General features: G+C 40.0%; 7 protein-coding genes across 12 annotated transcripts in view; 4 read left to right on the top strand and 3 right to left on the bottom strand.

Moving 5' to 3' along the window:
* rp1l1b (rp1 like 1b) overlaps positions 1-15,560 on the top strand; it is an 18,846-nt gene extending 3,286 nt beyond the window's left edge. The window contains exons 2-5 of the mRNA XM_063902642.1: positions 1-139; positions 319-644; positions 1,813-1,925; positions 6,428-15,560. The exon at positions 1-139 is cut by the window's left edge and continues 12 nt beyond it. Of these exons, the coding sequence (XP_063758712.1) occupies positions 1-139; positions 319-644; positions 1,813-1,925; positions 6,428-14,567 (8,718 nt within the window). The 3' untranslated portion in view covers positions 14,568-15,560. The remainder of the gene's footprint in view (positions 140-318; positions 645-1,812; positions 1,926-6,427) is intronic.
* Positions 15,561-20,804: 5,244 nt separating this feature from the next.
* blk (BLK proto-oncogene, Src family tyrosine kinase) lies at positions 20,805-27,040 on the top strand. Of its 4 annotated transcripts, none has more exons than XM_063902282.1 (14): positions 20,840-20,939; positions 21,905-21,991; positions 22,300-22,387; positions 22,477-22,507; positions 22,768-22,852; positions 22,938-23,036; positions 23,151-23,254; positions 23,384-23,533; positions 23,826-23,978; positions 24,075-24,254; positions 24,630-24,706; positions 25,403-25,553; positions 25,974-26,105; positions 26,274-27,040. In XM_063902282.1, exons 3-14 carry the CDS (start codon positions 22,301-22,303, stop codon positions 26,474-26,476), a joined length of 1,452 nt encoding a protein of 483 aa, XP_063758352.1. In that variant the 5' UTR covers positions 20,840-20,939; positions 21,905-21,991; position 22,300; the 3' UTR covers positions 26,477-27,040. The 4 variants fall into 4 exon arrangements, with proteins under 4 accessions (XP_063758354.1, XP_063758352.1, XP_063758355.1 ...); XM_063902285.1 differs by having other exon boundaries at positions 20,867-20,939; positions 22,263-22,387; XM_063902283.1 differs by having other exon boundaries at positions 20,914-20,952.
* An 8,284-nt stretch (positions 27,041-35,324) lies between these two features.
* fndc4a (fibronectin type III domain containing 4a) lies at positions 35,325-55,672 on the top strand. Its single transcript, XM_063902318.1, has 6 exons — positions 35,325-35,885; positions 44,274-44,389; positions 45,588-45,792; positions 50,801-50,890; positions 53,051-53,184; positions 54,793-55,672. The coding sequence occupies exons 1-6, from the start codon at positions 35,810-35,812 to the stop codon at positions 54,832-54,834; spliced, it is 663 nt and encodes a 220-aa protein (XP_063758388.1). The 5' UTR covers positions 35,325-35,809; the 3' UTR covers positions 54,835-55,672.
* A 4,017-nt stretch (positions 55,673-59,689) lies between these two features.
* si:dkey-71h2.2 (low density lipoprotein receptor adapter protein 1) lies at positions 59,690-100,354 on the bottom strand. 2 transcript variants are annotated; one of them, XM_063902864.1, is made up of 10 exons: positions 100,058-100,351; positions 81,516-81,658; positions 79,315-79,427; positions 70,819-70,933; positions 70,081-70,153; positions 69,700-69,786; positions 67,449-67,576; positions 66,288-66,322; positions 63,494-63,522; positions 59,690-62,885 (listed from the first exon to the last, which is right to left on the bottom strand). In XM_063902864.1, the coding sequence occupies exons 1-10, from the start codon at positions 100,140-100,142 to the stop codon at positions 62,839-62,841; spliced, it is 855 nt and encodes a 284-aa protein (XP_063758934.1). In that variant the 5' UTR covers positions 100,143-100,351; the 3' UTR covers positions 59,690-62,838. The 2 variants fall into 2 exon arrangements, with proteins under 2 accessions (XP_063758934.1, XP_063758933.1); XM_063902863.1 differs by lacking the exon at positions 63,494-63,522 and having other exon boundaries at positions 100,058-100,354.
* A 524-nt stretch (positions 100,355-100,878) lies between these two features.
* On the bottom strand, positions 100,879-121,034 carry si:ch211-278j3.3 (E3 ubiquitin-protein ligase RNF19B). 2 transcript variants are annotated; one of them, XM_063901554.1, is made up of 10 exons: positions 120,823-121,034; positions 114,085-114,702; positions 112,937-113,403; positions 109,101-109,306; positions 108,778-108,925; positions 106,412-106,574; positions 106,164-106,278; positions 104,524-104,655; positions 103,858-104,128; positions 100,879-103,288 (listed from the first exon to the last, which is right to left on the bottom strand). In XM_063901554.1, the coding sequence occupies exons 2-10, from the start codon at positions 114,235-114,237 to the stop codon at positions 103,003-103,005; spliced, it is 1,941 nt and encodes a 646-aa protein (XP_063757624.1). In that variant the 5' UTR covers positions 114,238-114,702; positions 120,823-121,034; the 3' UTR covers positions 100,879-103,002. The 2 variants fall into 2 exon arrangements, with proteins under 2 accessions (XP_063757624.1, XP_063757625.1); XM_063901555.1 differs by having other exon boundaries at positions 108,778-108,919.
* Positions 121,035-122,437: 1,403 nt separating this feature from the next.
* Positions 122,438-131,352, top strand: znf513a (zinc finger protein 513a). The gene is made up of 5 exons (XM_063902711.1): positions 122,438-122,645; positions 123,773-123,909; positions 125,295-125,429; positions 127,931-128,701; positions 128,864-131,352. Exons 2-5 carry the CDS (start codon positions 123,870-123,872, stop codon positions 129,823-129,825), a joined length of 1,908 nt encoding a protein of 635 aa, XP_063758781.1. The 5' UTR covers positions 122,438-122,645; positions 123,773-123,869; the 3' UTR covers positions 129,826-131,352.
* A 3,075-nt stretch (positions 131,353-134,427) lies between these two features.
* zc3h14 (zinc finger CCCH-type containing 14) lies at positions 134,428-140,219 on the bottom strand. Its single transcript, XM_063901400.1, has 17 exons — positions 140,082-140,219; positions 139,412-139,454; positions 139,209-139,323; positions 139,060-139,100; positions 138,540-138,714; positions 138,105-138,426; positions 137,836-137,996; positions 136,865-136,965; positions 136,611-136,769; positions 136,367-136,444; positions 136,108-136,260; positions 135,758-135,967; positions 135,503-135,641; positions 135,267-135,406; positions 135,050-135,132; positions 134,782-134,888; positions 134,428-134,636 (listed from the first exon to the last, which is right to left on the bottom strand). The coding sequence occupies exons 1-17, from the start codon at positions 140,115-140,117 to the stop codon at positions 134,633-134,635; spliced, it is 2,067 nt and encodes a 688-aa protein (XP_063757470.1). The 5' UTR covers positions 140,118-140,219; the 3' UTR covers positions 134,428-134,632.
* Positions 140,220-144,179: the final 3,960 nt, after the last annotated feature.

Genomic DNA, 144,179 nt, shown 5'->3' with positions numbered 1-144,179 from the left:
CAGAGTCTTATGCAGTGCCCCAGTGTGCTTGTCTGTGTGGGACGTGAGCCTTCTCACCCGTCCGTCATGGAGAATTTTCAGAAAACATCTTACGACAAACTTCCGAACCTGCATCCTCACTCAGGTGGCTGCAATGGAGGTAGGAAAAACAGACCATTGTCTCAGAGTTTATCTCTCAATTAGGTTTTAAAAATCAATTACTGTACATTCTAACAGGGGTTTCACTGGTGTCAGACTGAAACATTCAGTATAGTTGTACTGTACACAATGTCATTTGTTTTTTATGAGTCTTTTTTTGTGTCTTGATGTCAATCCCAGGACTTTCAACAAAGCAAAGTGCCAACTCACAAATGGAATCTGATAACAGATCTACCAGGCACTCCGTGTCCTCTGACAAGTCATTGCCAGATGGAACCGACTCTCCAGATAAAGTGGATTCCTGCCCACACACTGGTGTTGGAAAGAGAGAGGATGATATAGAGAAACGGGTTCGTGTGAATAAAGATGGAAGTGTGTCTATGGAGATGAAAGTTCGCTTCAGGCTACAAAATGACGAAACATTACATTGGTCCACAGAAGTAAGGAAGACAACAGGGACGACCTGTGAGTTCCGACAAGGACACAATGGCCCCTATTTTGCACAGGTCAGCGACAGAAGCTTTTCAGAATCTGAAAACATCTCTGCAAGTGAGCAAGATGAGTCTTACATCGCAAGACCCTGTCAAAGACATGCAGAGGAGACTCACTGTCCTCACTGCTGCAGACACTGCCAGGAATACAATATCTGGAAAAACCTCCCAGGGACACATGGAGCAACTCGTCGCATTCAAACCTCCAGCTCAAGTGCATCCTCACATACAAGGGTCTCTAGAAAGACCGTGGTTGAAACTAGTGAAGATCATACAACAGAGCAGATAGAACAAGTATTGGAGACAGAAACTTGTGTGGAGCAGACGGGGGAAATCGTAGATTACTGCACCATCAGGAGTGATTCTTGCTCACCAAAGTGCAAGGTGAAATCCTCCACACCGGACAACCGGGAGGTTTCAGTTGACTGTTCCCCAAAGGATAGAGTCGAAGACAAAACTGCTGAAACAATGGAGCAAGAAGAGCAAACAGGATCTGTTTCTTCTGAGGAATTAATAGACCATGAAGAGGATCAGAATGACGATGGTGATGTCCCTCTGAGTGCTTCAAGAGCATCTTCTCAAAATAGTAAACCTGAAAAAGAAGAGACACCTGGAAGTGCAGTGTTGGATAAAACATCCCCAAAACAAAATATATCCACGAGCCCTACAAATAAAACATCCGTTGCTTCAGGACACTCAAGCAGGTCAAACAAATCAAAACAATCATACACTTGTATTTGCGGAGTGTCTAAAGATCCTGAAGATGACACAAATGGAGAAGGTGGGATACAAAGAAATCAATCAAGTGCCATGTCTGTTACATCAAATGCTTCTGGCAGATCACATACATCTGGAGAAAAACAGAATGCAGAGTCTGTGGATGTAGAGGAGGAAAGATCCAAAAGTGCCATGTCAGTTAATTCAAATGCCTCTTCAAAATCCAAGCCAGACGTTCTGGATGTTACAGATGAAGAAATGCAAGGACATGAAGAAAAAGAAACAGGAGAAAGATCCTTAAGCAGCATGTCTGTTAAATCAGAAAAATCAATGAAGTCAGAAGTGGCAGCTGACCAACAAAAATCAGAGGAAGATGTTGATGAAGAACAACTATCAACTTGCATGTCATCAGAATCAAAAGATTCTATTAACTCAAAGGACTCAAGGGTCTCTTCTCTCGCTGAAGAAGTACAAGCTGAAGAGGAAGCTGAACAGAGGACGTCACAAAATAATGATGAACATTTTCGAGAAGAGGAGAATGCTGAAGAGGATGGAGAAGATGAAGAGAGAGTGCCAAGTGTAATGTCATCCAAATCAAATTCGCCAAAAAGTGCTGACATTTTAGTTGGTGTAAATGCTGTAGATGAGGAAAATGAAGGAAGACCCCAAAGCAAAATGTCAGTCAAATCAGCAATGTCAGTAATGTCAAATATTTCGGAAAAATCGAACAAATCTAAATCATCTCAAGTTCCCAATGAAGAAATTGATAACAATCATGAGGATGGAAATGATGAACAGCCAACTGCAGATGATGAAGCTGAGGCAAGGGCATCTAGTGCCATGTCAGAAAAATCAACCAAATCAAAATCCTCTGCGGTATCCAGTATGTCGAAAGCCTCTAAAGACAGGTGTGAGAAAAACAAGGACGATAACAACACTGGAGAAAGAACACCAAGTGTCATGTCTTCAAAGTCAAGTGCCTCTGCTATATCTACAAAATCCAAATCTTCTCAAGCTCTTCCTGAACACAATGATGATATTTGTGATGAAGGAGATGCGGAAAAGGAGACCATTGAGAGGTCACCGAGCTGCATGTCGGAAAAGTCTATTAAGTCTAACATTTCAGCAAGATCAAGTAAATCAAAATGCTGTGACGGCTCAGATAGAGAAACCATTACTCAGTATGAGGAAGAGAGGGCACCTAGTGCACTGTCAATACAATCAGGACGGTCAAATGCTACAGCTAAATCCTCAAAATCAGTGAAGTCAAATGCTTCAACAAAGTCTAAGAAATCCAGAGGTTCTGCAATTCTTTCCAAAAAGTGTGGGGATTCCTCTGAAGAGGAGACTGAAGGGAGATCAGTCAGCTCAATGTCAGTGCAGTCAGTTAAGTCTAGTATTTCTGCAAGAGCAAACAAGTCCAAATGTTCTGCTCATGTTCCAGGTGAAGAGAAGTCTATCTCTCTTGATAGGCAACAAGACGAAGAGCAAACTGAAGAAAGAGCAGCAAGCAGCATGTCAGCAAAATCTGTAAAGTCACAGGTATCTATAAAGTCTGCGGACAGAGCACCAAGTGCTTTGTCAGCTAAATCAGCTAAGTCAAATGCTTTAAAAAAATCTAGCAAATCTAAAGCTTCTGAAGTTCAGTCTGTCAAAACGACTGGCACTCCTGATGAAGGAGATGATGAAGAGGAAACTCAAGAGAGAGCACAGAGTGCCATGTCAGCCAAGACTGCAAAGTCAACCATTTCTGTAAAATCTGCTAAATCACAAGGACCTGAAAGTTCAGCTGAAGAAAATACATCTGACCATGAGGATCATCCAGAGAGAGCTCCAAGCACTTTGTCAGTCAGATCAGCAAAGTCAACAAAGTCAAATGTTTCTGCAAAATCTACAAGATCGAAAGTCTCAGAAGTTCCCTCTGAGAATGATGTTGACAATTCTGAGGAAAGAGTTGTTGAAGTTGAACGTGAAGAGAGAGCCTTAAGCTCAATGTCAGCTCAGTCTGCTAAGACAAATATTTCTGCAAGATCAAACAAGTCCAAATGTTCTGTTACTGTTGCAGCAGAAGAGAACTTGGAGTGCTTTGATGGTGATAACGACGAAGAGCAAACTGGAGAAAGAGCAGCGAGCAGCATGTCAGCAAGATCAGTCCAGTCACACGTTTCTGAAGTATCTATAAAGTCTGTGGAGAGAGCACCAAGTGCTTTGTCAGCAAAATCAGCCAAGTCAAATGCTTCAAGAAAATCTATCAAATCTAAAGCTTCTGAAGTTCAGTCTGTGGGAAATACTGGTAGTCCTGATGAAGGAGAGGAAACTCAAGAGAGAGCACAGAGTGCCATGTCAGCCAAGACTGCAAAGTCAACCATTTCTGTAAAATCTACTAAGTCACAAGGACTTGCTGGTCCAGCTGAAGAAAATACATCTCATCATGAGGATCATCCAGAGAGAGCTCCAAGCACTTTGTCAGTCAGATCAGCAAAATCAGCAAAGTCAACAAAGTCAAATGTTTCCGCAAAATCTGGAAGATTGAAAGTCTCTGAAGTTCCCTCGGAAAATTATGTTGGCAATTCTGAGGAAAGAGTTGTTGAAAGTGAAAGTGAAGGGAGAGCCTTGAGCTCAATGTCAGCTCAGTCTGCTAAGACAAATATTTCTGCAAGATCAAACAAGTCCAAATGTTCTGTTACTGTTGCAGCAGAAAAAGATTCTGAGAGCCCTGATGAAGAAAACGACGAAGAGCAAGCTGAAGAAAGAGCAGCAAGCAGCATGTCAGCAAGATCAGTCCAGTCACACGTTTCTGAAGTATCTATAAAGTCTGCGGAGAGAGCACCAAGTGCTTTGTCAGCAAAATCAGCAAAGTCAAATGCTTCAAAAAAATCGATCAAATCTAAAACTTCTGAAGTTCAGTCTGTGGGAAATACTGGCAGTCCTGATGAAGGAGATGATGAAGAGGAAACTCAAGAGAGAGCACAGAGTGCCATTTCAGCCAAAACTGCAAAGTCAACCATTTCTGTCAAATCTACTAAATCACAAGGACCTGAAAGTTCAGCAGAGGAAAATACATCTGATCATGAGGAACATCCAGAGAGAGCTCCAAGCAATTTGTCAGTCAGATCAACAAAGTCAACTAAATCAAATGTTTCCGCAAAATCTACAAGATCGAAAGTCTCAGAAGTTCCCTCTGAGAATGATGTTGACAATTCTGAGGAAACAGTTGCGAAAGGTGAAAGTGAAGAGAGAGCCTTGAGCTCAATGTCAGCTCAGTCTGCTAAGACAAATATTTCTGCAAGATCAAACAAGTCCAAATGTTCTGTTACTGTTGCAGCAGAAGAGAACTTGGAGTGCTTTGATGGTGAAAATGACAAGGAGCAAACTGGAGAAAGAGCAGCAAGCAGCATGTCAGCAAGATCAGTCCAGTCACACGTTTCTGAAGTATCTATAAAGTCTGCGGAGAGAGCACCAAGTGCTTTGTCAGCAAAATCAGCTAAGTCAAATGCTTCAAGAAAATCTATCAAATCTAAAGCTTCTGAAGTTCAGTCTGTGGGAAATACTGGCAGTCCTGATGAAGGAGAGGAAACTCAAGAGAGAGCACAGAGTGCCATGTCAGCCAAGACTGCAAAGTCAACCATTTCTGTAAAATCTAATAAGTCACAAAGACTTGAAAGTTCAGCTGAAGAAAATGCATCTGACCATGAGGATCATCCAGAGAGAGCTCCAAGCAATTTGTCAGTCATATCAGCAAAATCAACCAGGTCACATATTTCTGCAAAATCTACAAGATCGAACATTTCTGAAGTTCCCTTGGAGAATGATGTTGACAATTCTGAGGAAAGAGTTGTTGAAGGTGAAAGTGAAGAGAGAGCCTTAAGCTCAATGTCAGCTCAGTCTGCTAAGACAAATATTTCTGCAAGATCAAACAAGTCCAAATGTTCTGTTACTGTTGCAGCAGAAAAAGATTCTGAGAGCCCTGATGAAGAAAATGACGAAGAGCAAGCTGAAGAAAGAGCAGCAAGCAGCATGTCCGCAAGATCAGTCCAGTCACACGTTTCTGAAGTATCTATAAAGTCTGCGGAGAGAGCACCAAGTGCTTTGTCAGCAAAATCAGCAAAGTCAAATGCTTCAAAAAAATCGATCAAACCTAAAGCTTCTGAAGTTCAGTCTGTGGGAAATACTGGCAGTCCTGATGAAGGAGAGGTAACTCAAGAGAGAGCACAGAGTGCCATGTCAGCTAAAACCACAAAGTCAACCATTTCTGTAAAATCTACTAAGTCACAAGGACTTGATGGTCCAGCAGAGGAAAATACATCGGATCATGAACAAAATCCAGAGAGAGCTCCAAGCACTTTGTCAGTCAGATCAGCAAAGTCAACAAAGTCAAATGTTTCCGCAAAATCTACAAGATTGAACGTCTCTGAAGTTCCCTTGGAGAATGATGTTGACAATTCTGAGGAAAGAGTTGTTGAAGGTGAAAGTGAAGAGAGAGCCTTGAGCTCAATGTCAGCTCAGTCTGCTAAGACAAATATGTCTGCAAGATCAAACAAGTCCAAATGTTCTGTTACTGTTGCAGCAGAAAAAGATTTTGAGAGCCCTGATGAAGAAAATGACGAAGAGCAAGCTGAAGAAAGAGCAGCAAGCAGCATGTCAGCAAGATCAGTCCAGTCACACGTTTCTGAAGTATCTATAAAGTATGCGGAGAGAGCACCAAGTGCTTTGTCAGCAAAATCGGCTAAGTCAAATGCTTCAAAAAGATCGATCAATTCTAAAGCTTCTGAAGTTCAGTCTTTCAAAACTACTGGCAGTCCTGATGAAGGAGATGATGGAGAGGAAACTCAAGAGAGAGCACACAGCGCCATATCAGCCAAAACGGCAATGTCAACCATTTCTGTAAAGTCTACTAAATCCAAAGGACTTGATGGTCCAGCAGAGGAAAATACATCTGATCATGAGGAACATGCAGAGAGAGCTCGAAGCACTTTGTCAGTCAGATCAGCAAAGTCAGCAAGGTCAGCAAAGTCTTCCAAATCCAATGTTTCTGAAACATCTAACAAATCCAAAGTTTCTCTTGTCCCTTCTGTACAAAGGGATGCAATTAATAATGCAGAGATTGAAGGAAGAGAGAGCTCAATGTCAGCTCAGACAATCAAGACAAATATTTCTTCCAGATCAAAAAAGTCTAAATGTTCAGATATACAAGCTGAAGAAAGCTCGAAAAGCCCTAGGGAAGAAAAGGACCAAGAGCAAGCTGAAGAAAGAGCACCAAGTGCTTTGTCAGCTAAATCAGCAAAGTCACATGTTTCAGCAACATCTACTATAACAAATGCTTCTGCTCAAACTATTGGTGTTTCTGATGAATGTAACGGTGAAGAAGAGGCTCAAGTAAGAGCACTGAGTGCAATGTCAGCCAAATCCTTACAGTCAGCCACGTCTGTAAAATCAAGTCAGTCAAAAGTCTGTGAAGTTCCTGCTGAAGGAACCATGTCAAATGATGAGGACACTGTACAAAGACCAGCAAGCATTGTATCAGCTAAATCAGCAAGATCTGCCAAATCAACCCGGTCAAATGTCTCAGCAAAGACTAATATTTCAGAAGTCTCTAATTATCAAGGGGAAGATAACAACAAAGAGATTACTGAGCGAGCGCCAAGTAGCATCTCCATCAAATCAGCAAAATCAAGAAAGTCAAATGCTTCAGCAGTATCAAAAAAATCTAAAGCGGATCCAGATGGCCCTAACATTGCAGATGAAAACACTGACGAACACACTGAGGAGAGACCAATGAGCTCAATGTCTACCAAATCAGGGAGGTCAGTCAGTTTTGCAATTCCTATAGAAAGTTCTGAGACTCCTTATGAAGAAAGTACTCAAGAGCAATCCGAAAGAGCTCCAAGTGCCATATCAGTTAAATCAAATTTGTCAAAGAGATCAAAGAAATCAAGAGTATCTGTTGTTCCTGCTGATGAAAAGGAAGAAAGTACACAAGCAAATTCAAATCGATCGGAAATGTTAGGCACAACTGAAATCCCTGCTGTGACTGTTGATGAAATTGAAGACAGAGCACCTTCAACCATGTCATCACAGGTTTCAGGACGTTCAAAAAAGTCAACTGCATCAGAGCTTAAAGAAAAGAAAAGTGAAGTGCGACCAAAAAGTTCTTTATCCGTCAAGTCAACTGTAAGATCTCGAAAATCCAAAGTAAGTGATACTTTAACACACATTTCTACAATAACTCCAGAAGTCATTAATCCTGATGACGAGAGTTTGCATAAGGAAGACAAACAACAAACACTTGAAGAGAGGAGTTGCAACTCTAAGAAAAGCAATCCAAGCAGGCAAGACCCAAAACACGCAACTGCAAAGGTCACTTCGAGGCCGAAGTCTGCTGCAAAATCTGATGTTTCAGATGAAAGTGATTTGTCCCAAACTCTCTCCAGTTCAGATTTTGTCAAAGACAGATGTGAGACTCCAGGAACGGCTGAATCAAAATCTGATGTGCCCAAGAAGATAACAAATGCTGGTCCACTAGAAAGTACGGGCATTTGTCGTAGTGTCAAGGATAGCAAAAGTGACAAAAGCAGCAAACGCAGACATAACACAAAGATTGATGACTTTGAGCTAGTACCATCTAACCTTCCAAATGCATCTCCTAATGAGGTTGTGAATGAATGGCTGAAATCAATACCAGCAGAAGGGGATATGTACGACATTGAGGAAGTTAATGGAAACTGTGATGGACAAAATGATGGCCACACAAAAGAGGAAATTAATGGAATGGAGATTATTGGAAACTGTGACTCTGCAGCTGAGAATACAGTAGACTTAAATGAAGGAGTTGTTAAAAACAGTATCCCTAATAATGACTGCCAAATAAGCACGGTATCACCAAATGCCGACAATACCTCTACTCAGAGAGATGAAGCCCCAAAAATATTTAACTCCTCCGTACAGGTGATGAAAGTTCTTTTGAATCCAAAGCTCGACAGATGTAATAGTTTACCAGAAATTTCTTCAGCGTATGGACGCAAACTAAGCACTTCAGCAAGAGGTCTTCTGGATTGTCTTGTGAAGTTGCAGTTAATAGTCCATAATCCTGAAAATGCAAACGAACAGGATGAAAGATACCAAGAGCTAATGAATATTCTACAGTCTCTTTGGCTTTGTGACCCTCCAGAAAATGAACAAGTGTTAAAGAAGAGGGATCGGCGTTATGTGGAGGATGATTTCAATCATACATCATCCTCTGGTGTGGATGTCAACAGCGGCTCCACAGGCTCAGGAAACAGTAGTGATGGTGTGAATGGTATCACCTCTCAACTGCATACAAGTCCAGATCGGTTAAAGAAAGTACAAGAAGTTTGTGAAGATGAAGCAGAAGCAGAAGCTCAATGGACATCTGAGAAAGAAGTAGAAGAAACCTCTAAGGAAAAAGAAATGGAAGATGACCCAGCAACAGATGAGACAATTAGAAGCAATGATAGTCCAAAAGAACTACCTGAAACTCCAGCATCCTCAGGAAGTGACAGCAAAACGATATCTCCTGATCCTGTTTGGGTGTTAACTTTGCTAACCAAAATTGAAAAGCAGTTCATGACACATTATGTCAATGCAATGACAGAGTTCAAAGTCCGGTGGAACTTGGACAATAATGAGCAGCTTGACACAATGATAAATGAACTTAAAACTGAGGTCCAAAAAAGAATCAAAGCAAGTATAAACAGGGAAATGAACAAAATTCAAGAAAAAGCAGGCCTACCAAGACCTCCTCAAGAAGCAATGTCCCATACATCAACCACACAAACAGAGAGAAGACGGAGGCTAAAGGTTATGCTCAAACAATCAACTGATCCCCAAGAAGAAAAAAGCGATGAATCAGCAACAGGCACATCTTACAGCGACCAGCGCAGTGAAAATGATGACGAATATTGTCCATGCGAAACATGCGTGAATAAAAATATGACATCTAGACCGCCACTTCCTGCAGGAGTTATGAATGCTGCACCTCTTTCTATGGACTTTGACCTGAAGAGGCTTCTGTTGATGAAGAATGGTCACCCCGGCAACACACAGGCAACCTCCTGCACATCTCGCCCTGAAAAAGAGAGAAACAGAGTAGCAGCAGAAATGCTTATTGGAAAAGTAATTTTCGAAGCATTAAAAGAAGTAGAAGATGAAGGAGAAGACGGGTCTGTAGGCAATGAAGCAGAAGAAGAAACTGTAAGAGTCTCTTCTATAGATGATAATGAGGAATTAAACATAACAGAAGATAGTGCCGTCGCCACAGATGAGGAATTGTCCAAAGAACCAGATGAAGAAGCAGAAAACGAAGATGTAGAAAGAGACATAGCTGAGGATGAGTCAAAGGAAGAGGCTGATAAAGCAACCAACGATAAAGATGAGAGTGCAGGAGAGGAGGATGACGTGGAAGCAGGGATGCTTGATTATGATGAAGAGATTCCTGTCATGAGTACAGATGATTCTGCGGAAGAGAACAATGGCACAGCTGACGAATCATCAAAAGAACCAGTTGAAGATGAGATTGCTTTAGACGAAGAGATCGCTGGCACAAGTGAGGATGAACTTAAGGAAGAAGCAGCTGAATATGAAAATGATAATATGGCAGCCACCGGTGAACAGGAATCTGAAAAGGTTGAAGTAGAGGGAGTAGATGATGAAGAAGAGGTTGAACTGCAGGAAGAGGCTGCTGAAACTAACACAGCTGAGGAAGAAAATCTAGAAGAGAGCGCCATGGCAGTCACAAGTGAACATGAGTCTGACAAGGAGTTGCTAGTGGAAGAAGTGACAGTAGATGAGGAAGAAATTTCTGCCACGAGTGTGGATGAGAACGATGAATCAGCAAAAGAGCCAGCTGAAGTAGCAGTAACTGAGGATGAGATGGCTGTAGAAAAAGAAATCATGAAACATGAGGAGGCCTTGGAAGAAGGTACAGTCGATGATGAGGAGGAGGTTGCTGCCACAAGTGTGGCTGAATCCGCAGATGAGAATGAAGAAACTGCTGAAGATGAAGATGCAGCAGAAGAAGATGAAATGAGAAAAGAGGCTGAAGAAGCGGAAGATGAAAATGCAGAAGAGACCGCTATGGCAACAATAAGTGAACATGAATCTCAACATGAAGACGCTGTGGAAGACGGGAATGTAGGTGAAGAGGAGGAGGTTGCTGCCACAAGTGCGGCTGAATCTGCAGATGAGAATGAAGAGTCTGCAGAAGATGAAGTTGCAGCAGAAGAAGCTGAGGTGGCAGTCACAAGTGAACATGAATCAGACAAAGATGAGGCAGTGGAAGAAGGGACAGCTGATGAAGAAGAACATATTGCTGCCACCAGTGAAGATGAGGCTGCTGAAGCCACCACAGCAGAAGATGAAAATGAAGAAGGGAGTACTGTGGCAGGACATGAGGAGATCTTGGAAGAAGGTACAGTCGATGATGAGGAAGAGGTTGCTGCCACAAGTGCGGCTGAGTCTGGAGATGAGAACAATGACACAGCCACAGCAGATGAAGCAGAAAAAGAGCCAGCTGATGAAGCAACAACTGAAGACAAGTTGGCTGTAGAAAAAGAAATCATAGGTGAAGATGACTCAAAGGAAGAGACTGGTGAACATGAAGTTGAAGCAGCAGAAGAAGATGATGTGGCGACCACAAGTGAACAGGAATCAGACAAAGATGAGGCTGCAGAAGAAGGTACAGCTGATGATGATGAAGAGATTACTGCTTGCAGTGAAGCGGAAATAAATGAAGATGCTGCTGAAGCCGACACAGCCGCAGATGAAAATGGAGAAGAAGGAACTGTTGATGAAGAAGAGATTGCTGCCATGAGTGTGGATGAAAACGATGAATCAGTACATGAACCAGCTGAAGAAGCAACAACTGAAGATGAAATGGCTGTAGAAAAAAAAATCATTGGTGAAGATGAATCAGACAAAGATGAGGCTATGGAAGAAGAAACAGCTGATGATGAAGAACATATTGCTGCCACCATTGAAGATGAAGCTGCTGAAGCCACCACAGCAGAAGATGAAAATGAAGAAGAGAGTACTGTGGCAGCCCAAAGTGAACATGAATCTGAGGATGAGGAAGAGTCTGCTGATGAGAACGACGACCCAGCCACAGCAGATGAATCAGCAAAAGCAGAAACTGAAGATGAGATTGCTGTCACAGAAGGAGATGAGTCAAACGAAGAGACTGCTGAAGACAACACAGCTGAAGATGAAGATGTGGCAGCCACTAGTGAACATGAATCCGAACACGAAGAGGCTGTGGAAGAAGGGGCGGTCGATGAAGAGGAGGAGGTTGCCACCACAAGTGCGGCTGATTCTGGAGATGAGAACAATGACACAGCAGATGAATCAGCAAAAAAGACAGCTGAAGAAGCAACGACTGAAGACGAGTTTGCTGTAGAAAATGAGGTCACAGGTGAAGACGACTTAAAGAAGGAGACTGCTGAAGATGAAGATGTGGCAGAAGAAGCTGATGAAGCGGCCACAAGTGAACTTGAATCTGTTAAAGATGAGGGTGTGGAAGACGGAACAGCTGGTGATGATGAAGAGATTGCTGCCACCAGCGAAGATGAAATAAATGAAAAGGCTGCTGAAGCCACCACAGCAGAAGATGAAAATGAAGAGAGTACTGTAGCAGCCCAAAGTGAACATGAATCTGAACATGAGGAGGCCTTGGAAGAAGGGACAGTCGATGATGAGGCGGAGGTTGCTGCCACAAGTGCGGCTGAATCCGCAGATGAGAATGAAGAAACTGCTGAAGATGAAGATGCAGCAGAAGAAGATGAAATGAGAGAAGAGACTGCAGAAGCGGAAGATGGAAATGCAGAAGAGAGTGCTATGGCAACCACAAGTGAACAAGAGTCTGAACACGAAGAGGCTGTGGAAGACGGGACAGGTGATGATGAGGAGGAGGTTGCTGAATCTGAACATGACAAGGATGAAGCGGCAGAGGAATCAGCGAAAAAGCCAGCTGAAGAAGCAACAACTGAAGATGAGATGGCTGTAGAAAAAGAGGTTATAAGTGAAGATGACTTAAAGGAACAGACTGCTGAAGATGAAGATGCAGCAGAAGAAGCTGATGTGGCGGCCACAAGTGAACATGAATCAGATAAAGATGAGGCTGTGGAAGAAGGAACAGCTGATGAAGAAGAAGAGATTGCTGCTACCAGTGAAGATGAAATGAAGGACGAGGCTGCAGGAGCCGAAGATGAAAATGCAGAAGAGAGCGCTACGGCAGCTCCAAGTGAAAATGAGTCTGAAAACGAAGACGCCCTGGAAGATGGGACAGGTGGTGATGATGATGATGATGATGATGATGATGAGGAGGAGGAGGTTGCTGCCACAAGTGCAGCTGAAACTGCAGATGACAAGGATGACACAGCAACAGCTGATGAATCAGCAGAAGAACCAGCTGAAGAAGCAGGAGGAGAAGATGGTGCTGCTGCTGAAGATGAAATTGAAGCAGAACACACAGCTGACAATGAATCCGACAAAGAAGAAGCTGTGGACGGAGCAATGGTTGATGATGGAGAAGACATTGCTGCTACCAGTGATGACGATTCAGCAGCAGTTACCGACACAAATGAAGAAGGGGCCGCGGAAGAGAAAGGCGCAACAGATGATGAACTGTCGGAGGAACCAGATGAAGAAAGTGATCTTGAAGCAGACGAGACTGCTGTGGCTGCAACAAGTGAAAATGAATCCATCAATGAGGAAGCTGTTGAAGAAGAGTCAAAGGAAGACCTTGCAGGAGACACCAAAGTTGAAGAAAATATGGCAGAAGATGTAGCCCCCCAAGATGAATCCCATGAAGATGGGGCTCTCACAAACGATGAAAATGAAACCTCAGATAATGAAAAAGCAACAGCAGATGAAGATGAATCCCAGGAAGACGAGACTGCTACTAACGATGAAAATGAAACCTCAGATAATGACAAAGCAACAACGGCGGAGGATGAAAGCGCTGTGGAAAAAGAGATAAATGTCACAAGTGAAGGTGAAGGTAACAGTGGCGCAGAACAGGCAGACATTGAAGCTACAAGCGAACATGACTCTGACAAAGATGCAGCTGTGGATGAGCTCGAGAATGAAGATGAGATTGCCGAAGAGGTTGCGGTCACAAGTGGAGATGAAGTGAAGGAAGAAGCTGGTGAAGCGGCTGAAGAGGACAATGCAGCAGAACAGGCAGATGTTGAAGCCAGTGAATATGAATCTGAGAAAGAAGAAGCCGAGGAAGAAGGGACAGCTGATGATGGCGAAGAATCAGCTGAAGAGTCATGTGAAAATAATGCAGAAAGCAGTGCTGTTGAAGATTTTGTTCAAGAAGAAGATGAAGGTGATGATACATCTCACAATGAGGAACCAGAAGAAGGTGAAAAAGATGGGGGGGAATCAGAGGGGGCTGAAAATGATGGGGAGGAATCTGCTGAAAATGAGAGTGATACGGAGTGTGGAGCAACAGGTGAAGAGGATGACATTGAAGAAACAGCAGAAGAAGAATCAGCAGAGTCTGAAATGACCGGGAGTGAGATTACTGAGAGTGATGGTCGAGAAGAATGTGGAGGGGAAGAGGAAGATGAAGAAGCCCTAACAGGAAGGGAAGAATCAATCGATAACACAGGAGATGAATGTGCAGAACAGCAACACACAGAAGGAGCAGAACAAAATGACCTGACTGAAGAGCATCAGGAAGATGCCATCCCAGAGGCAAATGAGGACACACAAGGGCCTGATGATGTGGTTGAGCTGAAGCCAGATGAGGATGTGGAGGAAAATAATGAAGAAAATAAACCAGTGGAAGATGACGATAATGAGGAACAAGAAACAATTCCAAAAGGAAGCCATGATGATGTTGAAGATGCCGAAGTTCCCGATGAAGAGGACGAAGGTAAGATAGTGAATCAAGACTGGGATGGAAACCAGGGAGATTCAGCTGACGGAGAAGATGAAGCAGACGAGGAATCAGACGAAGCAGAAGATGACACTGATTGCGGAGAGCAAGATTTAGTCCCAAGCAAGACAGAAAATGGAGAGGCAGCTACAAAAGCATCTCAGAAAAAGACATTAATGACACTTGATGCTTTGATCAAAGTGAAAGCAGAATCTGATGATGGCGCTTATGCTGATGTTGAAGACTCTGAGAATGAGATGAACAGCCAAGAAGAAGTTACATGCCTTGAGTCAAAGACTTTGAAAAATAATTCATCATAAGTTGACGGTGACTCTGCAAAAGCTGGAGGGGAAAGAGGGTGAGACGTTTCTACAGGGGAAAATCACAACAACAAGCAATTTTAAGACATAAAGTAAGGTCGTGCAATAAAGAAAATAAAGTGATTGACCTAGATTATTCAAATTTCTAACATGATTTAAAGGTATTGTTAAATAAGCACTAAAGAAACAAGCACTTTGTTCCAGCATCATCAATGCTGAGACAGAACACATGCACAACTACTCATCATGCAGTTGAAGAAGAAATGTACCATGAAAACTTGAATGTAGCCAGTTTGCATAGTTTTTAATGCAAAGTTTAAAGAGACTTTTAATATATTTGTATTATTTTAATGCATTATAAAGGTTTGTTACATGTTACCTACTGAAACTGGGCCCCAGACAGACACATGGCAATAATAGTAAACCATGCTTTATTTATGGTACTTTGTAGAATCTACAACTGTTACACTAATGTCTTAAATATGTCTTATATGCACATATACTGTAGTTTTCTTCAAATTACTGCAGTATAACGGTATTTGCTGCTCAACATTTTTTGCTAGATTTAGCAAGAATGTTTTTCCGAATGTATTTCAAGTAATAAATCATTTTGGTTCCTAAGGTAAAGTTCAAGATATATCTATATTTTTCTAGTCATTATTTCTGGAAAGCCAGAACAAGTGATATTTATTTTGAATGTATAACTTACTATTGTGCTGTACTGTTCATGGCAATATGTTAGTGTTCGATATAAAGGGCAAAGTTGGATGATGACTAACTTTAGTGTTAGCTTCTTCATCAGGAAGCTGCAAGAAAGCTTTAATAATGTCTTTAGCAGGTTAACAGGAATATCTCAGGAAAGAAGAAAATGTTGTGGCAGGGATTTATGTATCATGTCATGCTGTACTACTGTTCTGTATTTTAGACAATTCAACAGTGTGTGTGAGTGAGAAAAGAAGCTATCCTCTGTGGTGCAACGGCTACTACTGTTATTGAATGTACTGTACTTATTGTTTCTGTAATAAAAACTACTTTTAAAGTCCTTTTTGTTATTATTTTTTCCAGACAATTCAATTCAAAAAAGGCATTACTTCTGAAATGCATGTAACCACATATTGATGAGTTGCATTCACACACACAGACTCACTATAACATTGAACACTATTTAAAAAACTGACTCATTATCATGAAAACTCTACGCTCACTTCAACGCAAATGTAATGTTATTTGATTAAGTATTGTCCAAACATTCACAACAATCCGAAACATTTTCATACAAAATAAATAGTGCAACAATCCATAAAATGCAACTCGTCAATTTTCCACAGAAGTGACACTGAACAGACACTGATCTGCTGATCAACTGTGTTTTTAAGTAAAGTTATACAAAAGTATGACAGACATTCATGTGAAAGTAAATCTGCAGTAAGCACAATTTAACTTTGTTTCCAAGGAGGAAATGTGATTAATAGTACTCTTTAATCAATAGTAATAGTAGTGAAAACCTTTACAGTTTCTGAATGAATCACAATGATACTATTCCACTTAGGGTATAAACACTTTCAAATATTAATGCTACACTCATGTTTTAGTTGGCGTGATGTATTTATTCCTCAAATCTCAAAAAGCAGAGAGTTTTTTGGAGGAAGCACCTGCTTGCTGGCACAGGGTTATTTCCACCGTAAACACTGGAAGAGTGAGGAACGTCATCCGGCGCACGATAATAAGGGGCTTTCCCGCAGCCATGTTTACCTCGGAGCAACTTGCCCCAGGAACAGCTGTACAGACTGCCAACTTCATACTGCAAACCCAACAGCACATACGAGAGAAAGGTACAGGGGGGTATTGAGTTTTTGATCCCAAAAAGGTCAGATTAATGGATTGTTATACATATGAAGTTCAAGATACACGAGTAATTATCCATGAAATAATGAATAAACGTAAGAAATTGAAGGAGTAGGTGTTCAAAGATTATTCTTAACACGCACTTAATGTTTAAATGCTGGAAGCACTGCTTTATAGTATCCTCCAGACATAAAGCTTCAATCGTTTCCCCAGTGTGCTGGATGTCTACCGAAAAGGAACAGGAAAAGTGAAGCTCTCCCAAAACCTTGGAAGATCCCAGAGGAATAGCAACGTGCCTGTTGAATGCATGAGGGGGAGTTCAATTGTTCCTTGTTTATTGACAATCACTTTGTCTTTTTAAGGCAAATGCAGGAGCGAGACCTTCTCTCACTTCATGTGTGACAGAGGAGAGGAATGGTTCCCACACAGCCAGGAAGTCAAAAAGGGGCCTGTTGTGATGTAAAGGGGGATCAAAATTGAGGAAAGTGTGTTCCTGTGTGTGTGTGTGTGTGTGTGTGTGTGTGTGTGTGTGTGTGTGTGTGTGTGTGTGTGTGTGTGTGTGTGTGTGTGTGTGTGTGTGTGTGTGTGTGTGTGTGTGTGTGCTTAAATCAAAGCTTTAATAAGTGCTGACTGAACACTCACTGTGCAGCTTCTACATAATATTCAATAGTAACTCAGTAAATTCAGGCCAGAACTGTACTTTACCAAGGCTTTAAGGTACTTTAATATTCATATTTCCTACTTCTTTATTCTTCTACACAACTTCACTACATGTCAGAGGCATGTATTATACCTTTTACTCCATTGCATTTATGTGACATTACCTCCTTGGAAGAATCAGATGAACACTTCAAATACAATTATCAAAAAATGTATCATAAAGTATGATTGGTTTAGGTAAAACATGACTGTTTCCTTGTTAAAATGCATGAGCTACCAAGTTTTATGTCAAGCACCTTAATTTAAAATTTTTTTTTAGAAATGAATTGTTGTGCAGATTGAGAACTGTTACTTCTGGCTTGTTTTGTACGTTTGTAATTCTAAAAGTTTTGTACTTTTACTTACATTTTAAATTTGGGACTTGTAGCATAGTCATTTTACACTGTGGTGTTAGTACTGAGTACTGTGTCCACCACTGATAAGCACATATTTTGGGTCTCATGCAGTGCACACTCACATTGATGACAGGATTTGAAACACTCTTTGGCAGCATGTGCGCTTTTGGCCAGGGCTGTGTCAGTAAAGGAGACCCACGCTCCCTTTCTTTCCCACCGTTGTTCAGGTTATCCTGTGGGGCCACTTATGACCCAACTGCAGGCAGGATGCAATGTCTGGGGACCCCAACAGGGTTGTACATAAGCATCCGCCAAGCCCTGGGAAGAAAACAAGGGCTGATGGAAAACCAGAAGAAGGGAGCATAAAGAGAAACTGCAGTTAGTAACCAGGACGCACTCAATAACACTCGCCATGCACCTGCAGCGCCTGTGTGTGTGCGTGTGTGTGTGTGTGTGTGTGTGTGTGTGTGTGTGTGTGTGTGTGTGTGTGTGTGTGTGTGTGTGTGTGTGTGTGTGTGTGTGTGTGTGTGTGTGTGTGTGTATTTATTTGTGTGTATGTGTGAGCAGGTTGTTCCTTCAGAGATCTATAGCACAGTCCCCACACACAGCACAGGTGGTCCAAACAAAAACCTGTGAAGTGTTGCCCAGAGAGTAATATCCCCACGTTGCGTGTTGTATAAAAGCCCCCCATAGGAAACAAACACTTCCGGTGCTGTAAGATTTATTGTTCCCCGCACTTATAGCTCACAACGTAAGCTGAATTATATCTTCCTCACAAGGTTCCTTGATATATCCTTAATAACGTTTAATAGTCATTGAACATGCAAAGCTGAAACAAAAGGGTTCATAATAACTGCTAGATAACTCAAGGACACATTGTTTTGTGTTTATCGAAGGAGGTGAATTCCCTCTTCGCTGCATTGTGTGGTGAGAAAAGGAAAGAGCTGGTTAACGGCTCTGTATGGTGTGAAAACCAAAAGCATTGTTATACTTTGATAGATTGACCGCACATCAGCTTGCATTTGCACCCCCCACCCTCAATGTCACAGAATTCACATCTGTATTCACATCCGCACCCTGTCATCTGCACGAGATACGGATACCCAAGCGCTACGCAACAGAAAAATACCAGACGTTGAAGACTATTGAAAGATTATTTTTTTTATATATGAGGGCAATGACAGGGTCATATATTTATAGAACTGGCATGAATTTAGGGAAAAGCTGGTATTGTGTGTTGCAATGGACCTACTTTAGAATAGTCAGTGTTTAAAACGTGACTATCTACGCCCTCTAGTGTCAACAGTGAGGAACACCGACAAACAGAAAGCACTGTAAACCTCAGACATGCTGCTGCACTATGTATAAATACAGAATCATTGCATGGACTTTGAAAATGTTTATGTAAATATGTTGGTTGTCAGTCTGCGACGGAGGATGTGTAGACTTTCCTGACACAAATAAGGAGCTCGTTCCAACTTTTTAGGGCCAGCACAGCAAACAGGCATGTTTTTGTGGCAGGGTTCCTGGGTCCTACTCGCAGTGAGGGAGTAGCTAGCTGATTGGCCGATGTAGAGCGAAGTGCACATGCTGGAGTGTAGGGTTTACAGTTCAAATTAGAGGTTAGTTATTACTGATTCTCACTTTAATTTGACTGAATAACTAACCGACAATAGTTAAAAGTAATACTTAATGAAAAGGGAAATTCATAAAGGTATCAGTGTTTGTCACAATTGTAGTGTTTTTATAAAGGTGAAAATAAAGGAACTAAAAAGTTGAAGCTTAATATATAGTAGGAAAAGTAACATTTGACAAATTAGCATTGCAATATAATATTACTTCTTGAAATAAAAAGTTGCATTATTAGAAAACAGTGCAAAACATGTACCACTTTGAAGTCTATATTTCTCTTTTTCTATTCGACCTTTGACCTTACACAGGTTTAGAAGAAAGACATCTTAATTCTTCACAATATCCATGTGTGCAGATACTCCAATACTGTATTTCAATTGGAGCATAGTTCACTAACAGGCGGACCGCGGTCCGGGTCCAGACCCTGACGCCGACCTATACGGATCCGGAAATATAATCAGTACATTAATAAGGGATTTTTATTTTGGCGGGGCAATTCCTTTTTAACCGGTGCCAACAGGGGCGAGTGAGCGATACATGGGGGATAAACACAAGAAGAAGAGACAAGTTAGCGAGAGACAGAGAGAGACGGCGGTGACAGGCTAGAGCTCCTCTCACTGAACAAAAGAAAGTCAGTGAAGGAGTGGAATATAAGAGGGAAAGAAAGAAAAACCTTAAAACTGTTCAATTGTTATGATGTGTTCGGACTGATATGTTATATAATTGGCTGAAACTGTTAAGATGTGAAACACAAAGACAAAGGGAAACTCAAGCTGCTGCTGCTCTTTATTTAATCTTTCTAAAATTAAGCACTTTTAAGATGCACACATTTTCAAACGCAGCCCGAGTGGAACATTCAAAATATCTACAGTATTATACTGTAAATCTGTATAGTTCAAGTGAGAATAAATATTGTTGTTTTTGAGTTGTATTTTGTTCGTTTCATGAGACAGTACGTTGTTGATTACATGCAGACGTTGATACAGCTACTAGCTCACAGCTAATGTATATATGATCACACTCATTCACAATGCCAGTTAGACATTTTGAAGTTCTGGACCTTTGCTTGAGCAAAGTCTCTCTAACTGGACCTCGTTGAATTTTAGTTGAATACACCTGCATTAGAGGGTTTCGCAACCTGTGTCATCTTGTGCAGAGAAAGTGTGAAGCTTCACAGAAGTTTACAGATAAACAAAAGCCGACCACAGCTACAACCACTTGAGGAACTAACACATGTCATGGAAACTATGCCTACTGTTTTAAATATAGCACAGAGCACAAAACCACACCTATAGTCAACCCAAGTAAACCATACAAACACAGCTCTACAGATTTCAATTGATATGCACAGATATCTACACAACACAAATTGGAAATAAACCGTTCTGCCGAAACGAGTAAACTCCCTTTTCTGTTTAACTGGATCTTGGTTGAGTTGCATTTGTTGTTTTGTAGAGTTTCATATAAGTTAAATAACTGACATTGAATACGCAGATGAGGATATGTGTAATGTTGTTTTAGATAATCTGCTTCAGATGCAAGGGTTAAGGGAACTATGGGACAAAAATAAATAGACAGTGCTATCTATTTACAGTAAACCCGTTGTAGTCCCTCAGGGGAGGCCGTGTTTAGAGGGAGAGAGAAGAAAAAAGAAACTAAAAACAGAGAGAGAGAGAGGAGAGAGAGAGAGAGAGAGAGAGAGAGAGAGAGAGAGAGAGAGAGAGAGAGAGAGAGAGAGACAGACAGTGAAGGACTGACAGCGTTAACTCTCAATCAGGAAATTGAAGACATTTTGCATCTGGAGTACTTTTGAAGACACAAGCTGGGGGACAAGTTTAAGGTATTTATCTTCTGTGAGTTAATCTCATATTACAATCTACCAGTACTAACAGAAGCCCACATAATGAACAATCATATTAAACAGTGTTGGACTAATATATAAAAGTACATTTAAAAAGCAGGTTTTAATGGTAGAAAATAAAATGACTTGAATGGTTCAATGCTAATAGAGTTTTACTGGTTGTCACATATTAATGATAATTAAAGGAAAATATTTGCAGTAGCGGTTAGAAACTATCATTACTTTATGGATTCAAATAAACGTAGACTGAGAAAAAAACAATTACTAGTGTGTGCAAATATGAAGCTCATATTCCCTTTGAACTGTTTTAATTACTCGTTATGAGAAATGTGTAGGGTTTAAAGCTCTAAGATTGCCATCATCAGTTGTTGTCTGAGGGAAGTTCTACATTTATATGGTTTTATCGCATAATTGAAGTTTTTGTTCGATATTGCCGTGAAATTGCAGACACATACTTTACATGCTGACATCAAATAATGCAAATAATGCCACACTGCTTAGTCCATGCCTCTTACACTCAAGTGTTGCTATAGCAGATTTGAACTGTACAAGAGTTGGCTTTTTAACTCTACATTTGCATAACCTACTACTATCTATGATCTACTATGAGGCCTAAACTGTCTCCTTTCTATATTCATTTTTACTTTTAAACAGCAGTAATATGTGCACCATCCTCATGAAAACATGAAACTTTCGCACTGCCCTAAACAGTATGTCCATGCAACCTCCTCTTTTGGTTATATTTAGCACTTTTGTTTCTCTATTTGGAACTCTGACATGACATGATGGCGTTAGAAACAGTAAATGCAAATGCTCTGATATAAAGATAAGGGAAAAGACGTTTTCACTTCCTCGTATTGAAAGCAATTTGTTTTTAAGCTCACCATGAGTCTGTCCTCTCATAAACACGCTGATTTTGAGCACATTTAATTTATTATTTACAGCACTGGGCATGAGTTCAGAGACGGAGCCCTGCAGTGGGAGGAGGGGAGAGTGAAAACAGCTTCAGTAAAGATCCTGTGCTTTATCAGGTACAAATAAGCACAAAAAGAAACATGCTGTAAATATGTGAGGTAGAACAAAGTGGTGTTTGATATTTCAAAAGGAGTCATTATGCAGCATTATATTATACTATTACAGTGAAAAAAGTCACAAAAAAGCTTGGTAGTTTAATTATTGTAATATATTTAATGAGATCGGCATGAGTGTTAGTATCTGGCTGTAAGTGCACAATAAATAACACCTTTAATATCTTGAGCTTATAATAAAGGTGAGATATAAACTAAAACATATTGTTGACAGTATGCTGTATCACTGAAGATTGCCATTATACATGCAGGATGGGCTGCGCTTGCAGTGACCAGAAACAGGTGAAAGTTGACAAAAGAAAAAACAGCTCTCAGGCCACAAACCCATCTAATCACATAGTAAGTATAGTACTTCATTTGCCATTGTTTTTCATTCACGTTTTGCACATTCTGAGTGTTAAAAAAAGAAATCTTTTCATTTTCTCTAGGCACGAAGTGAACAGCCCATTACGGATACTGGTAATCACTAACCTCACGCATTCTGACAATCTTTCTTCTGCGTCTTTGCAATTGACTGTTGCTGTGCAGGGACACAACTATTAGTGATTAAAATCTAAGTTGTGTTTCCTATGTTCTCTTCTGGGGGAAGGATAGTGTTCATGTTACTGACAGACAGTGAAACTCTGTATGCTTTTGCTATATACTTTCACTATAATAACTTTTATGTCCAGAGTAGCTATCAGAGCTCTTCCCTTAAAATCACTTCGCTTTGTTTGCAGTTTTTGTTGCACAATATGACTTTCAATCGACCAACGACAGGGATCTACCTTTCAAAAAGGGAGACAAATTTAACGTTTTACAAGCGTAAGTATTCTCTTAGTATATACATCAGTGAAACAAAATTGTCCTTCTATCGCAGAGGAATAGAAATGATCTGCCATGTTTGTAGTAACGGAGAATGGTGGACAGCCAAATTATTGGAGACCGGACAGGAAGGCTTCATCCCGTGTAATTATGTTGCCAGAGCAGATACACTGGATGTGGAAAGGTAAGAAATTATCACAGTGCATGGCAGATAAGACTTCTTTGTACTGTTAAATACATTTGGATGTGTTTTCAGATGATCTACATGCAGTGTATTGTGTGGTTCTCTTCTCTGCAGATGGTTTTACAGGGACATAAGTAGGAGAGACACCGAACGTATGCTTTTAGCCCCTGGAAACAAACCAGGGGCCTTCATAGTTCGAGAGAGCGAGACCAGCAAAGGTGACTGACACAGCCTCTTATTATAATCACGCCCCAAAGTAGACTTTTAGAATAACATTTCAAAACATGCGAATATGTCCTATTTTAAGAACTAAATGTAACTGTATGGTCTACTTGTTTTCCCTTTAGGGTCTTTCTCTCTGTCCGTCAGAGATCATGTACCAGAACAAGGAGATGTGGTAAAACACTACAAGATTCGCTGTCTGGACAAAGGTGGTTACTACATCTCCCCCTCCAACCCCTTCCCAACCCTACAGGAAATGGTTCAATACTACACCCGTAAGTAATAAACAGATCAGAGTTGAATTCTTTCCTAATAAGTCATTTAAAAAACTGTGTTTGTTTATTTCTGTGAATCTAAAGTTTATTGAAAGAGGAAGTTGTGTTTTGCATTTCCTGTTTGCTTTTCCACTCTTGTGACTAAACCACAAGATGAGAAGGCCTTCTCTAGAGTGGCTTTTAATGCAGTAGCTCATGGGTATGTTTCAGGTAGTTAGAAAATAAAGTAGAGAAAATAAAGAGGCAACAAAATATTGTTGATTACGTCCTCATGTGTCACGTGTGGGTGCAGGTACAGCAGACGGCTTGTGCCAGCGGCTGCATGCTCCTTGTAAGGGTAAGGCACCCGAGCTGCCATGGGCCCCTGATGAATGGGAGATTCCCAGAGAGACCCTGAAGATGGTGAAGAAACTGGGGGCCGGGCAGTTTGGAGAAGTGTGGATGGGTGAGAAGAAGCTATCAAATCATCCTGAAAATATTTTTTTAAGCCTAGATGGAAGAGTGCAGTGAGATAAGCGCCCCGTTTTGATTCCCACTGCAGGTTACTATAAGACTACCCAGAAAGTTGCTGTAAAGACTTTAAAGGAGGGAACGATGGAGCCGGAGGCCTTCCTCCAGGAGGCCAACCTGATGAAGCAGCTGCAGCATGAGCGGCTGGTGCGCCTCCATGCTGTGGTCAGCAAGGAGCCGATTCTGATCGTCACTGAGTACATGCTCAATGGTGAGACACAAAAAAGGGGATATTTTTGATGATTTTTGAAGAATTCTCTATAATAAGTGTTGGGAAAAAGGGCTACAAATAATTATCCAACATATTTTCCCCATTTGAGAAGCTGAGACCAGAGAAAATGTGTCATCTTTCCTGAAAATGTAAAACTATAATTGATCATCATGGTTGCAGACTCATTTTCTGTGGATCGGACAATAAAGTGAAATAAAACATATTAAGTATGATGTAAGGCGTAAAGTGCAGGAACATCTAACCTTATCTAAACCGTGTATTTTTTATTAAGCAGCAATGTTTCTTTGAAATTGTCACTTTATATGTTTTATATGATGATAGAGTTATCACCCTTCTCCTTTTTCTCATCTGCAGGATGTCTTCTGGACTTTCTAAAATCCGACGAAGGGAGGAAGCTAAAGCTGAATAAGCTGATAGACATGTCAGCGCAGGTGTGAAACCGATTGCTTAATTTTAACAACATGATCTCTGTAAGTGCAAAGAATCGTATTTTTGTATGCAGCCATTGTGGTGCGGACCTCTCAATATAGCTGTGAAAGCTTTTTCTAAGAAAACTTAGTAAATAGGAAGGAACTCTTTCACTTTGCCTGTTAGTGCGTCTGTCTTTTATTACAAGAAAATCACCAAAGCACATCATTACAATATGTATTTTCTGACAAAAACAAAAATGTTTGACCTCAAAGCCTCATATACAGTACACACAGGCTGCATCATACCATTTTGAACGTCAGTTTTTATATGTGCTTTTAACAACTGCTAGGATATGAGTACACATGGTTACTGTCAGCAGTAGTTGTGTGGTTTCTGTGGTACGGCTTTTGCTATGCTGGCTTGAACGACTCCCCTTACGTCAATTATTAACATCCGGACAGGAAATCGTGTTGTTTTCCATTTACAGTGCACTCCCTCAGAACTTCTTCCCCCTTTCAAAAAAAGCCTTTTGCCTTTGCTGATAGTCGGCCCATCCTGTTAAACCCACTGCTGCCATTATCATAAACACAAACAGTATTCACGCATACATACAGTATACACACATGCTGGAGCTCTGCACACTGACCAGAGGACATGATGATAATTCTTTTTAAAAAGCCTCTTCTTTCACTCCTCACTTTCTCTCAATATGACAGATTGCTGAAGGCATGGCGTACATTGAGATGAAAAACTACATTCATCGAGATGTGCGTGCAGCCAACATTTTGGTCAGCGATACCCATCACTGCAAGATAGCAGACTTTGGCTTGGCCAGGATCATTGAGACAGAATACACAGCTCAAGAAGGTACAGTATGTGCATCCAAGGCAGCAGACAGAATTTTAGAGAATGCTGAGAGAATGACTTGAAGGGAGCCAAAGCACCGGCAAACCCTACTAAAATGTAAATAGGCGCGGAAAGCATCAAATAAATGTGTTTTTTAATATTGTATCTGATGACTGTTGAATAAAACTAATATGAAGTGTTTTCTGCAAATATAAAGGTTGACATTAGTTACAATTATACACTATTTCCATTATTTTTTGAACATGTGATGTGTTTTCATGCATACATCTATATAGTCTCAGCAGTGAGTGATATGGATAAAATATTCTGTCTCATTACATGCGAAAGCAAATACACAAACATACATACCTACATACTTAAGAATTTCCCTACTGAGTAACACGATTTCCTTTGCCTTTTTCATCCTCTTTCCACAACTAGGCGCCAAATTTCCCATCAAATGGACATCTCCAGAGGCCATCAACTTTGGCACATTCAGCATCAAATCAGATGTGTGGTCCTTTGGGATCCTCCTCACAGAGATAGTCACATATGGAAGAATACCCTACCCAGGTAAGAGAAGTGAGAAATAGGTAAAAATGAGAGAATAAATGTAATTAACTTCAATTTAATTTGTCTAGAAACAGTGGAAATGTACTTTGAAGCTTATGAAAACTGCACAACACGATGACGAAATATATTTTAATGTCTCACACGGCCTGCTTTCTTTATGTTGATCAGGGATGACAAACCCAGAGGTGATCAGGAGTCTAGATAGGTCGTACAGGATGCCGTGTCCGGACAACTGCCCTCAGGAACTCTATGACATTATGAATATGTGCTGGAGGGAGAGGCCTGAAAACCGGCCCACTTTTGAGTTTCTGCAGAACACTCTTAACGACTTCTTCATCGCCACGGAGGGACAATATGAGATGCAGCCGTGATTAAAGGGAAGTTTTCCTGATGATACCATTGAAGACCGCAATGTGCCCTCAAAAGAGATGTGACATTTACATAGGTAAAGGATGAGGACTAACCAAAGTTATTGTTTTTAAAGACTGAAACATATTTTTACTTATAAATAAACCGATTTTTAAAAACTCCTATCTGTGTGAATTAGAAAGCAGCTGATTACGCGGCGACAGTAAGACCATCTCAAACAAGTTGTATTCAGAAAGGAAACGTTTAATGCCACGTACTCCTGGTATTGATGGCTCACATTCTTGCCATGTAGTATGAGAAGACATAATTAGGATTTGGTAAAAGAAGAACAATGTAAAACATACAGTCCATACGTGCTGTTAAAAGGCCTATAGACCCGGCAAAGTTGGACCAGGTAAAGATGAATCATTTGCATGGTACAGAAACGAGCAGCCTGAGAATACAAGCACAATCCTTTGCACTCCCCCCCTCCCCTTTATTATCCCTTTAGTCCTTCAATGGATACAAGAAAGTGTTTGTACTTGCATATGTTCTATGAAAATAAAAATATTTACGTGTTATTTTTCCTTCCAGTTTCGGCAAACTATTTTTATTTAAAAAACGACCCCCCTTTCACATGGAAACCAAAATCATTGCTTTTGATAAAATGTAGAAATAATTTGTTGACTAATCAGAATTGAGTATAATAAGCATTTTGAAAAAGTGGATTCATTTCTTTTTTTATATGAATTAATCCAGAACGCATACAGTTACAGAGAGGAGTGACCCATTTAAAAAAAAGGCGGTAGTCATAACGAGGCTTTGCATGCACAGGATATCCCTTACAAACATAATAATCATGTGTAACCACTTTTGCAGACCAAATAAAAGTTTGGTATTTTAACTTTCACACCGAATAGTGGTGAAAGGAGAAAAATGTAAAAGTGATGAGTGATTACAAAGAGTTGCATACAGGAAGCTTTTAAAAGCATTTGACTTTTCTAAATTACAGTGGGTTTGATCCTCTAGATTAAGCATCCCCTGAGGGCCCCGGCAGTATCTTGGAGATAACAGAGTGGAAGGGCCGCGGTAGCCAGGGGTTAAACCCAGCCACTTCCTTAATGAACAGGAAACAGGAAGTGTGAGTCAGCATTCCTGAAATGCCACAAAGCTAGAATGACAACCCCCGCCCCCCCCCCCCGCCCCCCCCCCCCCCCCACATCTCTATAAGTCTGGAGATACCTTATGGATGAGTCGGTGACTTAATTTTAAATGTAGCACTATCAATTATGGGAATTAACATTTCCCCTTCATCACACGGACACTAATGTTTTAAACTAATGGTTTAATACGTATGAAACAAATCAAATTACACACGTTAGTAAAGAAAAGTCTGACATTTCAAATGCAAAAAGTGACAGTCATGTCTACACTCCTGCCATCCTGCAGAGGTCAGTGTCGCACAGTTTCAAATTAAATACTCAGCTGTAAACTGTAAAGAGACTGATAAATGACAACAGTGAAGTACTGATCAATTCAACTCAGACTATTTCTGACAGTGTACAGCGAAAAAGTGAAGTTTTAGAACTACAAGCAATTTGTAAAATTATACTTCAAATGTTACCATAACGCCAACATTGTGTCTCATAAAATCCTGTTTTGGGCATTTTATGATATGATAGAAGTTCCTAGGACAGATGTAAGCCATTTAGGTCACCACTTCGTCACAAATCATTTTCGGTCTATCATCAAACCTTCTGCTTCAGTGTCTAATTTTGATCACCATCACATATCTGATCCGGCATCGTGTGGTCTCTAACCACTGGGCCAGACTGTCATGCACTGATATAATCTGCAGTCATTTGATCTTACTTGTCTGTCTTACTTTGCATTTATTAGCTCATCTTTGTATGTTGTTTTCTACTGGATCACGTTACCATACTTTAATGTTAAAAAGACACTTTATTTGACTCGTACCGTCTGAATGTATTCCCCCTCTGTCTAAATGCTCTGTTAAAGTGCCTGTCTCTTTAAGCATCCCTCCTGAGAAAGCATTTTGCTTTGATTGGCTTGCGAAGAAAGTTGCAAAGGTAGCCATGGTCGAATATATTTAGATGGGGGCAGTTTATTCTAATGAGCCTGCATGTGATGAGAGGAAGGGGAGCATGCTCTTAATAGCTTGTTGAATCCAATGTTTTCTGACTTCCTGAAACCTTCAAAAATCTAACTCAGTGTCTTATTTTCTTATTATATGTGCATTGGTAGGCAGAGGTGGGAGAAGTACTCAGATCTTGTACTTGAGTAAAAGTAGAAGTATCAGTGTAAGAATACTCTGTTACAAGTGAAAGTCCTGCATTCAAAATGTGACTCAAGTAAAAGTACAAAAGTATTAGCATCAAAATGTACTTAAAGTACCAAAAGTAAAAGTACTCATTATGCAGATTGAAAGTAAAAGTATCTTTAAATGGTAGTTAAGTACAGTACTTGAATAAATGTACTTAGTTACTTCCCACCTCTGTTGGTAGGCACCCAATAGTGGTGGATTACACATTAAATATGCTAAGAATCCACTTGTCGAGCATAACCTCAAATATTTACATCCAGTGCAAGGTAATGTGAATGTTACGAAGCTAATATTTGTTCACTATAGCTTCCAAAGCTTCCCCACAGGGGCCGATCATAATAACATCCGTCTGTCAGCTGGTGAACTGAGGGAAGAAGCATTAATCACGTCTCACACTGCCATGTGATTGATAGGCAGCATCACCTTGAAATGAGCCGTGATGTTAACACAAGATGACAAGACATGTGGGGTAAAGGTGGGGAGGCTTAATCACCTTCTCTCCCCTCCTATTGTTCATCACAGCTGCCTTAGAGAAATAATGACAGGAAACGACGGCTCACACACAGATTGATGAGTGATCCCTGCAGAAGGCAACACATCATTAGTAGCTTCTGAGGGTAACCCCGCGCTGCTCTCTGAGAGAAAGACGAGCACGACGAGCACGGATGAAAAGAGACGTGCTTTCATCTTCCAGTAATGTTGCTGTTCTCAATGTTGACCAATTGAGATTATGCTCCTCATAAACATGTTTCCTATCCTGGGCTTTGATGTCGTTATATTAATGGAGTCCATCAATCACGAGTGTTTGGTCCAGTAGATGTGAGGGCTCTTGAAACGATGAGAGAAGATGGCTGCGAAACATGTCGCAAAATTAGCATTTTACCACAAAACAAAGAGATAGAGGAGAGTTTGGTCATTATCAGTTATTTGCAAAAACCTCTCTCACACATTTTATTTGATCTATTTTACCCACCTAAGACATATTTACTTCAAGTATTTTTGTACATATCCTCTAATCTGTTCTCAGACTTGGACTTTTTAAAGAAAAACTATTTACGGCTGTATCTTACTCTGCAAAAGCCGAACATTATGGGCTCTTTTGCTCCGATAGTAATATCAAGTATTATTTCCGGAACTTTTATATGTCTTGGAAAGCTTTAAAAATCTAGATGCTCTATTAACTGTTCCAATAAAGTGCTGCAAACTATTTTTTGTTGGAAAATACTTGTGTCTCTATGAAACCATTTAGTGTAAACCTACAGCAAAGCATAACATACATTGGATAACATCCAATATTCCTATATGAACAATGTCTCAAATGGCTCCAGTATTTACATAGAAGTGAAGACCAATGCTTTACAAAGCTATTTAGACTCTTTCAGTTCCTTATTTTGGTTTCAAGATCCTTCAAGAACTTCATGTTCTTTTCTACCTCCAACAGCGATTTAACGTATAGCATTCATCCATCCACACATTCATACAGAGGCAGAGGTTGCAATGCAAGGGGACACCTGTTCAGGGAAACTAACATTGGCACACACTCACACACCAATGGCCGTCGGAAGCAATTTGGAGGGAAGTATCCTGCACAAGGACACTCCAAAATGTCGACTGCAGTGGCTGGGAATGAAACCATCGGATTGGTGTATGCACACTAAACCTCCTGAGCCACGGTTGTCATTAATGCAAAAACTGAAAAAAAGAGAGCACTCTTTTGGCTCATGTTGCATGGATATAGACTGATTATAGTCTCTTGTTTCTAACCAAAATGAAGGCTTTTGACAAGACATCCATCTGTTAACTGATGAGCTAAGGGAGCTTTCTTTGGTGAAGCCAAAACAAAAAGAGATATGCACACAGGGGCACAATTTATGGATACCTGCTCCCTCTTAGTTAGGCTGAAGGATTTGGAAAACCATCGGCTAGATTGAAACTTTCTGTTGATATATGAGGCTATGTCAATTCAGTTACTGTAAGAAGCGTTAAAGTCATGACGTAGCAGGATCCCCACCACCCCTCTCAAATGTATCTGGCAATTGACCACCGTGGTTGTGCTCAATGATGAGTCAAGGGCACCGGTAGCTACAGGGAAATTTAATTATATGTGCGCTGGTGCAGTAAAACGTACTAAAGGATCCTGCTGGCCTACGCAATGTGGGCTGAAATGTGACGTTCAGTGTTCTATTTAGACCTTTTGCCTCCACTGTTAAGCATTAAAGGACAAAATGATGATATTTACTGTAGAAAATGAAAAGAATCAGCCCAATGTACTCTGGTATAAGTGTGAGCATCCTTCTCTCAGCTAGTTCAACTCCATACAATCCAATAAACCTTTTTACCGACACAGCAAAACACTCAGCTACATTTCACACAGCTGCGGACTTAGGTAACAGCTGGTACCTTGCGTCATGGACATATGAACCTTTTGTTAGCTCACCAACAACACAGCTCATCATCCCTGATCAGCATGCAGCACTTTGCTCCTGCCCACTTTAAGATCCCTGCTGTCACCAACTCCCTTCTCCCGGTGGTGTGTGTACCAAATATCAACGTAAATATTCATGTGTGTGGCTTTGACCTTGGATGGCCTTCACTTCGATCCCCAGTATGCTTTCTCTATAGCTGCTTTTACACTCAATGTCAGAAAGAGGGAAGTCAAGATGGATACATTGTAAAAAAAAAAGTAGGGAAGATAAATGATGAGATGATTTCTTTCTTTCGTCCATTTATATTATCTTTAACATAAAATATAGTGTACAGTTAGAGTGCTTTCATTTTACCTAATTGGGAGTTAAGTGCTTTAACTCCGAGCCATAAAACTTTTTGGACTTTGGAAGGTATCATTAAACATTATGTTTCCAATCTAAGTACCCGAGTGTCATCAGGAGGATGGAAAAAATTGAACTATAAGCAGTCGAGGTCTGCAGTCACTTATTAAAACTCGGCCATTTTTCTGATTCCTCATTACTCATGAAGGTCTTTCACTGGGCACTGAACACCAAGCAATTAACTTTTTGAGTCTTTCTTCTTGCCAGGTGAAGTTATTTTGGGTATTGTTAACCCTGTCCTTTAGACATTTCTTTTCTAAAAAGTTTTTTAAATGATGACTAAGGAGGAAAAGCATGACATAAAGCAGTGGGAGAGACTGGGGATAAATGCGATTCAAACCCCTGGGAGAGGTTTGAAGGTGACCTTCTGCCTTTTAAAAGGTCTATACTTGCTTAATTTATTCATTAAAAGCCAGCTCTTCAAGACACCAGCTGCATAAAGCAATTCCCATGCTATGTTTTGGATTAATCCAACAGTCCAGTAATGTGACACATTACTTAATGTATAGTTTAGTGGCCTAAACATGTTTTCACACAGGAGCACTACATCTTTTGTGTAAAGATAATGGTAACTGTATCTCCTTTATATGATTTCATGTCCCTAATGAACAGAGTTGGGACATAAAATGTAGAGCCTGCTATAAAAACATGGACACCACTTCCTTAAAATAGTTTAAAAATGCATGTTGGTTGTTTAATAAATACAGTATGAGAAAAAATAATAAAGTGTGTTGTTGCTGAAGTGATGGCAAACAGACTACATGAGAAAACTCCACCATGAACTTTTCTAAGTACTTGACAGAAAGAAGACAGGCATTGACACGCTACCGGCGTTTCTGAATGCAATCTGTAAAATGTACTGCACACATAGGAAATCGACATCTGACTCTGAATGGAAAGATGTCCCATCAATTCTGAGGAAAAACAGACCAGGGATAACCTTTGCAGCAAATAAGACGTCAGCTCTTCCATCCCTTTGCCTGTAGAAACAGTACTTATATTGTGTTGTTTTTTTACCAGCATACAATTCAATTACTGTGTCATGAAATAAATTATGGGTGTATATGTTTCCAGGAGTGTCACTCTCAAACAGCATCACACAAACCATCAGTCACAAATGCTGCTCCCACACTGAGATGTAAATGTGGGTAAGCTGTATATTTTTTTTGCACAGAGCTGGAATTCATTTAGCAGTGCTCCATGTATTACAGAGGGTGCACACAAAATGAAGGGTTACTCTCCCTTGTGCAGTAAACAGATGAGCAACAGGGGCTACTGGTGCAGTCAGGCAATTATTTTGAAAACAAACAACTCGATCCAAATTTAGAATGAAGCAGAATTGAAGTGCGGGACGAGTTGAGGGCTGCTGTGCTGAATCGGAAAGCCACGAGGCTGAGTGCTGCCTGTATAGATCATTCTGGCTCTTCCATTGTAAGCCGTTCATTGAATTCTGAATAGAACAATTTCCTGTGTGATTGAAGCTTTTGTTTTCTTTCCAATATTCAGTTGTTAATGCTACTATAATTCATTCCAAGTATATCCACCACTTTGATCAATTGTTAAACATTTTTTACTTTCCACTTATAGGAATTACTTCTTTTAAAAGCTTTTTTGATGTTATGAGCTTAAACCCTGCATAATATAAACTCTTGGATTCCTAAAGCAGCTTTTACCTCTGAACGCTGCATTAAAACCAAAATGTTAAAGAAAGTTTAGCAGACAGATGTTCTTCTTCTCTATGTTCCTCAATGTGTTGATTAAAGTGAGAAGTTTGAGTCTGTTGCATATTTTCCCAATGATACATTAGCAGTTTGAGTTGAGCTGCAGGTTTGAAAAAACACTTCCAACAAGGCAGCAACTTACTATTATTACAGATGTATGTCCTATAACACTTTTCTATACAATATTTGCAGCGAGACAAAATAGGGAAGTAAGTAATCCTGCCTGGACATTGAATTCTGGCTCTCATGTTACTGCTGAAGATTGTAAAGTGTGTGCTACATCACTGTGAGGTAAATATGCTTAATGTGGGATCCAAGTATGGCTAATATGTTAAAAGATTTAAAAGAGACTGCAAGAGGATTTGTTTTAGATGTGAAGAATATAAATCCCTAGCATACTACAGTCGGCCAAGAACTGTCTCTCGTCTAAAAATCATCATCATTTATTTGAAATAATAGAATTTGTTAATTAAGCTGAAATAATGCAACATTACTTCATCCTGATTTTTGGTCACATGCTGAGGCAATAGCATAGACTGTATGGGCAATATCATTATTTGTTATTTAGTTTATTTGGCAATTATTGTGTAACTTTAAATGAAAACCTCTGGATTTTGAATTACAGACGAACCCAGTTAAATAACTGCAAGGAGGACAGGATCAACACAAATGTGAAAATAAACATGATGTTCATTGGAGCCACATTCTTTCAATTGAAGCTCTTTAATTTAGACTTTACATCTTTGAAAAAAAACTCAACTCAAAAGGACACAGCGGTCACCACAATCCCCCACATTTCAGTGTGTCCTATTGGGCTAAATACCAAAGAAATATCAGATATAGACAGCTGCCATGGTAACTCCAGTATCTAATATCTGTCTTAAACACTTTTACAAAAGCTTTTATCTGCTCTGGCTCACACACTGAGCACATTGAAACCATGACAACACCTCTGAGGAGGGAACGGGGGGGATCTTTTTATCTTGTCCTGACCACCTAAACGTTTTCCTTAATTTCACAGACAGACATGTGGAATTCAACTTTTAAAAGGATCAACATGCTTCTGAGTGTCTTGGGAGTTATTTATCTGCTCTTCTTGCCGTTATAAACTCATATTTGCATCATTTGATTTCTATATCCACTCCATCTTCTGATTCATAATTCGTCCATAAGTCTCCCATGTTTGATGACTTCTATGTCATGTCATGAATAAAGATCACAGTAGCCTGTCAGATTGCCCTTAGACAAGCAATCGAATGTGAAATGCTTGTCCCATGACGCACTGCCCTCAGCTTATCAAAATGATTCATCTTCCTGATAACATGGGGAGTCTAGGACGGGGCTGTGCACTGTATGATGGGTGAACCATGCTATACAGAACAGTGAATAGGGGGATTGGCTAAAATCCATGTTTTACCATAAGTTTAGTGTATAAAGCAAAGCAATAATAAAGCATCTGTTTTGTGTTTGACTGTCTTTTCTGCAAGTCATGGATGGAGATTTGGATTTAGGGGAAAGAAACGATCCCTAATGTCAACATTCTTCACTTTGTTGGTGTAAACATTAGCTTATTGTGTTGCTGATAAAATATTAAAGCATCTGTCTGAGCTTTCTATACATAACATATGACAGGGGGAAATGGCTGAATATAACACATTCTCACAACAAGTTATTTATTCATAGCTAAAACAAGCAGTATTTTATCTTAGCTCATCTTATTATATTTGACATCTATATAGTTTATTTCTTATGCATTTACATGCACATTGACCACTTTTACTTTATTTCTGTTATTGCACGACTCTTTACTGTTGTGTTAATTAAAACATTACTTGTTAAGGTAAATATCAGCTTGTTATATGAAATATTCAAGCAGCTAGCAGTGTGAACTGTAGCCCAGGTAGGCGTAGAGCCGCTGCTGGCACGTGGAGCATTACTGTATGCTGCGCGTGCACTTGAGCTGAAACGCTAAGTGCTTAACAGTGAGGATCTCATGGCTTCTACATTGAGAAAGCACTGCAGGAATGACCAACCCCGTAACCAGCTGCGAAACACTGGTCTGCGGAGTGCAAAGGGAGTGTGAAAACTTAAGGCGCTGTCCATGCTTCTGAATGGCCCCGCGGTGAGGGGACCGACGAGCCCGCGAGCGTCATCCTTTCCTGTTTCATACCTGAGCTCTCGAGGATGATGGACGTCTACAGTTTGGACCACACATTTTAAGGACTTGTGGATTTAAAACGTAAATGAAGAATCCGCCTGGGCTTCGACAACATGTTCCTGAACACATCATTTGTCACGTTCTTTCACTGGCTATCTATTTACTGATCACCTCGACCCCGAAACAGCCAGTGATCGTTCATTCATTCATCAACAAAAAAAAAATGAACTGTTGTGAATGAGTTGCCCTTCAAGCGTAGGAGATCTGCGATTTATTCTAAGAAGAGCAGCTATACCCTTCGAGAAATGGCTCACCTGCTTGTTTTGGTCAACTCCGTGGTCCTGTTGCTTTTTGGCAGCGACATGTTCTTGGTAGGAGCAAGTAAGTATACGCCTCTACAGCAGAGGAGACAAATCAATGATTGTAGCCTTGTAAAATGTGCCATTAGCCATGCTCTAAGTGTTATAATGCGGCCACTTCGATTGTAAATGTCTTATGTTGGCATTCAATCTGCACCGGATGATTCACTTTATTCATGAATTCATTTTAAACAAGATATGGAATATGGTTTTGCGCAAAGGTCTACCACAGCTCATCCAGCAACACCATTTAACCACATGTAGAATAAATTACAAGATAAGCTGTTGCTTTCTTTGAATCACTCACAAATAGACACCATGTCCACAAATATGAACATTGTGTCTATTTGTAAAAACAAACTGCATTTATTTTTGCATTCAGAACTGTAAAATAACCTTAAGAATAACCTTGGCAGTTTGACCTGTTATGCATTTAATAAAAAAAACAATGTAAGCATGTTTGCAGCATTAAACCTGCCAATAAATTGCTATACAGTAGAGTACATCTGCACTACAGCCACATTCAGCCTTTTGTCGTTGCCTGATCACTTGGAAGATGTTTCTTTTGTGACTAATTCTTAAATCAAGTGAAAATGTGTAAAGGTTCTCAAAAATGACCAAAATATTCAGGGGCATTCACTTTTTTATTATAATTTGCCAGAAATATCAGTCAAACATGAAATAGAGAGATCGCTTGTCTTGCTTCAACTGTAGGTGGTCTCATTTTTCGGAGAGTGCGCTAATTATTATTTCCATTACAAGATCAGTTTCAGACTTGCTTTAATGAACAGTTTTTATTTCTGGATGTGAAATCTTCTCTATCTGCCTCTGCATGCGTGCATCTCCAGCATCTTTTTTATCTATCTGTCTACCTCTATCACTGTCTCCCTTGCCTCTCAAGGGAACTGAATCTTACATGTGATAGCGCCTTGAGAAAATCAGATTGGCACTTCACCGTTTTCTCTGTGGGTGTGTGCCTGATACAGATATTCAGAGCTTTTGTCATATTCTGCGTTGATATGTGAGATGCAAAAACATCTCTGATCTCAGTGTAAGTTCTGAATGGGGCTGTCAAGAGCAGGAAAAGCCACTGTTAAAATAATAAACATGGCACTCGTGAATATAAATTTGGCTGTTGCAATGAGCTTCAAAGCAAACTAAAATAAATGTTGAATTTGTTACTGCCAGCTACAGTCATGCTATGAGATTCACATTCAATTGTAAGCTGCTTTGGCTCATAATGATGTCTATACAACATTTAGAAAAGGGAACATTTTCAGTGAAGACCTTCTTAGCTACAGTGGGGCAAAAAAGTATTTAGTCAGCCACCAATTGTGCAAGTTCTCCCATTTAAAAAGATGAGAGAGGCCTGTAATTTTTATCATAGGTATACCTCAACTATGAGAGACAAAATGAGAAAAAAAAATCCAGAAAATCACATTGTAGGATTTTTAATGAATTTATTTCAAATGATTGTGGAAAATAAGTATTTGGTCAATAACAAAAGTTCATCTCAATACTTTGTTATATACCCTTTGTTGGCAATGACAGAGGTCAAACGTTTTCTGTAAGTCTTCACAAGGTTTTCACACACTGTTGCTGGTATTTTGGCCCATTCCTCCATGCAGATCTCCTCTAAAGCAGTGATGTTTTGGGGCTGTCGCTGGGCAACACGGACTTTCAACTCCCTCCAAAGATTTTCTATGGGGTTGGGATCTGGAGACTGGCTAGGCCACTCCAGGACCTTGAAATGCTTCTTACGAAGCCACTCCTTCGTTGCCCTGGCGGTGTGTTTGGGATCATTGTCATGCTGAAAGACCCAGCCACGCTTCATCTTCAGTGCCCTTGCTGATGGAAGGAGGTTTTCACTCAAAATCTCACGATACATGGCCCCATTCATTCTTTCCTTTACACACATCAGTCGTCCTGGTCCCTTTGCAGAAAAACAGCCCCAAAGCATGATGTTTCCACCCCCATGCTTCACAGTAGGTATGGTGTTCTTTGGAAGCAACTCTGCATTCTTTCTCCTCCAAACACGACGAGTTGAGTTTTGACCAAAAAGTTCTATTTTGGTTTCATCTGACCATATGACATTCTCCCAATCCTCTTCTGGATCATCCAAATGCCCTCTAGCAAACTTCAGACGGGCCTGGACATGTTCTGGCTTAAGCAGGGGGACACATGTGGAACTGCAGGATTTAAGTCCCTGGCGGCGTAGTGTGTTACTGATGGTAGCCTCTGTTACTTTGGTCCCAGCTCTCTGCAGGTCATTCACTAGGTCCCCCCGTGTGGTTCTGGGATTTTTGCTCACCGTTCTTGTGATCATTTTGACCCCACGGGGTGAGATCTTGCGTGGAGCCCCAGATCGAGGGAGATTAGCAGTGGTCTTGTATGTCTTCCATTTTCTAATAATTGCTCCCACAGTTGATTTCTTCACACCAAGCTGCTTACCTATTGCAGATTCAGTTTTCCCAGCCTGGTGCAGGTCTACAATTTTGTCTCTGGTCTCCTTTGACAGCTCTTTGGTCTTGGCCATAGTGGAGTTTGGAATATGACTGTTTGAGGTTGTGGACAGGTGTCTTTTATACTGATAACGAGTTCAAAAAGGTGCCATTAATACAGGTAACGAGTGGAGGACAGAGGAGCCTCTTAAAGAAGAAGTTACAGGTCTGTGAGAGCCAGAAATCTTGCTTGTTTGTAGGTGACCAAATACTTATTTTACCGAGGAATTTACCAATTAATTCATTAAAAATCCTTCAATGTGATTTCCTGGATTTTTTCCCCCATTTTGTCTCTCATAGTTGAGGTATACCTATGATGAAAATTACAGGCCTCTCTCATCTTTTTAAATGGGAGAACTTGCACAATTGGTGGCTGACTAAATACTTTTTTGCCCCACTGTATTTCAATCATTAAATTTGCTTAAATATTTTTCTATTAGTTAATTAAAGGAAAAGTAAACACATCATATTCGTTTCATTCATTCATTAAGCATGCATCTTAATGTGACATTTGGTACAGATATTCATGACTTAAAGAGGATATTTTGCTTCCGATATAATGAATCAATGAGAAGAAAACGCCATTACATTGCACACAAGGTCTTTGATTTTTTTCCCCCAACCTCTCAAGATGTACTTGAATGTGGGTAACAATATTTACAGTCTGAAAACAAGCATGCTAGAAAATGAATCCCACTTACCAGCGGCGCTCGGCAAACTTGAATTAGATTTTATTGGATTTATGTGGATGGCAAGGCTCATATCGTTCTTGAAATTGGCAATCTGCTGTTCATAAACCTAGTGACACATTTTTGACAAATAGGCGTATGGTATTAGAGCAAAATCCATCAGGGTGGGGGACAATGTTTGCTCATGTTGTAATAATTGTATCTGCTGTCACATGTCAGATGTCGGACTATTTTCAATCATAGATCCTTGTATCTGTTTTGGTTAGCTCACACTTGTTGGTGTCTTGTTTTCGCCATCCGTCCAACCAGTAAACACAGAGCTGGAGCCAATAAAATCAATGCTACAAACTCTGTAAACATAATTCTGCTCCTAAACGCTAGCCTTAACAGTTTTAGCATCATAAATGTTAGCTTGTGGCTTGAAATGATCTGGGTTTGGACATTGATGCCATTAACCTTAGACTAGCACCTGGTCCCATCTGGTCCAAACTGTCAAATCTCAGCCTCTGAGTCATTGAGAAAGAAGGCAGAGTGTACCTAGAGGGAGGGACAGTAAGTGCATCTACAGTGGAGAGGCTCTAAAATGTAGGGAAAAAGCAATGGACTTAGCCATGCCTGGCTGGACAAGTCCTTATATCTGTATCCATCTACTTCAAACTGTTGTTTCTGCACTAGATAGACACTACTGGAGATTTAATCAAACACCACATTAAGTCACCGTTGCCTCCCACATAGCATCAAATGAGAAAGAGAGGCAGGATCGCAGAGGGGAATGAAGTTTGGCAATGAAACAAGAAAAAAATGGTCTTCAAAGGTAATATGGGGGCAGACAGTGTTGCGGCTGAGATAAAACCAGCAAGACATTGCTTTAGATTTTCACTACCAGGCGATTTGCAACACTTAGGCCCGCGAGCAGCTGTGCGACAACCTCCTGCTGTGCAGAGGAGATTTAGACATCGTACTGCTGGATTGTGAAACACATCCAGAGGAAGCAGTTTGAACATTCACGGCCCCTGTTATGAGTTATTGCCTTCATGTCAGAGGATATATGATATCTGCAGGCATTATATGTATTAGAAATGGATTACATTGCATGCAGCCCTTTAAACTGTCACTGGCTTGAGGGTAATTGAGACTGAAATATGAGGTATAATATGGTGCACAACCTTGGTGAAGTAGTGCAGTGTTTTCCATTTTAAATAAGAATGATACGTTTTATTGTGTTTTTTGAGTCACAGAACAAATTGTGACACTTGCAACTTTTAATGATGAGGATCTGAATTAGCTGTTTAAGAAATCATACATAGAAATAATTGGGTTAAAAAGAAGGTAAAAGGAATCAATCTGATACTAAAATAACAGTTGAAATAGCTACCACTCTATAGAAATGCGTAGAATTAGGATTTCTACTGTGCATCTAGATACAGCATAGGTTATGAGATTTAAGGAAAACAGAAACATAAATTACAGCTACCTGGTTGTTATATTATTTTATAACCCACACCAGATGTAAAAAACAAACACAAAAAGTCATATATATTGCTTTTCGCATCGGAAACCATTTCAACCATATGACTTTTCTTCAGTCAACATCAAACTATATGCACATTTGAAAATTACATATCATCTATCAGATTTGGTTCCCGGTGAATCTGACAGGTGATTTTCCAATTTTCTAGTCACATCTATTTTTTTCTGCTCAATAAATGTGCCATCCAGGATGCTTAGCAATCAAAAGCTGAACAGGCATCGGGATGAATCAAAAACTTGAATGTTGGATCACAAAAGAAAATATATCGCTCCTGTTGTGCTGTGAATATTCAGTATAGGCAACCAATAAACTAACTATGCGTAAATCAAAATAAATTGCCCAATTGTGCTTTGCAAGCACAGAGAGGACAAAATGTGAGATACCAGCTCTAACAAATCAAACTGGGCTCCTTTCCACGTGGCTCGTCAGCCATTCAGAGATCCAGCAGCACTTTTGCTATCTCTCTGGGCACTCGATAGATGAGGAGTAGCTAATGTGCTGGGCTTTGGCTATACGCTATGATTCACCCTGGCAGCGCACCCACATCCCAAGAGGGGCTTGCCATTTGTTTGCACTGACACACGCCTCGGCCGCTTTGACCCATCGCTGTTTGATCGCAGATCTTACATAACACATTGCGTGGAGTGGGTCTTACTCAGGAAAAGTGTCAGATAATAAATATGAACGTATCTACAATACTTATTACTGCAGATGGAAACATCAAACAAACCTGACGAGAACATGGGGAAGAGAATTGGACCTTACATCAATGAAGTATTTGCATTCGAAAATCTGCGCCTGAGCCAAATGTGATTACATCATTGGAAGTATATTTTATGAGCTTGTAGAATATGAAATGAATTAAATTAACAATTTCATTTCACGATGGCTAAAGCTGCTAAGAGTCTTCGATCTACGGTGCGGAAAAGTCACCTTACTCAGGTGCCCCTCAGGTTGAAAATATACTTGACCTGCTCACCAACCCTGCAATGGCAACTGCATCACATAGGGAGTCGTCACTCATACATTACTGATGATTCATGACCTGCTTTCACTGCCCTGTCACCTGCTCCATCACCAGCAAATGATCCACAGACAATGCATCACGCATACTGGCTGCTATATTTGCACATGTGGCTGTATGCAGCACCCATAACCTAAAGGACAAGGAGAAATGAATGTGCCCTGTCTTGTAAATGTTAACCTTATTTTGAAGTCTGGTCTTTATGACTATTTAGCAAATGGCAATGTAAGCTTCATCTGGTCAGATTTGATCCAAAACAAATTATTGTCAATTTTGGCAAAGTGTGTATTGGTCACGATGCATTTTCAGACAAAAAGAACCTCGTCTGTTTTGCTTTAAGAAATACAAGGTGGTTCTTTGTTGGCATTTTAAAACAAAATACAAAGAGTATTATAATCCTTTTATATGATAGTTATGCAACATGTGATGAGGGATTTGTTGATTGACTTTGTTAGCCAATTAGAGTCCTGGCATGCTCTGATGTAAGTTCGCTGATAACAGATTGAATTATTACATCATTAGCATGATCATCCAATGTACGTGACACAAACATTAGCAGTCATTTAGAAACAAGGACACAGGAGCCATTACTGGAATATACAGTATATGTATGACTCACAGCCCTGTAGCTCTCCAAAGATCAAGGACAATATATTCTTTATGCAAGTTGAACTCCCTCTTAACCTTCTGTACATTGATCTTCACACATAAGTACCTGCTTCCATAAATAATATTCTCATTAAATGGGCAAAATGAGACAGATGTAACCTTAACCTCTTGATACTTAAAGCCAGGCCCTCCCCTCTACCCGCTCTCTCTACAGTGGGAACATTAATTTCCTCTTGTGCTCTCTAGCACAGGCTAAGCATTACTCTGGCCTCTTGTTCAGCTCATTCGCTCCCCTTCAACTACCAATCTCTGACCTCGTCATGAGCCCAAGGAACCGAGCGTTGTGCTTGCGTTTGACCTTGACCCCTCCCTATGCAGTTCATAATGCCACAAGGGCTGACGCAGGGAGACTGATAGCCTCGTCTGACCAGAGGGTCTTCAGATCCGCCTCAATGTCACCTTTTGCACCGAACACATTGGCCGTCATTGATTGTCTCTGAGATAAAAATGGACCGAAGTGCAAGAACAGAAGGAGAGAGGGAGGGAGAGATAAAAGGGCAGACTTTGTGAGATAAGATGAGAGGGGCCAAGCTAGAAAACAGAAAATCAGTTGAAATATCTCCCAATTTAATCTGTTTGTGTTTCATCTTTCTCCCTTACTCTCGAGTGCACTGTTGCGATGAAATATTGTCCTTGTACAGCAAATGCCTTTGGCTGTCATCTCAAGATAACTGTGTTATGGGTTATTAAGCCCAGGCTCTACCAGTTAATAAGGGAGTTTGAAATACAAATGTACTGTACTGTCAATTAACATTCAGTTGAATAGCTACAGAAAGTTGCTTATAAGAATGTAACTACAGAGCAGATCTAATACTGTATTTACAACTCATTAGGAAATGTATTTAGCTATAAGGCTTTTTCTTATCCGATGCGATCCCCATAAGAACTATTCTTTTTCTCATAATTTTTCACAAATCTGACATCTCAAGACTCACTCACGGGACCCGTTCAACATTGCTTCAGTCACTTTCTACAACAACACACAAAGTCCATTAGACCCTGAGGACAGCCTCCAGGTCCCCATCTGCACGGCCAATCTCATTTCATCTATCCCTCCTGACCTGAGCAATTGTTAGGAGACTGTGGAAACGTATAGGGCGCTCTATTAGATCTGTCACCCTCAGTCGCTCCTGCCTTTGCTTTCCAGGCTTTTGTCCCACTTTGCAATCAACGTTTCCCCTGGCAACCACATCATGATAGATGGTTGCAATGTACCAGGATGTTGAAACGTAACCATGCCTGAGTGAGTTGGACATGAAATGGACACCATTGTTACTTTGGTCAGGTCGACCGACACTGCTGTTTAAGATAAAGGACAAAAAGCATGAGAATTTAAAATGCAAGCAAGCAGTTAATTAAAACAGCTAGCAACAAGGTCACTTAACTGGTGTTAATTTACTTATTGGTAATCGTATTGTTTGGTCAGAGTAGCAGATACAGTATCGTTGTTTTCAGTGGCCTCACTGCCTTTGAGAACCTTCAATGTCAACCTAACAGTTTATTGGTCTAAGAGGATCAGTAAACACTAAAGCTGGTATCTGGAGATTAAAGGAATAACAGGAATGTGCTCGAGTGAAACAAAACTACCATATTTCCACTCAAGTGCTTGAGCGGCTATGATTCACTAGGTAAAACTAATCAGAAGATCGTCGGTCTACCCCGGCTCCTCCAATCTGCATGTTGTAATTTGTTATTGTGAACCCAAAATTGCTCCCGAAGGCACAGCTCATGTGTGAGTGTGTACATTAGATGAGATCATGAAGAGCAGTTTGGCACCTTGTGTGGCAATTGGTCAGTGTTGATATGTATTGTTAATGCGCTTTGAGTAGTCGGAATAGTTGAAAGGTGCTTTATAACTGTGGGTCTATTGAATATTTAGCTTTTTACAACATGAGACCCAGCAGTTAGCATATGGTGACACATACAGCCTGAGTTCAGTGCCAAGCCGATGTCCATTGGATTAACAGAAACTCTATTTCTGTTTCCTTTCCGTCAGACCGGCCACCACCTCCTGTTAATGTGTCCGTCATACACCTGCGAGCCGACTCAGCAACTGTATCCTGGGAAGTTCCAGAGGGAGATATAATAATCGGCTTCTCAATCTCACAACAGGTAAGTCCTTAACTTGTATTATGAATATGGGAAACATGGTTGGGTTGACAGAAAACCCTCCCAAAAGAGAAAATTGCATTAGTTTATGTCTGTGACCCGGCACTGAGCCTTTGTCAAGTGCTGTTGAAATGCTGTTGGCACACCATGCAGCGAGTATGATGAAGTGCACCTGGAATTTATTACCCACCCTGTAAACTCTTGTGCCAGCCTGTGAAACACGTAGGACTAAGATGGGTTTGAATGACTGAAAACATATTCTTCAGACAATTAAGTGATCATTTAGTCGCTAACTGAAGTCCATAGAGGAGAGTTTGTCCAGCATAATGAGTTAGTAGCAGCACATATGCACAGGCTCCCAGATGAAGGAAGATGTGTCTTCATCTCGGTGCGTATTCTTGGGAACACCTAAAAGCTTTGCTTAGCATGCAGAAAGGGTGACTAAATCTTGCCTTCAAGCTCAGAGTCAGAATTAAACTTGGCATGGTTGATTTGTCAAGAGAGAAAACGAGGGCCAGTTTGTGAGGCCGCCAAACTGCATTTCTGAGGCTGAAACGATTTCAAAGGCTTAAAATAGGGAAAACCGATAAATGCTAACCCTGAATAGCTGAACGCCATATGCATATGTAATTGTGTTCATGCTTTATACAACTTAAATATACAACACCCAAATGTTTGTTATGTATCGTAATTCGATGTAGTTAATAATTACACTACTCATAGTTTAGCCGAGGTCTTTTACTCGAGCAGGGCCATTTAACAGACTTTGACCAAGCCACACAAAGTTCTACAAGCTATAGGAGAATTATTTGGGTTTTTGTTACTCCAGTAACCTTCTGAAAGGCCATAGACAAAGTCTGACACTCTGATTAGTTCAGACTGCAAGTGCCTTGAGTCACAAGCTTTCAGAATATTGACTCTGCAAATGTGTAATTCCCAGTCAAGACTCCATATGGCGAAACTAAAGCGCCAACTGTTAATATAATAAGCACTCAGCATGTAGTTCTCCAGCAACCCTTGGTTAGTCACCTTTGTCTCCCGTTATCATATCCCCATAAAGAGGTACATGGTTATTTTTACAAAAGATAGTTTCTTCCTTAGGGACACATTTGCAGGACCTCATTGAACACTGTATTGATTATTGCATCTTTTCGATAGATCAATCTACTTGTTGTTACTCTCTCCCTCTTCAAATCCCTAGAGGCAGGAGGGACACATGCAACGATTCATTCGGGAAGTCAACACCACCAGCCGCGCCTGTGTCCTTTGGGACTTGGAGGAGGAGACAGACTACATCATCCAGGTCCAGTCAATCGGCCTTTATGGGGAGAGCCAAGCCAGCAAGAAGGTCCACTTTCGCACCCTCAAGAAGACAGATCGCTTCCCCTCTAACAGCTCCAATCAAGGTAAGGTGCTCTGGGATAAATTGTTTGCCTCTTGCAAAGATAACTTCAATACATGTGTTTCTGTCTGGGTTTAAGGACAATAATACAACTTGGTTTAAAGAGTAGGGGCTCATGTTTCAGCACAAATGCTAAAAAACCTTCTTTATAATTAAACGCTTCAAAAACTTAGACTTCATGTTGATGACTGTGACTAATTTGAAGACATTTGTGGATTTATAAAAAGACATACATACTTCACCCCGTGTTGGGAATGGCGGTATTATTATTTTAATACTGTTACGCTTTTGTGCAATAATATTGTAGTTCTGTGGCGTGATGAAGAATCTTTATCAGTCTTTGGATACACAGGCAATACTTGTTAGTCGGATAAATTCCTTGTTTCCTCATGGGATTTGGTCATGTCAAAAAAATCTCATTCAACTGCCAGGTTTTGTGTTGGTTCAGTCTCTGAAATGCTATAGGTTTGTAAAAATGCAGTATTATTGATAAGGTCACGAAAGGTCACTGCATCGATCTTTTCAGAGTGTTTCATCTCACTCTGTTACGCAACGTAAAGCTCCCCCCCGAGGCGAACACAGGAGCAACCCATTACAGATGCTTTTCCTGCTCCTGCGCTAAAGCCTCTTCTGGCTGTTGAATGCTTTTAAGCGCCCCGACATTGAAAATGAGGTAGAGTAAAGTGCAAGTAACCTAAAGCCTCCTCTCACGGCGGCTCTCTGAGGGCAGCTCTATGCAGGTCTATTTTCTCCTGGAGACCATTTCATTATGGACAGACTGTTCAAGCATGACTGCAGGCAACTCCTCTGAATTTAAGCAACTCTATATAACTCGGTGTGAACTAATCAGGATTCAAATACACACTCAGAATACTTTGGATTCAGTGTCTGGGCTCATAGGCTGGAGGGAAATATGAAGGCCATGACCAATGGAGAATAGGTTTAGTAACCCTTAATTTTTCATGGCACAGATGAGGAAAGTGTCACTTTATTATAGGCAGTTGAGGAGGCTACATTTCAGAGGAAAGCCCTTCTCTACATCTACATTCATTTAGCCATGATTATGGGATGAGCCAAATATATTAACTGGTACAACAATGACAGCTTGAGTTCAGCACCAGTCTAGAAACAGGCCTTCTAATAAACAATGTTGGCTTGTGTTATCTTACAGGGGGGGGTAGGTTATGCATATAGGAAGTGCTGATGCAGGTGAATCACACACGTCATCCTTTTCAGCTGACTCGGGGTTGGTACCATAAATTGATCCGGTTGGATCGGTGAAATAAAAAGCAACATATTCAGGCTTAAGTTCAACTTCCTGTACAAAGTGCATTTAAGTAATACATACATTTTAAAACTACTTCCGTCTTGCTTTACATTATATACACACAAATTATAATCTGTTTTATATAAGTTCAAAGCAATGGATTTCAGAGCGTTAACTACCCATGAATATCTGAATGAAGTGCTTAGAATGAAAATATTTCTAGCCTTACTACTTTTGGAAAAGGTTTCACTGTGCACCATTAATCAGAGTTTGTAGCCCCCACGAGTCAAGCAAGTGGGTCAGGAAAACAGCACACTCAGTGGATGAGCTTCATTTGTGGGAGTTTGTTTTGGTAAATGTAAAAGCCAACAGTGTCAGCTTTCCATACATCTAATGCCTGAACTGCTGACTTCCTGTGTCCCAGTTTCGAAGTCCAATCATTTCAAATTTCTTGATGTAACTCGTGTCGGGTTAATGACTCGGCTGCAGTTTTCATGTTTCATTTTCCCTCTGTATGATAATGTATTGTGGACTTAAGGCTTTAACCAATTCCACAACAAGCAGAACATACTTTTCTAACTTAACTATTTTCTGTCAAATACACAAATTAAATTATCTCTTTTGAGACAACTCCAATACTTTTATAACCTCCAACCTTTCTCCTTACAAGCTTTGCAATGTTTCCTTCCAAAGCATCTTAATTTAAAACGACATGTTTTATATTCAGGATCCCTGCCGCTCCTATTGAAACTAAATGGATTTGAAGCATATTCCGAAAAGCAATAGCTATAATACCCATAAATCGATAATGCTTTTTTTTTCTTCTCTAAAAGCAATTCCCTTTCAAAATGTAATAATAAATTAGTGCATATGCAACTGAATGTACAGCTTGCCTGAGCCACATTCAGAATCAATATATTTCGTATAAAGCATTTCCTGGCAACATATATGCCAATTTGAATTTAAATAGGCTACTGAGGATCAATATGTCATTCCAAAGTCTATTTCAATTTCATTATTTCCATGAAAAGCTTTTAATCAGAGTATACACTATATTTGTGTGCTTTGCCATGCCCTTCAAGAGTGAGGTATGTTTTACTGTGGTCAGAGGAGGAGACTTTTAAGATCAATTGTTGTCATTTGTCGGCAGTTTATTAGGGTTTTGTTAAAGTGAGCAATTGCCCTGTATGAACCTCTGCATCTAAACTCTAAAATAAAATGTATCTTACCGAGGAATCATTGAGGTACAACAGATTTACAATATTAGATATGTTTATATGGGCTGTATTTGTGAAAAAGTGTCCACATGAGCATGCTGTATTCTATTGCATGAACAATAGCGCAACAGTCAACACAGAAAACCTCCAATAAAATGATATAAATCATTCCAAAACAAGCCGCTGCGATTGTCACCTGCTATCAAACTGTTTCACAAAGGGGATCCAAAAAGAAAGGAAGAATCATTTCAAAGGATGGATGCCTTGAGCAGTCAAATCTAACTCGGTAAGCATTCCCCTTAGACACAATTACTGTGAGATATTTCAAAAAGATGAGAGGAGTCAGAAGCTACACCTAGGCTCCCCCATTATCAGCACTGAGACAAAGTAAGCTTCCTGATAAATATACATATTTAACATTAACCCATACCGATACTGATTTCTATCATAGATTAATTAAAAGTATACTGCACTGTACTCAGCTGTAGTTTAACCCACATGTTTAATACACTGTATAGCGAGGAAACCTATGTTTTATTTTAAAAACACACTTGCTCAGTTTCAAGGAGACGTAATGCAATAATAAATCACAGGAATCATCTCTGTGACACCAGTACAGCCCCCCAACCCCACAGTGTGTTGTTACATGGATTCCCATCACAGTTCACAGCCACAGACATCAGCACGGGATTTGGGGTGAGCAGAAGGAAGGTCAATTAGTTATCCCAACACAAACTCTTGGGGCGCACCGAAGGCATCACAATCCATGCGTTCCCGACTACAGCAGAGAATCACAGCGTATATCTGAGGGAGGTAGCACCGCCACATGAAATATGTAGTATACAGCAGCACGACATGTTATTCAGGTCATCGTTTTGTTCCAGCACTCGCTGGTATGAAACGTATTACATCAAATATGCACATGGTGGATATCAGCATGCTTCACAGTCTGCAGCACTTTTTTCAAATTAAGGATCGACTAGAACACGGTTAACAAGATCACGAACTTCACATGGAAATTTACGCAGAATACAGAAGCCTCAAAGATCAAATTAATTACTGAACAGCCTTCTACAAGTAGTTTCTCTATGAATAACTCTACTTTTTGTGTGTGCAGGGCCAGTTTATAATTCAGCGCGTTCAGACTGAAAGAGATGTGGGATTAATAAAGTGGAGAGCAACTCGTAGGTCGTACTTAATGCTGAGCTGAGTCCTGACCCGGCATAATGTGTGCCTACATGCTGCTGGAAGCACATCCCACACTGTTAGCTGGTAGATAACACAGGGGGCTAATTTCTGAGTTGTTTAAAACATTTCAGTCAGGCTTTAGGGAGCCATTTGTAATACCTGCAACACTTTAAAGGGGGAGCATTTCACCTCTACTTTTGGGTCCATTAAATGTAAATTTACAAATAAAAAATAGGCAACTACTAACTAACAGCAGGGCATGAATAAGCAATATTCAACCAAACTGCTGGACTCAGACTCTAAAGTTTAGCATTAGCTATGCCACTAAGCAGAGGCATCAAGGTACGTGTACGCTTTGATGGTTTGATTATTGGATTTAATCCAAATTGTTACCGCTTCACATTCTGTTAAGTGTGAGTTCCTTTTTTAAAAAAATGTTTTGGATTAAAATTCTCACTGAAAATTCCCTTTAAGACAAACTAGAACATAGTTAACAAACGCAAGAATACCCAAGCCTCAAGGTTGATTACTGACACAGCCTTCTACCAGTACTGCCTCTATGAAACGGCCTTCTCCTTTTATCCATGCATTTCAGCAGTTGTGTAACAACTAAGCCACAATTATCACAAAAAAACAAGACCATATTTTTCCGTAAATATATTATAGCACTTTTCTGTGATTTGACGTTATATTAAAGTTACAACCCCACAGCTTCACTTTTTTCTTTTACATTTCCCATGCACACAACCAAGACTTAAAAAACACATGGCAGGAATTGACCCCACTATGTAGCGGCTATCATGCGAAGAGAGCTGACGATCTGGCTCTCCAGTAACAACCCTAGTGTCTTGACGACTCGATTCACTAAAAGAAGCAATTGGGAAGAGTGGTGCTCTGGAAGAGTTCCATGTTTGCGGGTTAAAACATAGCTTGCAGAGTGGAAAAAGGCCCATAGTCAATACACTTAAAGGAGGATTAATGCTTCAGGATTGATTTGTGTTAATGTCCAGCACATTTTCTGACTACGTTTTCTGTAAGATGGCATAAAAGTCATGAGAAATGAAGGGCGTGTCTGATTTTAACCCGGCCGAAGTGACAGGATGTGAGCTTAAGCTCTTCAGCTGCTCTTGTGATGGACATTCAGTTTTCCCTGACACTAAGTTAAGGTGTTATGTATTATTGTTTACGATGTTGTTTAATGGATTGCGTTTTAATGTCCAATGTATGTTGTTTGTTTTGTATCAATTAAGGAAAGGTCAAAATGTTCAGTCCTCAGTATTCAGTAGTTAGACCTCTGAGTGTGCGTTGACTACAAACGTCCTTTCTGTGGTCTCTCCTAGATGACCCCACTGTGCAGGGCTTGGATAAGTCCCGACATCTACAAACAGGAGAGATGATCATCATCGTGGTGGTCTTGGTCATGTGGGCAGGTAAGTATGCAGATTGTGTGTCAAATAATAACTATTTAGTCTTAAAGAAAGCGCTTAAAAGTGCCATAGAATGGAAAACTGTATTTACCTTGGCAAACTTGAATAAGGACAGTTCAGTACATTGAACTGACATACCGTGAACCTCAAACACCATTGTTTCCTCCTTCTCGTGCACATCATGAATATGCACATCACAGCGGTAAAACGGGCGAATTACAACAATCCCTGTGTGTTACGTCACACACGGTAGTCCAGCCCCAACATTTGCATACACCAGCTGCTGGAAACACTAACGCTAACACTCCGTAACGTTGCTCTCCAATCTCCGACCAACTGGCTGTTCTTCAAATTCATCGGTTTCCTCCTCCGATAAAGGCTCAAACATGTAAGGTTGTATGCCAATAGCCTCCATGGTTCATCTTTCACAGTTTCGCAAACTTCACTTACTTCTGTGGGCTCTGAGGACGCAATGGTTTGCTCCTTGTAAACCAACCAATCAGAGCAGAGCTCATCATAATTATTTAAATGAGCCCCAAATAAAGCAATTCAGCTTGTTTCATTCCAGGACCAAATCTTAGGGTATTCATGGGTCTGTAAAATCACATCTGGACATTTTTTGTCACATTATTAATAGCCTAATTGCAGATTCAATATGATATGATACCTATAAATTCTATGTAGCATGTGATTGATTAGTCATTGTCAATGGTGAAATTAAATGAAAATTCTGCCAAATCAGCTAAAAGATAAATGATTTTTCCCCACTGGAACTGCAACGCCTTAGCATTTATTGTCAGCCTCAATGATACGAACTAATGGCGAACACCTGAAAGAGGTTATACACTGCAGATTATCTTGTAGTTACATCAATATATCGACACAACAATCAATACACAGTCATCCAGAACAAGAGCTATAAGATTTCTAATATGTAAGAGTTAAAGTCTATAAAGCTGAGCCAAGCTTTTCCCTTTTAGACCGCTTTGCTACAGCAATGTCAAACCAACATCACGCTCTCCGGAATATTCTCAGCCTCTAAGCTCTCGATCCATGCATGAGCTTCTACTCCTCTGAGGAAGTGTGCAGTTTAATGAAGTGTCGAGGCACAATGAGAAGTGGCATATCTGACAGGCAGCCGGACGCGAGGTTTCCCACCCCACAGCATCAGAGTGAGATGTTAATAATACTAATGAGAGAAACCGAAGTGACATTGAGACTGTGACGACTGGAAGTGAGAGTATAAAAACATATCATGTGGCGCCATCATAATGAGCTGCTCATTTCCAGCCGGTCCAGTTTTTAAGTCCATATTCCCTGCTTTTATTCTACTCAATCGGCAAAACATAGATGTTTTTTATACATTTTATTACTTTGTTTCTTGGCGTTTTCACAAATAGTAGGTCCAAAGAAAAAAATAGTTAGCTAATTGCTTAAAAAAGCTGTACGTGGTTTCGGTGTAGAAAGGACTGTTGGTTAAATAATGCTTGTTGAGGTTGATGTTTTTTTGCTAAGCTCTTGAGGGAAATTGTGACTGATAACAACATTACATTAAACTGTAATTTGAACCATTTTAATGGAGACTAATCACTTTTCAAATTACACAAATGCTGCTGAAATTTAATCAAGAATCAAACCCGTAAAAACGCCTATGAATATTTATTTGCTGTTGAAAGACAATGACATGTAGTTGCAGTATTGCAAAACACTTACATGAATAATAATGTGTTAAATGAATTCCCCTTGCCTTCATTTCTGCAGCTACAGTAATGGTCTTTTCCAGAATTTGATACCAGGTTCTGAATATTTAATGATGGCACTCTCATAGATATTCATAAAGTCAGTGAAGCAAGGACGTTATTTGTGCGCATTCCAGTGTTTAGTAAACTGAAGGCAGAACTGCACCTGGCAGATTTCACACTGTGGCAAAGCAAACTCCATGGAGAATAACTGTCTTCCAAGCTTTCCGATAAAGGCAGAGCTTCACACTCCCAGAGGAACAGAATTCCATTATCCGCATGGCCTTTCAACATGCTCCGTTAGAGGAAGTGGTGACGTGTCTGAGAGTGACAGTCCTCCGCATCACGACTGAATTCCTATCCTCATTTGTGTTTGTGTGTGTGTGTGTGTGTGTGTGCGTGCCCATCCCTCTCCTGCCGGCAGCTGTGATTGCCCTGTTCTGCCGGCAGTATGACATCATCAAGGACAACGACTCCAGCAACAGTAAGGAGAAGGCCAAGCCGTTATCGGAGAGGAGCACGCCGGAGCACCACAGCGGAGGACTGCTTAGGAGCAAGGTGAGCGTGATTTCTCTGAACCCATAAAAGCGATTTCTGACACAGCTCTATGTGTCAACAAACAGTGTCTCTCTGTGTGACAGTGAGCCAGCGCACACCAAACCACCACCCTGACACTAAATGGAATTCAGCCTAGATTTCAATTTCAGATTTCAAAAAAATCTTATTTAGTGGTGTCAAAGTGTCTGTTTTTATTCCGTGTTTCACAGTTAAGTGCTGGAAAACTGGACACTCTGTTGTACTGGATATTAAAATGATGAATGAATTTATTTTGGATGCACGTACATCTGTACAGGCTGGGTAACAAAGAGCTCCACTATGTCATCATTAGTGATGGATTTATTAGGAGATGATGATTGATCAATTCCAAAATTCTGCCCAGGTATGGTGCACATATCAGCTCCGACTACAGGTTAGCTGACCTACCAGAGCTCTCTCTCTCTTGTGCTTTACTCGCCACACATTCTCATAATAAATGGATTAGCAGCGAGCAGCTGGAATATAAATTCTAGGCAGAAATTGACATTTTCCTTGATTGGATAATGGAATTTGCATGTGGAGAAATGTGGAGAATGCTAATGTATGGCTAATTAGGTTTTCTTAAAGAAAAAACAAATCTTAAATCAAACCAAAGAGAGGGTTATAGTAATCACTGGTAAATAGATAGATGTACATTGTTAAAACATAACCTTTTATCAGTTAGATGCCATTATTTGCCATTAACAGCACATACAGCACATACTGTTGCCGGAACACATTTAGACAAAACAGCTTATTTGTTAAACCTGACCTTATACATTGTATACCAATTGATTTTATCCTATCAGAGGAGAAATGTTGTAGATCTGATGTATAGAAGGTGACATCCTCCATCAAATTTCACTGGGAAAAAAAAAAATCTAGTATCAAAAAAGCACCTAATGGTGTTTTTGCTGCACATCCTGGAGATCTCCAAGGATTATTTTCTCAAGCCGCAGTTTTCTACAAATAACATAAAGCAGCGTGTCTGTTATGGAAGATATATGGTGCTTTATCTAATGTTGATGCTCTAGGATTCTCTGTGGTCAATTAACATAGAAAATAGAATCACAAGTAAAGCTTTAAGTGTGTCTTTCAAAAGTAAACGGCAGACCGATGTATGCAGTCCCAGCTCAGTAATGAGGCGGTGGCCGATCAATAAAGGAGGTCATTAACATTGTGTGTGTTGACCTCTTGCTGAGATTTAAACTAGCACCATATTGAATTTAAATTTAAATAAGCCCAGGGGAAATCGTTTCAGGATTCCTCATTGTCTTCAGCTTATCTCTCCTTCCAGTCCTCATTAGGAGGTCAGATGCTATGTAAGGTCTACGATCAGTCAATTGCGTACATGGCTAAACAAAGGTCTTAGAGGGGTTTCATCTCTCCAAAGAGTAGAAGATACCACTTTCTAATTTTACCTTTCTGATTGGCTTGCAAGGAAAATGACAGAGGTAGTTCTTGGGCTGTGGGTGGGATATTCGGATAGGTGGTATTTTATTCTCATGACTTCATAAGCTGACTTGGTATTCATATATTTAACAGGCTGTGAAAAGCTAACCACGATGTCTTTCATCTTTTCTGTTGCAGTTTCATCCTTCTGTGCCGTCCATCAACATCATTGAGGTGTGAGAAGAAGCAACACAACGTTTCATCTCTTCTAACATCAATGCATTCCCCACCCTTCTCACTGATGAGAACACATGTGTAGTGGATCGTCATCAGCGAATGAGGTTGGCTGAGGCTGTGTTTGCAAAATGACACACATGCATGCACCCAGTATTTGTAGGAAAGCACCTACATGTACACACATAATACTGTATCTACATGACCCTACACACGCACACACATTAGAGTACAGTAGCTACTCCTGCAGGTCGATAGGACACAAACTAATGTTAACCCTTGGTGCCGTTAACACTGACGACTGCCAGCCACATGGTATGTTATTGCAGTATAAAGGACACGATCATCTCTTGGATGCCGGTCTTCATGACTTTAAAGTGGCAGTGTATTTTGAATGGAGTTAGACACCATGTTCACCTGGTATAGGCAACTCAGCTCTTAGTAAATCAACATTTTCCCATTGCAAATACACTCTCTCATCACACCAGTATATTATTGTTCTGCTTTGGGCAGGGAGAGAAAGCAAACACATGTATTCATTTGTAAGAACCGCTACAATTGACATGTCTTAAGGTTTCTATTGATATTAAAATGCCATTTTCTGGATAACATTGTATTTTTGCACCTTTCATAACGTATGTACATATTTCATTCATTTGCTAAAGTTGCATGCAGGTCGTTTGCCTGTAGAATAGCATTTGATGTGTGCTCTAAGTTAGACAATGCAGAAATAAACATGATTGCAGTCCATTGAAGCTTATTTTCTTCTGCCTGCTTTTAGAAAAGGACATTTGTTTTTTATCATTAAGCGTTTCATTCGAGATCTTGTACATTTCCTGACAATTGTATTTCCTGGAGTGTAAAATAAACCTTCTTTTGAAAGTCCCATCACGGATTTGCAGCTAATGTAATGGAGTTCATCTCACATGAAATGCATTCGTAAATCACTTCCACTATGCACAAACTGCACTTACACACACACACACTGCTCATCAATTTAAACAAAGACGCATTGTGTGCATTAAATGTTGGCTGAGACGTACAGTACAGTAGAAAACAGCACTTTATGCACAAATTAAGTCTTGTTACAAAAAGTGTTTGAACGCAAGTCCGACAAATGAATTAGGTAATGATAAGGCCGTTAAAATCATCATCCCTCACTTCTGTTTCAGGAAAATAAAAACAGTGCAAAGATCCTGACGTGAACAGTATTTGATGCACAACGCCAATACGCTCGACAAAATGTCAGTTTGTGCCCCCTGGAGGACTACAGTATATGGTAAAAAAAAAAATAAGCATGAATACAAACCCTTATCAATAAGAACATGACATATTTCCTATGTCTGCTTCTTTTATCTGTGTTTCTAAACTTCCCAGACCTCCTACACTTTTCATATTTGATGAGTTTTAATCGGTTTATAACGGACTGCAATCACCTGAACGCGATATCCTTTGAGCTTCCTTAGTTCAGAGCTTCAATGAAAGAGGCAGTTTTCCAAATGATAGGTTTAAGACTGTACACAAAATGGTTGATATGGATGGTAATTGTATGTGATGTACGGGTTAGCAGGCAGGGATTTTGAAAAGACTTACCCCTGCCTTGTTAAAGCCAATCAATTTGAGAGCTGGCACTACTTGAGTCGAGTCAAAAGGCTGCCTTGATGCTCTTAGATTTTCAGTTCTTTGAACGTGATTTGACTGGGAAAAAGCTCAGAGTGAGTCTATAATTGTCAAAAGATTAAAGTATATTCAAGAGTCTTCTTTATAACAAACACACATGGAGCTACTGTATCAATTTAATCAATAATAAAACCCCCATTAATAGATAGCAGAAGTTACGAGACAAGATTGTCTGCAGAACAATTTCAATAAGCCGGCCATCTGGCTTTTAAACTCCTTAATCAGAAAATGCAATTAGGGAGAAGTACCTAAGAATAAAGCTCACACTAAAATAGAAAGTGATTGCAGCCTTGCGGGGGATTAATAGCTAATATTCTACACCCTCCCATCTTCCTCCCTCAACTTTGTCTCTGCCGTTTTCTTTCCATTAGTTTGCTCAGGTGATTTATAGGCTGTTGTATCTGGCTGAGATGTTCGATGTTATTCAGAGAAGAAAGTTTATACCGGATCTATAAATAAATTGACTTATAAATATAGGTCTGTCACAGGAGTCTACTTTCATTATTGTACTGCACTGGCAATGTGCAGCAATATAAGCAGCCTCTCTGCCCTCCATATGAACCTTATTCCTACCTTATTAATAGGGGAACAAGAAAGACGGACATCCAAAAACAAGAAAAATGTAAATTTACTTTAAAAACCAGCTATTAATGATAATGATTCATAGGTTATTCAGAGGTTAAAGGTTTGTTGAAGGTGTAAACTGCCACTACAAGTCCTAAAATGTGGTCAATGAAAACTACTTTATATCACTTTTACACGACAAATACATCGTACACATAGCTGAAACTAGACATCAAATGTCACTCAAAAACCTCTAACTGCAAGTGAGAAATACTCACAGTACTTGCAGGTTGTTTCCCTGAACATCCCATTTTCTCAGATGCAGTATTTAAAACTTCAGCATATCTGACCTCCACATGCTAGTCAGAACAGGTTCTCATTATCAAACGGTACAACCATTACCAACATAAACGAAGCCGTTAGAGCAGTTTGAAACACCTTATCGGTAGCAAATTAGCCATTGCAAAATTGTATTTAATAGCCAATTAGCAATTAATTACACCGTTATGAATAGTAAATGAGCTGTTCACTCGCCGGTCCCAGGACACCACAGACAAATTAGACATTGTTAATGAACGTAATCGCCCAAAAGTTAAATTCCTGAAATAGAATCTGTTGAATTATGAACTGTTTCAGAGAACAGGATAGAGAATAGTTGGAAATACTCTTGTAATGTGTTTCACTGCAGAGTGCCGTGCAGACACGTTAAAAAAAAAAGGTCTTTAAATGAGGATCAAATGAGGATTTGAGAGTCTGCTGCACATAGTCATGCAGGGAGCTCCCATCTGTCAAAGATCAGAAAAGAGAGCAGAAAACAGGAGAAGCGGAGAGAAGCAGACAACCTCGTGTCATTGCCAAATCACCTCCCATTATTCTAGTATACTGATCAAAACAAGGCCAACATTGAAATGATTTTAAACCGAAAATGTGTAATAGTTGCTGCACACAATTGCAGAACATGTTGTCAGAGCACGAAATGCCACCTAGATGCTGTCTCCAGTGATTTCTCTGAAAATAACAGTGCAGCTTTTCTTTGGTGCTCATCGGAGTTTGATCTCACTCTGAAGACAGGCCTCTCCTTCACACAGACAGGCTGATCACATGGAGTTTTCTGGATAGTCTTAATAAGGCTCCACAGACGTCCTCCCCACAGGCTAATAAAAGTGGACGGCTTAATGTAACACTACACCTAATACGAATAGCTATTTGATTTGTCATTACCACAATGCTTCCTAAAGATAGAGATACCAGACTCGTTCTGAAACCCTTCCATGTTTCCCCCTCTGGTGCTGCACAGTCTGATAATGAGATCAGAGGCACCCAGCAGTAATACAGCCTCCACGTCTTTGGAAATTAAAATGATATTTGCATTCCTCTATAAACAATCATCAGACCAAACAAGCACTCACAGAGTACCCTGCTGTCTCACAGAACACACACACAAATTCCCTGTTTAAGGGATAAAAGCCCTCATCTGAACTCTTTACTGCTGCCCTGTGAAGGTAAATAGAGCATTTTTTTATGTGATGTGTGATTTTTCTTCCGTTACTTTTTAATTTAAACTCTTATAATTACTGACGGCATAAATGTAGATACTATTTATACATACAAGCACTGAATGTCTTTCTGTCCCTTTGGTTTTGCAATTACATTTTACTGTTCTATTTATCTTATCTCCTCTGTCTTCTTGTCTTTTTTTCCTTTCTTCTTAATTAAGATGTTGACCATTTAGTCTTTTTGTTACAGTTAATCAATGAGACTGTCACCAAAACCACAAACTCATGAACTAAATGAAACTATAATACGGTTATCATTTGGAAATTCAGAAAAGTTCTGCTATACTACCAGTAAACAGAAACCTTCAGTGTGTCAGGCTCTTTGTCTTGTTGTTAAGGTTGAATCAGATTGGCAGTGTGATTATCTTTCCAAAAGCATTCTGGATATACTTTTTCTTTTGGTATATCCAGAGCTGATTCACTTTATGCCAGCTTGGTTAGACACTACCCTCAACCATGGAACAATTTAACATGATAACACAGCACAACAAACGTCCTACTCTCCTCTTCTTTTGTTGGGAGTCCTTTTTGTTTTGTAATTGCGTTCGGCATTCAACGTTAAAATGATAATTGAAAAAAGTTACAGGTGCAGCTTAACAAATATTGATGCAGCTTAAATTGAATAGCCCAGATTATGAAGTTCTTTTGGGCATTTTTTTATTTACGAGAAAACAGACAAGAAGCTATTGTTGCATGCACCTGCTGACATGCATTATTAAGTGTTCAATCATAGGCAGTGTGCTGAATGAATCGATGGGATTTTGTCTGTCAGACAGCCAAACAAGAGCCTGTCCTCGCTTTGGATCGACCACAGTGAGCTGAGAAATGTTTGAGAAATGATCAGCGGAAGGGCCGGGATAAATAGAGTGCTTGTCTGCACAGCGGTCTGCGATGGCTTGATTGGTGGTTCTTGAAGATTATTTGTCGAGTTGTATTACTTCTAATTATATTGCGCTGAAAGACAGTGTATTATACTGGGAATGACAGAGAAAGCATTTAACAAAACACCCGGTTCTGCAAGTGACCCCCAGTATTCCAAAAGAAAAATGAGTGCAATTAAATATTTGTACAAATGATTTTATTATGCATAAATATGTAACAAACCATAACAGTTTCCAAATGCTGTACACTTTTTTTTTTTTACACAGTTAAGAGCAACTGCTTGTGGTTTATACACTAGACATTGCTTTTATGATAATATCACAACACTGTTGGAAACCCACTAATTGCATAGATAGAAAATAAGCACCATATATGAAAAGTAAACCCATCTTGTAAACATTATGGTTATTTTGGGCAACAATAGCTTATCTGAAAAACTCTGAATGCTTCAAATGTTTTTTGACCTCAAGCCCCCGCAGACTGATTTGTATTCAGCATACTCCCGACTTAAATTGGCATGTGATACCTCCCCTCCTTCCCTCACGCATGGAAGATTCTCGGCTGTGCCAAAGCAACGCATCCATTGAAGATTCACAGGGGATAAGTGAACTACTGAATCCTAGATACAGGAAATAAAACTCCAGCAGATCAATTTTGGCCGAAATACAATTTATAGGGATTAAACAACAACCCAAAAAAAACCTAACCCTTCAAAAGAAAATCATTTTGCACTTCTTTTCTTTTGCTTTAAAGTCAATCAAAATGACCCAGTATATTCAATAGTTGTAAGACTGTTCTCTGCATTGCCTAATAAAGCATTTTTTCTCAAAACATATACTGTATTATGTCGTTATTGAAAACCAAATCCGGGTCAGAGTGCTGCTGGACAACAGCCCATCCCTCAAAACCACTGAATCAGCAGAAACTGAAACAGCCACACGTTAATCAATCGCTGGAGTCAATGACGGAGCTGAAACGGTGGGAATATGTTTGAAAAATCACTTCCACTCAAGAAGACAGATGTTCCACTAACTGGAAAGGTGAAATGAGGTTTTTTTTTAAAATGGACTCTGTACTTCAGCCAGTCAGGAACGAAACAATGCAATTAAGCTTCATGGCTTAACCTGATAAGCCATCCAATTATTCTGCAGCGGGTGTCATGACAACGACAATGAGCCCTCCCGCCTCAGTGATAACGCCGTGAATACCACTTCAGCCAGACTGGGGAACAATATAATATCCTCTCGACAGCAGAACGTCATCCGAGCGGTGGATGAAAATAATTTGCCGCATCTAAGGAGGGCAATAATTGGTCTATAATGACATTTAGGAAAAAATGACGTGTTGTGTGGCACACTACAGTGGAGAGAGGCAAATGTGAACTGTGTGGATCCATGTAACAGGTGGTTACTGACTTGAGAGTAGGGCTAAATTCAAAAAATATTCCTGCAGTGATAAAAAAACATGATTACATTTGTAGAAATTATCTAATCTAATGCAAAACATACAAGCATCTACAACAAGAGCGATCATTACCTTCTGAAAGCAACCTGTGTGAAGCCCTGAACCTATTCATTCCACTTCATCTGTAATGATACAATATGCATACGTAAATTACTCAGCTCTGACATTGAAAAAATACAGCTTATGGAAATATGTTTCTTTACTCTAGTGAATCGTTGGCCTTGCCATAAACTCGTCCCCATAACCTCCAATCATCGCTATTCTTTAACACCATCTTTATGTACAGCGGTGAATAACTGATGTAATGTATTGTAAACTAGTCATTACATTATAAAAGTCATATTGATATAACACAGCATTGAAATAAGAGTGTTAGAGGAATGTCAGCCGGGTTCTGTGAGGGAAAAGTCTGCTGTTGTGTTGAACGGCAGAAGATTGTGTTCTTTGCAAACAATATCTATTCACATTGTTCACATAGCAAGCAAACACAAGGGTCAATGACATTTTGATTACTGAATCATATACATTTCTCGCAAAAGTAGGTTCATCCTTAGTGTTTTTTTGGATGTATTAACAGACAAAGACTTGTTTCTTTAACAGGGGCGTGGCATTATAACTTGCTTGTTCTGAATAATACTACGGATCCTGTATGTTGTGTTCTGTGGCTTAATATAACGCAACAATAACCTGATGATGTCCGAAGAAGTCATTAGAGTTATCTTCTTTCTTGTTTTCATAAATCAGTGGAGTTGAGTTTGGAGTATGTGGATATCTAGTCAAATATTCCTTCAAGTTGTGATTGGTTTTATTGGAAATGTGGGATCCATTGTTATTGGAGCTTGGCCCATACAAGAGAGAGCAGGGGAGGTCATATCTGCCTCTGCTGATCAGTTTGGATCGGAATTGTGTTTTGTTTGTTTGCTTGAGTTTGAAGCTTCACTCCTGAGCTTCCAAAGCTTTTATCAACATCTCATGGCCTTCTTCAGCAGATGAACTTACTCAGTTTCCATGGTGACTGTTCCGTTTGTTATCAAAATACCCAATTCCTGTTAAGATTTGAGCACCAGGTGGATGAAAGTGAATGCTGTCGTCAGATAATTTAGTTCTATTTGTTTGATATAGTTCTTATTATTTGAGGTAACCCCCCACCTGATCACCACAAACTAAAACAGGAAAGCCAAGAGATGAGGTTAACGTCCTTGGATACAGAAAGTAAGTATTTAGGGAATTTTGGGCCTTAAAATAAACGTCTACATTTCGATTTGTTGGCAATAAACACTGTACCCCATTCTCTAAACATCAAATCAATCTTCATTCCAAATATTGTAATTTCCAAGGTGGATCCTACATGCTTCTTTGTTTTAACATAACTTTCACATTTCCAGGAAGAGATGACAGTCTTATTGTATGTACACACAGTTTTTGTTACATATTTGGATTATAAGGAGACTCCATACTTGGTATTTATCTCTTCTGTCTACGTGATGGTTCTCATCTTGCAGTGCTGTTGCACATGGTGCCTTTCATTTGGCAGTTTTTAAGAGTTTGAGTATGGCTGAATGTGTCTGAGTGGAGTGTTTACTGGCACACATTCACAGATATAGCCGTTTCTAATATCAGGGTGTCCATTCTGCCCTCTGCAGCGGCCAGAGAAAATCAAACAGAGCCTCTCCGATCAGGTGATGCACCGGGAAGCGTGATATGGTTTGGTCTGTTCTGTGTTTGTTGTTGGTCTCCAGGCCTGAGGGGTCTCATTTAAGTCCAATGTCTGTGGTGCTGTACGTTGGGCAGATTTTGCCAGTGTGTTAATCATACTGGTTGTAGCAGATTGTTCACAAATTGTGGTTGGAGACCTCCCAGGGACTCAGAGCTGCATTGTCAGAGACGGGTTGGGAGCAGGACTCGGCCAGTCTGACAGAGACAGAAGACAGAAACAAATATTGCCACAGAGGTCAGAGGCAGTAAATATTTATTTGTCATAAAGGTTGACCGTATAAGCAGAGGTTAAAAACAGAGAAAAAGGGATAAGATGTAAAATGACAGGAATGACAGGGAAGGAGCGGGAGGACAACCATAGAGAGCCATGAGGTGATTTATGTTTCTATTTCTGACGGGAAAAAGAAATGCAAAGACAGATGTTGAACTGAGGCATGGATTACTCTTATTCACTTATTTTCAAGGAAAAAAAACAGGAGATTTAAAAATAGAAACATCTCTATTCAGGTTGAGAATCTAATTATATGTTAGCACTCATAATTGATTCAGGAATTGGTACTTATGCTTATTTCAGGGAATACGCCCGTCTGCTGTGCACTAATAAAGGTAGTTTGCAAATGATGGTGCGAGAGAAGAGTTAAGTGTATATAGTGTAACAGTTTTTACATTTGAAAAGGTTATACCAATTCAAATTTTGGGTGCAAAAGTGGACGAGCAATGTGCAGAAATGAGCTGTATTCTACAAACAAGGCCTCATGCAACATGCAGTACCAAGCTTTTAAAGTCACATGCCGGTCACCTACCGGAGTCCATCTCCTCTACTTCCATGTTGCTGAGGTAGAAAAAAAAATTCGTGACTATGTGGCATAATAGCAAAGGGGAATATATGTAGAAAGGATGAGAAGGTATGCAGTTCTGTCTAGATAGATACAGTTCACAGAAAGGACGTGTACGCCATATGCTGCCCCGGCGACACCATGCACAATTTAAAGACACACTCTTTAAATTGCAACAACTAAAAAAGACCCTGATTTTGAGGAGGTTAAAATATTTAGCTACATCAGTACCAAGCCAGCATAAAAGTCATTTAACTCCAAGGTCACTATTCATTTAAAACATCTCAAACATATTGCTCTGGTTATAAGCTATTCTAACAGTTGGATTTTCTTTCATAGTGGCCTAAACCCTGACCTGAGGTCGGTAGGGCTGCATGCAACCCTTGAGGCTGTGCTGCTGCTTGGAATAAAGATATTTAAGTGGAATGGAAACCACAGATCAACTAAATGCCTTTATTCAGAAATTCAGATGTTAAAGTAGGAAATTGGATGTCATGTGATGGTGGTTTTATATACAGGAGAGATAGCCAACACACCAAACCTTAAGGATAAAAACAATCCTTTTCATGCGTCCCAATGTGTGCGTCAAACTCTTATTGGGATTATTTAAAGATAGAAGCTACATAAAGCTCTTAAAATTTCAGAACAGTTTGGAAACAATTAGTTCCCAGCTCCAGTGCATTTTCAAATGTAGATGTAGGTGTAGAAAAGTCGACCCTTGAACACTGAAACGGTTTGTTTTTATGTATTAATGTGAGGACGTAGACGTTTGTGAGAGATGAGGCCATTATTTGATCGTCTCTTCTGTGTCGCAGAAGCTTTAGTAAACTTTGATGTACACTCATGCTTCCAAAATACATGACCAATGGTTTGTTAAATCTGTTTCCTATTTTATTTCCTTTGCACAATTTACTTTTCCACCTCAGCAAAGCGGAAAAACTCTTTTGGGATTGTTGACACACAAATTGATAATTAAATTAAATGAGGTGCATTGAAACTATGAGAGTAGGTATAAGATCCTTGAACATTCGGAAAGATTCCTAGAGACAGGGTACCGACAACCCTTCTCTGCCGATCTAAAAACCCTCCGAACGTCGCATCACTGAGGATGTGCGACAACCCCGACATCTCCACGTGACCCAGAGTCTTCCACCTTTCAGGTCAAATCTTATCCACCATTTGTGCCTGACATCCTCACCAACCTCTGCAGAGGAGGTCTGCTCTAACACTGTCCCAAAAAATCCTTCCGCATTTCCTCTAGGATGTCAGATTAAGATCTAAGCGTTCCACCTCCCTAAATTCAACATCCATGCTCGAGGTCAGTGCTGAGAACAGCCTCAGGGATGACCTGCCTTCCTCTTTTGATCTCCCTCCACTCGCAGACAGTTTCGACACACACTTCTGAATATAATCTCTGCCTCTCATTTGTCCATTTGACTTTAAGCGCTGCATGCTTTAACACAGCACACAGATCTTTTAGCCGCAGGCAACACAAATTAATGAGTTGCAATCCCTTTAATGTGTAAGGCGGCATCCCTTTGCTGCTCTTTTTTTTTAAAGTAGTGATAATACAGCACTGCAGGACACACAGATCAGCTGGTTACATCAGGATATGAGAATCTATGCCGAGGGCTCAGATACCACTGAAATGTGTGGCTTATTTCAAACACTTTGTTGTGCATTGAGACACATTATAACGCAGTATGTCAGAGGGACCACATGCATGATGTTCTAAGTGTTAAATCGTATCATGTTTAGTGTCTTTGTGTGTATAGGAAGCGGGCTGCAACAGAAAACACCCAGCTAGACCCACATTTCACATTTTAGTCTCTCTGCAGGCGTCTCACTGCAATTTCACAGATCGTCACACTCTCAAAGAAAATAAAAAAGTGTTGCACTGTAATCTTTGTACAGAGATGAAATGCTGATGCACTGTGGAGTGCCCTTCCTGGCTTCAGTCACCGTGCTCCTGATAGCTTTGTCGGGAGAGGTGACAATCACGTTGGCAGGAGAGGAACAGAAAGTCACTTCTGTTGTTTGCGAGGCTTCAAGATCTCACAGGAGTGCAGACTGCTCCCTCTCTACACAGGCTCTCTAAAGTCGATCACTGTTTGACAGAGCCAAGAATAGTCTCTTCACAGGCATTGTTGTACAGTTATTTATAATACGCTATAAAAGCAAATTGAACAAATTAACTGCCTTCAATTTATGCTTGTAATGATTTTCAGTAAAGTTAATGGCTTACAGAGTTGCAGGAGTCAAAACGTGACTATTTCATTAAACTGCTTCAACATAACACTTCAAGGTAGGGGATCAAGTTATCTCCAACCACTTGAAATGGTAATTGATTCCAATTCACTTTGACACTGCCTTGCTTTTATTCAGCTGTGATTCAATAAGACATAAAGCTTTACAACAAATACAATAACTACAGGCGTTCAGATTGTCTTGCTTACAGCAGATCATTTATCTAGATTAACTTTAAAAAATCTTACCAAATACCTTAAAACTGACATGTTCAACACCTCGCTTTCTTATTCAAAAGAGTCCAAAAGATGAGTGACAGCTGATAATCACCCTCAATGCAACCATCATCCTCCAAAATAACCCCACAGTATAAAAAGGTGGTGTTTGGAACTGAAATCAACATGAAAATGGTTCCATAAACGTGGTTTTCAGGGGAGTATTTGGTGCTCGAGATCCTTTCCTATATAAAATAATATATCCCCCAGTTGACTCTTTGTATTATGAATAAGGTTACCTTGAAAACGGATCATCGAGTCCATCCTCCACATCCTGTTGGCACATCAACAATAAAAATCATTAACCACATAAATTACAATCCTGCTGATACTGTGCCTCTCTACTGAGACAGCTGCTGTCACAACTCGTTTCATCTGAGTCAGACACACACTAATTAGGAGCTATCAAATGATCAGATGTTCATGTTTACTTATGTTACAATTAGCGTGACTGTATGGCAATATTGCATGACTAACATAAGAGGAAAGTCTGGAAACATTTGGATGGGATAGATGTTTGTTCTACGTAAGCAAGTGATCCAGCCAATTTAAATGCCTTTCATTTTTCCTATGATAAAATAACTTTGTCAAATCAACACTAAAAATGATATTCATTACAAGATGAAATACAGCAAACATGGAGGAATTATAAAATAGCATCACATTAAAGAAGGGAGTATTAAAATAAAGTTGGATTAGGCAAATATCAGCCTGTAGAAAGACATTATCATGGATATGGTGCCACCTAGTGTTCAGATACAAGTAAACACCAGGATGCTGGCATCTTCAAGACTTAAAATGATTGAATACAATACCTATATGTACCTGCTCTAGTTATTGCTAACTTACCTACGACTAAGGTGTCCGTCAATCACATTCATCAATATGTTAAACGAGTTGGAATAATGAATCTTCACAACATGGCACTGATACAGTATAACGTTAAGGTGGAGTATATTAATGTACTGGCAGAAAGTATAGGGATTTCTTTTTGCAAAAAGACTCGGTATTTCCAAACTGTCTAGGTAATACTTTGCAAAACCATCTATATTCTGATCCTGTCATCTGTAATAATACAAATGTGGATCTTTTTGGGGAAATTTTGCTTGGAATGTCTCCGGAAATTGAATTCAGAAGACGAGGAAACTGTCCAAAAATCATGGTTAATTTGTTAATGGAAGCTATTTAATTAAAAACCATACTTAATGAGTTTTAGGCATTCATGTATATTGGTCTAAAACTTAGGAAAGGCCAGTACTAGTGTTGGTTCAAAACCTTGAGTTGCTGTACTTCTTATCAGGAAACAAGAAGTTGGATAAGTGCATTCCTATTTGTAACATAACCTAAAAACTGATTTAACCTCTGCTTTTGGCACAATCAGCAATTTCGGTGCGACCTACCCAAGAGTCGTGTTTGATTGGTCGTCTTCTAGTAGGGTTACTGCGAGGCGAGGGCGAGCTGAGTGAAGCGGAAAAGAAGGGCCTCCGGAGCTTCTCCTCCATCACAACCGGCTTGTGTTCCTCGGGGTCTGAGGGTCAGGGAGACAGGTGAGGACGAGAGGTAGACAGCAACACAGGAGGTGAGACAGAAGGGGGACAGATAAGAGGGAAAAGAGACGGGACACATTCAGACACGCAGCAGAGAGAGAAGACACTTGAATTCAAGGGTAAAACATGGCGCTCACAGCTTCTTCTGCAACAGGCAGAATTTAAATCACCTCGGTAAAACTTTCATACTACTTTCTGTGTCGACTTACTCCCCATCACATTTTCTCTCTGTCCTCGGGCTACTGGAAGTGGGGCCAATTTTAATTGAAAGAAGCTGGAAAAGGCAACCTTAAACTAACCACAAACTGAATGGATGATTAGGTCTCATTTGCAGGCACTCTGACCCCCTCGGGAGCGGGAAACGTTTGACTTGGAAATGTCACTGCCATAGGGAAGTACTTACTTCTGCTCTGACTGACTAATGAGTGGCGGATAATTAGGTGAATTGTCTTAAGTGTACAGCTCAGGAAAAAATGAAGAGACCACTCCAAATGTTTCTTAAATCTTTATCTCTTAATGTATGGCAGTCATTCCAGTGTCTGGTCAATTCCAACCCAGAGAAAAAATGTCAGTAGTTTATAGAATACAATAATACAAAAAATCAAATATCTCAAAGACAAACCTATAAATAATAAAACAAGAGAAAATTATAATGCTGAAGTGGTCTCTTCATTTTTTCCAGGGCTGTATGTGGGAAATGATTGACGGGAGTTAAATGTGTGGGACAAACTGCAAAATGACTCATTGATGTTTGAAAACCAGCACTAAAAAGATCATTTTAAAGTCACTATGCAATAGACTACAGTAGCATTTACTTAATAATGCCTACTAGTTACTGTTGGTATTGCAAGGATTGTAAAAGCCTTAGGTCTCGAGAAAAATGTACTCACTCTACATCTGCATGTCATTGCTTTCTCATTTCAGTGACAATATATCAGTGTAGTTTTTATAGAAAATAAATCAATCATCGTAATCTTGCAGTTTCTTTATCTCCTGCAATGACAACACTTAAATTCCTCCCGATCTTTCCAATTGTAATACTAAACTCTGCAGTAAATGTAGCCAATAATAAGACTGTCTGTATAACATTCAATATTTATAATCAAATGTGCAACAATAAAAAAAAAAGATGAGTAATGGGAAATCAATTGGGAGGCAGAACGCTGTAGAAAAACAGACCTGAATAAAAGCCTATGATGAGTTCAATATGTGGAGTTGTTTTTCTGCTCTAAACTTCACAAATCAGAAAAGTAATGAGTGTAAATGTTCCATTAGCACGATATGCATAACTCCCAGTAAACTCAGTGTGGATAACAAGCTGTTATGTCCATAAATCTGGTCACAGCCGGGTGTTATTTGCCTATATAAACTGCATTTATCTGTTATTGGGTATTCACTAACACATCTGACAGACAGAGATTGGAAACCGTATTTTGGGGAAGCAGCAGGATTTCATATAGTACATGCTAATGTTGAGTGTAATGAGTTTATCTGTGCTGCGCTCGGGTGAACCAATTGAACAGCATCTTTACTATGCTAACGTCAACGGTTTGAAACACACACTGATTATTTCTCACTTACTGTTAAGCTGACTGTACTTGCAGCTTTCTCACTGGAAACAACATATGCTAGCTTTAGAGGACGGATGTCTATCATGAGTGTATGATTTGTTGTTTAAGAAAATGTTGGGAAGGAGGAGTGCCGCTTACAAATTTGCCTCTGGAAAGTATTTTCGCCTTCCAAGAATTTGTTAAAGTCCTTATTGAAATTCTACCTCATTGTTACATGCACATTCCTGATTGTCTGTAGTAAAAGTCTGTTTACAAGAAATTATGTGCCAATTGTTGGTGCTGGGCACAGTAACTTCCTGGCACATAACTATATGTAAAACCCCCAGAGTGAGGCCCCCTGATTCCAATCTCTATGCTAAGCGAAGGTAATTGCATACTGGCTCTAGCTTTATATGTCATAGACCAACATCTCATCTGAAGCTCTGAAAGAAAACAAATCAGCATTCTTAAATAGTAACCCCATTATTGCAGTTAAGATAATGTAATGTGCCGAGAGAAGCCCTGTGGGAAAGGAAAGCATGAAGTGAACCTACCTGCTGGAACACACTGAGAGTCTGCTGTCTCTGTCTGCCCTTTGCTGGCTGCACAAGAACAGCAAGTCCTGGCCTTCTTGCTTTTGTCTGCAGACAGAAAACACTTCTCACACCTTGACCAGATTTATTTAGTTTATTCAGGAAGTAAAAGACATTCATATAGTGCATCGTATGAGTAAAGATTAACTCATATTTTGGCAGGGGTCTAAGGATAGAGGGTGTCGTAATGCTGTATACATTGTAAAGCCCCCTGAGACCAATGTGTAATCTGTGATAGAGGGCTCAATAAATCAAATTTGATTGATTGAATGTTTGTTATTTCAAACAGATAAAGTACAAAAAATGATCTCAATGTCACTTCTTCCTGTTCAGTGAACTCACCCTCCTGAGCAATCTCCCAAAGATCGAGTGCTACCTTGAAGGCCTGGGCTACTGTTAAAGTCACAGCCTGAGCCTGGAGACAAAAAAATAGGAGAAAAGGGAAAAAACACAGTAATGAGACAACAATTGTGACATTTCAAAAGTAAAAATTAGTTATGACTTTTTAATAAAACGGTAAAAAACATTAACCATTTATCAGTTGCTAAATACTAACATATAAGAAGAATATTATATATAATATAGTCTTTGTTAAACACCTATTAATGCATTATTCTGAGTGACCACATAACACAGGACATTTATTCAGAGTTGAATAAGATACTATTGTAGTAAATAGTAATAGCTTAGCATAAAGGATCACTGAAAATGTTTCCATAACTTTACTCTGATATTTTAACCATCTACTTTGATATTTAGATTTCTTCAAGTAAGAAGTAACCATTTGTTTCATCAACTATTACTATATAACTATTACTTCTATGATCCTATTCTAATTTGATCAATTTCTCAAAATATGATTGATCAATGAAGTGGAGCCGAGGGAGCTGTAAGGTGTGCTGCCACTAGAGGGAGCCACACACTAGCTACATTTATGCTATGCAGCGATCATATAAACTCATCCCCTAAATAATCTGATTTTATGACCTGCTTAAATCCAAGAGCTTTTAGTACTTCAAACTAAATATAACTATGCACAAACGGGTATTTATAACAAAATCACAACTGTGGCACACTTACAATCTTCTTCTTTTGGCAGAGAAACGCGTGGCACTCCAGGGTCTCGTTGAACTGACTCTGAGAGACATATGCGAAGACTTTGTCCTGAGTTTTATCTGCTGTGCAGTACGAGATTCTGCAAGGAAAGAGAGACCAACAACATTATTCAAATGTATAACACAATTTACCCACTTGAAATAAGTGCATCCATGATGATAAATGAACAAATGCAGCCAACAGCAACCGATTTATAACATGAAAGAATAAGATAAACATCCCTTTTAATCACAGAACACACAGGCAGAACAAAGGACACTATGAGCAGTGCATCATCTGCTAGCTCGCACTCTTAATCCCTTCTCATACATCAAGGTAAACTGCACTGCATACATGTCAGTGTTCAGGCCATAACTTTGCTTTTTGCTCTCAATCTTTTCCATATGCATAAGCAAACCAATTGCAGGATGAGAGCGCTGCTTTTGAATATTATGCTGATCAAGTCCCACAGCTGGAGACAAATGAGCAGCAGTGCCACCCATGAGAGAGGCTTGAATCTGTGACTGGGCTTTTCAGTACTTCATATTTTCATTTAATGTGTGTTGTTATGCAAAAATCAACTTGAATGCTGACATTTTTGCTTTTAAGGTTTTCCATGAAAGACTCAGACGGACAATTGGCTCTGACTCATGGTCACTTTTTATAAATTCTGAATAAAAAACATGAATAAAGGAACATCAGCCACTTTACAGGGTTCCTACACAGTTTCAATTGCATACTTTTTGAGACTTTTCAGAACATATTTGATTTCAGGACTGGTTTTCTGCTGCATATAGCTACCATGAAAAGCATTCTGCTGGCATGATCACAGCATGGAAACCTAAGGAGAGTCTGGAAACACAAACATTGTTCGATACTTGACAGATGTGAAACTGCACACAGTCCGATGTAGAAATACAGCACATTGCAACCTCTGTTGAAATATAAGAGTTTGTTTTGTTGGTAATAAATCACAAGCCTTGAAATGTGGATTGATCTCCACTGCGGCTTTATTGCGCTTGAAATCTCATATACCAACAGTCACACTGAATCTCTTCTGGATCTAATATCTGTTTTTAAAGAAATCCAATTGCCTGCAAATCCTGTGACAGCCATGGCCAGTTATTTTCAATAGTTATCTAAATCCAATCTAGACCGAGCCCAGCAAGCCATTTCGCTCCCCCCACCCACACCTCGTATGGGTTTACTGAGGCGACCGGCACAAAACCGATGGATATGTTTTGTCAGATTTCTTTTTTTTGCAGGCTAATAGAAGTGCAATCGACTTTGAGTCACCGCATGCGTCTTCCTGGGGTTGTCACCTGAACCAGCAGAGTCTGTCATGTGTAATGCTTTAAACAAATGATCGAGTAAATGAGCCATAGCAACCTTTGCCATTATAATCAAAACACACAATCTCTATTATAAGCAGCACAAGGGCAAGAATGTGTCCTTTCACTCTCATTAGACAGGTATAGAATCCTGCATATGCTGTTATTTATCTCTGATTAGACCACATCAAATCATCCTATCTCAATTAGACTGCATGTCATCATCATTAGTAAGGGATTACACCGCTGCATTCAGTGGTGTGTGGATCTCTATGTAATTCGCCATCATTACAGTTACTTGTAAAGCGTAAACAAAGGGGATTTGCAGCTGGCAGCCACTCGTTTGCCGCACCACTTCAACGGGGGCACTAAAAATAAATGTAATTTATTCCATCAAACAACAAGCATGAAATCACCAGCGCTCGGATCTCCCTTCTCAGATTGTTTGCTGGCTTACACCACTGATGCATGACCCACATTGCAATGCCCATGACACCCGGCTCTGTATCTCCCACCCCTCCTCCCTGTGCTTTAACTTATATTTGGGCCTTAATTGCAGGAAAATGAGTGAGGAAAAGTTGAAAGGCTTGACCTATTTAAGTTTGAAAAACAAGTGTGTAACCAAAGTGTTCAATATAAACTGAATTAACATCTTAATGAGATAATATCTAATTTCTAGAATATTTTGATCAACCTGAAGCTATTTGTGTGGGCTTTCATTGGTAAAGCCTTGAGAGAAATGCATCCTGCCCTGTGTGCTCACTCTGACTGTCATATTGTTTGTATTCTAATAAGATTAATAACTGTATAAATTATTGATAATAAAGTCATAAATGATATACTACACAATGATGCATTCTGTGGCATGCAGTTGCAGTACTATCAATAGTCCTTAAATCAGTGAAGTAATGGTAAAGCAGCGTTCTTGTCATACATGGAATGAATGTTTAATGGTTTTAAAAACACTATTAAAGACTATAAGAAACTAGAAGGGCACTCAGAAAGTGCCGACCTACGCCAAGGCAGTTTCCATTACTGAAACATAATGTGTACATCCGCGTCATGTTTCGGATCTGCTCCTATATATTAAATGGGTCCTTCACTCAGTCCATGTTTAGTCCAACTTCAAGAATATTGGGCCATTTTTCTCTTTATATGACTTCAATAATGGACGATTAACCAATAAACCAAGCTAAAAAAAAATACTTCTCTGTCTGTGGCAAATATTGTGAAAAAGACTTTAATTTTGCGACAGATTTTTGTAAAGCATCATAGTTCTACTTAAAGCAGTCCCTACCGAAAGATGTTCTACAAATAATTATTTAGAAAAAGGCTCCCCAAAGATTGTTAAAAAATATGTACACTGACGATACAAAAACCAGCCGATTCCCTGAACTGAACGCTCCCCTCTCTTATCGCATACTGCAGTTCATATAGAGATACCAAGGAGCTCCGAAAGAGGTCTTTTAACAAGAAAAACTGTCCATTGTCAACAACATGTTTTCGAGATAAGATTTCAGCTGTAAACAAACAAAATAGGCAAATAAGTCAGTGCATACACAGTGGCTGATAAATAACTATCAGCAAGAATCTACACTGCCTGGCCAAAAAAAAGGTCACACTCTAATATTCGTTGGACCGCCTTTAGCTTTGATTACGGCACGCATTGGCTGTGGCATCGTTTCCACAAGCTTCTGCAATGTCACAACATTTATTTCTGTCGACGATGACGGGAGATTCGGACCACTGCGCAAAGTCTTCTCCAGCACATCCCAAAGATTCTCAATCGGGTTCAGGTCTGGACTCTGTGGGGGCCAATCCATGTGTGAAAATGATGTCTCGTGCTCGCTGAACCACTCTTTCACAATTTGAGCCCGAGGATCCTGGCAGTGTCATCTTGGAACATGCCCGTGCCATCAGGGAAGAAAAAATCCATTGATGGAATAACCTGGTCATTCAGTATATTCAGGCAGTCAGCTGACCTCATTCTTTGGGCACGTTGCTGAACCTAGACCACAGCAACTGCAGCGACCCCAGATCATAGCACTGCCCCCCACAGGCTTGTGACCTTTTTTTGGGCCCGGCAGTGTATTATCAACAGCAATGATTTCACAACTATACATTTATCATATAACATGGGTAATATACAAGCACATCTTCATTATAACATAGCATCCATGTGTGAATAATCATTGGAGTGAATACACATTTAAGGTTTATTCTGTTTGGCAAAGACACACAAAAAAGAAAGAGGCAAAAAGAAAATATGTATTACTGCCACACAGTGGATCACATTCTTAGAATAAGCCTTCAGCTTGAAACAACAACAGGAAGAAAATAATTGACAGCATCACAGTTTTTCACTCCGCAAGAACAACAGAAGCTGAGCTGTCAGTGTGCATCGTATCTCCAAAGGGACTCTGTGGACCACATGCCTTTGATCTCCTCACTCTGTGGAGCACCGGTGCTTGTGAGGCAGTGAGGGAATATCAGTGGAAATATTTAAATATTTACAGTACAAAGCGAGAATATAACTCGACACATCAAAGCCTCACATTCTGTATATACTCTGAATAAAGCAGGTATGCTGTTAAACACAACAATGAACTACTTTAACTTTACACCTGACAGAAGTGCAATAATGGGAAACAGCATTTTGCTTCTGCTGCAGGGAAACAGGCTTTAAAACATCTTGCAAATGGTGGAAAAGCTCATTCAAAACAGGACAGAAAATGGGGGGAAAATGTTCACAAAAACAGGGATAAGAGTATCCGACAGACACATCTCCCAGATGTAAGGATGTGTCAGAACAGCGCGCCTCATTAACAGGTGGAGTGTCAGGTACAGCCTCTCTGACCCGTGGGTTCTCCTGCTTGATATGCTGGTCGCTCTCTGAGAGCTCCTGTCAGCATATGAATCAGAAACACGGTCCCGATGGGAGCTCAACACCTCGCAGTGTTATGCTCTTTGGGAGATGCAAACAATTCTGTGTGCATGTTTTAAAATATTATTTAAGAGCAAAATATAACAACTCCAAGCTTATATACAGTGGGGCAAAAAAGTATTTAGTCAGCCACCAATTGTGCAAGTTCTCCCATTTAAAATGATGAGAGAGGCCTGTAATTTTTATCATAGGTATACCTCAACTATGAGAGACAGAATGAGGAAAAAAAAATCCAGGAAATCACATTGTCTGATTTTTAATGAATTTATTTTCAAATGATTGTGGAAAATAAGTATTTGGTCAATAACAAAAGTTCATCTCAATACTTTGTTATATACCCTTTGTTGGCAATGACAGAGGTCAAACGTTTTCTGTAAGTCTTCACAAGGTTTTCACACACTGTTGCTGGTATTTTGGCCCATTCCTCCATGCAGATCTCCTCTAAAGCAGTGATGTTTTGGGGCTGTCGCTGGGCAACACGGACTTTCAACTCCCTCCAAAGATTTTCTATGGGGTTGAGATCTGGAGACTGGCTAGGCCACTCCAGGACCTTGAAATGCTTCTTACGAAGCCACTCCTTCGTTGCCCTGGCGGTATGTTTGGGATCATGGTCATGCTGAAAGACCCAGCCACGCTTCATCTTCAGTGCCCTTGCTGATGGAAGGAGGTTTTCACTCAAAATCTCACGATACATGGCCCCATTCATTCTTTCCTTTACACGGATCAGTCGTCCTGGTCCCTTTGCAGAAAAACAGCCCCAAACCATGATGTTTCCACCCCCATGCTTCACAGTAGGTATGGTGTTCTTTGGATGCAACTCTGCATTCTTTCTCCTCCAAACACGACGAGTTGAGCTTTTACCAATAAGTTCTATTTTGGTTTCATCTCACCATATGACATTCTCCCAATCCTCTTCTGGATCATCCAAATGCCCTCTAGCAAACTTCAGACGGGCCTGGACATGTACTGGCTTAAGCAGGGGGACACGTGTGGAACTGCAGGATTTAAGTCCCTGGCGGCGTAGTGTGTTACCGATGGTAGCCTCTGTTACTTTGGTCCCAGCTCTCTGCAGGTCATTCACTAGGTCCCCCCGTGTGGTTCTGGGATTTTTGCTCACCGTTCTTGTGATAATTTTGACCCCACGGGGTGAGATCTTGTGTGGAGCCCCAGATCGAGGGAGATTAGCAGTGGTCTTGTATGTCTTCCATTTTCTAATAATTGCTCCCACAGTTGATTTCTTTACACCAAGCTGCTTACCTATTGCAGATTCAGTTTTCCCAGCCTGGTGCAGGTCTACAATTTTGTCTCTGGTCTCCTTTGACAGCTCTTTGGTCTTGGCCATAGTGGAGTTTGGAGTATGACTGTTTGAGGTTGTGGACAGGTGTCTTTTATACTGATAACGAGTTCAAAAAGGTGCCATTAATACAGGTAACGAGTGGAGGACAGAGGAGCCTCTTAAAGAAGAAGTTACAGGTCTGTGAGAGCCAGAAATCTTGCTTGTTTGTAGGTGACCAAATACTTATTTTACCGAGGAATTTACCAATTAATTCATTAAAAATCCTACAATGTGATTTCCTGGATTTTTTTTTCTCATTCTGTCTCTCATAGTTGAAGTGTACCTATGATAAAAATGACAGGCCTCTCTCATCTTTTTAAATGGGAGAACTTTCACAATTGGTGGCTGACTAAATACTTTTTTGCCCCACTGTAAGTGTTCAAAACCTGAAATTTGACTGTTTTGCACAAATAAGCTTGTCATTACATCACAAATGAGTTTGTGTTCAGAAATACAGAACATTTGATTTATATATTTATAATCTGATGCAATGTTTTCTGAGTAAAAAAACTGTTTCAGACAGTCGGTGCATGCTCTTGCATCTAACGTTTTCATATATCATCACATGATTAAACATCATGCAGGATTTTGACTATCCAATAACTGCATACCCTCATTTAAAGTAGTGTTTTCCTGGATTTCTCCAATATAAAAGTGTCTTGTGTATACCTAAGCTCCAGAGGCCATTTATAAATAATGACCATGGTGCATATTTTCATACTCTTATTTGTAAAAACAAACTTTGCGTGGTTTCTTTATTGTCCCTCCCTGCGAGAATTCAGACCTTCAGCAGCATTAGGAGGCGGACCTGCTGATGTTGGAAGATCAATCCGGTGATAATATAATCCGAGTGTCTGATATTACAAATTAGATGCAGTGTAAAATGTGCTGTCAGGATACTTCATTGTTTGTGTGTGGGTGGGTGAGGGTATGCGTGTGTGTGTGGATGAGCTGGGTGGGTGGGTGGGTAGTAGGGGGGGGGCTTTTTCCAATGTTATGGCACGATGCCTCCTTGTCTGTTTTCTATCCCCCACTAAGCTTCACCACAGGGAAACAGCCCTGCTTCCAGTGAGTGTGTATACACAATTAACACACACACAAGATGACTGTGTGAGGTGCATACTTTAATGCTCATAAGTCCGTCTGTCCGTACACACACACAACACACAACACACACACACACACCTTTTGTATTTAACTCTGTTCTGCATTATTTGTTATGCACATAAACAGGCTGACACATCTACACTCCTCTTCCCTTCACCCTTCACTTGCTGTCTTGGCCAATAAATGGATTATATGCAACTAAAATAAGACATAAGAACGGAGGGGGAAGAGGTGGAGGTGGGGCTGGGGTTTCATAAAAAGGGGATAAATCAATCCTCAGTCTACCCGAGCGCTGCATGTGGCCCTTCTATCCTCTATTATTACTCGGGAGTATTGGAGGCACGAGTTTCAAAGTGGGCAATTAGTCGTGGGTATTCCTGCATTCAGAGCTCTGTTTATGGTAATACGAGCAGAACAGTAAGATTTCTTTACTAGACAAATGAAAGGGGGGAAGGAAAGGAGGGGGAGATGAGGAGAGAAGAGAGGGAGATCAAAGACGAGGCTCATTCCCTTGGCCTGTGGTCTGTTACCGCTGATAAGGTGGATCAGGAAGGGGCGAGGCACACACACACACACCAATCAAATGTATCCTCCATCACACACCGGCCCCTCTTTTATCAATTACACAAGGCCCAATCTATGTTACAGGAGCTATCCAGAGAGGTGAAGCCAGCCAAACCGACACAATCCACACACACACACTCTCTCTCTCTCCTTTCACTGATTTGGTAGAGGGAAACCTAGCATGGTGCTGAAAAAGGTCAGCTTTCATTGACACAGAGAAACAGTACGAGACGTCCCCCTGGCGACCCTCTCCTGGCCTCCCATTATTGTTATCCTGCTGAATTGATCAAACTCACAATCGCTTAGAGCAGAAAACTGCTTGGATTATTCCGACACAAAGGAGCCCAAGCAATGGACAGAGAGGAAAGTGACCTACATAGAAAATATCAGTATCTTCAAGAATCGGATGAGGCCACTTTGTTAGGCACAGCAACGAATAATAAACCATGTTAAGTGATCATGTTTTATGACATATTGCTCATTCACGCTTATAAAGTCAGGCATTCACCCTGGAGGTAATAAGACAGGAAAATGTACAGTTTTACTATGCATGTTCCTAATGGTTTGCATTATATTTTCAATGATTTGCTTGAAGCCAGAAGCCTTACATAAAAAGATTTCCACTGACCAGCACATGGCTTGACATAATGACAATCTAAAAAATACTGTAAATAATGGGACTTTAAGAGATTCTCAATTATATTGATATATCCAGGGTATGAGTCTAACCCGGGTAACAGTGGTGCTGCGCCCTATAACTTAGGCATGAGCCCACATAACAAAATGTTCCCCGTAAAATGTTAAAGTGATGCCTGTTCATCAAAAACTGTATAATTACTGCAAAAATTTGAAAATCGTTGTCAAATAGACCACCAGACGGCAAAGACAAAAAACTGCTGACCGATGTCCGGTCAGTCTGCCGGTGGATGAGTGGCAGGCAGCAGGCTTACACTGAAACTGAGATTTCTCAATTCAATCGTTTATTTTACTGTCCTTTTCAGTAAAGGAAGTAAAGAAACCGGATGTATTTGTTGTTTGAGGTGCGATGTATCACTCAGTGGCTTTAAGATGATTTTCGCCTGAAAGTGGTTGGGGCCCTAATGTTGTCTGGCAGTGACGTTAGCGCCCTTAAGCTATATTTTCTGGAAAAACCCATGTATACTATTTAGTACGATTTCAATTCAATGTGTTTTATTTACCTGTAAATGGAGACATTTTCTATGAGGTCTGTAGTCTCTGTGTCCGTCATGATGATGCCTTTCGGTGAGACCGTCAAAGTTACTTTCCGAAACTTCTTGGCACTGGCCCTGGCCTGTGGATATGAAATATAAAAAACACATTAACACTCACATTAAAAATCAATAGAGAGCTGTCTGACATAAATATAGCATGACCATACTTCTGATTATACACTGAAAACCCCTGAGATGCGACAGTGGCTGCCAAGCAAAACTAGGCAGCCTGCATGAGTTGCCCTGGAAATGTGGGGGAATTTATAAAAAGTGACAGAACTGGGGGGAGGAAAGCCGCATCCTGAAGCCCAGAATGAGGGCTGCATGCTGCAACTCGAGGTCAGGCTGGCAGCCGCTCAATCCCCCTGCCGATCTGCTCCATCTGGAGTTTCAGAAAATACGACTAGAGTGCTGAGCTGGAGGTCTGTGAGAGAGCGCCTGTTGACTACGACAATCACCTCCTTACCATGCAATTAGCTGACGAATGAGAGCAGTTTAGTTTCACACTCAACTGCGATCAGGTTAAGAATCAGTAGATAACTGTGGAGGAATACAGAGGGTGAAAGACAGACATTATTTCATCACTTACTGCAGATTATTACATTCTCCCTGCATGAAAAGACTTCTGTTTTTGCAGAAGGTGAAATAAAGGTCAAGACAGAAGAGAAGCGGAGGATGTAAAGAAGACGGATCTTTCCTTAAAAGGAAAAACCAGGACTCCTGAAGGACAACAGGAGCGCTTAGGAGCCTTAATGCCCTGGAGATGACGATGAGGAGCAGCACATTTTGCTGAAACCTGAAGCACTTACAATATGTAAAACTGCCTTTATATCAGAGAGGGAACAAGTGCTGTGGCTGAGTGTGGCGGCTCATCCATGTAGGAAGTGTTAACAACCACGTTAAATTCTGTCATGTTACTCATGTCATGCCACGAGGCAAAAACCAATCTGTCAGCTTGAGATACGCCAAATTCAGCTTTTTCCTCCGTCTTGTGTTATCATGCAAGACTGAAGCATGTAAAGCAAATGGAAAAAGTCACAAATCTATTCATTAATCCCATTCAGGTTGATTGGTTTCCAAGGGAACAGACAGAGACAACTCAGTTGCTTTTCCTGTCCTCCCGTGGTAAATCAATTGAATCTTAATCCTGCCATTAGGTTTCGGTTCAGTCTCTAATTGAGAAGTGGGGGGTTTATGAATAGGCTGCCAGTGCCAGGCTTTTCCTTCTGTGGAGAAAGCGTTCCAGCAGATTAGACATTTCTTATTGTAGGCAGCGTTTAGGGAAAAGGTGTGTGTGAGCACCCACACGGAAAGAGAAATATGTAAATATATCGTTTGTATGTCTTGAAACTCACTGGTTGGAATGTAGCTTCAAAAGTGTCCAGTAAAAACGATTGATGGATTCTAAAATTGATTGAAAAGCAAATCCCCAGTGTTGTATAATAAACACATGTGCACCTCCTGGATTAACCGCTATCTTTTTATGCTGCTTTACTGAACTTGGTTTAACTGAGCCAAACTATAAGTACATGCCAAGGGAAGAACAGATTATATTTAACAAACAGTTATATTTGACAAAACTCTTCCCATCAATGGACTTTTTTTCCCGTATGCAAACCACTAAAGGCCACATTGAATACTGAACTCGACGAGTATGACAGAGTCCACAATGGTTTCTGGCCATGAGGCTATAATTTTGCTGAGCTGCGAGGGATACTTTACAGACATAAAGCACATCTTCTACTTGAAATCTACCTGGAATGGTTTCCCAAGGTGAAACCATATTTAAATGTATCATAAATTCCCTCCCTGGGTAAATACTTTCCTGGATCATCAGAATAACGTGACAAGTATTCCCTTTTAAATTGTTCAGAAAATTAGCACCGCAGTTGGAGGCTGTCATTACTCAAATCCCCAGGAGAGTTTCTATAAAAAGCACGGCTGTAATTGAATTCTTCACAATGTCACTCTTTGAAATTTCCCGTTGATATTGAAGGTCCTGACCTTGCCTAGAGAATTATATGCAAAACGGCTTGCTAATTTCACAATCAGTACAATTATATGTACTTCAATCAGTTCTTACAATGAAATCAAAAGTAACTATTCAAGATTCAAGAGACGGTACAACTTCCATTATGAAACACTAAGAAAAGGGAGCATTGACTCACCGTGGTAACGATTCTGCGGATGGCAGCTGAAGCCATGTCCTCTCCTTTGGGCTGGCCCACCATAGTCATCCCCAGGTACTTCACGTTGAACACCATCCCCTCCAGCAGCGTCTCTTTGGTGTCAGTCCAGTTCTCCGGCAGCTCTGTCATGAGAGAAAACATAGGAAATCAGTAAAATGGCCTGATATGGCGATAAAATGGTTAATAATAAGAACGTATTAGGACATTTCCTTTACTAAGTAAGAGCCAAGAAAAATATATCGAATTATTATCAGCTTTTGATTTGAGTTGAGGATAAATGCTTGCTTGTGATGGCACATAATCTGCTTAAATATCTAAATAGGATCAAATTAGAAGTTATGTTGTAAGGGGATTCACAAATATTGAAGTCTGAAAAAGTTAATTTAAAGCCTCTGCTTCTTTGCCTGTTTGTTGATCAGACTTTTTACATTTTACATACTGCAATACGTTGTAATAGTCAAACTCCACTGACTGAATAAAAACATGGTTTGATTTATATATGAAACCATCCATAGGTGATCCACACATTGGAAACGTACTATATTCACAACTCGAAAACCTCCTATTAAACTGAGATCTGTTGCTTGGATGGTGTGTTTTCTATAAAAGCGAACAGTGTGGATCCTTGCACAGGCCCAACAAACCGAGGATCAGCTGGGCTTTGATAAACTGTACCGAATGTCCTGCTGTTGCTGTGATTTCCAACAGGTAGCACCAAGCTGTCCCTGTAGCAGACATGGTGGAAACACAAAGGGGGACTGTGCCCATGCAGAGAGCTTAAAATATGTCCAAACGAAACCTGGAAATCCTGCAGAGGACCACCGGGAGAGGGATAACTTACAAAACAGACCATGTTTACTGAGAAAGAATAAACGACCGATAAGGGAGACATGAATCCACAACAAATAAAAGCAGTCTTTAAAACACCGAAGTCGCTGTGATTAAGGGAACAATACCCATGCTTCACTCTCTTTTGTGTCCTTATTCTCAAAGAACAATTTCTGCTCATAAAACACACTGAAATGACGGAAAGACAGAGAGAAAGAGACACACACAATAAATGTCTAACACTCTTCTGGGCTATACTGGCACCAAATTCTCCACACGGGCTGAGCCATCTGTCACTGGCAGGCCTCATGCAGCTGTGAAGGAGAACAGCACACCATCCACTAACAGCACTTACAACAACTATGAATTATTAAATCACCTTTAATCACACAATGGGGGCTGCTTGGTTTGTGGTGGTTTAGTGACATGGTGGTCAGCATTGCCGGTTGCTTTTGGCTTGTTCTGGAGGAGATGTGTGTCATGATTAAAAGTCTCCTTTTTGTCTAATAGAAATTGTGCCTTTACAGCCATTCATTGTTCGGAGGCGGCAGGTCCACTACCATTACAGAGCGGTGCTTTAATGCACTATTGATCCATGAGGGAGAAATTCATCGCTCGTCTTTCTCCTCCCCACAGGAGGTCAGAGGTTCAGCTACAAAACACAGGGGGTTTGCTCAAGAATACTCGAACAACATAAGGTCATGAAAAAAGCGACACATTTATAGAAAGCCATTTCACGGTTGAGTTCTTCATAAGGATTTGTAGAGATTTAAACTTCACAAATCAAACATAATTCCATCAATTCAATGGTATATTTGCGGCAACAAAATAATCAGCCATATATGTGACGAAGCGTGCGAGCTAGTTCAGGCAGTCAACTCGAGCACCAATGATACATTCGCACATAACGCCCCTCGTCACTCTCGCAACCAACCAAACACAGTCTCCTAATCTGGCGCTCTATTTAAGCTGTTGGATCTGCCTACCTCTGCCTCGCTAATGCAGCTGCTGCACTGCTGATTCCACGCTGCTAATGCTGTCTTCACGTTGGCGATGCTCACCTGCCCCACCACCACCCCAGCTTCCACCTGTAGGCTCGGGGGTTAGTTATCTAATCATCACTCAATGTTCTATGTTAATATGTGGAGTGATGAGGCCCGAGCCTAGACGCCAAACTCAAACTATATACTGCTTCTAATAAACATATTAATGAAACACGTGAGTTGTCTGACTGAATTGACAATCATGGCTATTTGAAAACCATAAATATTTGCAAAGGGCAACACACCACTGAGATAAGATTTCACAAGAACCAATACCTTTCTACCAAGTCAATTCCCAAATTCACCTCTGCAGTAGAAAAATAGAGCATTTGTTTAAAATGCACCAAACTCTCATGGCTACCAATTAGCTTCGATCCTCCATCTATATGGCCAGGAGTTAGTATAATCTTAGTTTGGAACAACTCTGTCAAACATGGAAGGAAGTTTAATATTTGCAACTACAACTTTACTCACCAGAAGTAGCCCTACTTTACCAAATTACTCCTCCTCTTAACTGGAAATGATTACTGACTTTTACCCGGAAATATAGTTTTAGCAGTAGTCTTTAGGTATCATACCTATGTAACCACCATGTAAATGCAGAGTTTTACAGGGTGATGGTATTTTTAAAGCTTAGCTTCTACCTCAAAACAATCTTAAATTTCCCAGTTTGGGATAAATCAAGTATTTCTGATTCTGATTCCTTTAGCGGTGCAGCTGATCAAATCTGCTGGCGAGTGGCGACGATGATTTGAAGCGACAAAATTGAAGGTCATCACCTAAAACTGACTGATTTGATTTACTTCTGTCTGAAAAATGACTGCTTTTTTAAGCGTTAATGCAATAAGGATGTTGGGGGTTTAACGTAGAGTCAATTCCAAAACAGATTTTTAACCTACATCGACAACAAGATCAACCTTCAACGTAGTTCGGGTCATTCTAAGCTGTGATACATAAACCCCTGGTCAAACGATTTATTCCATTGTTGCATTCTGTCCCAGCACTATAAAGCTGAAGTGCTACAGTCCATTTTGTGACTTCACCAGGCTACACACATGAATTATTAATGAGCTTCATGTTGATGCTGCAGGGTTTCCAATATATTATCCCCCTAAAAAGAGGAGCGCTTTAATTTTTAATAAATCCTGCGTGAGTCTACAGAGGGACCAGGACTGATAAGAGTGACAGGCACAAGCGGAGGGAGGCTAATTGGATTTTAACCATACAGTCTATGATTTTAACATGTTGAAGGAAATACAGAGGAACATGTGAACCTTTATTTCCCTGTATATTGTGTGTGAGTGTGTGTTGGTAAAGAGTGAATGTCAAGGTCATCTGATTAAAAAAAAGAGAAGCACAAAACAAAATGAGGGAGGGCGATGCCGCTCTGGTGCACTGATGACGTTTGCATCTTTATTAAAATGACGCCTGGCAACACTTTCACACCCAGGATGCTGCAGCAGTGTCTCCATTATGTTCACACAAAGCCACACAATTGGGACCCTCGCGAAAAGGAATCGATGCTTTACGACGGAGCCGCACAGAGCAATCTTGTGACACTTTGCTGCACTGAGCCTCAAGTGTAATCGCATAAAAGTTATATTACAAGTTTGAATACCATTGCCCGGAGATGTGGAGTACTGTAATATATTCAACAGTCTGTTGAACGAAAAACTGACATGTGTAGCCATTTCACAGTAGCTCATCCGACTGTTGCAGTATAATAGATACCATGTGCTCTGCATGCCTTCAGCTACATGCAGTGTTCACCAGCTGTGTCTTCCAGCTCCACGCTCAGTAATTTAATTTGCACAGAGAAACCGAGTTAAGATCGTACGCACAGGGATTCTGCTCGGGATGAACACTTACCCTGACGGTTAATTAATAACACAAACAGAAGGGCACCCAGGCACAATATAGAAGTAAAGGGCATGTACATTGGCATGCAGCAGGCACAAACACACCGTTTACTCAAGATACGCCGGTCCGAGTTAATTGCAAAAGCAATTGGATTAGGTCAAAAACGTCATAATAACAAACACATTCTATGGTTTCAATTTCCCTACAGGTCAGTATGTAGGCCATTTATTTTCCCACACGGCATCTTGGTTTGAATCCAACACCAATATCAAAAAGGAAACATTCTGCTTCTTTTTTTTTTTTAAGTGACACCCCCATCCTCCACATCCTGATAATATCATCTCCTTGCCTTACTGTTTTACTCATCCGATGGAACTTTGAATCTAGGACACCACCTTGACAGAGAATATAGGCCGCACATTCAGGAGAGATGGTGGGCAGGGATGGTGTGTGTGAGTGGGAGGTGGGGGTGTAACTGGTTTCTGATTCTGCCTTGAGGCGGGACCTAGTAAAGCTAAGTCCTTCCTTTCAAGCTCTTCTCAATATCTTCCTAATTCTATCCCTCTACTCACCTTCTCAACTCCTGCATCTGCACTTCATTTGGCTCTCAATTGAAGCCCCTAATTTAACCCCCCTCCTTCCCCATATTCACATATAAGAGACTGGCTTATTACAGGAGCTGTGGGATTTGTATTAATATTTCAGATTATCAATCAAAGCCACAGTACGAGCCACTCCTCCAACGTCAACAATAACAAAGATGGAGTCGCGGGATCAAACAGACTATGTTGCTAAGCAACCACAGACAGCAGCACGGAGGTGGTACCAGCACTTCACATCACTGAGCGTCTTGGCTAGGCATCAAAGCAAGTATGCGAATAACTAAGTGCTCAGAAAAAGTGGAATTACTCTGAACTGGAGCAGTACATGAAACCCCTCCTCCATCATTTAGTATTACATATCCAAAGGGAACCACTTTGGAAACCTCATGTCAAGCTATGTCTAAATGCTACCACCTCAAGTGACAACTTATAGCTTGTATCGTCCGACAATAATAAACCATTAAAAGCAGAAAATGACAAGTTGGAACTGAGGATGGTTTGGCAATTTGCTTGAAATATAAATATTCATAAATATTCATCTACTATCAAAAGCAGGGTCCAATTAAGTAATCCACGAATTTACTAATGAGTTTTATATTTAGCATGTTTAGGGTTTATTTCTAAGTAATAGATGAGGAGATTTTCTTTAAAAAGTCCCTTAAATGTAATCTTATTTTATGTAAAGCATCTCAGATACAACAGAGGAAAGCAAGTGAGATTTAAATTGACTACTTTTCTCCACGATGTCTTCTTTTAAATTGCGATTTAAAAGAAGACATTACAGTACAGTAGTCAATTTAATCTCACTTGCTTTCCTGATGAAAACTTGTTATAATATTGCTTTTTAAAGGAAGATGCAGGTACCAAAAATCCTCTGGAAGAATAAGAGGGATTTCTGTCTCTTGTTGTCATGAGGATTAACTGTACATACATCTTTTTATTTCGCACAATATTCTGATTTAACTGCCACACTCTCAGAGATTTCATTAAACTCTCATTTCTTTTTGGGTGCTTTTCATTTTCTGCTTACAATAACTGTCCAGGGATGACAAATGTTAGCAAAACCAATCAAATGGATGATTTAAATCTATGAAGAGTATGAGGAGAATTATTGGGTTTGTGTCTGTGTTTATTCTGACATATTAAGTATCTGTCATCCTGTTTTGTATCATTATCGCTCAAAGGAAAACTCACTCGTCTGAAATAATTCAGGTTTAAGAATCAACTGTTTGCCTCGGAGGTCCGTGAATGAATCAGTGCTGGTTCTTTCAACATAATCCCCTCTCCACCAACGCCACTGCTTAATTGCTTTCATTTCAGAAACCCTTTCTGCTGTTAATCGTAATGATGATGCGAGTTATCTGCTTTATGCATGGCTGAGCAAATAGACTTTCTGCAAAGTGGGAGCTGTCGAAGGCAAACTGGGAATATGACGGGAGAATGGAAATTTGGGACTAGCTTCACATTGCTAAAACTAAGAATTCAGAGACTAGTTTTTTAAACAGAGACATAGTACCTGACCTTGCATAGACAACTGTAGCCGTTTAACCAAATGATAAAGATGAAATAAGCAACACTTCAATGCATAAAAAGAGGTAAGATAAAAAAACATTTGATGCTTTTAAGGATTGTTTTGGGAATCGACTCTTTTCTTTTCTTGGAAAATGTTGGATAATATTGGTACCACTTTAATGTGTACATTGCAAATATTTTTAAAAAGGTACGTTAGTTTAGCACAGAGACCGGAAACTGTTAGAAATTGCTAGCTTGTCTCTGTGAAAAGGTAGCAAAGTCTATCAGCAAAAATAGTATCACTTAGCAAGAAGCCTCATTTGTGTAATCTATAAAAAGTATAAAAACTCAAAAAGATGGGTCATGACAAAGCCAACATGTGACACAAGAGGTTGTTAAACAAAGCCTGGTTGAAGTCCCCAAAGACACAATGAAACGTCAACACATCACGTAATGAAAGTCCATTAGTTCGTTCCCAGTGCTCATAATGGCATGCAGTAGCTACGTCAACAAGCGCTGGAATACACTTTGGTACACACTGGTTTGTTGCCCATAGTGTGAATACAGTATAAAATTCAGAGCACCGACATTAGAGTAGCATCTCCTCAAATAACTCTTGAGGCTAACCCTTGAAGTGTACAAAATGCAAGTAGTACAGTACAGCAAGATGCTGAGGTAAAATGAATGTAGGACATTAAAGTAATAATAAAAACTGAACTGTGCAGTTTTACCATGAGAGAAAATCAGCATTCAACTGTTAAGTGTGCATGGAGGCATGACAGATAAAGTATGTGCGATAAGTAAGCTGTTAAAAATGATAACTGAAAACACAATCACAAGTTGCTTGATGAAAAATGTTCCTACAATTTCCAGAATGCAAATTGCCGCAGTTACTATGCAAAACATAGGCTTCAACCCCATCATCAGGAACCGTCCTCCAAAGGCTCTGTGTATCATTAATTAGACTGGATCAGACCAACTCACATACAGAAGTAAAACAGCCTTATCTCCTGTTCTCTAAGAAGCATGCTTTGTGCTCAGAAGTAGTCCAGAGAACGAAATGGGATTAGCACTTGGGTTATCTTGCGGGCAGGCATTATTACACAGACGTTTGAGTTTTGTTCCTGAATGACTTCCTGTACTCTATTTATAGCTGGAACCCCACGGTGCAAACTGTGCTGATATTTGCTCTGCCGACAGTGACAGTCGGTGGGTACGGTGCTGTGCAGGATGACTCAGCCAGATAAACACGCAATGATTTATTCTTGAAAAACACAAAAAGCAGCATTGCATTTTCAGGATGCAGGATTCGTAGAGTCTCATGGCAATAATAACCGTAACTGAAAATAACCTTCACTGTACTCCAAGGTTTACCCCCAGGCGACTGAGGTGAAACAGAGTTGGTGTTTTCTATATTAGCTGAATGTCAAATTAGAGTTCAACACGTAACTTTTCTCCACATTCAGGTTCTTATTATTTGCAAAAATAGGACCAGGATTAATTTATATGGAGACCAATATTCTTGGGTCATGCATTTTCACTAATGTTGTGCTTTTAGTATTTTTAAGGACGTTTAAAACTATACTGTTCCCCTTCTGATAACATATTCAGCCCTATCTGAGACTGTGAGACAGCAGAAGCTGCTTGACATTTATTAACTCTAGAAGGTGGGAGGACATACAAAGAGTCAGAGCACATTGGTTTATTTGAACCATGCTATGATTGTTTCCCAACCTTATACATCTTATTTATTTACAAATTACAAACATATTTTCTGCATTTACACTTTTTCTATTCACCATTTCTGTTTATTCTTTTACCTAATGACCTGCAACTATTGGAACTGGGGGGCTTGCAAGAAGCGAGGCATATAATTGTCAGCTTTGGATCCCCTCGGGGGAAGCCCCTCAGGACCCAGAGAAACCACCCCCAGCTAATCCTAACCACCCTCCCTCACTTGCCCGAACCCAACCAACTCCTCTACCTAATACTTCCCTTTACCTCCCCCAAATCAAATTCAAAAATGTAAGGGACCCACCGGGGTGTGAAAAGCACTCACTGGAGCCCGAGCCTCTTGTCTGCAGAAGACTTGCTGGCCTATCCTCTGTTATATAAGGAACTCATTGAGAAAAGCTTGGGTAAAGCCCTTTAAGTGCTCATTAATCTGCGTCACTAGGCTAATTAATCAAACACAACACTTCCAGAAGAGAGAGATGTTTTGTAATACAGTTTGTTTACAATCGCCTGACATTTATTTCATTTTCGTTGAGCAAGGGGCATTAAATATGGAAGTGACTCAGCAGCCAATGTTTATCAATGCTGGACATGTAGCTGCTGACTGTTAAATTAATACTTTTGAGACGTCAATATGATCATAATTTTAGAGTTATTACAGGAATTTTAGACGCTGAACCACTGATGAGAAAATCTAAATGACATTGTTAAGTTTAAAGAGAAGAACGACCCGACCAACTCCTATATTTTGAGGTACAGCATGAAGATGACTAGAAGTCAAATCATGCCAAAAAACCACAACAGTAACGATGCAGATACCGATGAAATCTTTCCTCACGGCTATTTATTCATAAAGCGTAATTGCTCGGCACCGTGGAAGGATTGTTTGCATTAGCAATTCAAACAGGCATGTTTCTCTTTGCTGATACAGATCTTTTCCCCCTGGAGTCTGCTGGCTTCCATTTCAACATCTTCATCAACTATGAATAGCTCCCGTCGACAGAACTCCATTCATGAAACAATAAAGGTTTATATTTAATATTTTGTTTTCTATTCAGGGATAAAGATGTGACTTCTGAAAGAATAACAGAAAAAAAACAGAATCCCAGTCGTGATCATACGCTGACGGCTAGGAAAACAACACTTTGCTAAAGCAATCATTAGCTTCCCCATCCATTATCACAACAGAGCAAAACAAGTCACCTTTGAGAGCAGCTGATCTCATTTGAGACGGTGCATCTGCGGTCCTTTAACAGATGAGGGCTTCCCGCAGGAATCCCCTCTAATGCTGTACAACACTTAAAACCCTTCCTGCTGAGTGATGGATGCTCGTCTGACACCACCGGATACCTCCGCTCCTCAGGTCTCATGTCTCTGGAGTATCAGGGGTGTCAAAGGGGCAATCAATAGGAGTGCTTGAGCTGTGCTGTACATTTTACATATGGCCTATTCTATCTTATCCATGTTTATTTTGTATGCGTTTGCTTTTAGCTAATACCTGGGATGGATTTGGTCCAAAAGTTGCACATACTGATCATGCAAGGATGTATTGTAGGTTTAGTTTAAGGAGTGAAGGGTAGCTTAAAGATGTAAAGCTGCAATGATTTGTTAACCAATCTATTGATTAGGAGACAGAAGAATTAATAACTATTGATTTGGATAATTGTTTTTATTTGTGATACGCAAAATGACAGTTTACAGACTCTTGAGATGTTCTGCTTTTCTCTGTTTTATCATATTAAACTGAATATCTTTGGGTTTCAGAATGACAAAACAAGACATATTAGGAAATAAACTGTGACTTTGAAGTCTAATTTCTGAAAACATCTATTGCTAATGATAATATTTGTTACTTGCAGGCTTAGGACCTCACAGGTTGTCAAACCCCCCAAAAAAATCTGACATATAAATCCAGCAAATGATATATTATGGCAAATGATGATCACCAAACACAAAGGCTGTGCTTTTCTATTATGTTTGAGGAGATGATGTCAATTAAAATTTGATAAAAGATGGTGTCTTTCTGCTTTTCAGCCCAGACCCCTTGCAGAGGACCCAGTGGAAATCACACACTTGTAATCATGATATGACCTTTTCCAAATCAGCCAAGGGCACCTGAAAACATTTGTTATGATACAAATATTTGATTAAGACAAAAATCATCATCAAAAATAAAAGCTGCTAAAAGAACAGCTGAAATGTGCATCTATTTTCCAGCGATGATCAGAGGAAACATTCAAATGTTATTTTAGTAATACATCTACTGGGCTTTTTTGCTCTTTGTTTCGCCTTAACAGCACCCATTCTGTGTTTCTATATAGCACTTCAAAGGTTTTCCATTTGAAATTGATGGTGCAAAGTTATTTGTAGGATCCTTGGGTCTTGGTGCTGAGCTCAGACGGGGACGTGGTGTGTCACAGCTGTTGAGGGGAGTTTACATTTTTCAGAGGAACAGCACACGGAGCTCTCTAGTGAAGGAGCAGATTCGCACACACACACACACACACACACTACTTAATTTCTCTGCACAATAACAATCGAAAACATGCTCAGAAAGACTCTTACACCGGAGTGACAGCATATCCCATTTCCCAGACAGCTGCCACGGACATCAAACAGAAAGAGGACTTGGGCTTTGGGACTTCACTGTACAGGAAACCGGATTGTGTGTGTGTGTGTGTGTGTGTGTGTGTGTGTGTGTGTGTGTGTGTGTGTGTGTGTGTGTGTGTGTGTGTGTGTGTGTGTGTGTGTGTGTGTGTGTTTGTGTGTTGGTGTGCGTGTTGTTGCAGCAGCTCTCTCAGTATATACTCTCTCAGTTTCCCCTTGTTGCATAATTCTACTTCAGGGCAGGCTCGGAACCTTGTAGGTGCTAAACACAGTCGACAGAGACTGCACAGAATAATAATAATAATAATAATAATAATAATAACAATAATAATAAAGCTGTAGAAAAGACACTTAAACTGAGGTTTGATGGTGTTAAGGGTTAACGGAGGGGAAACAGGGAGCATTTACTGGTGTTTGACTATACGAGCAAAGGATGCCCTTTACTGTCAATGTCAAACTGGCTGGCAGTGATACAATCTAACCTTAGAAGGCTCTAAAATAAACATTAAAGTAACCAAATATAAGCACCAACTACACCTTCTATATGTGACTTAGGCCAACGCTATACAATTGACATACTCTCAAGGGTCTCACAAAGAAAATCAATATAGAATATGATGTGGAGCAGTTAATAATAACATGAGGCTTTTAGAAATCAATGTTTGTGGAGTGGACCAGCGATGATTATATACTCGTAGCTTCAAATGTAACACGCGCAAGACAGCAGGGAAAGAGTGAAAAAAAAAAACCCCATCATGAAAAATGTAATTCAAGAGAGATTGAGTTATTGGAGGAAAATGTTCAGACTAAAATAAAACAAAAAATCCATATAGCAGTTGTTGTTCCCGAAGAGCAATTTAATTTACATTTGCAGGAACATTTCCAACAACATGAGTAATAGTTGTATATCTGTCACTCACAGCCGCACAAACACACACATCTTTTTAGCTCCTTCCTTCATCCTTATTCCAAAATGTCATGTCCTTAAAATCACAAGGAAGAATTAAGGTGATCTCCTCGACACGTGTGGGATTTCAACGCATTAATACAGAAATGATAGTTGTGGAATAAAGGGCAGAAGGGCTCCCACTAAGCTTTGATTAAACCCAGACCAATGACAGAAGAAGAATAGAGGTATTATTACATTTCAAAAAATGGGACAAGTGTGACAGGAGGAGCATTCAGAGTGGTGAAACACTTGCCAACAGAGTGTGATGTTGAATGTCAAATTAATCCACAATAAAGGCTCTAGAGTAGAATTTAACTTACTAGGCTCGGTTCAATTTAGTGTTTACATGTACTAAATCAATTCAATGCTGTATCTCCTTTAAATAAACCAAAGCAGCACCCTTGAAACCTGAACTGAGTTCATAAAATGATGGAAAACAGACATTTGTTGAACAGATAATGAATTCACAAAATAGGCCTTGGTTAGGACACTCGAAATAAGCCACTACCTGACAAGATATTGAAGTACCTATTAAGTGGCCGTTAAATCTAAAACGTTTGAAATCTCACTGACAAAACTATATAGAGATAAATGGTTTTCCAGTCATTGGTTTTTCTGCTCGATTGCCTTTTGTCAATGAGTCCGACCTTTAAACTATGCTGTGACGTCCTTAGATGGAAAGCAGGTAGATATCGTCCCCTAGACAGATTGCCCTGCAGTAAAATAATAAATGTATCGTCCATATCTCTACCATACGACTGATGTTAACATGTCCACTGTACTATGCGGATGATTAGCAGATATAATGTGGAGCACAGGGTTTTTTCTATAAAAATATAGTATGAGGGCACCAACGTCACTTCCGGACAAATGTATGGCCGCGCCCACTTCCCGGCAAAAATAATGCATTAGAGCGAGGTGGGAAGTAGTAGTTTCTTCATTTCTTAAAGCTGCTGAGTCATATATTGCACCCCAAACAAGAAATAAATCCAGAGTTACAGTTTCTTTACTTCCTCTACAGAAAAAAGGACAGTAAAAGAATGATCTAATTCAGAAATCACCGTTTCAGTGTAAGCCTGCTGCCTGTTCACTTATTGGACAGAGTAAAATGTTGACTTGACGATGAAGGTAGACTCAAGATAAGAATCAGCCCAATCATTGTTGAGATATTTCAGTCCGGAACAAAGATGTAGAAATACAGAAATCCACACATTGCCTTGCTGCTAGTGCAATTTGCTAAGAGAAGAGCACAATAATATTTAATCTAAAATCAGAGACACAACATGAAAGAAGACAGAAAATGTTTTATTTCCACAGAAATTAAAAACTAAATGTGGATAAAACATAGTCAAGCAGGAAGCGTGTACCAAGTCTGTGCAGAGCTGTCACTGAAGTAGCTGTACTTTGACAATAATCCAACTAATCACGCTGTTGGGGGATTTCAGCTCATGTAGTTCTCCTCCAACCAAAGTAGAAACGGTCAAAAAGGTCTAAAGCTATTATTCATACTGGAAGATAAAACTGCATTTGAACATCATGTTCACTGAGTCATTCTGCTAAATTCCCCATGCCCTAAAAGAGAAGCGGCTGATACTTTTTGAAGAGAACGTGTTTGTTGAATCTGGTTAAGATCTAATCCTAATCGTTTTGAGTCGTGAATTCAAAAAGGCCCTGAGGGATACACAATGGGTTTAAATAAGTTAAATTATCAATGCGATGCAAGCAATGCCTCACAACTTTGGCAGCTGCTGATCTTAGATGAAAGTAGAACTGTTTAATTGATTACTAATTTCAAAGCACGTTCCATGAAAACTCATTAGCTGCATGTTATCACTTAATCCATCCTCAGTCTGTGAGAGCGATGAGTGCGCGAGCATGAATTATGCAGCATATAGGTGGGAAATCTGCCCACTTAAATCATCGTCTGATACACTGAAGCCCAGCTTAGAGCACACATTGAGGATAACTGGTCCTATATTCAAGATAGATCCTTGTTTGTGCAAGATGATGCAATACCTGAGTGCTTCTCCCTCTAACTGGACAAGATGGTAAAAACAACTAAACTCTCAACTGTTACCTCTTTTTTATATATTCAATTTATGGTTAAAGAAAAAACATTGTGGCATTTCTTTTCATACGATTCATTACAATACTCTAATGTGGGAAAACACCAGCCTCGCCTGGAACTGGTGTCAGAAATATTAAAGAAAGACAGATCCCGTCTTTAACTACGATGCTTTAGATTCTGGTGTTTTAGGACGTTGGTTGCATTGAATATTCTGAAAGGGTAATAGAAAACGTGCACAGTATACTCTCTGTAACATTAACTCCAACCTTTGCTTTTAGTTCCTCGTTCTCTTCTGTTTGAGTGTGTCTGCATTTCTATAAAAAGGTCATGTACTGTATGCAAATTCAACCTTTCCTTTAGACATCATGTTAAATAAATCCAGGGCCTATCCACTGGATGCAGGCGATGCAAATTAGTTTCACTGTTTACTTTTTTTATAGTCAAGTTTGAGGGTCATCAAGAGTCAACTATGAACTAGTAGTGGTTAAGGCAAGTAGAAATTAAACTATTCGTCCATTGACAATACAATAATTATGCATATCATTTTGATACTAACGTGCCTAAAGATTATCTCAGGTAAAAAGAAATCCAATTCCTCAGACTTTCTGCTTTGTTTATCAGTGATGACAGAGGAAGTGATTTTGGGCAGTTAGTCATATAAAACAACAAATTAAAAAGAAATCACATTGGACATTTATTCATTATTTGGAGACGGTTTCTTCATGAAAAGAACTGTTAGTTCCAGCTGTATGAGCAAAACAAACCTAATTACATCCAATTGTTTAGTATTGTGCTGGCAGCAGAAAACTGAAAAATGCTCATCCGAGAGAAAAACTGATAACAGGCAGATGAAAACAGAACTACTATATGTGCTTGTTCGGATACCTCTCGGGGTTATGGAAAAAATATGTTTTCCTGTAAGGTAAAATCTCAGATAATACCCTATTTGATACTCATGGCGGCATTGATGAATCATTACACTTTATTCTGCCTCATAACACAAATCCAAATGCTCCATCTGTCCCCATTGTGAACATCAATTTGAAAAGCAGAGGTAGTCACAGTCTCTGTGATAATCCCAGGAAAGTACTGCTAACATTCCCTCTATGATCCCGTACTGTATATTCCCACAATTCCCTCCCATAGCTTCTGCTCTTCCTGCCTCATGGTTTCCTGAGTCCTAACGAGCCATTGAGAGATAATTGCTCCTCGAGGGTCAGTACTAACTGACACCACTGCCTCTTTCATGTCATTCAGTCAAGCCCCTGTCAGCATAAATTGTACTGCAGGCTGTGTTCACTGCATGAGTTTCCAACCAGTCGAACTTAATGATTGTTGAGTACACTAATTTCAAATCAAGCTCTTCTCTGGACTGCAGAGTAATACAAACCGCACATTCGACACTTTCCTCACAGCAGTGAATCGCACTTGAAATGTGTATTCAAGAACTAAGATAATTTCAGTGTTTCTTTCATATTGATCGCGCAGCAGTGCAGAAGCAAGCTTTGATATTTACACCACTAACAGAATTACAAGAAACAATCCCAGACCCAAGGACTCAGCCTAACTGGATTCAGTCTGTCCCGAAGCTACACGATCTTAAATTGATTCAGACTGTACAGCTTGGATGTCCTTGGTGCCAAGGGCAAGAGTGTGTGACTTCTGAAATACAGAAAGGACTGCACTGCTTCTATGTGATGTGATCCAAAGGGAAGGCTTGTACTCCAGGCACATGCTGCGTCCTCTTCCGTGCTGCCAGTCGCTTTGACCTCAACAGATGACAAGGGACGGCCATAAGGGGCGATGGGAAAGTGTGGTACATGTCAGGTCTCTGCTGGCGAGAGAACTGAAGACTGGTCTCTTACATGTCCGGAAATAGATCTTTGTATGTTAGCATGGTGGCATGGTCACATGGCTAGAGTTACTTTATATGGGAACACCAGCGATTTTACTTATTTCTCATATTTCATACGGAAGAAGAGCTTTGGTTGTAATGCTTTAAGTCAAAGGCCCTAATGGGTTTTTCAGACTTGCACGCTGTCAGCAGAACACTGTACTTAAAAAGCCCATTAGCTATGCCACAGCCGTGGTTACAGTAAAGTCATTCAGAACCAGGGCAGGATATTTCACATCATTTCAATTCTAGTTCTTTTGAGACAGGGAATATGTAACACTAACCTAACTTGTCTGTTAAAGTAATGGCTTTGGCAAAGTTTGGCACCTGCCACATGTCTTTTTCTCTTTAAAGGCGGCATCAGCCTTGCATATCAAAAGTTACTTTTGTGTTAAAGCCCTAAATAAAGATCATTGTGTGTATGAGAGACACTGACCGCTCCTTTTTACTATAATTATCCGAATACATTTTCTCATCAACTTCATAATGTATTAGATAGTTGCATTATTCCTGATAATGTCAAAGAGTAACCTGGCATTAAATGCTAATATGTCAAATTGGGACATGATTGTCATGTGTAAAGCAATTTTTCCTAATTGCCAGTACAAAAGGAAAGTCAGAAATGTACGGAAGATAGTGCAGGTTTGACTTTGACTGTGGTTGGCCTCTTTTGCTACACAAGGGAAATGTTTAAGAGTGATTTCATGTAGCTCACTCAGTGTTTTTCAGTTCTGCAGCCCTCTTTTATTTGCTTTGTGCATAAGAGACGATAGTTACGTAAAGGTTTCATTATACTGCCTTTAATAAAAGGCAAACAAGACATGCATTTAATTTCTTTGCAATTTACCTTGCTGCAGCAGCCCCTAGGTCCGACTGTTGATGTGTTGAATGGGTTACTTGAGATGTCAGATTCCCATTAACGAGGTTCATGTGTTTTTGAGAAACATTAGTAAAGGGGAAGTTTGACCTTACACTGGTTAATGGTAAATGTTAACTGGACTTGCGCTTATATAATGCCTTTCTAGTCAGTCAAACCACTAAAAGTGCTTTCACACTACAGGAGCAATTTGGGTTCCGGTTTAGTGTAACAGGAAGGAGTTTGGTGGTGATTGGTGGACGACTCGCTCTTCCTCCCGAGGCTCTGCTCCAACGCTTCGGCTGAAAGGTCAGGTAGCAATGAAATCAATCATGCCGGTATATAAAAAAAAGAAGCTTTTCCCATGTGCTGCAGTTGTGCTGGCCCCCTAAAAATACAATACCCAAGTAATCATCCAATCAAATGCTTCCTCTCACCTTCAAACTGTAGTCCCATTTACAACAAAGCACTAATGCTAAGGCATTAACACATGATCCATCAACAGAAACTAAAATGCCCTTAGTTGCAATTTATTGTGGTAATGATTTTCTATCAAGCAGGACCTTACATTATGTCTCTACATCATTTCTGAATTAAACCATTTGGCAAGGCTCAGTTACAGTGTGTCCATTAACTGTAGATTGTCGTTGGCTCTAGTTATTTAACTAAGGAGAACTTTCCTCCAGTCCATAGACAGGATAATTTATCCCTTTTTTTTATAACTTTAATGACACCTAATTTGTGTGAATGTGACAAGCAGCAGCATTATTGCCTTGTTTGCATTCTGACAGCCAGCTTTGACGCATCGCCACATGCTGGCACACAGAAGCTGTCCTCTCTCCAAATTGCCTACTAAGTAGCTCCTGGACATCAGCAGTCACCCTGTCTGTCTGAACTCTTTCTGACTGCTTGTTTCACATTTTTCCAGCCTGATTCCTCTGGTGGCTGGTGACACAAACTGATTCTGTCATCTGACACTGAAATACAGCTTGTTTCTGCCCTGACAACATCATTCAGCTTTATATTCCATTTCTTTCTGACACCTACAACAATAAGAGAAGGAAAGCACAATGCAGATGCTCCTGCGAACAATGTCTTTCAGTATGCTGATGGTTTGTTTGTCAGCTTTTGTCATCATAAAGTCACCATGGTAATGATGGACAATATGTCACTTTTGTGTGGAGGAAAACAATAACAACTCCAATCCATCAATGTTTCGACAAAAACCAAGATAAGAAGTTTGATTCTAGCAGCCATCAACAGCCACAGCTTAAACCATTTAAGACAACATGTCACTTAATGCATCCAAAGCCTTCAGAGAGATGCATTAAACCCCTAATCCAATGAGAAAACATTGAAAGCCCAGACTTAAACTCAATACACTAAATGCAATAATGTATGTAAAACATTTCAAACTGAGATTAGAGACACTAAGTACATCTTCCAGGATGTGAAATGAATCAGTCATGTTTAATTAAAGATGGCATTGGCTGCCAGTTTTCACTGAGCAGGAAGCCAAGGATGTGACAAAAAAAAAACCAACATGCTAGCATTTACGGCAGTGAGAAGCTCATGTAGCTGCAGGAAGGAAACATTCAACTCAACACTTCACACATCGGGGAGACAGAAGAGCTGCAGGCAGCAAAGCAGCCACTCATTCCCCCGTCACCACCAATGGTGTGACTGACAACTTGAGGTGTGTTGCTTGGACCATTCCATCACCACTTACAACCTGAAGTACACCAACAAAGTACTTCATACTGTAATAAGGAGCAACCTTGCACATTTTCTATTTTTTGAGTCATTTGAAAAACGTTACAGTATATTTAAAAACTGCATCTCTTAAGTATATGTGGTTGATATATCTATCTATCTATCTATCTATCTATCATTCATAATCAACCTGAATGCAAAATACCCCTCAAACATAAGGTTTATTCCAACTACAGTAAGTATGATGTTCTTTTGAATGTATTGCATAACAATACACATACTGTACAATTGTTTTTCAAAGTGGTGCAGTATAATAAATGGACTTCATTACAATTGTGCATTAATCACACAGAAAAGTAAGATTTTAAAAAATCGCTACAGACCTACATAGGGATTATATTCAAAACTAAATACCTTAGTATAAATACCGAAATATTGTCAAGTATTCATACATTGTTTGGATTTTTAGCTCTCGAACTTTCTGTGATCTGGCCTGAATAAAACAGGGAATTGTGCTGCATGCTCTTTTGTTCTGGTGAAGGACATTTGGCATTAGGAGTAGCAAGTTCACTCAGAAGGAAGACAAGTAAAGCAATTAAAAGTAAGTCTGAACTATATAACAGTATGTAGCCTGTTAGTAGCGTTTTAAAGTACAGTACATCCACCGTAGCTACATTTGGCAACAGGACAAACAACAGCTCTCCGGTACGCAAACACAACATCTTACTAACAACAACCAGAAGCTCATTTTTTGTATCGTCCATTCCCTTTCTTGATACATTTTACTGCATTTGCTACGTTGCCAAAATGTTTCAACACATTGTACCAAATCCAACCACACACTGTCTCACTCACTTTCGTGCTTTGAAGTTCCCCATGTGTGCCGCGGAACTCCGGGGCTCTTGATAATCGCTCTGCCGGCGGATTTCAGGGCATCCATCCCGAGGTGTGTCTGCTCTCCGGCAGGTGGATTCCCCAGTCTCCGGACCACAGGGAGGTAACTAATACAGGCTGAGCTCGACGGAGAATGCGCAAAATAGGGAAGAGGCGAAAAGAGAGCCGACTGATATAAGTTCCCACCCTGAATCACTCTCGTTTCCTCCCCACCACAGAGACCGTGAAGCAACCGAGGGCTCACGCACCTACTGCACCGTCTCCAAAGTTAAGGGCGTGTCCCTCTAACCTTGATGAGCTGACATTTAAAGTGCCCGGTTTAAAGCAACGACCTTAATTAAATAATCATCACAGTCTTAAAAAGGACTCATACTCACTAATGACTTTATGGATAATGAGCTTGACATTGCACTTTTTTGTCTCGTAGGACTTTCTGTGGTTTATTGACCTTTGGTGCATGCCCATGCCAAGTTTGTTCTTAAATAATGCTTTTTTCCCCATCCCTTTAGTGTCGTTTATATTTAGAAACAACACGTTTGTTGTTTTATTTTCTATGACAGCATTCTAAATAAAGGACACTTTAGTAATGGAAATTGCTGAAGCCTCTATAATACAATTTTAAATCATAATTCCCTGTTTTATTCAGGCCAGATCAAAGGAAGTTCAAGTGCTAACAATTCAAAGCAATATCTGAATACTTGACAATATTTCGGTAACAATTATCAACAAACAGACCCACATTTAATTTTAGGCAATGCATAAACTTTAATTTGTTGGTGTGTTGGCGCCCTCTATTGACCATGGGCAGTTATTACAATATGGTTGTTACTCATCTTCAGTATAGCAGTTACCTCCTGGGCCATCTTTTTTTTAACAAGATAATATATACAAATATAAATTGATTGTTTAATCCTCATAAAAGAAGTTGTTACAGGAACCATTTGACCTAAGACAGTGTTTTTTAAACATAGGATAAGGACATCCACAAGGCGAGACAAATTAGAGTGGCAAGATTATTAGTAGATAATTAATTAGTAGAGTTAAGAAGAAAGGCAAAAATACACAATTTAACAAGATAAATATATCTTCTACTTAGACTTTCCTCAAACTTTTTTGTGAATCATTTTACTCCGGAAAGATATTCAAATAACACAACAGGGAAACGTTGTTAAAACAGGTTAGGGTTCTAGTTGTTTAAGGAATTTTGGATATCACAAACTAAAAAAGTTGGGATCAACTGTTTCAAGAAGATTAACTATATGTATTCATTTGAATGTATTATCTATTTATACAAAAGTATAATTATATTATGACACATTCCCCCTATTATGCCTTACAGGGTACTATTCAATTCCATTTAAATCCTGCTAAAGAAAATGTTATTTCTGACAGACACAAAATATGCATTGTGCTTTTGTCCTTCATGGTGAAATCTTTATTTCATTTCTCTCCACAACCCAGCACAGGTTATCATGTAATGTCCGAGTTCATCTCTCATAAGTACTTCACACTAAGGAAAGCTAAGCAGAACATGTATAATCATGTATTTCTCATAAATCCGCTAGTAGGGGTTATTTGAGTTTAGCCTGAGGTGGCATGCTGCTGTTGTCATTTTGGTGCTCTGTGATCATGTGAGAGGGTCTTTAGTTTATATTTGATGCTATCAGCAGCGCACACTACTGCAACTACACTGACTGCTGTGTGTGTGTGTGTGTGTGTGTGTGTGTGTGTGTGTGTGTGTGTGTGTGTGTGTGTGTGTGTGTGTGTGTGTGTGTGTGTGTGTTAATCTGCATGTGTGTTCATGTGCTATCCTGTATACACAGCAAGTAGTAGAATCATGCAGCTACTATAATGTAAGACTCTTCAGAAAAAGACTGCTGCCACGGTTTTGTCACTAATGCAGGCAAGTATCTGCATTAGAGTGAACATTTTTACAAACTACAGCAATGTCCCCCTCTCCAGTTTGAAAGGAATTAGCCTCTTAAAGGCTAAAAGCTGCACTAAAATGATGCAGAAGTGACATTGCCTCCTGTCTGCTTCCATGGAAGACTGTGGATTTGAGATTATTAGTTATAATTAACCATACTTATAAGCCATTCAGTCATTTCAATTACTTCCATGTCACAGAGCACCCTTCACTCCAATAGAGAAATGTTATAGGCTTCAACAGTTTGCAGATGTTGTTTTCCAACTGGTTCACAAAAGAGTTGTCGAACAGTGCAGCATGCATCATCCGTTTGAGGTTGCCCAATTCAGGTGTGACCACTGCATCTAAAAAGAGCGGAGATATTCTTTAAGGCAGAATCGCCCCTCCTCTCCTGTCTTATAACTTGGCTTGGGATTCATGTGATATGTACTTGCTGACACAACAGATTCTTTATCTCCCATAAAACAAATCATGCTTGTAGGGGTCTCTTTATTTGTAAAGTGAGAGGGAAGAGGGAGGTGAGGTCACTAAAGAAGTGTAAGATCACAGCCAGACAAAGAGAGGGCTGCATGAAATAGATTTATATGAGGGGGGTGTAAGATAGTCCTTTAGAGAGGACAACATAGAAAAGAACAGGCTGAACTAATCAGCTAACATGCTCTGAGTCACTTCTGTTTTAGATCAATTGATGGATGCTATCCTGTCTGAGTTTCAGTCTATCCCCCCTCTAATTTTAATTTCATAGTCTCATGCTATTTGTCTCATTCACACACTCACACACTTTCTCATTTGCTGTCTCTAAACCTGCGTCTTCCTTAGAGGCTGGAGCTAGAAGGCAACTGGTGGGAGGGGCCGGTCTTAGAAGCAGGAGGTGGCCGTGGCGATTTACAGGTCAATCCAATGGCACGTCAGCTAATGGATTTCTTCCCATACCAGCTGATTTTTCTTTAACCAAGAACAATGCCTGCATTGGACGACCTCATACACCGTCTATTTCAAAGACTGGAAAAACTGTCCCTTCGTTTCCTGCTTCCCCTCCTGGTTTCTCTCTTCCCTCCTGCTCCTCTCCCTCTCCTTCTCCTTCTCCCCCCTCTCGTCTTTCTTCCAGTTCTGAGGCACACAGGTAGTCTTGGGACTGGGACTGCGTGTGTCCCAGGGACTCCACCGACAAGCTTCGGCTAGACAGGATGCTACTGAGGCTGGACTGGCGGGCGCCTCTGGGTTGGGTCTCAATTTCCACACGCACTTCAAAATTGGTTCCTTCCCTGTGGTGACGGTAAGAGACATGAAGAAATCAATATGGAACTGCAGGGCAATCAAAATGTTTCTTGCTTGAGGACGTAATGCAAAAGACGCTTTATTTATAAATCAGCAGTAGGATTATATTCTCTAACACTGATATAACATTCGATTTCCAGAAAACACAGCTATGCAAACAGCTCTCTAATACTGTATTATATGCATAGCGTGCAGAAGTCAAATGGTAATATACTGATCTTTAGAATGTATATCTTGGGTTTTTGCATGCTGATTTTGCTTTTTAGCAACAAAGTAGAGCTGAGGCTGATAGGGACGTCATCAGTGTTTCAAAAGTGTTGGACAAATAGGTATTTGAGTAGAAATAATCCTGAGGAACATGGATATCTTTACATGAATGGCAATATATTCAACTGTTGAAATATTTCAATACGGACTAAAGTGGTGGATAGACCATAAAAAAATGTTTAAAAAATGGCATTCCTAAAGCCATGCCTTTAACATGTCTAAATATATTGAAGTGTAGATACAGTCTATGGTAGAAACAGTGAACAGAAGAGTAAGTGGTGACCTTTACCTCAAAGAAGGAGCATGTGCGTCATCGAGCTTGCTGTCAGGCACAATAACCACCTCGCAGTCTGATTGGCTGTCCTGCTGGGTGTATCCGTGGTGTTTTGTGGCTTCATCCAATTCCTCATAACTATCTAGCTCTGGGGGCGTGGTGCTTGTACTGGGGAGGACACCCACTTCCTGTACACTGACTCTGACTTCCTGGACGCTGGTATCGCTGAGCGTTTGGTTGCTCTGACCCGGCCAGTGGTCACTAACTACATGAGAGAATAGAAGATCTATAAGAGAAGTAGAAACTTAATCAGATCAGGTCGTGGGAAGAGCACAAATAACAATGAACGGATGTCAAGAGTCTTTAACCTAGGTTAACGTTACAGTGATACAAAAAAGTAGCTATAACATGCAATGCAGCTTATTTGACTTCATATTTTGAAGCTAGAACCTGGAGATGATTTAAAAATACATGCTACACTTCACATTTACCCATACACAAACATTTATTTTCTTATGAGTTTATTATTTATACTATATTGTGCCTAGCAAATTGTGTCATGTGTCCAGCTTCATTGTTTATCTGAAAAAAAAGTGATGACCATTTTTCTCATTTAACTCTCAAATATGTAAATACGTGTAAGCATATTTTGCAAAATATTTATTATAAGCGTGTACTCACAGCTGGCTAAGTCCTCCAGTTGTATTTTGTGTGTTTCAGGGGGCTCATTCTGGGGTCGACACCAGCCGTTCCTACAGAGCGACATTGGGACGACCCCATAGACATACGTCAGCATTAGCGGAACACCCACACCTGCAGCAAAAAAAAGAAGGTATGAGAAACCAATTCATAATATACTTCTTCTTTTTTCCCAATCATTGGTTTACAGTCTGTTAATTTATCAAGTATCGGTTAAAACATGTTTGTAATTTAATATTGCATTTGAAAAAAGTTGTGACTTTTAAACACCAAAATTAATTCAACCTTGGTCCGATGGATGCTTTGTGTCAAATTACACAAATTCCCTGCAGGCGTTTTGGAGATATTGGTGAATATTAATAGATTAATGTTACATATTTACCCCAAACCAAGTGATGTGACTTGAGTAATTTTAAAGCCTTGACAAAACATGATATAGCAACCTGATCAGTACTCCCCATGGCAAATAAATGCACTTTAATGTTAATGCATTTCAAGTTTCAAGGCATTGCAATACCAACAATAAACACAAGAGGGAGCCCCTCCTGCTTCATTGTCCACTCCAGTCAATACAACATAAAATAACAGATGACGTGTACACTGCGCTTGATCACCTGTCTTCAAGTGAAAATAGGAATAAAGGAGTAAATAATGACTGCAGCAAAGAAAATGTTGATTCCACACGTTAAATGTATCCCTTCTCTCTTTCATATCCTTCACTAAAGCTGTTGCAATGAGTGTAGAAAGTGGATGAGCAGCAGCTTCCCTACGCAGGGTGATTATGCAATCTGTGATTAAGATAGGAATTTGGAAACACAAAGCAGAGTGCCGACCAAACAAAGAGACATCATTAACACAGCGGGAGCACTGGGACGCTATTGACTCAATACAGGGTGAAGCCAGGGCAAGAGGGTAAGCCTGCCAGCCAAACAGCTCACAGAAAGTGAGGATGTGTGTGTGTGTGTGTGTGACTCAAAAAGAGAAACAACCACATAGGGAACTGTGGTTGAAATATCAGAAACAAAACAATAATTGCAGTGAGAGGCGAGAGAAAAAAGGAGTAGATGCAAACCCTGTGTGTGTGTGTGTGTGTGTGTGTGTGTGTGTGTGTGTGTGTGTGTGTGTGTGTGTGTGTGTGTGTGTGTGTGTGTGTGTGTGTGTGTGTGTGTGTGTGTGTGTGTTTATTAAAACAAGTGGTGGGTTTGCTAACAGAGACCTTGCTTGTGGGTGGAACTACAGCTTTATTAGTCAAATAGCAATAAACATTTAGCAGAGGATTAGGCGTTATAAGAAGTCCATTAATTAGGGTTTCAATCAAAGGAGGATCATGCTTTTTAAAATGTAGCTCCATCTCTGTTGCTTAAATTTAACCGAAGGTTACAGGCTGGTATATATTTATTATTTGTATAATGTTGTTCTTTTACAGTTCGTTCTCTCACATTTTAAGTACTTATTCTGTGTAAAATAAAGATGTATTATTGTGGCAATTGTATCATCTTTCTTTAAAACAAAGTGCCCTAAACACTTTTTACTTTTTCACAAACAGGCTCATTTTACACTCTTAATTTTATTTGAGTATTTGTGTCGAACAGAAGGAGTCCATGGTGTTGTTTGTTCCTTACCCACAGTGACAGCTGCTATGACTGGCGACACAAACACTGACATCATCACCCCACTTGCCACAGTCAAGTAGTGCTTACTTCCTGAGATATTGTTTTTCTTACAGCGACCATGGACCTGTATGGTGATAAATAAAACATACATTAGATTATGGAAATTGAATTGGTTCTTGTTGTGCAACAACTTACTGCTGTCACTTATTCACATGCTCTAATACAAGCGAACACAAGATTTACTGGGAGTTTTCTACCTTGCGGCCCATGTAGATTGGTATGCCCACAATGATGACTGGGATGGCGATGCCCGCTATAAGGGAGATGACCACCGGCGCTCCTAGCAACATGCCCACCTGCCACAAAACCTTGCGGGTTTGAGACCATGGCTTCTTCCCCCAGAATGTACATCCAGAAGGACTGAGACACACACACAACAGGGGAGATCAGATATAAGTGATGTAAGTTTGTTCGTCCATGCTGAAATATCATAAAAACTTTTTTACAGACCCTGAGAATTAATACTGAAGTTGACATCTTTTGTTTTTGTGTGAACATTTTTGACAATTAGTCAATGGATTGCTGGGCAATGTGGAACAAATCTTCAAAGTCCCTGGAGGCTACATTCTCATGATCATTCCCAGCAGCATCAACTGATCTTGAAATGCTAACAGGCTAAACTAAAATGAGGCTCAAAGCACTGGAGACGTTAGCTTTCATGCCCTCTAGCCAGAAATATAGTATTTTAACCCAAACCATGATCTTTTCCAACACCTAACCAAGTAGTGGTGTTGCCTTACACTAAGAATATTTTTGTGAGAAAGCGCTAACTTCTCCTGCCCTAAACAGTTTCACAGATCCGCTAGCATAGTCAAATGGTGTAGACTCTTTGTCTTTGTCTAGACATTCATTAAATAAAGAAAAATGTGTGTGTTCATTCACATAGACACACTCATTACTATACCCTCTATTGTTACATCACCAAAGCATCATCATCATCATGCAGCCTCATCCGACAAAAATGAAACGGTTTTGAATGATTACCTGTTAGACGTGAAATACATGAGTCCTGACAACAACACTAATTGCCATTGCAATAGTGCCCAAACAGAATGACCTCATCTGCATTTCTCTTTCTAGCTTGGTCCTCTCTCTCTCTGAGTTACAGTCATTTGCAGCTACCATTCATATACTCATTCATCTTACACACTGCTGGTAGATAAATGAAAAGGCCAGGTGATTTAAGTCTGTTTATGAAGAGTCGATTTTTCACTTGATATGAAGTTAGACAGAATACATTTCCCCTAAAGTGCTTCTATAATGTTGTAACAGCTTTTAGTGTTGTGGTGTAATTCTAACTGCCAAGGAGCAGAACAACTCAGCTAATGCTGTTTGGTCTTAATCAAGCAACAATTACCTTGTCGGCAGCAGTGAGAACATGGAGTACATAAATAGCACCTGAAGGCTATGCTATTTTTCAAAGTGTGCTTTTTCATCACAACACCAAATGTCCCACAGGGGGACTAAAAGTCTGAGTGAGGGGAATTTTGCGGAGAGGTATTAAAATCATGCTTTGTTGCTCTAAACTGACAGATTTGCAGTGAGATGCTAAAAGCGTTGTCCTTCTATAGACAGACAAGTATGAGGTAAGAGTAAAGGAGAAGGGACAGGGGAGAAAGAAGCACAATGTGGCGCCTGCTGACAAAGACTTTCTCATCGACAGATTTGCATGTCTTTTACTGTAGCTTGAGTTACTTATTTTGCCGCATGGAAATACGGAGGCAGATAGAGCTGATGTATTGATGACAAGTCAGCAGTGACTCCTTCCCAGGATCAGAAAAATCAATAGAAGGCCAGACGAAGAGTGTAAAGCAGCGCAGCCTCTAAACAATGACCTAATGTGTACGTGCCTTGCTGAGTGGCCAACTTCATCTCCAACTGGCTAATGCTTTGAAAACATACAGATGGAAAATAGCGATGTGAAAATATGAAAGTTCCTTTTAGAGCGGTAGAAGCTGTTGAGTTTTAGTTTTTTAGAAAGAATGACTCCTACCTCATCCTGATCAAATTCTGCTGTGTTGTTTTGAAAAACTAAAACATATTTAATTTGCAATCCCACACAAACAGTAAATCCACGTATTAAAAGGAACTATCACGATCTCTTGTGTGATACATTACACACATAGACAGTAGCGTGCATGTGCAAGCCCAAGATTTTTATTAGGGAAGTTTATAAAATAAGGTTTTTAGCAAAAATGCATGAGTTTGGGATGTACTGAGCATTGAATTGGAGAGATTAGATTAGGATTGAACTGCACTGGTTGTCTAAAAGTGTGTTGAATAGATGTTTTGATATAGTTTTGTTGTTGTTAAACCCCTCATATTAACTTAAATTCATCAAGAATTTTGTAAGTTTTGGATTATTTGTTCACTCAGGAGGAAACATGAATGTAATTAATATACAAATGATCATGAGGGGTTGAGGGTAAAAAAGGTATCATACATTTTCATTAAGTTTATCTCTTCGATGCCTGTTCTCAATTTATACAAAACTTTTGTTTACTCAGAAGTGGGCATTTGATTGTTCATTGTTTGTGTCATGAGAGGAGTGTGAAATGAGTACCTGAGGTAGTGCACGTCGGTGATCTCCTGCATACACAGCCAGCAGAACTGACAGGCACACACAGTGCAGTTCATACGGTTACAGCTGCCGTCGTTTGTCTTCATGATGTAGGCACCGCAGCGAGGGCACGCTTTGATCTCCTCTGCATCTTCAGCAAAAGAGTGAATGTGTGAGGGAAGTATACTGGAAGAAATTCAGGCAGGCGAGAAAAGGAATGTATTCACCAGAAGTTTTTTTCTTTTTTTCTCACTTGCCTCACATGACTTCCATAGTATCTAGAATAAAGACATTCAAAGCAAGTGAAGTGCAGCTGCTAGTTTCACCTCCTCCAGGTTCTTCATTGAAGACGTACAGCGTGGAGGCATCGTTGCCACCCAAGGTGTGGCGTGCTCGCTGCCGCCGGGCCTGGTCACACGTCTGGTTGGGGTGCCACAGCTGCCGGCAGTGGTAGCAGAACTCGGTGTCGCAACCCTCACGGCCGCAGCACAGCTTGGGACACTCTGCACAGCCGTAAGCTATCACTGCATAGCTGTGGGGAGAGAGAGAAACTGCAGATAGAAATGATAAAGTAGACAGCAATAATATGACCCTAAAGGGGAATTCTTCATTGTAAGGGTTCTTATTAAAGGGAAAGTCAGCATCAGGCACAATAAATCATCTGCTCTCCTTACTCACTATTCCACCCTGTTGCTCTTACATACAGCAGAGACTCACAGTGGCTGCAGTTTCATCTGAACATCGCAGCTTTGGTTGGCTGACTGGAATATCTATGAAAAGCTGAAGCAAGTCTCTCATCAAGTGCTCGATCGAAACAGTACATGTGTGACACACATGAGAGACACAGCTGTCTGTGGGACTGGTTTCCACAGTTCAACACCTCAACCAGAAACAACCTGATCCCCAGATCTCAAGAAGACATCTTGATGAGAAACAAGTAGTTTGGCACTATTGGAGCTAATCTCACCCCTCAGAGGGGGCATTACCATAAAGTTTATTATAAAAAAGAAAATGTGAGGGATTTGTGGAAACCAGACGGCTCTGCTGTGGAGTATTTTAAAAAAAAATAAGACTTCAAGGTTTTTTTATTGGCATCTCCAGCTTGGTGTGGTTTTAAGGTTTGACACAAGGGTAGATTAATCTGACAGGCTGAGGGCCACACACATAACAGCTGCCTTGAACCCACTTCAGAGTCAACAACATTAAAGCTAAAGTGGACTTGCTCATTCATAAAAAAAGTGAATATCCATATCAAACAAAATACTCGCAATAATTGGATTTATGACACATTTGACACCTTTAAAACACCTAAACAGCAGCTGACACACATTCATGTTTGCTGGTGACTTTGTTACACAGCAAACACAACCAATATACTTTAACTAATGTCTTTATTTCTGCCCTGTATTTTGGCAAAATATGCGCTGTATGGTTCTTAGTTTGGCAGGCACATACTGATTTAAACTAGAAATATTTGTACTGCCTTGAAATCCCCTCCCCGCTTTTCTTTTGAAACCACTTTCCGTAGCATCACATATGCAGCAAAAACATGAAAAAAAAGAGACACATAAACAAGCGCATGGACCATATTTTCTCTCCGAGCCGACATAATCTCCAACTAAGCCTCTGTCACTAAGACCTCTAGGAATGTGTGTATTTGTTGGTAGCTCGGGAATACACAAACCATAACTGTGACCAGTTTACGTAATGGGGCACCACTTCAAAGGATCGTCTACGTGGGGAAATTTCAAATACCACTGTCTAAAAAACACTTGTGACCTCCACTTGTAAGGATTGTCTAATATGTGTACTCATAATTCTGGGGATAGTTAAGAAATCCGATGTTGTTTCTCTGAGTTATATTTTATTCACTACAGCACAAGATACATGGGCCTATTGATTTTTGCTCGATTCATTTATCATGACGAGGCTGCGAGCCCGGGAGACACGCAGTCTAACACTGAGTCCTGAACCCTGGTGCTTACGTTCTTTTGACCACGAATTTCCACTGAACACGCACGCACGCACGCACGCACGCACGCACGCACGCACGCACGCACGCACGCACGCACGCACGCACGCACACACACACACACACACACACACACACACACACACACACACACACACACACACACACACACACACACACACACACACACACACACACACACACACACACACACACACACACACACACACACACACACACACACACACACATTATGATTTCCCGTCAGCAGCCCTATCTTGTTACCCCTCCGTGAACATTAAGGTGATGCATAAATGGATCAGTGTCTGCATTTGTTGTAAACAAAACAGACAAATGAGTTAACTTGAACATGCGGTTGCATTGCATTGTGGTCTATGAAAAAGGCCCTTTTATGCTTTTGGGGTTTTCCTTGTCCTTGAGTGTTATATAGGTTTTAGTGCAATGGTCTGCAAAAGCTAAAATGCTAAAGTTGCTAAAGTGAGTTTGTCTCCAACACACCCCTCTCCCTTCCTGATTGTACTTCTTTATTCACTTCTGTAACAAAGTGACGTAATTACTTCACACTTCACCTTCGATGAGCTAGCGCTCCAATACATTGTACGTGATAGGCTAAGGCGCGAAACATTTTCAACACGTCTCTAAGCGGTTGACCAATCACAACAGAGCCAGCCAGCTGACCAATCAGAGCAGACTGGGCTCTCATTTTAGAAAGAAGGTTGGTAATGGGAATACCTCTCTGTTTGATTGGATTGGACTTTGAGTTCTACCTGAAGGATTTATGGGAATGTCTTTCATTAATTCTGCATTGAAATACAATTAATGTTAGGCTTTAAAAATCTTCATGTGACATGATAGAATCCTCATTTCAGACTCATGGAGTAAGACAGGGGTGTCCACACTTCTTTCATTGAGGGCCACATACAGAAAAACATACAAAAGGCTGGACCACTCACTAGAGGATAGGTATATTGCCTCATAAGTTAAGTTATAAGTTAGCAAAATGAATCAAATGTAGGTCAATTATGCATGATACTGGAATATGCTTTAAAATATCAAAAAACAGCCCATTTCAAGCGTGTTATGTAAATCAGTTATTGGGTTATTTTAATTTTAATTTACTGAATTTATTTGAAAAGTGGGCTTATTAACACATGAATACTGTGTAAAATACGTGTACATATATATTTAAGAAGTACAATACAAAACAAGCACAAGCTTCAGGCGTGGGCCATATTTCATTATACTTTTAGAATCTTCTGAGGGCCGATAAAAAATTGACCACGGGCCGCATTTGGCCCCCGGGCCGTTGTTTGGACACCCCTGGAGTAAGACAAGTAAAATAGTCCCAAAAATACCAGCTTCTCACCAATAACTATTTCCAAAGTGTTATTGTAGTAGGCTGATCCTGTAGCATCCAATCCAACATGTTTTGGGGTCCCACATTTACATCGATTACAGAAAGGTTATAGATAAAAAATGGAAAGAGACCGACTAAATCATTCACGACCAGTCTGTCATGTTTTAGATCTGCAAAATATTGTATTTGCATCAACTGTTGAGCAGCCTTGGGATGCATGTAGAGATGGAAGAAGATCTCACTTGCTGTCACTAAATCTTTTTTAAAGCTCAGTCAGTCAATCACTCTGTCAGTGAAAAACTGCTGCAAGGCGTCTGTTTTAAAACATAAAGCTGGTGGGGAATGACAGGGACTTGAAAATAACTGCCACATGGTGACATTGAATCAGGGCTCTGTTTTGTTTTCTCAAGTTAACTGCAGTCTATTGAATGGCTCATTTTAAAGGCATCATTTTCCCTTTTTCAAAAGCCTTTTTCCTCACCCTTGTTACATGATCTTCTTAGTGCACTAGCTACATAAAGAAAGTTTAAACTTTTTATGTTTCCCTTGTAGTTTGTCAGCATGATAAGAGAAAAACAACAAGCCCGATTTCCATGAAACTTAGTTTGAGGGTGGGACATGGGTCAAGGAAGAACCCATCACACTTTGGAGTGGATATGAAGCTCGGGGCGGATAGACACATCATTTTTCACTTATGAAAACAGCCTTGGTGCAGATCTCTGCTCTCACAGTGACCCTGAAGTTCATCATGTGTCATCGTGAACATGTGCAAACTTTTTTCTGGAAAAATGTATGGTATATGTGATTCTCACCTGCAGTCAGGCGCAGGGCACCAGCGTGTATCTGGATCAGCAGCCAGGAAACGCCTCAACTGGTACTCCTCGAACCGGTCCAGCAGCACCTGGTCATCCAGGATGGCGCGAACATCCAGCGGCGCCAGTGTCTCAGGGCACTGGGGGCACGCAATGCCCACCCGGCTCTCTGATATCTCGATGCGCAGGTACTGGCGGAGGCAGTCGGAGCATGTTCGGTGGGAGCAGGAGGTGAGTCGTGGGAAGTGGCAACGCGGCTGACTGAGCAGGCACAGTGGGCATTCCTCCAGGTGTTCGTCCAATAGCTGCTCCTGGCTGGAGGAGGAGAGGGACAGGACGCCAGTGGAGCCGCTGCTGACACCACCCACGCACTCAGCTGTGGCGGCACCGGCCTCGGCTGCCCCCGCTGCTGCTGGAGGATCTCCGCCTTCTCCTCTTTCTCCTCCAGTCTCTTCTGCTGGGAGGTCCTGTGAATAGTAGCACAGCTGCTAACTCACCTTAAAAAAAAACTTCAAAGTGACAAGCAGCATCAAAAGACTTACAGGGATTTAATGCTGTTCAAAAAATATATATATTTCGACAAATAACTGAAAGTAAGTTGAACATCTTCATGTTGATAGTCAGTACGAGTGTGTATGTAGGCAATACTTGGTGAGCTTGGTTTCTGGGCAACATAATTTCTGGAAATTACCAATTAATTAAATAAACAGCCTAATGGACCTGGGCTATAACAGAATGAGAGCAAGCAGAAGCTAATACATCCAATAGTTAATGATCTACAGCCTCTTTTCAGGTTGCTCTTTCTTTTGTGAGACATTTTAATTGTGGCAAAAACAAGACATGACTCTATGAAGCGATATTGAACTAATAAAGAGCACATGTTGTACGCCATTATGCTATTTCAAAAGTAGGAGTACAATTTATATCAATCATAATAACACAGAAAATGCTCAGTGAGAAGGAATGATGTAAAACATTAAAAAATCCTGACACATAACCTTATTATTACCCCTGATGAAAAGGCTTATTAACTGTGTTTAGGTCTCAAATTTTAACATGTAAAATAAAAGATCAGACATACATGAAAAACTGCTATTAAATCAACACTATGACAAATAATAGATATGGGATTTTTTCCTGAGTCTCACCTGCTCTGGTTGCTCGCTGGGGGTCAGGGTGATGGCCACCTCCTCTCTTGGCCAGGCTTCCAGCGGCCGCTCGGGCTTTGGCTCTGATTTGGGCTTCCTGCTGAAGAAGTTCAGGAAGCTCAGCGGCCCCGTCTGCTGCTTGGGCCTCTTCATGGTCACGGACTAGAGCAGGAGCAGCAGCTGAGGACAGGCCAACGACCATGAGCAGGATGCAAAAGTGTGTGTGTGTGTGTGTGTGTGTGTGTGTGTGTGTGTGTGTGCGTGTGTGTGAGAGAGAGTGTGTGTGTGAGTTGGTGTTTGTGTGTGGGTGGGTGAGCACAGTTAGCTCTCACGGCTCAGAGTCTTGGAGCTGGACGGCTGCAGTGCTGTGCGAGGGAGGAAGAGAGGGAGAGATGGAGAGGTAGACGACGGGGAGGAGGTAATCCCTGCCCGAGGGGAACATCACTAATTTGGAACCTTTCCCAGGCCTGGTCATGTGATTTACTTTGTCTCTCTATGGTCTTCCCCCTCCTCTTCCTCCTCCCTCCACTGCAGTTCCCTCGGTTTGGGCTAGTCCTGGACTGTCAGACCGACCTTCATCGCTTTAGGCCTCCTCTTCACTGTGAGCAGTCCATTGCCCTGGAAAAAAAAGCATCATAATCAGGATTTAACTGCAGTAAATCAGAAATAATCGGATGTGCTTTTTACATTTTGTCAGGAAAAAATGTTTCGAACAAAACCTCCCCGTCATGAGAACTGGAGTAATAATTAAATAAATGTTATCTTTCATCGGACTGGTGACAGGATAATTTGCTTTAATTGTTCTTTGTGTTTATTTTTAAAGAAATAATCTTGATTTTGAATTTAAATTCATATCCTTTCAGTCACTATCTATTGTCAAAAATAGTATTATTATGAGACATCTGAAAATCATTTAATCCTGTGATGTTGATCTAAATCAGTGGTTTGGTCCAGATGTACAAACTTTTTCTTAACATTATTACAAATCTTAACTCTATTCTTGAGAGCTTATTAGTGAATTTGCTTCTTTAAATAAACAAAGTCAGAAATATAGCCAAAGCAAGGAAATTCACTCTTTGGTTCAGCTTGTGGATGTGGAACTGGGGTTACAAGTTGGCTAGACATGAAGATCACAAGCCAAAAATGTTGGGAACAGATGATATAAGATGGAAGAATGCTATTATACAGAACAACAGACATAAGGACTTTAACACAAAAATCTCATTCTCCGTTGTGATATTAAATGTGTCCTGTCTTTATCATCATTAACAACCTATTTCTGTTTAATTACTTGAAAACATATTAAATATTGTGCTTAATCCAACCCATTTACTCAAAACCTGAGCAGGCGCAATAACAGAACCTAAACTCAACTTAAAATCTGACCTTTTAATAATGTCCCAAAAAACACAATTACAAGCTGTGCGACTTTAATCCAGAATCTCCATTTAAAACCCCTGAGAGTCATTTATTTGGAGTTCAAATTAATTTTGCGAAAAACACCGGGGGGTGTGTGACTCTGCGACGCGGCCTCAAAGACAAGCAATAAGGTCACAGCCATGAGACACAAAGAGCAGATGGACGAGGGAGTTGTGACTGGTTGTGAAAGGATCAGGGGGGAGATGGTGAGGCAGAAGGATGAGGCAGCAGAGAGGCAGTGATAGACAGCACAGACAACTCATTCTGTCTCCATTAGGCAGTAGGGAGCTTTCATAACCAGGAACAGGGAGCAAAGAGAGCATGAGGTGATTCATGCAACCCCAGACCAATTAAAAAAGCTGTCTCCATATTGACACTTTGTCAAATCGCACCATGGAATACGAAAGAAAGTATAAAATGATGATAGATATTTATACATTTGAAAATCTTAAGCCATTTCACGTTCTATGGTAGAATCTAGTATCTATAAAGGGGTTCTCTTCTTCTTGATTAAATAAACTGCAAAGGCCAGAGACAGGGCATGGTGCTTCATCATTCTTTAAACAGTGATACCCAAAGAATCTGGATTTACGTAACACTGCGGTGCCGAAGCTGCCTTCTTGCATAGAGACTGAGAGTTATCTATATTCTAGTCTTGTGTATATGTTCAAATCGACATGAATAGCATGCAGGGGGATCTCAGAGCAGCACAACAATATATACAGTAGTGTTGCTTTTAAGTGAAAAAGAACAAGACATTCTTTCCATTTGAAAAGTTGCCTCCTTAAACAGATGATTGTTGTTTATATGTGTTGTGTTTTTCCCCTGTAGCTATGCCGGAAATGTTGTAGCTTGCAGAAATACTATTTGACCAGTACAGCCTAAACCACAACTAGTACCAAAATGCATGGAACATTGCAAACAGCTGCTTGTTAGTGCAAAGGTGTTTTTATGCTGGTATTATTTATTAACAAGAATTCTCCAGGCACAATTTAAGGATTCTGTTGTTAAGGACTTTCTAGAGGAGAACTAAATGCATGAGTGAGTCAGGCTGGATAAAATATATACATATTTAGAGTTTAAAACAAAGAATGCCAATTAACACAGACTAAAATAAAAAACATTGATATTAAAGCATCTTCCAGAAAACTAGAGGAATATGAACCTGCTAGATGAAAGGTGCTTGTAAACATATTCAAAGCTTTCCATTTCACACAGATGATACAATGAGAAAGTCACAGATACGCTTTCAACCTGTTTCCTTCCCTGACAAATTCACTTTAGGACCGAACAGTGACGCTACATAATGTGACAATAGCAGTGTCAGGTGTTATATTCGAGTTTAAGTGTTGACTTATCACATAATGGGATATTCTGCTTAACCCGCTACAGGCATTTGGAGTTCAGGGGTTTTAGTTCTGAGGAGCACTTACTGCTTTTTCCAACATTTCAAACTGACAACTTGTAGTACCAGTAAATTCTGACACAAAACATCTCATGAAAATATGTTTGCAGAATTGAAAAAAAAAAACAGTAGCTGTATCCTGTGTTGACTTGGTAAAAAAAAAAAAAAAAGGTTCACTTCCAACAGCTATTTGCTAGGATTTGGTCCACCTCCACCATCTTTTTAAAAAACGTAGCTTTTCTGCATCCGTTTACCAACCAGTGTGTATTGTATAATGACTTACTCAGCCAGAGCACAGGTTTCCTTAGTAATTCAAACACCTCTGTGCTGCTATTTATTTATAGAGATAATTCCCACATATGAAGATTCACTCAATGGAGCTTAATTAGCATGAACATACTGTCTCTGTAGTGTATCTTCATTTTCAAACATACACACACACAACCCGACTTTAGTGTTTACCATCCGTGAAACTGAACATTTCTGGCTGGACTTAAGTGTTTCCTTTTTCTCTTCAACATCTGTATAAACCTTGCATTTATCATGTTCTTTCACTCACAGTATCCTGTTTACCATCCTGGCAGAGCATTCTTTCATTGTTAAAGATCATCGTCATCTTGAATCACTTCAACCATCCATCAGAAACTGCAGGACAACCACTGACATACAGACACACACATGATTATGCAGACATAAGAAAAAAACTTGAACAACAAATCAGGTTCTGCTCCTTATTAGTTTAGTTGGTCACTGCACTGTATTTTATCTTATTACTTATTTTATTTTGGGAAATATTCCCTCTTCTGTGATTTGTATTTTTTTGGTATTTTATCCATACTATGAATACATTTGTTCCTGATAACGCAGCTGTGCATAATTCAAATGCATATTAAAACTGGAGTAAGATGTTAGTGGCGGCATTCACACTTCTAAAAACGTTGCGGTGTAATCTCTGATTTCTAACTCGAGCTGAGCTAATACAGATACGTCCTAATTCATGATTACATTTTTAATGAAATGATTATGTTAAACAAGCTTGTAGGGATTTGAGAGTCCGGCTTTTCAATGTCATCCATCAGAAGGCTCAAGGGAACGTTGGGATGGACACAGATGCTGCTCAGGCAGACAGAGCACATCTTCAGTTTACAGCTTAATGATTTTCTTCCCTCTTGAATAACTGTGTGTGTTGGTGTGTGTACAGTGCACAGTAGAATGCTCCTGAGGCCAAAGACACACAAGATTGGACCTCCTCTCTTACACTACAACCAGACCTCGGCGCTGCTTTGATGTTTCATACTTCACTCACTTTTAAAGAGAATTCTTGGGTAGAGAAAATGAATAAACAAATCTGGCCTTCACAAGAATTCAAAATCCTAAGGAGTTTCGAGGATTACAGAGAATTAAAGGACAAATTCAGAATGTTCTAGAATGTTCTTTTAAGCACAAAAAGCTTAAATCATTAATTCAGTTTTTTTCGATCCATGTGGATTTTTCACCAGAATATTAGATTTAATAATTTTGAAGAAATTTGATTAAACTCTAATGACTCATTAAAGTCATTTGACTCACTCAGTAAATTAAACAGTGAATCATTACCTGCTGTTCCAACTTTGAGTCACCCATTACCTCTGAGAGTTAAATGTCCACACCACTGGAGAGAGTAAAAATCAATCATCTTGAATGTATTCCTATAGGAGTAAAGCTAAAGAAATAACCCACTCTAGTCCTGGAAAAGAAATCCTCGATAGTATAGTATTTCTCTCTACAGCTTTATTTGTACCACAGTCTTATGTTACATTGCATTACAATTAATTTAGTGGACATTGTTAGGTATTATAAAACAAAGTCTATGAATGTATTAACATGAATATATATATATATATATATACATATATATCACATTGTAAAAAGAAAATAACCTACAAATCATTTATGTCTTAACAATAGTGAAAGGTTAGTGAATGTGACATTTTCTGCAGGATGTGGATGTGTTGCTCAAAAGCACTCAAACAAGATGGCTGTTTGACCTTGTGACCTAGTGAAGCACTTTACAACTGACTGACACATATTCGTTGTAGCTAAGCCAGCACACGTCTTAGTCTTAATTGAAAACAGCAAACTCTCATTATTAATTTATTTCCAACAAGCAAAGGAAAACTGATCCATTTGCCAAAAGTGTCCACAGACAACATTACATAATGTCCCAAGGCTTTGGCTTGACAAAAGCAGAACACACTCAAACAAATTTATAAAGAAAATATAAACTGGAAAAAAACTTTTAAAGGGGCATTCCAGCACTTTTATATATAAATAACATGTTATCCCTGACTGGTCACAAGGGTATCCTGGAGCATGTGTTGAAACTGGAGGCACAGAGAAAGGCATGGGCATTTTTCCAGACAGGGAAATGGAATGATGCAATTTGTTGCATGATGACAATTGTATGATCCAGTGTTACACAAACTCAAACTATACTTAAAACAAAAACTCTTCAAATCTCTTCCTTCCTTTACTTTATGGAAATGAAATACTAAATTGTCAGAGTGGCCCTTAAAGAGGATAATAAATGCACTGTTCATGACGGAGCAGCTTGTACTGCTCTTTCTCCCACACGTGCATTAACTCATCTACAGGTGATGATTCTCAAATTAGAAAAATGTAATGGAGGAGCTCGAGTGAAGCCCTCGAAACCAAGACAGATGATTGGCTTTGTTTGAAGAGAAACTAATATAAAATCACGCTTAATCTAACCTATGAATCACACAATGAACTTCATGACATACATTTTCTGCAAAATAATTCTGGACAAAATGTTCTACCATCCTCTGCAAGCGCAAGTTCTTCTTAATTTGACTTCACATCAAACCCTCTATAGGTAAGGGTCGAAAGTAAAGCACTCTATTGATGACAATGACATTGACAGATGGGATTATTACACAACCAGCATCTGCCCCCAAGCATTACCCCTCATTTGAAATGCCAAGCAGGCAAAGAAAGGGACACCTTTTCCTTCTGTTGTTTGTCCTTTGAATGAAACATACTATCACAACAACTGTGTTATCTCCTCAGCTTTGAGTCGTTTTTCGAGGACACTTGTTAAAAAGCTGTTGCTATGCAATCATTGAACAGAGAGGATGTCTGATGTTGAGTTCTGCCTTAGGAGCGGTGGGAAACCTGATGATACACCCTATTAAATAACTCTTCACTGGATAGGAGCCCACATCAGCAATGCGGGTTTCAGAGGCATGAGAGTGACCTAAGCCTGCCCACACACACAAACACACACACACTCCTATACACTCCACGGCATCCCTGACCAAAATGTTCTGTTTCTGCACCATGTGGAGCGCAACACTGAGCATGACTGACCTCTGGCAGCCTGCAAGCTACTTTGTGATGTTGAATAACCACATTATCAGGGGTTATTTATTATAGTACATCAAATTATAGAATGCCATATTGGTAAGGAATGTATTAACAGTGTTGTGTGTGTTTGTATAACTCAGTGAATCGTGCGTTTGAACTCTAAAATGTAAATAAGATAACTCTTATTGAACCATAAAACACAATAAAACATAGGGGTAGGCCATATGTGGGAGATACAAATGTAAACTTAAGGTATTATAGATGCGGATTTATCTATGGAAGCCTTGCATAACATCCATATTTATTTAAAAAAATAATTGTCACATTTTCATACTTCCATTTTAATCATTTACAGAGGTCTGTCCAGGGCATCAGTATGCTATTGCAGGGAGTGGCATGTTTTAATAGGCTACGTATACGCATTCATCTCCACCTCCAGATGCCCCTCATAAACACGAGTAATAGCGAACATAAAGCCGTGTAAACGCGCGTTTGAAAGTCTGCAGATAAAACACACAATATTATCCATTACGTAAACGGTATCTTACCTCTCTGTGCGGCGCCTTCTCTTTGCAGCGTAGAATCAACAACTGGCTCCTCCCCTTGAGGACCAAACAGAAGCACAAAAATCTCCCCCCGTCTCCTCCACGTTACTGCTGCACACAAAACATGTCTGGCCGAAAAACGCTGCAGAGAGGCTGGGAACGATGGTCAGATCCGGCCCGGTGCAGGAGAGCCTTTCACCGGTGCAGCAGCAGACTGATGGCTGAGCTGTGCGGTGGCCTGAGAGGAGGCACACTGCAGTGACATGAACCAATAGGATGACGCAGAATTCCAGGATCTCCTATTCATAAATGCCCAGTGAATCCCATAAAAAAAACCTAGTGGTTCTCACATGTTTTTATTGGCAAATATACACACACATGCCATCTCTTTTTAGATTGGGTCCCAGAAAAAATAATATGCCTTTGTTAGCATTTTTGACTGCATCTTATGGGGAAAATGCTCTCAAGTGAATGACTACTGTGTTCTTCTATTCTTTAACAATACATTCCAATAAAATAAAAAATGTCCCTAAGGTATTACATATCTAGAGGCTCTGTATAATATTGTTTATGTTTAATAACAAAGGACACACAATATAAGTGCGTGGTCTAAAAATAAATACCATGTAGAACTATTTTAGGACAACAACCTAGATATGTTTTAGGTTAGCCTAGTTTCAGTTAGTCAACAGGCCTATAGATTCACCCTCCCAGAGTAGGAAATGCACATTATACAGTAGCTTGCTTTGTATTGTCCCTGTACAATTGTATGATATATAATTATCATTCATAGGCAAAAATATATTAAGACATCTTGAGACAGGTGAAAGTGCCTCTCCTAATCCTCTATTGGGCCCTGATTTAGGTCACACCATTAAATGGCATTAGTGGAAAGTGTGGATTTGTTACAATCTGACAGATCAATCCTTTCTACTGTTTTTATTTAGTAGTTTTCAGTGGGCCTGCTGGTGTAGTTAATTTCCCTTCTTTAAGAAAAAGTGCATTTGTGTACTACTGACTACACAGTACTGTACTGTCCTACACAGGCCCAGAACTGTAATCAATTAAGTCAAAATGATCATACAATGGATATTTCAGCTACAACATGCATAAGAACTACAACTTCAGAGCGGTATAGCAACCGGAAATTACTTTAGGAAACGGAAATACCAAACTCAACAGAAGGGAGGTGAAATCAAGTATCCCACCAGCAACAATAACACATCCGGTATGCGCCCCTGGCCTTCAGAGTAAAAAGCAAATAAATGAAACAAATTTAAAATTGATTTAAAAATATTATAATGCAATAAGTAGTAATACCAATTAAATTAAATGCAAGTAAGAATTACATAATTGTGTACTCTTTTTAACTATGTGGGCAAATAGTACCCATTTAGCTTGTAGAAATCATAAATCCCTTCAATATTCAGTTTAAGGTTGGGTGTGCATGTTTTTATTTGAAAAAATTTACAAATTAAATGACACTACTACAATTCAAGTAATTCTAAACGAGTATTTCCTAATTTTTTGTGCAGTTGGTATGCTTAATTTACCTTAAACGTTGTAACAGTTGAAGATGTCGCTTTTATTCTGAAGGATTCAAGCCGGAAGTGTTATTGTTGTTGCTGCTGCTGGATCACAGGCGAAAACGAAAATCAATTAAGTTATGAAAAATACCATTAATTGCCTTTCTTTGTCACCGCAGCTCATGAAGAAATGGCGGATCTTCAGACGTTGTATATTTGAGGACAAACACTTCGCATCTAATGGCGTGTTTTCGGACCATAAAGACCACCTCAATCGACAGGGATATTTACGTTTTATAGGTAAGTTAGCTTGATGGCTAACCAGTGAAGTTGACATTAGCTGCTCGGCTAATTTAGCTGTAGGTTAACATCTCGGCTTAATTGACTGAAGATGGCACTTGTCATTCTTTACTACGTACTGAAGAGGACGAGTTCTGTAGAGCCACTCGCTGGGCTGCGCACCGTCAGTTTTCGCAAATATTGGTTTAATTTCTTGTTGTGCAGTCACTGCATTAGCTAGCTGAATGCTATATGAACATGGTTCAGTTTACTGCTAGCAGTCTCGCTTGATTGCTTTCTATCCGATTGTAGCACCAGAGCTAACGTGTTAGCCCTTCTGCTAAAGTAGCTTGAAAGCCAGTAATGGCTGGATGTGTTGTTTGTTTACAATGTAAATACACCAAGTCCAGATATGACACCAACATTATGTTGTTGTTTTTTTAACAACATAGCGTAATATATTATTACTAGCTTCTTTAAGACTTCAGAGATTTGTTGAAAATGATATAGGCTACACACTGCATTAAGACCCTTTATAGTCCATTACTGCCTGGATCATTTTCATAGCATTCAGGTCTTAACAGACGTAAATAAGCTGGAAATCTACCTTTTGATACAGTAAAATTACTAAGGTAACGTTTGCTGTTAATAGTTTATTATATGTTGTATTACTAAGCTATTCATAATGATAACTGAATTATGTGATGTTGTCTTTGCAGGTTAATGATTTGCTGAATAATCGGTTAGTTGACAAACAGAAACTAGCCAATAGCATTTTTAATAATGTGTCACTTAGGGCTATTTTTAAGCAAATGTATGATCCAAGATTTAATTATATCACACATTGTCTTGTATTTTATCAATTCTAAACCAAAAAGTGATAAATATAAAATAAAACCCCTACTTTCAAGATACTATTCTTTAACCACATTTTTATAGCACCACCTTTCTCCATAGTTAACCTTATATTTTCTTTCCTTTCCACTATTTAAATCAGCCATTTAAATTCAATTTAAGAAAAAGAAAAATAGAGAATCAAAAAATGTTCTCTTTATTTATTGTCTTTACTCGTATACCTGTTTTTACACTGTTTGATGTCCAAGTGGATGTACTAATTGGTTTTGATGGCTTTTCTCTTGCATCCATAGAAATACTGAGGAATATCTTCCGAACAGATGAGAATGAGCTGATGGTTGTGGAAGTCTGCAAAAAGACGTTGCAAAAAAGAGAGAGGCCTTCTGGAAGATGCCAAGAAAAAAACAACAGAATCCACAGCCAGTCAAGTGTAAGTACCCAGAGATCATTTCCACATTGAAAAGTTCATACATAGCTGGGCTACGGCAAATCATGTCTCGCATCTGCATTTCTACTAATGTATAGTAACTAGGGTCTCATAGTGAGGTCTAAAATTAAATCCCTGTGAATAATAGCCTGGTCGTTTACAATACGTGTCCTCTCACATCTGGACTCCATGTTTTGCCGTTTGAGTAATTTGAATGTTTAACATCAATCATACGGACTACTATTACTGCACCTAGCATTGCAGTTAAAGCCATTGAAACATTCTGCGCCAATTAAAAGGATTGTTGAATGTGCAGTGCAAATCTTTAAGTTTAACACTGTGCAGATGTAAACAAACATGTATATAGCATATCTGTTATTGGCTACTTAACTTTTCTTTAATTTTTTTGTATTTTGTTAGAAATTAGCTCCTGTATACAGATTTAAAGCTGTACCTATACAGCTGGTACCATGTAGCATGCTATCAAAAATTAAGGCAAAACTAGTTTGTCATCTCCCAATATTTGCACAAGATGTTATCAATACGATTACTATAGAAATCTAAATAGAGAATGCCATATTGCCTTTTTTTACACTCCAATGTTTCCATTCACATGTTTTTTCACACCTATAATTACCATCTGTTATCTCATTTGAAATCATGAGTTCTGGGAAAAAGAGAAACTTCCGTAGTGTTTATATTTGTGTCGTAATGTCATATACTAAAAAGACCAGTAGATGGCAGTATGATGCTGTTTCTCAAGGATCTGCCAAGTAATGCTGATGAGCTGGATGCCCTTGAGTTGGCCTGCTGCTAGTTTTCTGAAACAGTGACAGCTGTGTGGTAACGGTCTGGACTCCATCAAGCTTGAGAGAACGAATTAGGATTTCAGGCGTCATTAGCTGTAACTGCAGTAAAAGATCTCCATTTATCAACTGTTCGAAGTTCATTCGTTGTTGATAACATGCTGTTTTTTACTCTGTTACTTCAGGAAAGTAGATTAGTTTTTCTTGCAAGATTATGGCTGACTTTTTAAGTGTATTTGTTAAACAAATAGCATAAAACTGAAAGGATTAAATAAAGACCAACTTCCTGGCTTTTAATCACTCCATATTTTTATGCTTGACTAACCTGAATTTATCTATGTAAATCCTAAAGTAGAATTTAATTGAATCCAGGAGCCTTGTTCAGCCCAGGTTAACATAGCGAGACCTTCATCTGTCTGTCTAAGATATACACATGGTTATTTCTTTGCATATGTAAATAACAAATACTTGAAAGTTTGCCAATACCAGTGAAGTATTCAAGCAAATTGATTAAAACTGACCCTCCAGTGAAATGATAGTAATCGTCTCATGTTTTTGATCTGCTCCTTGCTGTGACTGCAGTGGATTCTGAAGATGGTGTAGCCATTGAAGCTCCAGGAAACCTCAACTTAGACGCAGACTTCCTTTTGGGACAAGACCTCGAGTTTGGTGATCCTGATCATGACAACAAGATTCTAGGTCTGGAAAAGTTCTCAGGTTTGTAAAGTTGCATTTTGTATCATTTCAGAGGGGATAACAGATATCGTTAACAGCACGTCTGTAAAACAGTATTTATTTAGTCGCAAACGAGGAAACAAATGAATAAAATATTAAATACAATTCACTTTAATTAAATATAATAGGTAAAATGAGTCTTCACTTAATACATCTGACTGAAATGATCGTTCACTACTCTAGATTGTCATTGAGATGTTTTCTTTTTCCAAGACTAATTTCACTTGAGTGACAGCAGACCATTTTTTAGTATAGCTCAGAACGTAGTGAGACATTTATATTTCAAAATAAATACTTTACAAATAAACTGCACAAATAGTTTTAAAAAAAATTGGGATTCAAGTTATTATTAAAAGGAGTGCACATTTCACCTCCAAATGATAGCAGACAACATCAAAGTGTACCTCAAAGATCATAGAAGACATTTTAGCTGACATTAAAAATCTGAATTTCTGACCTACCAGCCGTAAGAAATATCCAGTTTGCTTTAGCGGCTGTGTTAGGGAGTGAGCAGTAAACACTGAGCCCTATATAAGTTGTAAAATAATAACATGAATAATAAAAACAGTAACTTTGGATTACCTTCTGAATCATTTCCTGGTGATCCTTGTGTGTAATATTCAATCCAGTGCGGGAATGGCAGACACTCCACCGGTATATAGAGAGATAACAGAATGGAAATACAATGAATGGCTGTTGCGGAAAAATAATATGAGTCGTATAAAAACAGGGTTTTATTAACTTAAAATGGGAAGGATTATAGCTTTAAAAAATATTTATACCGTCTCGCTATCAACCTGGTGTCTCACTGTTTTCCCTGGTTGCTTGTTGTTCCTGCTGGTGTTGCTATGTGTTTGCTAGTAATATATTTCATAGACGGCTTACCCGGTGAATGTGTCTATTGATTATACAATGAAGGCAACGCGAGGATCACACAGCCTGATATCTTTTCATTTAACTCCACTCTATTGAGCTCCACTTTCTTGGTGGGAGGACGATAGTGTCATTATGTTTTGTACAGGCGCTCATTTTCATTCCCTGTCATTACTGTGAAAATGCATGGAATGATTCTGAAATGTAAATCCTTCTAACGATGTTACAACTAAAGCTAGCCGTGGCTTCATTTGTAAAGAAGTGGCAGCACAAAGAGGACTTCTTCGGAGTTTGTTTGTCAGTGATGAAGTGTGGCGCTCTCTGTGCGACTGTGAGAGAAATGGAAACCGGCAGCTCATATTTCCCAGCATGCCTCTTTGTCAGAGAAAATGATCTGAAAAATGGAAAAGTAGAGAAAGGAGCCGAGGCGCCGTCATTATATAGGGGTCGTAAAAATAGGACCATTACCATCAAGGACACCATTATGAGAGGGCATTTATTCATCATCATCATCATCATCATCATCATCATCATCATCATCATCATCTATCGCTGCCTCTACTCCCACAACCCTACTGCCATTATCGTTTCACCCTCATCATCATCATCATCATCATCATCATCATCATCATCATCATCATCTTCTACCCTCATCATCATCATCATTATCATCATCATCAGCTGCCTCACCATTACAGTCATCATCATTATCATTAGGCTGGGTAATCATCCACCAGGGGTTTCCATTGGGCAGGATAAAAGGGCAGTCTCCACTCTCCCCTTCCTCACATCCTGCCTCGGCATCTGGAAGGGAGGAAGGTTTTTGTCCTGGGTTATTCGCTTTCAATAGCACGCACTGGAGCCAAGCAGTGCTGTGTCCTCAAGCTTTTTCTTCCTACCCTCTGGAAAAAGCATTTTATACTGCCTGAAAACGCGGTTGAACTCGCAGGAAGCACTGTGAGTATGAAGTGTTTCTCTGAAAAACACTTTCTCCTTTTTGCTGGGAAAATAGATTTTGTCTTCTCCGAGAGATGGAAACGAAGCGCCGCTATCTGTAACATTTCTGTTTTTCTTATATTGTACAGTTTAAAAGTCATGCAATGAGATTTGTTAGAAGAGGCTGTTTGAGCTGGATGTGTATACTGTATTGGAGGGGGGTTTTTTTATGTCATGGTAGCTCTTTTTTCAGCTTTACTGATTGCTTTATGCTACTCTTCAGTGCTGTTGTCATCAATCCATGCCGCTTGCACCTGAGCCAAACACATCCAAAAATGGAATTGAATTGTTCCAGTTATATTTTACTCAAAATGTCTCATTAGTTTATTCACTGTTTAATATGTGTGCTCAACCTCTGCAATAAATATGTGTAATATTATAGTATATTAAGAGATGTGTGTGATTGTCTCTGATGCTGTTTTTGTCTGTGCTTCTGTTGGCAATGCTTTTCGCTGTCTGGCAAAATGAACGTTATTACTGTTATTATTACTGATGAAATAAAGGATATAGTCAAATATGGAGAAACAAAATGTGCTTTGTGTTTGTCTAAGTCTTTCACAACATTAAAGTAAGAACGTGTTAAGAAACCTCTCTTTCTCTTTGTCTTCCTTCAGAAGTAGCTGCTGAGATCGGTTTCTCTGTGTATCCTCTGGCTGAAGAGGAGAGCCCTGCCTACAGCCAGCTCAGCATGGAAAGTGAAACAGACAACTCCCACAGCACAACCGACAACAGCAGGGACGACGAGGGCCGAGCAGCCCAGTCCGAGCCCAGCTTCCCCCCCTACCTGTCCTGCAGGGGCTGCGGACAGCTCCGTGATGAACCCCTAGGGCCGGGCATAGACCTGGTCGGCCCGTACTGCCTGAGGTGCTGCAAAGCCTCGAGGGAAACCAAAAGCCCAGACTTCTGTTCACCTTTCGGAAGCATCAGCGGGATTCGCCCAGGTTCCCATTTGCAGCTTGACGAAGAAGAGATGGAAGAAGAGATGAGTGACAAAGAGCTGACAGCTGAGGACAAATTGTCCAAACTGCACTCGTGCCACATCTGCGGCTTCTCCTCGCGTTACGCCAACCATGTGAAGCGTCACATGAAGACACACAACGGGGAGAAGCCCTATAACTGCCCCTTGTGCACTTACGCCTCGGCCCAGCTGGTGAACCTGCAGAGACACCTGCGCATCCACACCGGGGAGAAGCCGTACAAATGTGACATGTGCACTTTCGCCTGCAGTTCCCTTGGCAACCTCAAGAGGCATCAGCGCATGCATGTGTGCTCTGCAGGGGCAGGACAGGACCCCCCTCCTCGACCTGTCATTGGCCAAAACAGCCTGAAGAGGCATGTGACCGGGCAAAGACCCAATGAAGAAGTGTCTGGAGCTCCAGCCAAGGGTATGTATCATTTACTTTCTTAATTATTAACCAGACCTGTCTCTTTATTGTGTCTGATGTTGCAAGATTTTAAAACATGATGCACACTTTTAATAACTTCTCGTTAAGCGATTTGCAAATCTTTTTTAGTCTTTAATCACTAACTTTCATCTTTTGGTGAAGTTTCAGAAAGTGCAAGGCCGACTTCAAACCTGAGTTTGGGAGCCCAGAACAACGACTATCTGTCAGCCTTTGATGGTTTAAAGGGGGCGTCGCCACCACCCATACCCGCTTCTAACCCAGCTCCTAGCCACCAGCCTCCCCCTCTGCTGGACACAACCAGCAGCAACAGCACCACCAGGGCGACCAGAGGGGGCGTAGCAGAGGGGCCCGCCCTCCCCTCTTCACTCTTCCCTTATACTTGCCGGTTGTGTGGCATCGTCCTGGAAGACGAGGACGGCTCCACGGCCCAGATCTGTGCCAAGTGTACCCTTGAAATGCTGACGAAAGACTCTTCTTCGTCTCCCAACAGCCCCGGGGAGCGCAGCGACAAGGTGTACACCTGCTCCGCCTGCCCTTTCCTCACACACTACCCAAACCACTTGGCCCGCCACATGAAAACTCACAGCGGCGAGAAGCCATACAAGTGCCCACAGTGCGACTACGCCTCAGCGCACTTCGACAACCTCAAGCGCCACCACAGAGTGCACACGGGCGAGAAACCTTACAAGTGCCATTTGTGCGATTACGCCTGCGGGAACCTGGCCAACCTGAAGCGCCACCAGCGGGTGCACTCGGGTGCGAAGCCCTTCCAGTGCGCCGTGTGCAGTTACAGCTGCAACCAGAGCATGAACCTGAAGCGGCACATGCTACGACACACGGGAGAGAAACCGTATAAGTGTCAGGAGTGCGGCTACACCACGGGCCACTGGGACAATTACAAGAGACATCAGAAAAAACACGGCCTGGCCACAGAAGGCTGGGTCAAAGTCCCAATGACTGGCAACGACGAAGAAGAGGATGCAAGGAAAGGGATGGGAGTTGGGGCTCCAACTCACAGAAAAGAAACCGGAGTTGATATGCAGTACATGTCTAGGGAGGAAGGTCAGACTATACACTCGTGCTACAAACTTGAGATTGTATAAAACTCAGCAAAGTTAAGCTACCAGCAATTTGTTTCTTGGTTTTCACAGAGCCTTTATATGAGCCTTTATATTGTTTTAGTGTGTGTCTTAGTGTTTTGTCGGATGTCTTCAGAGGCTGCTAATGTTTATTTGTAGGAACCCGCACAATTATCAAACACAATTCTTAATGTTCTAATCTTTTTTTGTTGACTAGTCTAGTGTTTGTCTTCTATTCTGCGTTTGTGTCGAGCAAAAGGACTTTGTCTCCTGTGGAAGTCCTTTAAATGTCTTACTCTGTATGTTACACTACACTAGGCTAATTCTAACATTTCCCCTCTCATATATTTACACATATCTGGTTCTTCATTTGAAGACAGAGAACACTACCAAATACATGTGCACATTTTTGCCTGAACTGCTGAACTGCACTGTGTAGTTCTAGGATTTCTTTAAATAAGGGATAGTGTTTTTTAAAGTTGTTAGGATCACGAGATTAGGACAAACCTTTCGTTTCGTTACCAAAAGCGGCATGAAATAACTTGAATGTTGCCGATAGATCACATTATCTTTGGATGGCTTCATGAGGTTGTTTTTTTGACTACACAGTGCAGCTTTTAGTAGATGGGTCCTTGTAAGTGTCAATATTTATGCTTTTTTTTGCATCGGGGCTCTATTAATGGCATGTCTTCAGACTAATTTACTAACTTATGTAGTACTAGCAAAGTGCTATTTAAAAATACTGGACTTGTTTTAACCTTTGTTTAAGTATATCGATTAATTACTTTGTGCTAACCTCACTAAATAATCTCCTGTGTTTTGAACGGCAGTGTCATCTTTGCTGAACCCCTCAAGTCTCTAAAATAGGATTTTGACTAAAATGTTTCAAATATATATTTCTGGTTATAAACACTAAAATTGCATGCACAAGCATCTTGAGAGGGTCTGTTCAGTATTCACTTGGTTGTATGGTAAAAGAAAAAGCACAATCACACACATGGGGACATTAAAAAACAGTTTAAGATTTAAGTGCTCGAGGCGGTAAATCATCGGAGGATAATTCTTATATGATTTAGGAGTAACACAACGTAAACAAGCAAGCATGCCGTTCAAAGGAATCATTTCCCCACAAATTTGTACCCGCTACATATCATGAATTTATTGGAATTTCCTGTTTACTGTGAAATAAGCCCATTCTCATGCTTTTACTTGAAAAATATGACTATTAGTGAGCATGTGTGTGTAATAGTTGTTTTACTTTTTCTAAAGTGGCTGTAATACACTGATAGAAGTGCATACCTTAATGTATGTAGGACTTTTTTTTATGTGTGTCATTTAGTTCCCATGGGAAACAGGGACTGTGATTTAAGTTTACGCTCTTTTCTAAATTCCTATTATATGCAAGTGAGATTTTTTCAGGTTGCCAACTTGCCATGACACAATGGAGCATTGATTAGTACTGACATCCCCCAAGTGTCTGTTTTTGTCTTTATGCAGTGTCTCATAAATGCCTTAAGTGAGGACTTTGAAATAAACGTGGAATTCATTTCATTGAATGTCAAACAACAGATGTCATTTTTTCCTTTAAATCTGTGTGTCATTTTCTCAACAGTACATTTCAATTTTAGACACAAACCGGATGGTAATGTGAGTCCGTCTGTCAGTCAGTCAACCACTTTGGTTTCATATTTGTGGTTCAAAGTAAAATATGTTAGATACATTTCCCTTAGCCCTAGGATAGACAAACATCCCCCTGCGTGGAATTAATAATGAGCATGTTTGTGATCAGGTCAATTTGAATTATCATCGCCTTTTCCTCCAATTAAAACTAAAATCAAAATATATATATGTGTCCTACTCTTCCAGAGGAGATAGACGTACTGCTCTGATTGGAGTCACTGAGTCATATGACATGGAAGCCAATAAAAAAAAAATCCTATAAATAAAAAAAGATACGTTTTCCAATAATATAGTCGTATCGAATGGAAGGTGGACTAAAATCCAATAAAACAAAGTGTGTTCCTGGTCCAGAGTAGTTTTACAATGATTTAATTTGGAGTTTATGGGTCACATGACATGAAAGCCATTTAAAAATGTGACTTTTAACAAAAGAAATGCAGATTTACGCAATATGATTTAGTAGCTATTGGAAAAATCCAAGACGTTTCAATAAAAACGTAAATATAAAATAAAAGACGGACTTAAATCCTTTAAAAATAGGTGTTTCCTTTTCGTGCAGTGTAGTAACACAATGCTGCTATAATTTGGAGTCCCCTGGTCACATGATATGGAAACTATTAAACAGTACAAACCAAATCCTGATTTTTAATAAAATATTGGCATAAAACAAAGTGAAAAACATCTAGCTATTAAAACTAATAAGTTGGCCTCTGACTGCTGACAGAACAAACTTCATGCGTTCCAGTACCAGCTAACAAACAACATAAAAACAAACGTTGCTACTAGACTTAACCAGGCAGTCTGTGACTAGTCTTCAAATCCTGGATTTGCGTGCGTGACAGATTCCTCGTGGAAGTCAAATATGTAGTGATGCATCTTCGTAATGTTTGAACGGAGAAGTTGCCGATGTTTACTAGAATGAATGTTATGAGTAGCTCAACAGGAAGCCCTTTGAAGAGTTGTGGTTCACCTGCAGTACATTATCAAAGTGTTACATTTAGTTGATGTAGTTTCAGGTTTCCTCCAGGTGGAGGCAGTGTAGGACACGCAGATCAGCTGCTTCTTGGGTCTTTTCCATGAGTATGGGGAGATAAAAAAGCAGGATGAAGCTGCTGTGTGGTGAAAAAATATAATGTTTGAGTGTCTTTGTTGTCGTAGTATTTTTTTTTTAGTTAAAAAGACTGGGTCCCGCTGTATTACTCAGGCTGCACTACAGCGTCTATTCACAGGCGCGATCCCACTACTGAGCGGCACGGGGGCTTTGGCCTGCTCCGTTCCCGGCCTGGGCCGTTGCACCCCTCCTTAGACGACCTGGTGGTCCCGAGCTCCCCCAGGAGCACCATATCGATACCGAACTTAGTGCGGACACCCGATCGGCATAGTCCGCTGCAGCTCAGATCTCCTGAGCTCAAACGCTCCGCCAGACTCAGCCTCCCAGTAACTTGGATTACAGGCGCGCGCCACCGCACCCGGCGAGAAATAGACTCGCTCATAGGGCTTTTGACTTCGACAAACGTGACGTCATCAAGCAGCACACTGGAGTGGCATCTGGTGGCGGGAAATGAAACAGCCGCTAAGAAGAAGGCTCAGTCTACTATTATTATATTATATAAATCCTGCACCTTCAAAGGGTTCGGTGAAGTTCAGAAGACGAGTGAACTCAAAGATAAAACGTTTGCCAAATACAAACGTACATAGTAATGAAGCCATCCAGCTACAACCTTTTTTTAAAAATCAAAATAGCCATTACTTGACGTCTTCCGAGCTGGACAACTAACATTGGATATCTCTGCAGACCGAGGCGAAGAGACGAAGGCGAAAATACATACTCGAAAAATGCTAAAATCAATTCACACATTAACGGTCTCCTGTTTGTTATGCCATACAAACAAGTTGTGAAAAAAATATGCTTTGCATGTTTTTGTGTGAAATATGTCATTACTTCACTATGTTACAGTGCAGTGCTACCCTTACACTACATCAACAAGTTAGACAAGAATATTCCGTTTGCATGGTTTTGGGGAATATTTCGTATGCCTCTTTGCTGCTGGTCAGCGCTGCAAAATTGTCTCTCTCTTATGATAATAACCGATAATATCTATTAATATTTAATCAGACTCGTCATTATGTAACTTGCTGATTTGCTGAATGGTTGACCTACTTTACTCTGTGTTCAGTCTCCCTAGACAGCAAACCTATAAATCAGGGGTGTCCAAACTACGGACCGGGGGCCAAATGCAGGCCATTTTGAATCGGCCCTCTGCAAATTCTAAAAGTATAATGCAATATGGCCCACAAATTGAACTTTTGCTCGTCTTATATTGTACTTGTCAAATATATTAATGAGCCCATTTTTCAAATAAATGTAGTCATTTAAAATTTAAATTTTTTAACAAATCTTAGTTGATAAAAAAAAAACAATAACTTATTTCCATAACAAGCTTGAAATTGAACCTTCATATTCACTCTTATTATCAGCAATGTGAAGCTTCTGTTTTAAGGAATGAGCTGCCAACAAAATAATAAATGAAAGCCCTAAAGACAGAGGGGATGTAGGCAGTTTTTCCTTAAACCATTTCCAAGTATTGCACATTATTCACCTACATTTGTTTTGCTAACTTATAACTTAACTTTTAGGCCAATATTCGGCTCTATAAGTGGCCCAGCTCTCCGTATATTTTTCTGTATGTGGCCCTCTGTGAAAAAAGTTTATAAATGAACCAGAATCAGTATTCCGGTTCTTTTAAAGTGTATCGTTTGATTCATTGCATTATCATCTGCTTTCTGCTGCTTCAGGTGACTAATCTTATCCTTTAAGTGAACATCTCCACCACCGATGACCTATCTTTATTATCATATTTCAAAATAAAGATCACCAGTCTGTGGTGAATATCTGCGTGAAAACTACTATGAAGAACAGGAGGTAAATTATGAGATGACACACAATTTAAAGTTTGTTGTGAAGTTTTTTTATATTCTGAGAGCATGAACAAAAACCGTTTCATTTTACAAAACACCTTGAAAATCAAACCAAACAATACATTAAAATGAAAAAACCATTCAACATTGAAAATCCATAGACAGATAGAGATCATCTCCCGTAACTTCACTTCGACCATCGCCAGACTTCTGTCAGACTTTCTGGACTTTATTAGCTGTGAGAGAAGAAGACAGACAGTATTTAGTAAATGTAAACATTATGATGACTATGATGACAATTAAACATTGGCTTTTATTAAAATTTGTAAAAATGTATTTGCAAAGCTTAGTTTTTATTTGTGACAACACTCATTGGCTCACCTGGTCTGTGTCTTTGTCCACTTCAGGGCGTGTCTTGGAGGCACAGATGTGGTTGGGTGGTAGAAGGTACATCCAGAGCGTTTACACTTTGCCGCGAAGCGACAAGGCTGTAGGTAAATCAAGAAAAATCACCCTAAGTTTTGAGCATAATGTCGAAACTAAAATTCATTTTCAACTTCAAAATACAACCACTTCCCACTTAACTAAATCCAACATTCACTGAAATGAACACTAAAGAGCTTTACAACGGCCCTTTATAATGTTTTACCTTGGGATGATAAAACGGACAGTCCATCTTCTTGCACTCTGGGAAGAAGCGGCACACGCTTGCGGTTTGCACTGGCTGCACTGCTGTAATCACAAAGGGTCAAGTTAGAGGTGCAGAGAGGAAGATATTCACACCCCCATTATGTTTTTGATTAAGTCGATGAGTGTCAAACCCTTTACTAAGTTATCTAAACTGTGTTGTAGGCAGAGAGATGTACCTGGCCTGGGCGGGGGGGCAACTGTGCTCCTTCGGGTGACATGAGTGAAGGGACAGTCTGGCTTGGTACACCTGCCGTCGTATTTACAATTAGGATGCACGAAAAGGCATTTGTCCCCAAACTTGCAAGTGGGAAAAGTCCTTCAGAAAAAAACACACAGAAATCACGAATAATGATTTAGTGAAGGCTGAGTTATTAAATACTACTTTCTTCAGTTTATTAACAGCAATACTCACTTGCACAGTGTTGTTGGATGGTGGTACGCGCACTCATCTCCAATTTTACAGACCGGCCAAAACCTGCAGCGCTCTATCCCCTTCTTTTTCTTAATAGGAACAGCATCGTCTTCCTCCATCTCAACATCCATCCCATCATCTGTCAAAAGAGGACATTATGTTAACCCTTTACTTATGCACTTTTAAAATGGCCTTAAAGAAGAAGAAACATGTTATTTTACTGCATTAACAAAGTATCTTGACGGAAGAACACACCTTCTGTCGATGGGACATATCCATGGAGTCTTTGAAGGATGCTGACTTTGGGCTGCCTGTTGACTTGGACAGTTGCCTCGGTGACCTTTGTGGGCGGTCTCACATCATCCAGCTCCATCTCACAGTCTGCAATATTTCCCAGCGGGCTCGGCACCCCATCTAACGTCACTATGAACTTAGGGCTGGCAGAGTCGCCCCCCGTCTTTGCTGGTGTGAGAAGAGGAACGAGAAACGAGTGAATATGTGACAAATATATAGATGGAGAGAGCTGAAGGCATTTTCTTATATATGTATATTTGTGTGTGTGTGTGTGTGTGTGTGTGTGTGTGTGTGTTTGTGTGTGTACCTGGCTTGAACCATGCGTGGTAAAGCAGCCTGCAGCCCTTTGGCCAAAGGACGCTGCTGACTTTTGGCAGTACCTTCTCCCAGCTGTGGTCGACTCACTATGAAGGAGCGGGTATCAAATGGCTTTGTGTCACTGCCTGCTGCGGCGACCTCCACACCTAGAGATACATCAACATTTAAGTGTTTGTGAGTGCAACTTTTTATTGTAACACTTTTTTTTTTAGTTTGCCCAATAAAAACAAAAAAGGTCTCAAAAGGACTTACCATACTCGCCCTGCTCTGCTCCGTCATTGCTCTCTACTAGGTCCAACTGGAGGCGTGAGGCTAAAGATCTGACAGGAGCTGTGAGGAATAAATCAGTAGAGTCATCAGTGGTGTTAAACTCAACATGTTTTATGTCATATTAACGCCTTTCTGTACTTCTGGTTTTTGGATGGCAGGGTATTTAAAGCAGTGCTCTGCAAAAGGCTCATGCGCTGCAGATTTTTTCCTCTCCTACATATCCTACCAGTTGCTCTGGAAGGAGGTAGCGCTGCTGAGTTGTAGGCCTGAACTTTGGGGGCCAGGCTCTGGAGGTGCTCCTGGACCAGCTGGATGGCTGCAGTCATCTCATCGGTGCTGGCGTTGCGAGTCCGAGGCGCCACGGGAACTGTCTGCCTCTGTGGTACTGGGGTGGGAGAGAGGGGTCAATGTAAGAAACCGATCAAAGACTGAGCTGCATAACCTGTAGTCAAATAAAGGAGTGTCCATGGCAACGCATACTTGTTGGGTAGGCGGTAGTTTTGGTGATTGAGTCCTGAGCCTCAGAGATGGCCTTCAGTATCAGATTCCTGTTGGCTTGCTTGGCTGGAGGGAGAGTAGGTCTGAAACAAAAACACCACAGTAATGTTTAGGGTACAGTTATGAGTCCCTGAGTTTGTAAAAACAGAACAGACTCAATCATATACTGCTGTTGCCAAAAAAAAAAAATTCAATCCACCTAAAAAAGTGCTTACTTTGCAGTACATTGCTAAGCTTTTTTGTTGCAACTCCTGTCCGCTCCAAAATGTTACCTTTACTAATAAACTGACAGATTTCCAATATGGCACTTTAGTTTGGGTTATAGTCATCTTAGCAGTTGCCTCTCCTCTCACTCCGGTCTCATGCAGACACACAGCCTTGGAGCTTTGACATTCTTTCTACACAGCTGTATATTGGTATGACCCTGATAATTGATACAACTTGCCCAAAACATTCATAAACAGTCTCTTCTTCAGATAATAACAGGACAAAGTTGACGCGCAGTGTCAGAGAGCAGTAAAGACATCCGTGGATAGCTCCCAGAGGTTGCTTTGACTTGTTATTAAACGTTGATTTACCGTAACTTCCAATAAATCTTCAGTGGCTGACATCAGTACGAAGCAGTCCTGTGTGCTCCTTATGTTCCAGTTTTTGCTCCAAGAATTTCATCATACTGACTACTGATAAAAACATTGTACAACCCCCCTCTTCAAAACATCAGAACTGTCCGTTTAGAAGCTCAGTTAAGAATGTACACTATCAGATCATTTAATAGATGTCAGTGCTGGAGTGTCTTTTGGAGGTCCCTTTCAGAGCCAGTAGAAGGTCTAATTCAGTGTACAATTTTGATATACTTACATGCTACATTGTGGTTACCAGTGAATTACAATCTTGGCTTTTGATCTGATACCATAGAATTCTCCCAAAACAAAATATGAGGTGTTGACACTGACTTGCGTTCTGGTTTGGATGGTAGGGACACTCTACTGGATAGACCTCTGCCTCCATAGACTGTATCCTCCTCTTCCACATCATCGCTGTCCTCGTCTGCCACTCTGTTCACCCGCACCACTGAACTCGCTACAGGCGCCTTACGCTTCCGTGACAACTCATCCTGCAGAAAAAAAAGATGTCAGTACAATGTTAATAAGAATGCTAGCATACAGTAGTCCGGTACTTTGTCAACCAAAAGTATCTGTATTATCTCATCGAATCACAGTACCCTGCTGGATCCGCTTCTGGATGTTCTGCTGCTTCTGCTGTCCTGCTGTCTGTAGTGAGAGGATCCTTCTGAAGGTCTGTATGAGTCCGCAGAGCTTACTGATGAATACTTGCTCTGACCCGGTCTGTAGATTTCTGCTGTGGGTCTACTAGCTGCGCTGCGTGCTCGTCCATGGCTGGTGGCAGATTCTACAGGATCCTCAGCGATGAGGTCATAATCCATGTCTGGTTTGATATCAATAACAGCCTCTAAGGGGAGCGGCTCCATGAGGGGCTTCACAGTGGAGGTTAGACGAGAGGAACTTTTCTCCAAGCTGCTTCTCCTGATAACAAACATAGGCATATATTTACAGTTTTAATATGCAGGGTCGGGCATGTGTGCGGTTTGAAACAATGAAATGTAAACAGTGATTGGAAATAATTCTATCTTACACACCTGCTTTCATGAGCGGAACTGGACACGCGTGCTTCAGTCCTATCAGAGTGGGAGCTGGACACCATCAGCAACTTTAACTCCTCTGCTCTGACTTCCTCAGTCAAAGATGCCCGGTTTCTTACAGCCACAATACCAGTGTCCGACTGAGGCACGGGTGTGCTGAGGGATGCAGGCTCTGTAACAACCATGCAGGAAGACAAGGAAAGAAACCATGAGATAAGAAAATATCAAACATTTTCAATCCCATAGGAAATGATTGTGCTTAAAAAAATAAGAAGAAAGAATAATACATATAATGTATAATAAGTAATGCTAACACCAGCCCCTAACAAGAGACAAAAAAAAGTAAGATACATTTGTTAAAATAAGTTTACTAGAATAAAAAAGTAATAATGTGCATGATAGCAGGTGTGAGACACTAAAGCTAAACTTACATTCAGTAAGTGGTAACTGGTTATCCATTATTCTGGTTAATGGTTATGCAGAAAATATTAAATATATACAACATAATCTGACTTACCGACTGCAACTGTTCTTAACTTCTCGAGGACACCCTGTAGCCTAAAATTAATGAACAGATGCATGTTATGTTAAGGACTGAGAGTATTGTTGGTATTCATTCACAAAAAAACAATGTCACATTTTATCAGACTGGTAATATTGTCGTACCATACTGTGAATTTACTGGTGTTGTTGCCGAGAAAAAGGGATAAGTCGTCAGCCATCTGTTGGGATGTTTTCTTGTTGGCTACCATCACCATAATATAATCGGGGAGCTCTTCATCTGAAAAGAGAAGAAACACATACAGCATGTAAGGTCTCATCCAAGCAGCAATCGTCCCAAATACAAGATCTGCTTCTTATTCCCTTACCAATATATGCACCGAGCTCTTGAAGCTTGCCCTTGATAGCAGCCTGAAACAGAACAAAGGTATAAATGTTATTAAATATCTCAACATATTATGGCTAGACCCTTTTTTGCGCTGATATCAATTCTAATAGTTGTATTAGCATGACGTTAATGACATACAGTATTGCCAAAGCTTTGTACAATTGTTATCTAAACATATACACATTTGAAATGTACTGTTAAATTCATAACCCATTTGAAAAGAAGCAAGAACAACATGTTTTCTTTACAGGGAACACAAGAAATTATTTTGATGCTTGCTATAGAATTTTGGGAAGAATTGTGGACCTTTACGTTTTAACTGTGTGCATTGTGGGAGGAAGTGCTGCTCTGTTTCCACACCAGTTCCTCCACATATAATTTAATCGCTCTTATTTATCTAAAACTATCTCTACGTATCATAGTTTCCTTAAAAAGGGGAGAAAAAACAGATAACAAATCTGTTAAACTCTCTACTGGTCGAAACTCTTTCTCGGCCTTGAAAATAAAAACCATGTTTGCCATACTGCACCAATGAGAAACACAAGCTAGAATGCTAACGTCAGCTAGCAACGTATATGCTACACTAGCGTAAACCACTAGCCTTTAACTCCACTGAAAATCACTCATATTTAGCATGTATTGTTACTCACTCTTATTTTCTTGCTAATTTCTGTCCCAATCTCCATGCTAGTCGTTTTATTCAAGTCAATAAGTTATAAAAGAAGCGCCTGTTTTTTTCTTCCAGTTTACCCGTTAACCAACAGGGACAATTGTGACGTCTAATCACGTGACAACGGTAGCTGGACAGGGACATATGTTCTTCCTCAACGACTTGGTGCATTACCACCACCTACTGAGCTGGAGTGTGAAGACGCATATGCACAATCACAAAAGATTATGATTTTGTTGATGATGACAAGGCTTTCTAGGCCCTTTGCTTGCAAACCCTAAATGTAGTGGGTTGTTTTTCAGCAAATTATCCAGAAATAACTTCCCTTACTTCTTCATATACATCTTCAGTGTAATCAATGTGTTTTTTCAAGAGTTGTCAGGATTGTGACAAATCCAATGAAGAAACGTAAAGTGGTAATTACAGTAAAACAAAGATACGAAGTAAGTGCTATAAAATGTTTTTTGTGTTGGTGAATGTACCGCTTCAAGTGTTAATAATATAGTGTCTATTATAAAGATCCACAAGATGGCGTAGGAGACTTTTAAATAACAACACTGTCGTGTTTCTTCCACTCCACAAGGACATGTCATATCCGACAAATGAAAAGTACTAAACAATGACTAAAACTTATTTAGAAACCTAAATGTTGAATTATTGACGGGTCATTCAATTGCACGTTTGTAAACAGATGTGTTATTGAAATACACATCTAAAGGGTTAAGATTGTAATATTAGTGTACATTCTGATTAACTGCCATGATCATCAACTTTGCACCTCTAGAAAATCTCCCCAGTTTCAATGGATCATCTGTGAAGACATTATGGGTTGCAAATAACAACTTGTGTTGCAAGTTATAGTGGAGACAAAAAAAAAGCGTTAACTAGTAGTCCATGCTTTTGCTAAACAACTTATTTTGGTGTTCATATTTGTATTTTCTTTCATTACAAATATGCGTGTGAATGCTGTTTTTTACAGCACGTGTCTTTTACTTTCTAAAGTTCAAAGCTGTATGTTTCCTTCAGATATTATTTCCTGTTTTGCAGCCCCTTCAATGCCAACCAACAATGACGGGAAGGATCTTGCTCGCCGTCTAGACGAGTGTCTAACACACACAGCCACAGCAGCGGTCTGCTCCGTCGCTCTGGCTGCTTTGTTCACACTGTCTGTGTGAATCAATGCTGATGCACACATCAGTCTAATGCCTAATGTGTAAATACATCAACTTTGTATTTTTATTCACAATCACTTCAGTTATATACAGTATGAATTGACACCGACTTCTCTTAATATTCATGTTGATAAATGCCTATATCATTATAAGGAACATTTTGCAAAGAATATGTTTTATTTTAAATACCACAACACAGAATGCATTTGTCACATATACTGGCAGCTTAACACCACAGACAACTTATTTCAACCAACCTCAAACATCTGGAACAAAATAATAACTATCTTCTCTAAAATACATTTTCAACAGGCGGATGTAGAATCCTCCAATCACTCAAGTACTCCATTTTGTATGATGTTTTTGAGTTCTTTGTGAAGTGCATTTTCCAGCTAATTGAAGAGGATTTTAAACAGTTTATTTTAGGAAATATGCTATATTTCTTGGATCAAGGCAGAGGGACGACCTCTGCACTCACCCTGTAACAATGGTACTGCAACAATATCCATCAGGAGAGCCATAACAGCCCTTGTACTGTACCATCACAAGCAGCCAGTCTGCGCTTCAGCTGGTTCTCAGGCATGGTAGTGAAGTGTTTTTAACAGCCAATGTGAACACTCTTCTGTTCAATGTCCCTGTGTTATTTCAGTGCAGTGACAGTGGGTGCATGCTGTATTGATCATTACATAGGCCACAATTATGAACATACTATCATCACATCCCACAATCTAACTAACTAGGCTAATCATATCCTAGCCCCATACATAATCTTGTTGGATGAGACTGATATTAATCTTCGAAAGAAAATGTATAATGTGAAAACCCTTTAAATGTTTAACTGACAGTTTATTATTATCTAGAATTGTTGTTTTCTTAAAAAATGTAACTTCTGTTTTTTGTTTGAATACAAATATTTGGGTGTTCCAGGTGACATTTGCATGGAAATTTTGCCAAAAAAACAGTAGCATCACATACGATAAACGTGCCGTGTGAAATCAACTTCTGGCAATGTTTGTGTTAATTATAAATGCAGCTACATTCAGCATCTGTACTGTGTGTATGTGTGACCACAAATCTGCTCTGCTGCGGCTGGCATCTGACTGCGGTAATTGTACTTCCCCTTTCTTTTAAATGTTGTCATGAACTAAGAAACTTCAATCGTGAAACAGCTGACAAACTTCTGCGAATGTTTTAACCTCATGGCTATGATGACGGTAGTTGTGCTACAGAGGCCTCTTACCTCTTCCTGACCCTCAACGAAGTGAAGTGCTTCTCTCTCCTCCCTCTGCAACCGCTTCAGCCATTAAGGAAAGTAATACTCTTTCAGTGTCCCATTGCAATTTGGATAGGACAAGATCCTGCCTCGAGGCTGGAGAGAGTGGAAAAGAAAGGATGGAAAGGTAGATTACAAGGGTGAAAAAAAAGTTAACAAAGAAGTGCACAGAGAGATAATTCATGGCACCTGCTCTGACAATGTCCCGAAACCTAATACAGGCTTTCCTGGACAAGATGACACCTGTATGAATAAGCTGGTGCAGCTGGGTGTCGACACACATCACATTTTCATATTGCACACAAACACACACAGACGAGAAGACTTGCATGCATACAGATTCACACAGTGGAACAGCTGCACAGATTTAGTGCACACTTAGTGAGAGAGAAATGGTGTCAGAAAGTTGCAGGGGAATTATGGGTTTGCTGCAAAACACAGAAACATTAGGCAATCAGTTAAAAGAGCTCCTCTGAAACCAAGTGGGCAATCCTTTTTAAATGGTCGTGTTGTGCATTATGTCAATAGAGAAGTTGAGGACAATATTTGAATACACAAACTGAAGGGTTAACTCGATTTTGATTTTTGACATTTAAGCAGCAAAGCTTTTATTTATTAGTCTGGCAAGGAAATGAAGGCCCATTAAGATGTATAGCTGCTCTGCAGATCACAGTTGCCAAACCTGCTGGAGGATCAGTGGAGAGACTCGGTAGGTCACTGCTGCATGAAATCTAGATGAGTCAGTTACACAGCTGGTAACATTTTCACATATCCATCTTTGTCTTGTGTAGGAGTGCAGGTCAAGGGTTGAACAGTATATTTAGAGAATTATACAACCTGGAAAGGGTATATATACTAAACTCCAATCTAAGGACTTTGCAACTGAATTTCACATATTAAAGACTGCATTGCAGAGTTTTTGAGAGGTCTCATCAGCATATAGTTTGTGCTGCACTGCATCAACTGTTATTGTTAATTGGCCATCATTAGAGCAGCATCATTTGAGAGGACTAATGTTTTGTTTCTGTTTATTTGAACTTTCTTTTTATTGATTTCTACATACAACAACCACCCACACAGACTGGGTCTTACAGTATGTATTGGTAGCTTCTTCAAAAGATAGGAATTGGTTGTTGTGAACTGAATGCAGAAAAAAAAATTGGTTCAATGTTCTAGTTCATAGCCTATGAGGCTACCAAACACAGTAGCCTATTATGTGACTGATTCTACCAGTGGTAGCCCCTATGATATGTTTGGAAGCAAATGTATCTGCCTTTTTTTTAGAAGACTGATACAACGCTCATGTCTGTATGGTTAACATGAAACTTCATTCAGCAACTGGTTAGCTTAGCTTAGCTTAGCATAAAAACTGCAAACAGGGAGCCGGCCTTGTGCAAAGCAAATGTAATCTATAAAGCTTGCACCTCGAAATCTCACTAATTGCCATGTGTCTTTGTTTACATTTGAAGATACAAAAACTATAGTGTAAACCTTTACCCGAATATAACCAGGAATGCACTGCTCCCCATAGGCCTACAGTGTATTCAAAGCTAAGCTAACTAGCTCTTTGCTAATGCTGCCTTCAAATGGGGTTGTGTTTTATGTATTCATGCAAAAAGTCCTTTGCTTGAAC

The sequence above is a fragment of the Eleginops maclovinus genome, chromosome 15, assembly GCF_036324505.1.
Source record: "Eleginops maclovinus isolate JMC-PN-2008 ecotype Puerto Natales chromosome 15, JC_Emac_rtc_rv5, whole genome shotgun sequence".
Lineage (NCBI taxonomy): Eukaryota > Metazoa > Chordata > Actinopteri > Perciformes > Eleginopidae > Eleginops > Eleginops maclovinus.
This window is presented reverse-complemented; position numbering and strand designations above follow the sequence as displayed.

Excerpts from the sequence above, each read along its gene's own strand:
- blk (XM_063902284.1), top strand. The coding sequence starts at position 22,301 with ATGGGCTGCGCTTGCAGTGACCAGAAACAGGTGAAAGTTGACAAAAGA. Across the intron at positions 22,508-22,767 it reads ACAGCCCATTACGGATACTG|TTTTTGTTGCACAATATGAC; the intron begins GTAATCACTAAC and ends CTTTGTTTGCAG. Across the intron at positions 23,979-24,074 it reads GTTTGGAGAAGTGTGGATGG|GTTACTATAAGACTACCCAG; the intron begins GTGAGAAGAAGC and ends TTCCCACTGCAG.
- fndc4a (XM_063902318.1), top strand. The coding sequence starts at position 35,810 with ATGGCTCACCTGCTTGTTTTGGTCAACTCCGTGGTCCTGTTGCTTTTT. Across the intron at positions 44,390-45,587 it reads GCTTCTCAATCTCACAACAG|AGGCAGGAGGGACACATGCA; the intron begins GTAAGTCCTTAA and ends TCAAATCCCTAG. Across the intron at positions 45,793-50,800 it reads CTCTAACAGCTCCAATCAAG|ATGACCCCACTGTGCAGGGC; the intron begins GTAAGGTGCTCT and ends GGTCTCTCCTAG.
- si:dkey-71h2.2 (XM_063902863.1), bottom strand. The coding sequence starts at position 100,142 with ATGGATGCCCTGAAATCCGCCGGCAGAGCGATTATCAAGAGCCCCGGA. Across the intron at positions 79,428-81,515 it reads TCCGCAGAATCGTTACCACG|GCCAGGGCCAGTGCCAAGAA; the intron begins GTGAGTCAATGC and ends TCATATCCACAG. Across the intron at positions 70,934-79,314 it reads GAAAATGTCTCCATTTACAG|AATCTCGTACTGCACAGCAG; the intron begins GTAAATAAAACA and ends CTTTCCTTGCAG.
- si:ch211-278j3.3 (XM_063901554.1), bottom strand. The coding sequence starts at position 114,237 with ATGAAGAGGCCCAAGCAGCAGACGGGGCCGCTGAGCTTCCTGAACTTC. Across the intron at positions 109,307-112,936 it reads TGCCCTGCGCCTGACTGCAG|CTATGCAGTGATAGCTTACG; the intron begins GTGAGAATCACA and ends CTCTCCCCACAG. Across the intron at positions 104,656-106,163 it reads CATAGCAGCTGTCACTGTGG|GTGTGGGTGTTCCGCTAATG; the intron begins GTAAGGAACAAA and ends TTTTTGCTGCAG.
- znf513a (XM_063902711.1), top strand. The coding sequence starts at position 123,870 with ATGCCAAGAAAAAAACAACAGAATCCACAGCCAGTCAAGT. Across the intron at positions 123,910-125,294 it reads GAATCCACAGCCAGTCAAGT|TGGATTCTGAAGATGGTGTA; the intron begins GTAAGTACCCAG and ends CTGTGACTGCAG. Across the intron at positions 128,702-128,863 it reads GTCTGGAGCTCCAGCCAAGG|TTTCAGAAAGTGCAAGGCCG; the intron begins GTATGTATCATT and ends CTTTTGGTGAAG.
- zc3h14 (XM_063901400.1), bottom strand. The coding sequence starts at position 140,117 with ATGGAGATTGGGACAGAAATTAGCAAGAAAATAAGA. Across the intron at positions 136,261-136,366 it reads AGCAGAGCAGGGCGAGTATG|GTGTGGAGGTCGCCGCAGCA; the intron begins GTAAGTCCTTTT and ends ATGTATCTCTAG. Across the intron at positions 135,133-135,266 it reads TGCCCCCCCGCCCAGGCCAG|CAGTGCAGCCAGTGCAAACC; the intron begins GTACATCTCTCT and ends TTGTGATTACAG.